Source organism: Leucoraja erinacea, chromosome 7 (assembly GCF_028641065.1).
Source record: "Leucoraja erinacea ecotype New England chromosome 7, Leri_hhj_1, whole genome shotgun sequence".
Taxonomy (NCBI): domain Eukaryota; kingdom Metazoa; phylum Chordata; class Chondrichthyes; order Rajiformes; family Rajidae; genus Leucoraja; species Leucoraja erinaceus.
In genome coordinates, this window is record NC_073383.1 from 41,038,098 (window position 1) to 41,182,276 (window position 144,179).

Here is a 144,179-nt window from a genome sequence, read left to right on the forward strand (position 1 = left end):
AGGCTGTGCTCCACGATGGCGGTGGCCCCCGAGGCGCTGGTACACCTTGATCAGGCCCTGGGCTTGGGCACGACTCCAGCCCTCAGCTCGGCCGCTGCCTGGGCTCCAGTCCAGGCCCGACTTCCTCTCCGGGCTCGTCTCTGACACCGGACCCAGGCTTGTCCTTGGTTCCAGCCCAGGCCACGGCTTCTTTCTCGGCCCCGGTCACGGCCCCATCCCAGCCCCAGGCTCGGCCCTCACTCCAGCTCCAGCATCAGGCTCGGCTTTGACTTTGGCTCCGACTTCAGCCCAGGCTCAGGCTCAGGCTCAGGCCCAGTCCCAGTCCTAGTCCCCGGGCTCAGGCTCGGACTTGGGCTCAGCCCGCGGCACCACCCTTCCCACCAGGTACCGCAGCAATGTGTCGCCGGCCGCCGCCACTTCTTCAATGTGGCGACCTCTGGCCGAATGACAGCGGACACGACCAATCAGTGCGCTGATGGTGCCAGGTAGGTGTCACTGGGGCTGACAGGAGGAGACCAATCTGCGTGACGGCGACTGACAGGAGTGGAGACCAATCTGCGCATACGCAGTTTTTACGATTTTTAAACCTTGAGGACTTTTATAATATACCATCAATTAGAACAAAACTTGTTGCAATCGCAGCACAGGAGAATGGTGAGTAAGGAGGAAAAAATCGCAGTTCTATCGTGCACCGTTTTTGCGCAGGAGATGGAGATGGAGATGGAGATAGAGAGAGAGAGAGATATGTGTACCTTCTTGCTAATCATGCCTTGTTCATCCTCATCCAAATCATTGATATAGATGACAAACAACAATGGGCCCAGCACCGAACCTTGAGGCACACCACCAGTCAGTACTGTGTTGATATTCCAGGCCATGTCAATATTAAAAAGATGTCTGTATTGAGAAACATTAATGTGGATATGTCCTCTGGATCTAAAGGAATATTTCCAAGGATACGGAAAGAAGCGAGGGTGGAGATTGTTGGGGGCTTGACAGAGGTCATTATATCCTCTTTAGTGTGAGGCAAGATCCCAATAGACAGGAGAGTAGCCAATGTTGTAACTTTGTTTCGGAAGTGCAACAGAGGCAAACCAGGAAATTATAGGCCAGTGAACCTACATCAATGCTAGGGAAACTACTGGAAAATATTTCTCGGGGCAGGATTTACTTGCTTTTGGAAAAACATTGACATTATGGAAAGTCGGCATGGTTTTATGCCAGGGGATATCCTGTCTCACAAATTGATGACGAAAGGGGCAGTGGATATTGTCTATATGGACTTCAGTAAAGCATTTGTCAAGGTCCCTCGTGGTAGGCTGGTCCAGAATATTAAGTCACATGCGATCCATGGTTAGTTGGTTAGTTGGTAAGTTGGATGCAAAATTGGCTTGAACATAATACACAGAGGGTAGTGGTGCAGTATTTCCCTGGCTGGAAGTCTGTGACTAATGGTGTTCTGCAAGAATCATTGCTGGGATCTCTATTGTTTGTGATATATATAAATGTCTGAATAAAATGTAGATGGGCTGATTAATAAGTTTGTAGATAACGCATAAATTGGTGGAGTTGTGGATTGTGATGAAGGTTGTCAAATGAAACAGTAAGGAATAGGTCAACTGAGGTCCGCATGGTAGGCTGTGTTTGAAGTAGTGAAAACAACAAGTTGTTTACTTCATATGAAGTTCTTTAATATCCATATAGATGTCAGCCACCAGGTAATCGCCTGTGTGTAGTTTCACATTCCTAATTAGAGTGACTACCGTGCCCAGCTAACCACATTCCACAAGATGGCATTGTGGAAACACGACATGGTTCATGGATCGGGTCAGCAATATAGTAAAACCGGGCATGGATCAGATCAGTAATATAGTGATTGATCTACATCCTCCTTCTTTAGCTTCTGCCCCTTAAACTAAACATTAAGCATGCATATACATAATGTGTATAGATATTAAAATTTAACTAAGAACTGCAGCAAAACGCAGGAGTATAAAGTAACGTAAATTACGATGGAGTAATGTCAGTTAGAGTCCAAAAAAAACACATTTAGTCAGTCTTTGTATCTGGGATTCGGCTTGCAGACTCCGGTCGTCCGGTATGGCCCCTCCGTGGTACTCTTTACTGGTGATGCCACCAGTAAACTTCACAGGCGATTGCATCCTTGGCGATCTCTCAACGGGCACAGGCTTCACCGGTGATTTCTCGATGGGTGGCTTTACAGGTGATTTCTCCACTGGCACTGGTGGTTCTTCCACTGGTGGAGAGACGGGCTCCTGATCCTAAAGCTGCTCACAGTTTGCTGTCACATATCTATCATTTAAAAGAGCATTTCCGTCTTCTGTCCACATCATGTCGTCCGGGTCATTCTTAGGATCGTATGGGATTTGTTGCGATAGCACCGGCTCATTTACTGGTAGGATGTGTCTCCGGTTCTTTCTGTAGAAACTTCCTTCTGACTGAACCAGATAGTATCTTGGCTATGGCATGTCTCCTTGACCGTGCCCATGCGATTTGTAGCCTGACAGTCTGTCCTTCCATCAATGGTTTGAGTGGTTGGCTTGATCGATCATAGCATGCCTTCTGTGAGGAATCGGATTCTTTTAAGTCAATCTTTAGTTTAATAAAACTCGACACAAACACTTGTTACAACTTAATAATTCTATTACAGCGCTGCTGAGTTCTTAGCACTCGCCACACAAAGCCAGCAGCTCTGGGGTGCAAGTTCTAAGAACTAACTAACAGTACAGAAATGCAGAGGTTGTATAGTAATTTAAGCATCTGTATACACTATTACAATATGGTACAACACATTCTTATCCTATCAGCATTGTCATTAGACAGCAGCTCATTAGCATCATCCAATCACCTGAATTGATAAATACAATTTATGTATTTGTTATCGCACACGTGCAATTTGTACAACCTGTTATACAATTCGTTTATCGTATTACTGAATCATCCTGTGGTTAGGTGTTAATCAGTTACAGGCAGGATGCGTCCTACACAACACTAGCAGTACGTGTGACCACTACTCATATGCCGCTGATAGCAGCAGCAGTGAGGTGCGCGAACAGCTCCCCAGTGCCGATAGCAGTTAGCAGCAATATACGTGCGTCATCAACCGCTCCTTAGCACTGATAAAACATGGCAATACGTGCTTTTAGCAAACAGCTTTTTAGCACCGATAACACACAGCCTTTTCACTGTCAGCTAAGCTTGCAGCCCAATAATATAAAAATGAATGGTTAGTTTGTTTTATTATCTGTGATCTTATCTGTGATCTTGTTTTATTCTTAATTCCACATTCCCCCCTTTGGTCATTCTAATGACCACTAATAGGATAATAACACAGGCAGAGATTCATCAGCAGTGGCTTATTAGTCATCCAAGTTTATTCCTAATCTTAAGATGCTTCATAGCCCTCAAAATCCAGACCACGTAGGTCGATAGGCTGGTTTGTTGACACCATTGCTGCTCCCTACTCCTCTGCGGGGTCTCATACCCTATCCGTTACCGTGCTCAACTATTCTGGACTTAATACCACTGGTCTATCTCCATTTTATTCATTCTAATACATTTGTCTTCTTACAATTCTTTCTTAACTTGCGCATTTACCATCCTTTCAACTTCCTCATGCTCCAACCTGGGGATGCTTTCATCTTCCTCTAAATGTTGTAACAGTATTTTATTAGTACCCATGCTTCCCATAGCCAGCATGAGCTGACCTAATATGCTCTTAATAATAGCAATCCCAACAAACAAACACAGTACAATTATTGCAAAACATATGACATATTTCCTGTCACCTCGACGCTAGTACACCCTTAGCCAGTCCCATTCCAACAAGAGGGGTATCCTGAATTTCCTTTCCTTGTCACATTTACACACGTGGCGAGTAAGTTTTAGGCATACGTAAACGTTATATTTTCTGCTGGGGTGTTTCATAGTATCCTCGTATATACTGTTGGGGATCTATAACAGGAGTGGATGTGAATAATCCTTCAACTGAGGTGGATGGGTAACATACTACCGACTCAGGCAAAAACAAGGCATCAGGTGTCCGTAAGAATAAGTTCTGATCAGTCTGTATTGTCAAAATGGCACTTTTTCACCTTGTTTGTATGAGCGATTTCCATTCCTCTGGCCATGGGTTAGTAACCAAGGCCTCTTTATATCACAGTTCATCATACAAATGTTCATTTGCAAGTTGTCTTCCAAGGGATTCCGTCTGCAGAAAAAGTCAAATTTGCACTCCCCAAACCAACAGGGTAATCCCCACAGGTGTCGGTTATCTAAGTCTACCTGCCGATCAGGCTGACGCAGTATCCCGCTACAGTAGTCAATCTTGGTGACGTTGCAGGATCCAAAGGCATCCGGGGCATTGTACTGTACCACATCTCCTTTACAGAGGTGAAAGACTCTATACACGTGTCCTGGGACACATCGTCAAATTTCTCCTTTATTTCAGTCCAATAATCAGTCACATTTCTTAACCATATAGCAACTAAAGATTCAAAAACTAAACTTATAAGACGTAAAACTAAAAAAAAAACTCTGCATCCGTTTACAATATTACAATATGGTACGACACATTCTTATCCTATCAGCATTGTCATTAGACAACAGCTCATTAGCATCATCCAATCACCTGAATTGATAAATACAATTTATGTATTTGTTATCGTGCACGTGCAACTTGTACAACCTGTTATGCAATTTGTTTATCGTATTACTGAATCATCCTGCGGTTTGGGTGTTAGTCTAGTGGGGTTCAGTAAACGGGGGAACCCAGAGGATCTATCCTGACCCTTTAATTAGGCAGGTTCATGAGCCCTTCAAACCTGGGACCTCTGCTGCAGTCTCATTATATTTCCTATTAAAGCGACTGGAAGATGCCTTGCAGGACTGTCCCCCAGCCTGGAACTGCCCCAGTCCCACTATGGCCGTGACCCCCCACTCTGCACACTGGCAGTCAGTGGGGTTCAGTAAAAGGAGGAACCCACAAGAACTACCCTCACCCATTAATTAGGCTGGTTCAGGAGCAGGACCTCTGTGACAGTGTCATTAAAAAAACACTCACAATTATATTCATCATATTATTTTTATATAATATAATTATATTTAATTATATATGATTACAGTCATATTTACACGTCATATATATATATATATAGGTATAATAATATATGGTTTAAATGGACTGCAACACGGAAATAGGCTGCACATGGTGTAATATGGGCATTGGCCACTAGATGGCGCTTACTTTCCCGATCTCATTTTCAAATTAGTTTAATTAATTAATGTGCAACTTTTGGCACTGACGAGTTATGACACCCTTCTCAATTATATTTCATCTAAATCTGTGGAAAATATCATGTAGTTCCGTGACGTGGATCACGAAAATCGATTACTAGACACATTTTTGATGCTTGGCCCACAGCCTATTGGTGGTAGCTACCATCGAGGACACCCAATTGGTTGGTTGCAAAACAGGTGTGATGACCCCCCCAATGCTTGTATTCTGTCTAGTTTGGCTTTAACCTGGTCCCGCATAGCAATGGGAATGCGATGAGCAAGATAAACCACGGGTCGCACTTCGGGGTCCAGAGTCATTGAATATGTTACTGGTAGTTTTCCAAGTTCATCAGAGAAGAGATTGTGCTATTCAGTGAGGATTTGCTGTGTTGAATCAGGAATCGGAGATAGCTGATGAACAACTTTGCTGAACGAAACCAGCCTCATATCTTCACAGGCTTCTATTCCTCGTAGGGGGTATCACGTTACCTTTGACGACATAGAACAGCAATCTGTATGTCTGTACCCCCAGGTGGCACTGTAGCTTTACCCTTCCGATAGGATTGACTTTACTGCCACCATACGCCAATAGGGTGGCATTGCATGCTTTTAGTTGCTTGGCCTTCACAGTACTTTGAATGCGCTTGATTTCTATTTTAAACACAACATTGCACTTGGCACCATGTCTATTTATTTCAACTGCGATGCCGTTTACCAATACTGTGACCATGGCCTCGTTATTCTTTACTTTTTTTTCCCTCAATGGAATGCATTTGCAGTGTGATACCATCAACGTTAGGTGTCTCTTCTCTGCTGTTATCAGATGGATCGGACAGTGGTTCGGACTGTAGCTGATGTACAGGTTGTTTTGTCTTCTCTTTGTTGTAAACTCGTTGTGTGGATCTGCAGCATCTCCAGAAATTATTACGTCATTTGCAGCCATGGCAGATTTGACCGAAAGGTTAGATCACATGGGAACCAGGAAGAGCTAGCTAACTGGATAGAGAATTAGCTTCACGGTTGGAAGCTGTGGGTGGTGGTGGAAGGTTGCCTCAGGCCCTGAATACATTGCCGTTTGCATTCTCTATCAACGATTTGGTATGATAGTTTGCAGATGACATTTAAGTAGATGGTACCATAGCCAAAGAAGAATATTAAAAATTACAGTGGGATCTTGATCAGCTGGGCAAGTGTGCTGAGGAATGGTTACTGGTTTAATTCAGAGTGTGAGGTGTTGCATTTTGGAAAGTTCATCCAGTTCAACCCTGAACACCGGCGTTCCTCAGGGCTGTGTGCTGAGCCCCCTCCTCTACTCCCTCTTCACCTATGCCTGCACACCTGTACATGGTACTAACACCATCATCAAGTATGCAGATGATACAACAGTGATTGGCCTCATCAGCAACAACGATGAGCTGGCCTACAGGGAGGAGGTCCAGCACTTAGCAGCATGGTGCGCTGAAAACAACCTGGCCCTTAACTCCAAGAAGAACCAAGGAGCTCATTGTAGACTTCAGGAAGTCCAGAGGCGGCACGCACACCCCCATCCACATTAACGGGACGGAGGTGGAACGTGTTTCTAGCTTCAGGTTCCTGGGAGTCAACATCTCCGATGACCTCTCTTGGACCCACAATACCTGTACTCTGATCAAGAAGGCTCATCAGCGTCTCTTCTTCCTGAGGAGACTGAAGAAGGTCCATCTGTCTCCTCAGATCCTGGTGAACTTCTACCGCTGCACCATCGAGAGCATCCTTACCAACTGCATCACAGTATGGTATGGCAACTGCTCTGTCTCCGACCGGAAGGCATTGCAGAGGGTGGTGAAAATTGACCAACGCATCACTGGTTCCACGCTCCCCTCCATTGAGTCTGTCCAAAGCAAGCGCTGTCTGCGGAGGGCGCTCAGCATCGCCAAGGACTGCTCTCACCCCAACCATGGACTGTTTACCCTCCTACCATCCGGGAGGCGCTACAGGTCTCTCCGTTGCCGAACCAGCAGGTCGAGGAACAGCTTCTTTCCGGCGGCTGTCACTCTACTAAACAACGTACCTCGGTGACTGCCAATCACCCCCCCCCCCCCCCCCCCGGACACTTTTTTTTTTTTAATGCAAATCGTTTGCTATGTCGCTCTTCAAGGGAGATGCTAAATGCACTTCGTTGTCTCTGTACTGTATACTGACAATGACAATTAAAATTGAATCTGAATCAGGGCCTTAATCCATGGTAGGGCCCTGGGAGGTATTGTAGAGCAGAGGGATCAAGGAGTACAAGTACATAGTACTTTGAAAGTGGCATCACAAGTAGATAGGATGGTGTAGAAGGCATGCTGACCTTCGTCAGTCAAGGAATTGAGTATAGAGGATATGATGTGTTCTATCTATTCTGCTTGTTGCAATCTCAAAACATTCCAACAGATTTTATTTATGACATTCCTTTCATAAGTGTATAATGAACAATGAAATAAGGTTATCACCTCCCAAATGACCTGCCTACCCATCTCATCAAGGACCTCCTACTTGTCCGTGGCAGAGTCTGCACGTCCCACACTGGCTTTATCAGCCACCTCAGAACGCACTAAACTGGAGTGAAAGCAATTCATCTTTGATCCTGCCTAAAGAGAATAGAAGATCTGTTCTAATTTTTTTTACATAGCTTGGTGCCAAATTTTGCTTCTATAAAGCACTTTGGAATATTTTGCAACTAGAGGTGTTATATAAATACAAGAAAATAATACTTTTGTATCAACACATTTTTGGTTGTAATCACATTGCATTTTATGCAATCCTGTATGTAAAATGACTACCTTGTTTCCAATATTAAAGTGGGACCTCCACAACAAAAATACTTTACTCACTCTAAATCCCTGAGAGCAGTGTTACATTCATGTATTTGCTTTGCCGTTCTTTGATGCTTGATGCATGATGCTTATGTTAATTTTTGAGTGCTGAATTCTGATCTTCCCCTTTAATAACTACTACATTCATTTGAAAATATGTATTTACCATTTGTTAGATTAGCACAAGGTTACATTATTTCCATTACATGGCATAAACCAAAAGGAGGATAATTGTTCATTCTCCTGGTCTTATTTAGGCAGAAGTGATACAGGACACAACTTAGTGTTGGCTTATGAGGACTTTTGTTGAAAAATGGCTGAAGCAACACGTAGAGGGACTTCTCCATTTCGATGCAGCAAGGTCGGGTTCCAAGGTATGGTATCTGGAAACTAGACACTACTTTTTTAATCAGTAGGTTACCTTGTTGAAGGGCGCAGGCAGAGCGTTTTGGCAAAATAAATGTTTTTTGACATGTGCACCAAGCTTGTGGGTTATGGTGAAAAAAATTGCATGATTCAGGACAATTGCTAAAATTTACTGATTTCTTACTGTTGAAGAGTCTCCTGAGTCGCTCTTGGGATGTGCTTAGTAATTTACTTTTTTTTTTAAACAGCTTGTATATATATTGCACCTTTCAAATAATAATACAAATCAAATCGCTTCATGGATATGTATTCAACTCATAGGTTGTGCAAGGAGACATTCACGCTGGTAACCTAAGGTTTGGTTAATGTGGTGAGCATTGGAGAGTGTCTTAAAAGAGGAAAGAGAGGAATAGATGTTTAAGAGACGAGTCAAGAATCTTTAATTGTCTTTAGTACTGGGAACAGAACAATGAAATACATATATATGTGGAATTGATGTAAACTTTAGAAGAGCTCCCCCTCCCCTCACCCCACTCACCATCAACAACACCACTGTCACATCTGTGGAGTCTTTCAAGTTCCTGGGAACCATTATCTCCAAGGATCTTAAGTGGGGGGCTACCATCGACTCCACAGTCAAAAAGGCGCAACAGAGGATGTACTTCCAGCGGCAGTTGAGGAAGCACAATCTGCCACAGGAAATGATGGTCCAATTCTATACAGCCGTCTGTTCTCACCTTCTCCATCATGGTCTGGTTTGGCTCAGCCACCAAACATGACACCAGGAGGCTGCAGCGAATCGTCCGACCAGCTGAGAAGGTTATTGGCTGCAACCTTCCCTCCATTGATGAACTGTACACTGCACGGGCCAGGAAGTGCGCGGGTAAGATCATCTCTGACCCCTCTCACCCTGGCCACAAACTCTTTGAATTAGTTCCCTCTGGAAGGTGACTCTGAACTGTCAAAGTTTCCACAGCCAGACATAAAAACAGCTTTTTTCCACGAGTAGTAGTTCTACTCAATAACCAAAAATCTGTAGCCTCCTTTTGCTCTGGTATTTTATTTAATTCACATGTTTAATCAATAATGTTTTATTATTAATGTTTAATGTTTTATGTATCATTCTTAACTATCACTGTATGTCATGTTATTACTTGTGGGCGGAGCACCAAGGCAAATTCCTTGTATGTGAATACTTGGCCAATAAACGTATTCATTCATTCATTCATTAATAGTGTAATAAATTAATAATCAGTAATACTTGGTAACACGGTAAACCAGAGTTTAGAACCTGGATAGTTGACGCCAATGCTGGAGTGATGAAAATAAAGGTTATGCAAAAGGCCACTGTGGATAGTGTGGTTAATGATGGTTACAAATATAGTCAGGGGTCAAGGCAGGGAATTTAATATGATGATGACATTTTTTAAATCAAGGCATTGTCATATTAGGATTTGGTGCATGTCAGCAAACACAGGAAAGCAAGTGAGTGATACTTGAAACAAGGTACAGGTACTGGTAGCAGAATTAGCTCAAGTTTGCTGAACAGTTCGTTTGTACAGCTGTCACTTGAATGAATACATTAATCTGTTACATGTCACAACATACACCAGTTAAGGAAGTATTAATCTCCTCAGACTTTCTGCATATGTTTCTATTACAAAGCACAGAATCCATCAGAGCTGATAAATGAGGGTTTATATTGAAATAAAACCAACAAAAGACATGGTCCTTTGAAATCTTGTACAGCATGTGAATGGACCTATCAAAACATGGAGATACGAGAGACCACATGCAGAAATCTGCAGCAAAAGAATAAAGAATTTCTGGTTTCTATCAAAACATATTTGATACAGAAAATTAGTAACTTACCATGTGAATTGCAGAGTCAATGATTTATTTAATATATGAGCATCTCAGACATGCACAGTGGCATCTGATAGCATGCAATGTATGCTGAGACATTGCTTCTGTAAATTTTCATTGGCACATATAAGACATGTCCAGGCCATTCATGTAAAACAGTCCATCGTAGAACCTCAGATGTGCTTCATTGTTAATACAAAGGGACATGCCTTAACAGGACCTATGCAGCCCAATTCTGCAAACCCACTTTAGGCAGATCCCCTTTAACTTGAAAAACATATGTACCTCTCATGAATGCGCTCCATTGAGCCCCTCAACTATTTGAACCTCTTGAAAAGATTCAATTGCATCTAATATAACATAAAGTGAATATGACCCAGCTCCTGAGGTCCCAAATCTGCCTGACCTCTACTCTGACCATTGGGTCTCTCTCCATGACATAGCTTCTGTAATCTAGACCAGCAACCTTTTTAGATCTATTTTTCTCTGTTTGTTCCACCGGGTGGCGCCAGCAATGGCTGCCTCGCCAACAATCTGTCTGTCCTTTCCTTCTTTGTGTTTTAATTGCATGTGTTAAATGTTTGTTTTTAGTGTTCTTTAGCTTGTTTTATGTAGGGAGTTGGTGGCCTTTGTTGGAGACTGATTTTGAGCTCACGATCCTTTTGCCAAGGGTCGACCTCGGAGGTCCAACCGTGGGTGCTTGCGGACTTAACATCACAGACCCCGCAGTCTCTGGTCAGAGAGCGACTTCGGGAACTCCAAGCCGCGGGAGTTTCGATCACCCCGACGCGGGAGTTTCGATCGACCTGACGCTGGGAATTCGACCAGTGGCTGCGGTAGCTTCGATCGCCGCGACAGATGGTTCAACTGCCCCGACCACGGGAGAATAAAGAGGAAGAAGATTGGACATTTTTTGCCTTCCAGCACAGTAAGGAATGTGGAGAATCCGCAGTGATGGATGTTTATGTTAACTTTTACGTAGTTGTGTGGCTTGTTGCATTTTTTTTTCGTATGTCTGTATGGTAATTTGCATATCACTGTGCCTTAATTGGTACGTGACAACAAAAGACCTTTGAAACCTTTGTATCTGGGAAGGGAAGATCTTTTTGAAGTGGTTGTTTATCTAATTGAAGAGCAAAACTACAGTATCAAGGTGGCACACTGATGCAGCTGATGAGCTGCTGACTTACAATGCCAGAGGCCTGGGTTCTAACCTGCCCTTGGGTGCTGTCTGTGTAATTTGCTGGTTCTCCTTGTGACCACATGGGTTTCCTACAAGTCTTCCAGTTTCCTCCACATCCCAAAGACATGTTGGTTTGCAGTTTAATTGGGCTCTGTAAATTTCTCAGTGTAGGCAGTGGATATTAAAGTGGGATAACATAGAACTAGTGTGAACAATGGTCAGTCTGAATCCATTGTGCTGAAAGGTCTTTCTCCATGCTGTATCTTTCTATCGATTTTGGCAAAGAGATGTTTTGTGACGTGTACTTATGTAAGATATTGGTGCAAGCAAGCCACAATCCATAACACACAATTCTAGGGACTCATGTGCAACAGGATTTCCTATTTTAGGATCCCTAAACATGTATTCATGCCCACAGTGTGCTCCTTATTTTACAGGCCTTTCAGATTCTGAAAAAAACATTCTCAGACATGTCATTTTCTAATAGTTGAGAATGGCTGAGAATGATTACCAATATTGGAACAATGTTGTAAGTGGCATAGATTACAGCGTTAATATAGGCCTCACGGGTGGGGTTAGGGGATTTGTATACAAATATTGAATTTTTAAATAAAAGCATATGTGAATCAGAGTAAAAATGACCATATAAGTTTGGATAGGCACTACAGAAATTTTGGATGAGATCAAGTGCATAAAGAATGAGACTTGGACAGCCAATGAGGTGGGTACTGAAGGAGTTAGTGCAGAGGTTACAAAAACTTGGTTCCCTTTTAATACATTATTAAAATACCTAGGATTTCTAGAGAGGACAGACGGGATGCTTGTGCTAGGCAAAGAGAGAGGTGAATCCTGTTATAATGATTGATTCAGCCAAGGGACCATAATGATCATTTTAAGTGACTGACTGGGCTTGCAAGGTTTTGCTGCTCCCCATGGTGTACTAAATGAAGGGGACCAAATGCTCTGAACAGTTTAGTGCTGTTTAGCTTTCACAAGCACACAAAAGAGTTGAGCTAATAGTACGTAGCTTTATGTTTCTAATCAGCTGCTCAGAAAGTTAGTTCTTTGCACGGTCCCTTATATTACATAGAAGGGGAGCTGTGTATTGGTTCATTGATTCTACCTTGGTGCCAGTGGGTCAGAGCAATCCACTCAATTGAAACAAAAATTCCGTCATATTGCCTTAAATGAATATAAAAGATCCTAGATGCTATTTTGAGGATGATCAGGAAATGGTTCCTCATATTCTGTTATTCACCATCTGGACGTAATGACATTACTATTTGTGATGTGTGGTATGGCTGCCTCATTTTCTATATTATTATAGTAACTATGGAGGCGATAACTCAAAAATCATTAAATTACTACAGGAGTTTCTGAAAGGCGCCAAATAAATCTTTTGTAGCCTAAAACTGTGTAAGAATGTTTTATTAATGTCAACATATGTTCATTTATTTTACACTACAGGTGCACAACCTTTTATCCGGTGTTCCAGAAACCGAAAAGCTCAGAAAACCGGCCATTTTTTCCAGATGTCGTCTGCGCACCAAAGCTCGCGTTTGGCGCCAAACCTGACCCAAAACGACGCACGGTCAACCCAGGTCTGTACTACTGTAGCGGCTGCCTCCTCCCTGGAGACCGGGAGACGCTTAAACATCTGTAAATCATTGCTTAAATGTTAGTCAGTTAGTTTGGAGGGCTTTTATGTGAAGGGGGGTGAAGGGGTAAACTTTAATTCTTAGTCCCCTACCTGGTCGGAGAAGGGAGCGGTCAATGCCTTACCGGGTCGCCGTGCAGTAAGCTCCGCAGCGCTGTGGCCGTTGGGGCTGCGGGCGGCGCCAGTTGTATCTCCGACCCCTCTTAAATGCGAGGCGCTACAAATCCAGCGCGGCCCGCGGCCCGCGGCCGGACGCCCCAGCTCCGCGAATGTCGGGAGTCGGCGGCATCGCAGCGCTGGGATACCAGCGGGGAAATGCCTTACCGGGTCGCCGTGCGGCAAGCTCCGGAGCGCTGTGGCCGCCCGACAGGAAATGATTGTCGCTGGATTCCTCATCGCTGGATTCTGTTATTCACGCAGCCAGGGGTAGAGTTGCCATTGGAGCTCCAACCGGTGCCGTGCGGGTACGGAGCCCCCAGCTCCGCGGCTCCAAATCCAGCGACGCTATGCGATGTTGTGTGTCAAAAAATCACAGCGTTCCGGAGCTTTCTGAACGGCGACCCGGTAAGGCATTTTGTAGCCCAAAACTGTGTAAGAACATTTTATTAATGTCAACGGGCGGCGCTTCATTTGGAGCGCCTTACAGCCAGGGGTAGAGTTGCCGGGGTCGGAGCTCCAACCGGCGCTTAATAAATAACGGAGCCTTCTCCGCGAGGTTTAAAGTTTCCAGGTAATTTAAGAATAAAGTTTCCCCCTTGACTCCACCACCACACATAAATCCCTCCAAACTAACTGACTAACATTTATGCAATGAGTCTCCGGTTACCCGGGAGGATGAGCAGCTGTTTTTCAAGCCGCCCGCGCTAACCTAATCTACGTTAAAAATCTTCCATTCTGAAATCCGAAAATGTCCGAAATCCGACAAGTGTCTGGTCCCAAGGCTTTCGGATAAAAGGTTGTGCACCTGTATAAGCATACCATTCCTTTCCTTTACTACTTAATAAATAACGAGCCTTCTTTTAAAGTTTCCAGAATTTTAATAATTGCACCTAAATATTATGCAATTGTATTTAATGACATGTTTTGAATCCAATTAATGTGTGACCATCCAGTGAGAAGGAATTTTTATCCATACATGTTTTGCATGTCACTTTATCTGCATGTATAGTATGCAAGAAATTGAATGCATGATTGGCCATCATACATTGCATTCGAAATCTAGGTTGTGAATCTTATTTTAACTGACTCAACTTTACTTATCTGTCATTGATTTCTGGCATTATTATTCATGTTTTGCACTCTTTGAACAGTTAGTAATTTAACTACAGATGAGAATTTCTCCAAACATACACCAACATAGAAATCCACATAAATAGGAACAGGAGAAGACTATTCAACCCTTTGAACCTGCTCCACAATCAATATCATTTAAATTCAGCACCCCGTTCCTTTTTTCTCCCTTGATCTGCCTCTTTGTTGACAATATTTAACATTCAGACTTCAACTGCTCTCTACAATAGAGCATCTTAGAGGTACATCACTCTCCAGGAGAATAATTTTCTCTTCATCTATTCAATGGTCTTACCTCTTATACTTGGACCTGTGACTCCTGATCCTGGGCTGCCCTGCTAACAGGAAAAATCATTTTTGTACCTTGTCTGCCTAGTCCTGTTAGAATTTTGCATATTTCTGTGAAATTAGAGTGCAGATATCAATGGGACTGTTGGCACATTTCATATTTTGTACACTAGGCATGGAGATAAAGCATTTAACATGTTACACATATATTGTTAAAAACACGTTTCCTCAGAAAATCACACAACTTTTAGATTTTGAACGCCACGCATTGGCAAAAAATGGCAGAAAAGTTATACAATAGCTACGGTCTGGAGCCTATGAGACACTCACATGGACATGCACACCAGGTGGCTCTGATCTACCAATTTACAGCTAAACTTTGACTGTAATTCATGAGACCTCATTGTTTCTCAATTCATGTGAACAATCGTCCTTCAAGCCGTACTTTTTTCAGTTAAGTGTATACATCAGCATACGAGCTTAACATCTGTAGTTGGAAATTTACCAGAGAGTATTCTGAGGGATAGGTTATACAGGCATTTGGATGGGCAAGGGCTGATTAGGGATAGTCAGCATGGTTTTGAACGTGGGAGGTCGTGTCTCACAAATCTGATTTGAGTGTTTAGAAGACCTGACCAAAAAGGTCAATGAGGGCAGAACTCTAGATGTTGTATACATGGATTTCAGTAAGGCATTCGACAAGGTTCCACATGGTAGGCTGCCCTGCAAGGGATCGCATGGGATCCAAGGAGAGATAGCTGAATGGATAGCAAATTGGCTTCATGGAAGGAAGCAGAGGGTGATGGTGGAAGGTTGCTTCTCGGACTGGAGGACTGTGACTAGTGGTGTGCCTCAGGGTTCGGTCCTGGGCCTATTACTGTTTGTCATCTACATCATTGATTTGGATGAGAACATACAGGGCATGATTAGCAAGTTTGCTGATTATAAAATAAAGTGGGTAGTTTTGCAGATAGTGAAGATGGTTGTGAAAGATTGCAGCAGGATCTGGATCGATTGGCCAGGTGGGCTGGGGAATACTTGATGGAATTTAATACAGAGAAATGTGAGGTGTTGCATTTTGGGACTTCTAACAAGGACCTACACAGTGAATGGTAGGCCTCTGGGGAATGGTGTAGAGCAGAGGGATCTAGGAATGCAGGTGCATGGTTCGTTGAAGGTCGAGTCGCAGGTAGATAAGGTGGTCAAAATCAGTCAGAGTATGGTGAGTGAGGCCGCATTTATTGTGTTCAATTCTGGGCACCATGTTGTAGGAAAGATATTGTCAAACTTGAAAGGGTTCAGAGAAGATTTACGAGCATTTTGCCAGGACTAGTTGGTCTGAGCGATAGGGAGAGGTTGAGTAGGCTGGGTCTCTATTCCTTGGAGCGCAGGAGGATGAGGGGTGATCTTTTAGAGGTGTATAAAATCATGAGAGGAATAGATTGTGTAGATGTTCAATCTCTTGCCCAGAGAAGGGGAATCGAGGGCAAGAGGACATAAGTTCAAGGTGAAGGGTAAAAGATAGGAGGTAGTTGAGCCTGGGACGATCCCAACATTTAAGAAACAGTTAGACAGGTACATGGGTAGGAAAATGTTTGGAGGGATATAGACCAAGCGCAGGCAGGTGGGACTAGTGTAGCTGGGACATGTTAGCCGGTGTGGGCAAGTTGGACCTGTTTCCACACTGTATCACTCTATGACTATGACATTAATGTCATCTCTTGCAAAGGATCCTCCAGCAGCCCAACTTGACTTCATATCAAAAGTAGTGGTCCAGGTCTGACCTAAATCTCACAGGAAAGAAAGTATCCAACACTTTGTAAAGCTTGGAAATTTAAATTGAATTGTTCTTGAAGGATAGTTCAAAATGAAAGGCAAAAGAGACTGCGATGCAATGATTAATCTATTCCAGTGACTTGTATTTGAATTTATTTTACACTTAAAAATAAATATGCTCAGTCTCTGCCTGCCAAATGATTCCTGTCAGAATGTATGGGTCTTCTGCATAAAACTGACACAAACCCATGAAAATCAATATCTTAGAAATATTTTTTAGTTCAGTCTGAAGAAGGGTTTCTGCCCGAAACGTCACCTATTTCCTTCGCTCCATAGATGCTGCTGCACCCGCTGAGTTTCTCCAGCATTTTTGTGTATCTTAGAAATATTTAGTGTGAAAAATAGCACATTGCTGCTCTAGGTGTAGTTTCTCTAAGGTTCAAGTAGAATTTTTCAGAGGAAGACTTAATTCTGAATTAGCTTACACTGCTGATTTGGTGATGGTAGAGTTATTTGTATATTTTGAGCATTTGGAATTCAACCTCTTCGCAGTTTACATATGTGTAGACATTTTCTTTGTGCGGTATCAGACTAAGTTTGAAAAAGGAATATAAAAAAATCCTGGAAAAACTGAGACTGTCTGTTGAAAGAGAGACAGGTGTAGTAGGTCAGCAACCTTTCATTAGAAATAATGTAGAAGTGTTAGTGCTTGAATGAGCTTGAAAACTGAAAACCCTCTGTCCTTCTGGGAGAATATAAAGCTTTGTATTCCACAATGTGAAGGGCATGGTTGTTCAACCAAATGGGGGGGGTTGCCTTTGTAATTTAAATTACTTACTTTAAAGGATACCACAAGGCCAGAATTATTGACTTTGAAGTGAAAGTCTTGCTTGGGCATTTCAGACAGCCATAAAAATAACCTGCTACATTATTCTAGGACATATACTGGACCTGTTTAGGATATCAGATATTTTTTTCTAAAATTTCCCAGAGCTGTTCAACTAACATCAGTAAAGGTAAGAAATCATTTGAGAATATTCATTATTTTTTATGTTTAAAAGATGGAAAGAGCAAGCTGCAAAACAAAAATCATTTTACCATCACTCCTTGGATTTCATCCACTTCCTTCTCATTACGAAAAACATGATGGCCAGTTAATTAGCTGCTGTAAGTTATCTCTTACTATAGCTTATTAACAAAAAGAATCAAAGGAGAGTTGATGCACACATGTGCGAGAGAATAGGCTGCAGGGACACAGGGGAAATGGGGTTTATGAGATTGCTCCCTGGGAATCAACATGGATTCAAATGGTTTCCTTTTGTATCATTGTTGGTATAAAATAAATATCAATGTTATCCAGATTTGATCTAAATAACTAATTTTAATCACATTGAGATTTAATAAACCTCATTTACAGTTGATTGTTTTGGAAGTTATTGAAACAACATGTACAGGATGTACTGTTCTGGAATGCACTTTCTGAATGAGAGATAAAAGCCGTCAGTAGTAGTTTTCCAAAAGTTCCAGAAACACTCTTAAAGTAAGACATATTGCAAGCATAAGTAGATTCATGCTAATACAATAGTTCCTCAAAGAACCTGGTGACATGATGGAGACATTCCTTCTATTCTGCAACATTCTATGAGATTTTAACCTGAAAGCAATTGTACTGATATCAAAAATGGTCATACATTTTTCAGGAAAATAAAGGAAGATCCTAGTGATGATCTTTCCTTTGACCTAGGAGCAGAAAGACCTGATTGATGTTACCACAGTGATTTGTTTCTAACTTGATTTAAAACTATGCCCAAAAAAGCATTACGTCTGTGGATAAGAACACAATTGGAAATCAACTTTTGAGGACCAAGGCATTGATATAGAAGGGAAAAGTAAAATACAAGAATAGACCAGTGAGATGTATGAATGTAGATTGAGAGAACTTCTAAAGATATATATAAAGGAAATATGTATTTAAAAAAATAAAATTGTAAAGATTACAGAACTAAAATCTGATAAATCCCCTGATGAGCTGCAAGCCATAGGTTTGAATGAAGTTTTAATGAACATTGTGGATATATCACCATTGTGGACATCTTCCAAAATTCCACATACTGGAAGGTATCAAGTATAACCCCACTTTGTAAGAAAGAAGGGAGAGAGAAAACATGACTGTAGTTTACATGCACCAGGAACAGATAAAATATTATAATCTATTATCAAGGAAATTGTGATAAAGCACTTGGAACGCAAAAGGATTTGGCAGAATATTTATAGATTTATAAAAACAAAATCACAATTGAAAAATCTGTAATAATTTTTCTGTTGTAACAGCAAAATAGAATTGAGCAAACCAGTTGATATACCGTATTTGGATTTATCAGCAGACCTTCAATAAGATGCCCCTCAAAATTACGAAAAAAAATTAAGTGCATGGTATTGGGGGTAAAACACCAGTAAGAACAGTTAATTTGTTGAAACAAAGAGTAGGAATGAATTAATAATTTTCAGGTTAGGCAGCTATGAAGTAAGATGCTACAATCAGCAGTAGGGCCCCAGCTGTTTATTAACTGATCAATATCAATGATTTCAAGGAGTCAATTGAAATATATCCAAATTTCTTGATGATGGTCAGTTGAATTGTGAGGAGATGCAGATATGCTTTGAGGTGCATAGACATCTTAAGTGAATGCACAAGGATATGGCAGAATAAATAAAAATGCCAGATCATCCGCTTTGATAGAAAAACTAGGAAAATGTTTCCTTTAAAAGGATTCAGATTGAAAGGTGTTCAGTGACACCTGAATGTCCTTATGACTGAATCATTGGAATCTTGCAAGTGTCAGAAGCATTTGTGAAGGCAAGTGGCATGTTGGCCTCTACTTCAAGCAGATTGAAGTATGAATGATATTTTGTTTCAATCATATAGGGCCCTGGTGAAACCATGTCAGAAAATTGAATACATGTTTGGTCTTCCTATAAACATAAATGTCTCCCTACATACATATTTGCTCTCACAAAGATATGAATGATTGAATGAGTCCAGTTAAGGATCACCAGATTAATTCCTAGGATTGTGGGTTTGTTGTGTAAGGAGTGATTTAATGGAAGTTGGGATGGTGGGAATAACCTATTAAATTTATACGGATGAGATGTAATTTCACTGAAACGTACAACATTCTTCTGGGGCTTGAAGAGAAGATATTTGGGTGGGATGTCTGGAACCATGAGTCTAGATGGTGCACACTAGTGCATAGTGGTGGAGGGAATGAATATTTCGAGTGGTTGATCTGTAATATTCTGCTTTGTCCTGGATGGTATTAAATTAATTGAGTTGAGCTGGAGTCATTCAGATATGTGGAAAATATTATTTCACGTTTCTGACGTGGCTTACAGATGATGGATAGGTTCACAGGCATCACGACTCACTCACTGTTGATGACCCAGCTTCTGATCTGTTCCTGCTGCTACAATATTTACGTGATTGGTCCAGATGATTTATTTAGTTGCCCTGTTTCATTTGTTGAAGAATTGCAAATTAAATTCAAGACTATGCAATCATCAATGAATCTCCCCAGCTGAAGTCCATTGATAAAGCCGCATACAATAGATATGCCTTGAACATTATCCTGAGGAATTCCCGCAATGATGGCCTGGGGCAGGAATGACTGATATACAATAATCACAACAATCTTCCTTTGTGTGAGTTTTGACTCCAATCTTAGAGTGCTCTCTCTCCATTCGCCAGTTTTGCCAGAACTCTTTGATGGCACGCACAGTTAAATGCTGCCTTAATGGACAAGGCAATTATCTCATCTCTGGAATTCATCCTTTTGGTCCAGTCAATAATGTGGCCTGGAGTTGAGTGGTCTTGACAAAACCTACATTGGGCCTTTGTGACCATGTTAACAGAGTAAGTGCTACTTGATCACACAGTCAACTATATCTCTCATCACTTTGTTTGTGCTCAAGAGGAGCCTGACTGGGAGGTTACTAGCATGATTAGATTTGTTCTGCTTTTTGAGGATAGGACACACGCTGAGCAATTTCCAGACTGTCAAGTAGCTGCCAGTATTCGAATGTAATGGAACAGCTTAGTTTGAGCATAGTTAGTTATGGAGCCAAGTCTTTACCAGGAAATTGTTTGGTTCCATAACCATTGTTGTGCCCGAGCAATACCAATGAGGAATGATTGATGTTTTACTTCTTTAGTCTTTCTTTGGTGTGTTTTCAGTCTTTAAATCTCAGTTCACCACCATTTCCGGCCTATTGAATCTCAACATTAGTTTTGATTATATCGTGTAACCTAGAACATGGCTTTATCATTTATTCCTTTTCTTCAGCATTCCATTCAAGCATTTCCTACTAGAGATCACACTCCTACTTCCCTGACATGATCATACTTGCCTGCTTGCAGCAGTCATTCCAGAGGTGTGTATATATAGTTAAAAAACTGGCTTGCCAATGCTGCAAAGCATTCTTGTCTGTCTTCCATTCACCAAAACTACAGAACAAGATGCTAGGAAAAGAAAGCTTTTTTTTAATGTTATATTAGTGTCATTCAAATGTAAATGTTAATGGTGCTAACTGGATCGCACATTTAACTCCTGCTGATATTCAATTCATTAAACAGACATGCTTCAAAGGCCTAATTTTCAAATAAGACTCGCCTTCATTTCGAACGTGGCTTTCATCCCAGTTTGTCAACACATTGTACTATAGAAGTACTTTTGAAATATGATGACTAATATAATATGTAGCACAGATACATGGTTGTGCAAAAGATGATCCCATGAACAGCATTATGACAACATCTTGGTAATCCCCTTGCTTTCTTTTGAGGTATTGGTTGAGAGGTAATTTCTGATTACATCATTAAAAAGTGGTAAAAACAAAAGTGGAATAAATATTTCTGATGGATCAGTGACCCCCGTTGTTTATTAAATGCAACAATGATTTGATCGGAATTAAAAGTAACAAAATGTTTCGGCTACAGCAAATAGTAAGGTTTAATTAATACAAAATTAAATGTTTGGAGAACTGAGGTGATATCATATGGAGAAAGTGTGCATGTTAACCTGAAGTGATAAAGGTACAATTAGAATGTTTTTAAGAATATTTAGACAGGTACATGGATAGAAAATATTTTTAGGGATATGGGCCAAACACAGGTAAACAGGACTTGCTTAGGTAGGCACACAAAAAAGCTGGAGAAACTCAGCGGGTGCAGCAGCATCTATGGAGCGAAGGAAACAGGCAACGTTTCGGGCCGAAACCCTCTCCAGCATCTGCAGTTCCTTCTTAAACATTGCTTAGGTAGGCATTTGGTCGGCATGGCAAGCTGGGTCGAAGGGCCTGTTTCTGCGCTGTAGTCGCTAAAAGTCAACAAAGTAAAAAAATGTAAAACAGCTTAATTTGCCAAGATGATTTCAATATCCAAAGCTATGAGGAAGTCCATTCTGTTAAGAATAAAGAAGCCACCTATAGCTATAGCTTAGCGAGTCTGAAAAGAATGCAGGTAGCATTTAGAGTTCAAACTTTACAAATCACATTACATAGAAACATAGAAATTAGGTGCAGGAGTAGGCCATTCGGCCCTTCGAGCCTGCACCGCCATTCAATATGATCATGGCTGATCATCCAACTCAGTATCCCGTACCTGCCTTCTCTCCATACCCTCTGATCCCCTTAGCCACAAGGGCCACATCTAACTCCCTCTTAAATATAGCCAATGAACTGGCCTCAACTACCCTCTGTGGCAGAGAGTTCCAGAGATTCACCACTCTCTGTGTGAAAAAAGGTTTTTCTCATCTCGGTTTTAAAGGATTTCCCCCCTTATCCTTAAGCTGTGACCCCTTGTCCTGGACTTCCCCAACATCGGGAACAATCTCGCCTGTCCAACCCCTTAAGAATTTTGTGAGTTTCTATAAGATGCCCTCTCAATCTCCTAAATTCTAGAGAGTATAAACCAAGTCTATCCAGTCTTTCTTCATATTAAATTAGAATGTCAAAGTTTATTCCGAAGGTGGACACAAAATGCTGGAGTAACTCAGCGGGACAGGCAGCATCTCTGGAGAGAAGAAATGGGTGACCATTCAGGTCGAGACCCTTTTTCAGACTGATGCCAGGGGAGTGGGCAGGACAGATATAATATTGTCGGGGACAGTAAGACTGGTGGGAGAACTGGGAAGGGGGAGGGAATGGAGAGAGAGGGAAAGCAAGGGCTATTTGAAGTTAGAGACGTTAATGTTCATACTGCTGGGGTGTAAATTACCCAAGCTAAATATGAGGTGCTGCTCCTCCAATTTGTGCTGGGCCTCACTCTGACAAAGGAGGAGGCCCAGGCCAGAAAGGTCAGATTGGGAATGGGAAGGTGAGTTAAAGCGCTGAGCAACCGGGAGATCAGTTAGGCTAAGGCGGACTGAGCGGAAGTGTTCAGTGAAAGTTTATTTAGTCCATTTAAAGTACAAGCGTTAGGATTCAGTTCTAGATGGAAAGCATTGAATTGCAGGCAAGTTATATCAAACACAGGATCGCATATGAATTGTTTTGATCAACATATTAAAAAATTACATAGCTCTTGACGGTGCAAAAGATTCATAAGGATGGTACTAGATTAAAGGCAATCCATGTAATGGGGTGGGGGGGTGCGTTCCTAGGAAATGGTTGTATTACGATATTCTCTAATGTGAGCTGCATCATCTGTGTATAGTTGGAAAAATATATAGTGCGAGTTGAAAAAATTATCGTGTTTATTTAATTTTTCACATAACTTCTGTGGGATGGGTCGGGGAAGGAGGGGGGCAGGGAAGGAGGGGGCAGGGAAGGGGGGGGGGGGGAGAGGGAGTGAAAGGGGAGGGGGGGTAGAAAAGAGGGGTGGGGAAAGAAATGCATGTTACTTGAAATCTGAGAAATCAATGTTCATACTGCTGGGTAGACATAAAAAGATAAACTCAGCAGAATAGGCAACATCTCTGGAGAGAAGGAATGGGGGACGTTTTGGGTCGAGACCCTTCTTCAGACAGTTGAAGGAGGACTGAGTGTAAGTGTTCAGCGAAACGATTGCCAATTCTAAACCTGGTCTCGTCGATATATAGGAGCCCATTCACAAATTGTTTTTGATATGAGAATAAAGATATCTTTATTCTCATATCAAAAAAAAAATTCAACTGTTCAGGGCAATTTCACAAAGAGTGATAGGAATAAGCAACTCGGTAAATCGAATGGTTGAGACAAATAGCATGGCCGTACTAGATAGGCACTAGATATATTTAAGAAAAAAAGGAACAGCATTATAAGAGTTAGATGAAGAAAAGTAGGGAAGGCCCATGTTGACATGTAGGTTTTTATGTGCTGTGCACTTGGAATAACTCCTATTGTTTCAAACTCAGTACTGTTCCAAGGTGGGTGTAGCTTGGCTATTTCATACTAGCCAATTATAGTCTTTGTTAGCCTGACGCCACATCAGCAAAAGCAGCCTCCACTGCTGCACCCAGTACCCCCTCTCCTATGGTCCACGTTAGCCACTGACATCTTCGAATGGCATGGGAAACACTATCTGGTCCTTGTAGACTCTTACTCTGGCTGCTTCGAAATCGACTTACTTCAAACCACTACTTCTGAAGCAGTAATCGAAAAGTTGTAACGCCACCTCTCCGTGCTCGGCTCCCCTGCACGTATCCAGTCCGACAACGGCAGACAGTTCACCAGCCAAGCTTTTAAAAAACTTTGCACAACGATGGGACTTTCAACATATTACCAGCAGCCCTGAATTCCCACAGTCCAACGGACTTGCCAAACGCGCGGTCTGGAGTGCAAAACAACTCATGGAGTGGTCATACCTTGCCAAATCAGACGTGTACCTGGACTTGTTCAACCTAAAGAATATTGCGCGGGATCCCATACTGGGTTCTCCAGCCCAACGACTGATGTCTAGCCAAACCTGTGCTCCTCTGCCTGTGTCCCAACAGCTTATGCAGCCACAAGCTCATTCCCCAACTGCAGTTCAGAAGCAACGACAATCCAAACGTGATACGCAGAAAGTCTTCTTCGACAAGTCCAGCAAGCCATTTAAACCTCTCACTGGTGGACAAGTGGTCCGTCTCCAGACAAACAAGGGCTATGCACGTCTGGGACGCATCTACGGCCCTGCCACAGAACCGCGCTCTTATCTGGTCGAAGCAGACGGAGCCATCTACAGACGCAACCGTCAACATATCCTTCCGGTGAAGGAACAGAATCCTGCGACTCCGTATCCTGATGTCTCGCATTTCGTATACCCTCCCACAGTCGGTCCCGCGTTCCAACTGCCACCTATTGTTCCCACTGCAGTCTCCCCGTGGCGTTTGGCGTCTAGCTCGCCTATCTCGTCACCCTCCCTGCCTGTCGGGACACCGGTCATTTCCCCATTTCCCTCCCCGGTTTCTTCTCCAATTAAAGGTGAGGCGGACTCGTATCGCACAACGGCCGGAACGGTTTGCAGGCCACCCGTTAGATATGGCGATTTTGTGTAATTCTGCAAATGTATTATTAATATCCCTCCTATATTGCTTAGCCACCGATGCTTCTTTTGTTTCCACAAGGAAGGATGTAGATTAGCTATTTCATACTAGTTAATTATAGTGTTTGTCAGTAATGACTCCTCCTACTATGTACTTCATATTATCAAGAGCCTGCTTGCGCTAGTTAGAATGAATAGCAGTTCGGAGATGTGATGACTGCAGATCCTTGCTGTATGTAGATTTAAGAAATATGTGTATCTTGATGTGTGTTCGAGTCGACTCATTACAGTGGGAAAACTAGAATGGCAATCACCTCAGACTCAAAAAATCATTGTGCTAATTGTGATAAACGAAATAAGCAAAGTATATACCACACATATCCTCTCTGCATCAAATAAGCATTTCTTTCTGCAAGCAAGTGGATTTTTAATCAGATTGATGCCTCATAATGAAACTAAACTGTCCAGATATTTGTAACACCATCTTTGTTCTACTTCTGCATTGAGACATTGGGAAATATGATTGTGTGCATGGTGACTTTTAGGTTTTTTTTTTCAGTATTTTATGTGGGGGGAAGCGGGTAGGGTAAGGGGGAACCGTCCTTCAGTCGCTGCCTGGTGAGGATGCGGCTAATATCCAAGTCCTCCCCCCGGTGGCCTACCAACTGGATTGGCGCGGCCTTTCCTGCCGGACCGGACCAGAGCTTCAGCAGCGGCGGCGAGGCGCTGGAATCATCGTGGAGCAGGCGAGGCCTTACCTGGGATCGCCGCTTGGAGCTCCGGGGTGTTGGGCTGCTGCTCCAACATCGCAGAGCTGTGGGTGCAGAACTCCCAATGCGGGCAGCGCTGACTTTAACATCGCGGAGTCCTGGGACCCTTTGCCGGGGGTCGCCAGCGCGAATCTCCGCCCAGCGCGGTCTGTGGACATCGGGAGCCGCGGGCTCTGGTGGAAGATGACCGATTCAGAGGTCCAGGCCTCTGAGGATGTTCTCCCGTTCGACGTTGGGGTTCTATTGTTCCCGGCGAGAGGGCCTGAACATCGCGCTGCCCGTAGCGGCGACTACGGGGTGCTCGGGAGGCCCCGACCATGGGTGAACATTGGGAAACATCAGTGAGGAGGTTGACTGGACTTTGGTTCCTTCCCTCACAGTGAGGAACTTTGGTGCCGCTGTGGGGATGTTTGTGTTGTGGACTACTGTGTTCTGTGTTTTTGTGGGGGTTTTTTAATTTTATTTTTTTGTATGACTGTGAGGGAAAAATAATTTTGTTGTCTCTTAATTGAAGACAATGACAATAAATTAAATCAAAATCAATCAGTCGTCCAGCATTCGTTTTCTCGGCATTCCGAGCTGTTAACAAGAGTGGATTTAACAACCAATAGTGCAACCCATAAGAGGTAATTGCCACATACCCTATTCGTGACAGAAGGTAACAAATAGAGGTGAGGTGGCACAGGAATGAATGCTGGGTACTCGATACTCACAATGTATACCATTAAAAGAGATGAAAATACAGAGTATTATGAATTTATTTCCAATACAAAACTAGGTGAGAAAGGAGGCTTTAAGAATGCAGGAAGTCTTGCATGGACTAAGATATGAAATAGGTAGGACGTCAGGTAATGTACGATGTGGAAATGTGTTGTTTTGAACAGCAAGACAAAATACTTTCAAAACAATGCCAAACAGTTGGTTCCAAAGTGTGTTTACAAGATGCATATGGTGAATATAGAGTAAATAATTACGTTGGTGCTGATATGTCGATCGTGGTTGACAAAGGAAGTCAAGGACAGTATAAAAATAAAAGAGAAGTATAACATAGTAAAGATGAGCAGGAAGCCAGAGGATTGCAAAATTTTTAAAGAGCAACAGAAGATAACTAAAAAGGTAATACGGGGAGATAAGATGTAGTATAAGGTAAGCTAGTAAAGAATATAAAGGGGGATAGTAAAAGATTCTTTAGGTATGTGAAGAGGAAAAAATTAGTTGAGAACAAAGTTGGACCCTTGAAGATAGAAACAGGTGAATTTATTATGGAGAACAAGGAAATGGCAGACGAGTTGCAGGTACTTTGGATCCGTCTTCATTAAGGAAGACACAAACAATTTCCCTGATCAACTAGTGGCCAGAGGATCTAGGGCAGGGGTCGGCAACCTACAGCCCCTGGGCTGGCAACCTACAGCCCCCGGGCCGAATGCGGCTCATAACCTGAAATCATCCGGCCCGCAGGCGTATTATTTTCCCCGTGGTTTTTGGCCCGCAAACATCCGTCATCTCTGGTATTCCCGGGCCCGAGGTCGCAGCGCCCAGGCGCAGTGATGCAAGGATGTAAGGAGGCCTGCGCTAGCGGCCGTAATGGCGGAGCCACCGAGCAGCGCAGCGCACAGAGCTCTGACTTACAGCATCCTGTGCAAAGCCGCCGGCACGGCCGCGCACCTTCTGTGTCTGGGCTTCACTGTCGGGATCTGTGTTGTCAATAGGCCGGGAACGAGTGAGTATTTGAGCCACCGCCTTCAGGACTGAGCCAAGGCAATGGTCTGTCGGTACGCAATGTTCGTGAGTGCCCGTAACTAGGGGCCGGTGCTCGGGTGGCATCCTCGAAAGGGTGGGATCTATGTGAACACATGATTTGATGCCTGCCTTCCGGGGCGGGATCCATGTGTACACATGATAGATGTGGCCCGCCATCCGCTCACAGACATGCGTCCTGGCCCCTATGCAGAACTAGGTTGCCGCCTTCTGATCTAGGGTGACGGGGGAACTGAAGGAAATTCACATTAGGCAGGAAATGGTGTTGGGTAGACTGATGGGTCTGAAGGCTGATAAATCCCCAGGACCTGATGATCTGCATCCCAGGGTACTTAAGGAAGTGGACGCATTGGTGATCATTTTCCAATGTTCTATAGATTCAAGATCAGTTCCTGTGGATTGGAGGGTGGCTAATGTTATCCCACTTTTTTAACAAAAGGCAGGAGAAAAAAAACAGGGAATTATAGACCAGTTAGCCTGACATCGGTGGTGGGGAAGATGCTGGAGTCAATTATAAAAGATGAAATAGCGGCACATTTGGATAGCAGTAACAGGATCGGTCCGAGTCAGCATGGATTTACGAAGGGGAAATCATGCTTGACTAATCTTCTGGAATTTTTTGAGGATGTAACTCGGAAAATGGACAAAGGAGAGCCAGTGGATGTAGTATACCTGGATTTTCAGAAAACATTTGATAATGTCCCACATAGGAGATTAGTGGGCAAAATTAGAGCACATGTTATTGGGGGTAGGGTATTGACATGGATAGAAAATTGGTTGGCAGACAGGAAAGAGTAGGTCCCTTTCAGAATGGCAGGCAGTGGCTAGTGGGGTACCGCAAGGCTCGGTGCTGAGACCGCTATTTACAATATACATCAATGATTTAGATGAAGGGATTCAAAGTAACATTAACAAATTTGCAGATGACACATAGCTGGGTGGCAGTGTGAAGTGTGAGGAGGATGCTATGAGGATGCAGGGTGACTTGGACAAGTTGGGTTAGTGGGTTGATGCTTGGCAGATATTTATTTATTTATTTATTTATTTATTTGTTCCGAACAAGTAAAGACATAAATAGAAATAAATAACAACAACAAAATCGAAATAGTCAAACAATTGGACATTCCAGGCAATATTTGCAAAGCAATGAAAAGCATAAAGCAAAATTTAAATGTCCAACACTTTTTCTTTACAAGCTCGAAAAGAAGAATAACTTATTTAATCTCACCCCTTCTCCCTAAACCCTTCTTCCATGTTTAATAATTAATTAATAATAATAGTAATACTAATAATAAGATACTATTATTACTAATACTAATAAGATACAGTTTAATGTGGATAAATGTGAGGTTATCCACTTTGGTGGCAAAAACAGGAAGGCAGATTACTATCTGAATGGTGACAAGTTGGCAAAAGGGGAAGTACAAAGAGATCTCTGGGGGTCCTTGGTCATCAGTTACTGAAAGTAAGCATGCAGGTACAGCAGGCAGTGAATAAAGCTCATGGCATGTTGGCCTTCATAACAAGAGGAATTGAGTATAGGAGCAAATAGGTCCTTATGCAGTTGTACAGGGCCCTAGTGAGACCACACCTGGAGTATTTTGTGCAGTTTTGGTCTCCAAATTTGAGGAAGGACAGTCTTGCTATTGAGGGGGTGCAACGTAGGTTCACAAGGTTAATTCCTTGGATGGCGGGACTGACAAATGCGGATACATTAGATTAGATTCCTTTATTGTCATTCAGACCTTTCGGTCTGAACGAAATTTTGTTGCCTGCAGTCATACACAATAATAATAAATAACAAAACATACAATAAACATAAGTTAACATCCACCACAGTGAGTTCACCAAGCACCTCCTCACTGTGATGGAGGCAAAAGTCTTAGTCTCTGTCTCTTCCCTCCTTGTTCTCCCTCTGCGCTGAGGCGATCCAGGCCGAAGATACCGCCCTCCAGTCCAGCGGACCTCCAAAGTGATGTCACCGCCGCCTCAGCTCCGATTCGGGCCGCTGCCGAAAGCCGGAATGCCGTCTCCGCTCCGAGTCGGGCCGCCACAGCCTCAGCTCCGAGTTGGGCCGCTGCCGAAAGCTGGAACGCTGCCCCAGTGAGTCGAGCCGCCGCTGCCTCAGCTCCGAGTCCCGCTGCCTCAGCTCCGAGTCCCGCAGCCTCAGCTCCGAGTCCCGCAGCCTCAGCTCCGAGTCCCGCCACCGCCTCAGCTCCGAGTCCCGCAGCCTCAGCTCCGAGTCCCGCAGCCTCAGCTCCGAGTCCCGCAGCCTCAGCTCCGAGTCCCGCAGCCTCAGCTTCGAGTCCCGCTGCCTCAGCTCCGAGTCGGGCCGCTGCCGAAACTGGAACGCCGCATCAGCGGCCTCAGCTCCGAGTCCCGCAGCCTCAGCTCCGAGTCCCGCAGCCTCAGCTCCGAGTCCCGCAGCCTCAGCTCCGAATCGGGCCGCCGCCGCCTCAGCCCCAAAGTCGGCCAGCTGTAAACCTGACTGGCTCTGCCTCCGGAGTCTCGAGGTCGGTCACAGTTGGAGACCGCCAGCTCCGCCATTAGGCCTCAGCGCAGACAGAGGCAGGGAAGGGGGATACGACAAGAAAAAGTCGCATTCCCCTGAAGGAAGAGACAAAAAACCATGTTTCACCCACTCCCACACACATAACACAGCCTAATAAACTAAAATTTAACTAAAACAAGACAAAAAAACAAAACAAAAAAAGTAATAACAGACGGACTGCAGGCGAGCTGCAGCTGTTCAACAGCGCCGCCACTTCCGGAATTGTGCGGCTGGGTTTGTATATTCTGGAATTTAGTAGGATGAGAGGGAATCTTATTGAAACATATAAGATTATTAAGGGATTGGACAAGCTAGAGGCAGGAAACATGTTCCCGAAGTTGGGGGAGTCCAGAACCAGGAGCCACAGTTTAAGAATATGGGGTAGGCCATTTAGAACAGAGATGAGGAAAAACATTTTCACCCAAAGAGTTGTGAATCTGTGGAATTCGCTGCCTCAGAAGACAGTGGAGGCCAATTCTCTGGATGCTTTCAAGAGAGAGTTAGATAGAGCTCTTAAAGATAGGGGATATGGTGAGAAGACAGGAACGGGTTACTGAATGTGGGTGATCAGCCATGATCACAGTGAATGGCGGTGCTGGCTCGAAGGGCCGAATTGCCTACTCCTGCACCTATTATCTATTTATTGCAATGGGTTTGAAGCATATAACTAAAAAGTAAATGCTAAAACAATACAGTTTCATGCAAACTCATTTGGATTCCCTTGAGCAATCTGGTCACTTTACCTAAAGTATAAATGCTTGCTTTGAGGCAATGCAAATTTACTGAAGGTGCTGACATATCGTGAATGAAGGTAGACAAATCTCCAGGGTCTGATCAGATACATCTGAGGACATTGTGGGAACCCAGAGTGGAAATTGCAGAAGTTCTAATTGAAATTGACGAGTCCTCTTTAACTACAGGAGAGGTGCCGGAAGATTGGACAGAAGGGCTGCAGGGAAAATGCTGGGAACTATAGGCCAGTGAGCTTAACATCTGTAGTTGGAAAGTTAGTAGAGTATTCTGAGCGATAGGATATACAGGCATTTAGATGAACAAAGGCTGATTCGGGATAGTCAGCATGGGTTTGTACGTGGGAGGTTGTGTCTCACAAATCTGATTGAGTATTTTGAAGATGTCACGTGACCAAACAGGTCAATGAGGGCAGAGCTGTAGATGTTGTGTATATATATAGACTAGCAAAGCAATCGACCAGGTTCCGCATGGTAGGCTGTTTTGGAAGGTTAGATTGCATGGGATCCAGGGGAGAGATAGCTGAATTGATAGAAAATTGGCTTCATGGAAGGAAGCATGGAAGGAAGATGGTGGAAGGTTGCTTCTCAGAGCGGAGGCCTGTGACTGCTGGTGTACCTCAGGGTTCGGTGCTGGGCCCGTTACTGTTTGTCATCTATATCAATGATTTGGATAAGAACATACGGCAAGATTAGCAAGTTTTCAGATGATACATTGCAATTTTGCAGTTCGTGTAGATGGTTGCAGAATTGCAGAAGGATCTTGATCGATTGGCCAAGTAGGCTGAGGAATGGTTGATGGAATTTAATACAGAGAAGTGTGAGGTTTTGCATTTCAGGGAAGTCAAACATGGGCAGGACCTGCACAGTGAATGGTAGGGCTCTTGAGAGTGATGCAGAGCAGAGGGATGTAGGAGTGCAGGTGCATGGTTCCTTGAAGGTCGAGTCACACGTAGATAAGGGGGTCAAAATGGCTTTTGGCACTTTGGCCTTCATCAGTCAGAGTATTGAGTATAGAAGTGGGGAGGTCATGTTGCAGTTGTATAAGACATTGGTGAGACCGCATTTAGAATATTGTGTTCCGTTCTGAATTGAATTTCCTTTATTGTCATTCAGACCTTTCAGTCTGAACGAAATTTCATACATACAATAATAGACAACAGAACAGACAGTAAACACAAATTAACATCCACCACAGTGAGTCCACCAAGCACCTCCTCACTGTGATGGAGGCAAAAATCTTAGGGCTGCAGCCTCTTCCCTCCTCTTCTCCCTCTGCGCTGAGGCGATACCTCACCGGGCGATGGTAGATCAGTCCCGTGGCTCACCGAGCACCGCGAACGGGCCGGTTCAAACACCGTGGCCCGGGGTGGTCGAAGCAGCCGCCCTCCAGTCCAGCGGACGCAGCTGTTGACGACGTCGTCCACTGGCCCGCGGCCGAACCGCGGACTCAGGCCGCCGCCTCCAGAACGCTGTCTCAGCCACCGGAGCGCCGTTACCCTCGAGCTGGGCCACCCCGACGGGAGCGCCGTTCCACCCTCGAGCTGGGCCGCCCCGACGGGAGCGCCGTTCCACCCTCGAGCTGGGCCACCCCAACGGGAGCACCGTTCCAGCTGGGCCGCCCCCATGGGAGCGCTGTTTCCCTCGGGCTGGGCCGCCCTCACGGGAGCGCCATTTCCCTCGAGCTGGGCCGCCCCCACGGGAGTGCCGTTCCACCCTCGAGCTGGGCCGCCCTCACGGGAACGCCGTTTCCCTCAGGCTGGGCCACCCCGATGGGAGCGCCTCAGCCCCTCGCCAGGCCGCCCTCACGGGAGCGTCACAGCTCCTCACGGGAGCGCCGTTCCAGCGAGGGAACGAGCCCAGGGCGAGTCCTGACATTAGGCCTCAGCGCAGACGGAGTCAGAGAAAGGGGATACGACAAAAAAAGTTGCATTCCCCCGAAGGGAGAGACAGCAAGCCCTGTTTCAACCCCCCCCCCCCCATAAACACAACCTAAAACACCAAATTGGGCACCATGTTATGGGTAAGATGTTGTCAAGCTGCAAAGGGTATAGAGAAGATTTACAAGGATGTTACCAGGGCTAGAGGGTCTGAGCTATAAGGAGAGGTTCAGTAGGCTGGGACTCTATTCCTTGGAGAGGAGTATGAGGGGTGATATTACTGAGGTGTATAAAATCATGAAAAGAATAGATCGGGTAGATGCACAGTCTCTTGTCCAGAGTAGGGGAATCGAGGACCATAGAAACATAGAAAATAGGTGGAGTGGACCATTTTGGCCCCTCGAGCCAGCACCACCATTCAATATGATCATGGCTGATCATCCAAAATCAATTACCCTTTCTGGCTTTTCCCCCATACCCTTGATTACCTTAACCCTAAGAGCTAAATCTAACTCTCTCTTGAAAACATCCAATGAATTGGCCTCCACTGCCTTCTGTGTTTCTATAAGATCCTCTCTCATCCTAAATTCCAGCGAATACAAGCATGGTCGACCTTTCATCATATGTCATCCCGCCATTCTGGGAATTATCCTGGTGAACCTACACTGCACTGGCTCAATAGCAATAATTTCCTTCCTCAAATTGGAAGACCAAAATTGCAAACAACAGGTGCGGTCTCACCAAGGCCCTGTAAACTGCAGTAGGACCTCCTTGCCTCTAAACTCAAATCCTCTCACAATGAAGGCCAACATTACATTAGTTTTTTTTCACTGTCTGCTGTACCTGCATGCTTACTTTCAGTGTCTGATGTACAAGCACGCCCAGGTCTTCTCCCAATCTGACATAATTCAGATAATAATCTACCTTCTTGTTCTTGCCACCAAAGTGGATAACCTCACATTTATCCACATTATACCGCATCTGCCGTGCTTCTGCCCATCACCCAATCTATCCAAGTCATGCTGCAGCCTCATAGCAACCTCCTCGCAGCTCACTCTACCACCCAGCTTTGTGTCATTCGCAAATTTAGAGATGTTACATTTAATTCCCTCTTCTAAATCGTTTATATTGTAAACAATTGGGGTCCCAGCACCGAGGCTTGCGGCACTGCCATTCTGAAAAGGACCCATTAATTCCTCTTTGCTTCCTGTCTGCCAATCAGTTCTCTATCCATGTCAGTACCCTACCCCCAATACCATGTGCTCTAATTTTCCACACTAATCTCTTGTGTGGGACCTTGTCAAAGGCTTTTTGAAAGTCCAGATCCACCACATCCACTGGCTATCCCTTATCCATTCTACTTGTTCCAGATTAGTCAAATCTTATTTCCTCTTCATAAATCCATGATCACTTTGACCGATCCTGTCTGTTTTCCAAATGCACTGCTATAACATCTTTAATAAGTGACTGCAGCATCTTCCCCTCTCCCAATGTAAGGCTAACCGATCGATAATTCCCTGTTTTCTCTCTCTCGTTTCTTAAACAGTCGAGTTAAGTCAAGTCAAGTGAGTTTATTGTCATGTTACATTGGTTACCCTCTGTAAATACCTTAGTCTCACACAGGTTGAAGCACAGAGAATACACATTGAATATAGACTTCCCGGCCTCAATGTAAATATAATTACATGTTTAAAAGAAAACGTATATATGTAGAAAAAAACTCAAAGATAAAGAGACAAAAAAAGAGGAAAAAAGGAAGAAACAAAAAGAGAGAAAACACGAAACTAAAGAGAGAATAAAAGGAAAAAAAAGAAAACAGAATCTGCTGAGGATTTCAACAATATAAGTCTGTTTGTCGTCACGTCTGTTCCACCATATAGAGGTAAAATAGTTTTTATAACGGTTAGAAAGGGAGCAATTCATGTTGTGTGAAAGCGTTGAATACATTTTCCCCAAGTCTTATCAAATGTAACCAAGGGTTCAGCAATGTAACTCCTGATTTTTTCTAAATGCAGTTCTCTAAACGTTCTCCGTAGGACCGTAGGGTTGACGATAGTTTCAGCTGGCACCAATACCAGACCGCTTGCGTCGAGGTGTGCTGGTGCCAATTCAAAGATGTCTGCGCGGATGATTGCTTCCGGACCCGCTAGATTTAACAGTAGCGATGCCTTTAGGTCATCGGGGTCGTTTCTGTGAACGATGCGGATATAGTGAGCATAGTCTCGCTCAAACATTCGCCAGCGCTCGGCTATATCAGAATCAAATACGAGCGGTCTTGGCTTTCGACAGGAGTTAGCCATGTCGTCAAAATCGCTCACAAATAAAAACTGGTAAACAAAATAAATCGCGGTAAACAGACGTGGGCTAGACCCAATTTTCTGAGACCATGTAAATACCTTAGTCTCACACAGGTTGAAGCACAAGCATCTTTATTGTCTAGTTCATCATCACACATGCAGTACATCACACGTTCAGTCTACTGCTGCTACTGCCAGACAGTAGGCGAGTTCTTACACTATAAATCATATAATTAGGTGGAGTTATAATTACTAAGCATTCTGATTGGCTAACATGCAATATCCAATCTACACCGTCCAGTCCACAGGAACTGATCCAGAGTCGAGAGAACATTGGAAAATGATCATCAATGCATGCACGATTTCTAGGGCCACCTCCTTGAATACTCTGGGATGCAGGCCATCAGGCCCTGGGGATTTATTTGCCTTCAGTCCCAACAGTTTACCGAACACCATTTTCTGACTAATGTGGATTCCCTCAGTTCCTCCCTCCCATTAGATCCTCGGTCTCCTCGTGTTTCTGGGACATTGTTTGTGTCTTCTTAGTGAAGGCAGAACCAAAGTACTCATTTAACTGTTCTCCCATTTCATTGTTTGCCATTATATATTCACCCGTCTCTGAATGAAAGGGACCTACATTTGTCTTCACTAATTTTTTCCTATACCTAAAGAAACATTTAGTCAGTTTTTATATTCTCTGCAAGCTTTCTTTCATGCTCTTTTCCCCCCCTCTTAATTAACCCCTTTGTCCTCCTCTGTTGAGTTCTAAATTTCTCCCAGTCCTCTGGTTTGCCGCTTCTTCTGACTAATATATATGCCTCTTCCTTGGATTTAACACTACCCTTTACTTCCCTTGTCAGCCACGGTTGAGCCTCCTTCCCAGTTTTATTTTTTTTGCCAGACAGGGATGAACAATTTCTGGAGTTCATCCATGTGGTCTTTAAATCGCTGCCATTGCATCTCCAGTGTCAACCCTTTAAGTATAATTTACCTGTCTATCCTTGCCAATTCCGGTCTCATACCTTCAAAGTCTCCTTTATTCAAGTTCCTCCACATATTGGTTTAAAAACCCATCCCGTATACATTCCAGGAAATTCTTCTCAGCACTGTTACCAATTTGTTTGGCCCAATCGATATGTAGATTAAAGTCACCCATGATAACCACTGTACCTTTGCCACACGCATCCCTAATTTCCTGCTTGATGCTGTCCTCAACCTCCCTACTGCTATTTGGTGGTCTGTATACAACTCCAACAAGCGTTTTCTGCCCTTCGCTATTTTGCAATTCTACCCATACTGATTCTACAGCATCCAAGCTATTGTCTCTCCTTGCTATTGCATTAATCTCTTTAGCCACCCTACCTCGTCTTTCTTTCTGTCTATCCTTCCTGAATATTGAAAACTCCTGCACGTTTAGCTCCCAGCCTTGGTCACACTGGAGCCATGTCTCTGCAATTCCAACTATATCATATCCCTTAACTACTAACTGCATATTCAATTCATCCACTTATTTTGAATGTTCCTCGCATCATGGCACCTTACTTTCAGGTTAGTTTTTCTTATCTCCCTTCTACCTTTTGCTTCTGTCCTCCTTTTATGGCCTTGTCTCCTTGCATTGGGTCCCATCCCCCGTCCTGTTAAATTTAAACGTGGCCTTTCCCACACTCTTTCCCGTTAGCTGCACGGATACGCTTCTACTTTGTTGACTGAGGGGTATTGTTTTCACACAAAGGGTGGTGGGTGTAGGGAACAAACTGCCAGAGGTATTTGAGGCAGGGACTATCCCAACATTCAAGAAACAGTTACACAGGTGCATGGATAGGGACAGGTTTGGAAGGATAACGACCAAATGCGGGTAGGTGGGACTCGTGTCACTTTTGGCCGGTGTGGGCAAGTTGGGCCGAGGGGCCCATTTCCACATATTATCACTCTATGACTACTACTCCAGGGGTGAGAGGAATAGACCAAAGTGAAGAGAATACGATTAGTTTGGATGATTTGATGGTACAACAAATGTAGAGACATGTACTTATTGTAGATACTAATGACGTTGGAACCTTGAGCCAAAATCTGTTGGAACCTTTAGCCAAAATCTGCTAGGGGTGCTCAGCAGGTCAGGTAGCATATGTGGAGGTAAATGGACAGCATTCGTTTCTTTTGACTTTACTTATTGTATGTCCTCATATATGATTACAAATAATTAAACAGATTAGTTCCTACTCATTGGAGTGTAGAAGAATGAGAGGTTATGATACCATCACATTGCTGAACTCGGAGTCCCGCCGATAGACTTCTCCAGTCTCTCCGTCCACATTGTTCAATTATTGTTTGATTATTCTGTATTTTTATTTCTATATTGCACTATACTACGGACTGACGCTAAACTGCATTTCGTTGTACCCATACTCGTATTTGTGCAATGACATTAAAGTTGAATTGAATTGAATTGAAGATGAACAACATCTTCAAAGGATTGATAAGAGGATAAGAATGTGAATCTAAAACAATAGTTTAGGAATATCGAATCAAATCTTGTCAGATTGAGGCAGCACATTTTAAGTTTAATAAATTTAGTTTAAATAATTTTAGTTTAAAACACTGACGTTCTCTACCTTTCAGAATAGTGGATGCTGAGCTTACTTAAGACAGATTTTTAGCTGCCAAAAAATCAGAGGGGAGACAGATTGGGGGTGGGGGGTTACTTTGTGGTACAGAACATGGTCAGGTGAATTTTGGGTCGAAACCCTTCTTCTGATTGAAGTGGAGAAGAGTGCTGGAAAAAAAAGGTAGAAGCAGGACAAAATGTGGCAGGTAATAGGTCGAACAGACGAGATGGGTTTTTTTTTTGATGATTGGGACAAATGATAAATGTGCGACATTTGAAGCGTTGTGGATTGTGAAGCCAGGGGGAAGATAGTAACGGGGAGACGAGCCGGGGCTCTTGGAAGGGAGAAATGGGTGGGAGGCATGGGGTAGGGAGGAAAGAGATGGAGGTTAGTTGGAGCTTATCTAAACATTGAGAATTAAATGTACTGACTTACTGACAAACGCAGTCTGAAGAGCTTGTATGGTCTATTGCTAAAGTTAGTTCTTATATTCTTAGTCATACCCGTCAATTAGGAAGTTTAATTCTATTTCAGCTAGTCAGCCTCCACCGCCTCTCTAAAGACTCAAAGGCGCCGCGCCTCAGAATAAAATGAAGGCCCGCGCCTGCGCGCGCAGACGAAGCAACACGAGGAGGACCAAAGATCTTTGAGGAGGACAGCGTTAGCGTACGCATGCGCAGCGGCTGGGCGATTCCTCTCGTTTCCGAGCGCACTCTCAATGGCAGCGGTCACACCCTCACGACAAGGTCTCACGAAAAACAAAACACATTAAAATTTCTTCTTCTTCTTCTTCTTCAACAACTTGTCATCGCTTCAAAGTGCAAGAACCGCACGCCGGGGTGCATTTACGTGCCTAGAATCAAACCCGATTTCAACTCTAACCGCAGGCGCAGGTTTCGAGACCTGAGGTGCGCATGCGTGGGGGTTTGTTGCGCGCGGGGGGTCCACACACGCGCAGGCGCAGTCGGAGCTCCCCGGCCGTTGGGCGCGCGCAGGAGCGGGATACGTGCGTTCGGAGCGGCCGGCTGGCTCCTTCAGTCAGAGAGAGAGAGAGAGAGAGTGACGCGGTGGAGGTGTAAGGGACTGACGCGGTGTTTACGTCTCGGTGTGAGTGTCCAGTGGCAGCAGAGAGAGCCGGGACTGAGGGAAATAAAACCGGTAAGAGGCAGAGAGCGAGACAAACGGGGCCCTGGGCGGGTTGGAGGGAGCGGTGGAGCGCTCGACTGGCTGCGAGGTGGGGTGTGGATGAGTAACAGTAGCTTTCTCCTGGAACCGAACAATGGCGGCTGCGAGTGGAACAAGGCTCCCAGGCAAAGGCTGAAATAGGGGGAGAAAGGCTCTCTCTGCTTCTGCGGCAGTCTTCTGTGTTGTTTACACAAAAAAAAAGCGAATTTCCACCCTCCCAACACCCTCCTTTCCATGGGTGAAAAAAAACCCCGCCAAAAGTCTTAAGCCACCAGCCATTTTCTGTCGCGATTTTTTTTTGCTTAGTTTGAAATAGTTCTTTGATATTGGGATGTATGTAAAGAGCCCCCTTTTTAAATCCTTAACTGTTAAAAAAAATAAGTGCCAGGCCGCCACTTAACAAATTGTGAGACTATTAGTATGTTGCCAGTTCTCCCGCTGTCATCCACCTACAAAACATTTCTATTTCACTTCTATGTCTTAAGGTATAAAAGAAGGATGTGCTCTCTGAATTCAAAGGTGCAGAAATACAAATGAATGTACATGTGGAATAAAATTTCTACTACACGACAGAAGGCCACACTTGTATATTGAGAATGATCTGTAGGACTAAGTAAAATAATGTAGTCGATTACCGTTACTAATTAGTCATATTGTTCACGGGAGTTATATAGTATGCGATCAATACACAAATTCAAGTCGTCTAATTGAGACTAAAAAAAAATCTTTGGGCTTTGGGAGATGCATGGCGAACGCTTTGCCTATTTAAGAAGTTACACCTGGTGGTCACAATCAAAATAAGGGCTAGGCCTTTTACGAATGCAATGAGGAAAATGTCCTCGTATAGATGGGCTGACGAATAAGATAAATAGATTTTTACGTATTAGAAGAATCAAGGAAATGGGGTTAGGGCCGGAAATATGGGTTGGAAGAAGGTTAATTATGAGCCTGAGGAACTGAATGGCGTACTCATGCTCCAACTAATGTGCCTATTTCAAAGGTCTACAATCAGTAATGTAACAGGATGGTACAAATTCGTTTTTTAATGTAGAGGGTGATGCTTATTATAATACCGATTAAAAGTTATAAACAGAACTTATGATTAGTTCTGACTTGTCAATTTGTATATGTACATATTTAAAATTGTTCAATGTAGTACTTCAAGGGTACACAAAAATGCTGGAGAAACTCAGCGGGTGCAGCAGCATCTATGGAGCGAAGGAGATAGGCAACGTTTCGGGCCGAAACCCTTCTTCAGACTGATTGGGGGTGGGGGGAGAAGAAAGGAAAAAGGAGGAGAGGAGATAGCAAGGGTTAACAGAATTGTGAGAAATCAGTATTCATGCCACCAGGATGCAGACTCCCCAAGCGGAATATGAGGTGCTTACCCTCCAATTTCCAGTGTTCCTTACTCTGGCTGTGGAGGAGGCCCAGGACAGAGAGGTCGGATACGGAATGGGAGGGGGAATTGAAGTGCAGAGCCACCGGGAGGTCAGGTTGGTTAGTGCGGACCGAGCTGAGGTGTTCGGCGAAACGATCGCCAAGCCTAGGCTTGGTCTCACCGATATAGATCAGCTGACATCTAGAGCAGCGGATGCAATATTAGAGGAGGTGCAGTTGAACTTCTGTCGCACCTGGAACTACTGCTATGGTCCTTGAATGGAGTCGCGGGGGGAGGTAAAGCGACAGGTGTAGCATCTCTTGATGTTGCAAGGGAAAGTGCCCGGGGAAGGGGTTGAGCGGGAGGGAAGGGAAGAATTGACAAGGGAGTTGCGGAGGGAGCGGTCTTTGCGGAAGGCAGGCGAGGGGAGATGGGAAGATGTGACGAGTGGTGGGATCACGTTGGAGGTGGCGAAACTGACGGAGGACTATTTGTTGTATGTGCCAGCTAGTGGGGTGAAAGGTGAGGACCAGGGGGACTCTGCCCTTGTTGCGAGTGGGGGGGGATGGGGAGAGAGAGCAGTGTTACGGGGTATGGAGGAGACCCTGGTGCGGGCTTCGTCTATAGTGGGGGAGGGGAACCCCGTTCCCTGAAGAATGAGGACATTTGCGATGCCCTGATGTGGAACACCTCATCCTGGGAGCAGATGCGGCGTAGATGGAGGGATTGGGAACAGGGGATGGAGTCCTTACAGGAAGCAGGGTGGGAGGAAGAGTAGTCAAGATAGCCGTGGGAGTCAGTGGGTTTATAAAAGTTTATAAACAGTGGGTTTATAGTACTTCAAGAGTTCAATGGTTGATTATTTTTTATTTACAAGAATTTTACAGGAAACTTATGATACTGTAACACTATGTTCTGTGCTTTGGTATTTTCCTCTGTTATACTTTTGTATGGCTGGATTGTATTAATGTATACGGCATGCAAACAAACTTTTCATTGTACCTCAGTTCATGTGACAATAGTTTACCAATATCCTGCTGAATTCTTGTGCTATGTGGCAATATGAATGGTGTCCTCTCCCGGATAATGGAAACTCCTTTCAGTTGTACTCCCTTTGCCACGTTCGTTCGATTTCTCTTGACTTGGAAGCTACTACCCTTTATCCAGTCCTGTTTTCTCTCATTAGTATTGCAGTGTTTCCATTTCATTTATGTACTTTTTAGATTATTTGAGTTAGATTTCAGGCCTTCCCCTCCAACGTCCAAACCACTGATATCTTTCTAAATGTTGTTGATCAGATCATTCCCCTGCATCAATGCTCCTTAACTGTTTTCCAGTATCAGATTGGTATGTCGGTAACAGCCACTTGGGTATATATTACAATCCTTATGTTCAGATTTGGACACTAAAATGCCTGTTCCTCCTGCAAGGATCCATCCTTGGCAACTAACATGTATAGAAGTAACCTGTTTACGTCTGGAACCAGTTTCCACCTGAATGGGAATGATATCAGTTGAATGACACCTCCAACTCTATTGATTTCTTCACAGCCCATGGTTGGTGTTAGAACTTCTGTCTGATTTATTTATTGGTAATTCACATTTCCTCAAGATGAGCATTGGGTACATGGAAACCCAAATGAGCTTTAACCTTTTCCCCCTCAAGTTTGAAATAGACTCTTTGCAGCCTCTTCCTCATTTCAAAGCTGGTTGTCCAGTCCTGTGGCTTGTGTCCACTCCCAATGGTACCTGTCTCTGTTGCTAATTATCTCTTTGAAATGTATTAAATTATTTTGAGACTTGGCAAAAAATGCAGAGCTGAAGCTTCCCACAACCGGGGTGTTTAGAATCTGGGGTTACAGTCTCAAAATGAGAGGTCAAAGGAGAATAAATGTATTTGTCCAGCGAGTGGTGAATATTTGGAATTCTTTGTCTGGGAACACTGGCGACTCAGTTGCTGAAGATATTGAAGTCAACAATTGATAGACTTTTAGATAGTAAGCAAATCGAATCAAAGCTAGAGCATGAAAGTGGTGCTATGGAAAATATCAATTATGATCTTATTGAATAGTGGAGCAGGCATGTGGGATTGAATGGCCTGCTATTGCTTATAAACTCATTCTCCTTGTTACTTCCAGAACCAACATATTACTTACACTTCCATGTCTTTCTCCTTGGTGCATACAGATGTAGTACCCCATCTACATCTTCTGACAGCAAGCATATATGCCCTCCTTTAACCTTAAGTGGTCCTATCTAATTATCCACGTACTCAATGTACATATGAAAATTCATGGGACTTTCTTTAATTCAATGTGCCAATAACATTTCATTGCCCCCTTCTAATTGCCTGCTTGAGTTTTTTCTGCTTGCTTTATATTCTAAACCTTCCATATGGTTCATCTGTGGTAAACTAGGTTCGGATTAGATTAGTGTTTAGTTTAGAGATACAACGCAGCAAAAGGCCCTTCGGCCCACCAGGTCCGTGCCGATCAGCGATCCCCACATATTAACACTATCCTACACACACTAGGGACAATTTACAATTATACCAAGTCAGTTAACCTACAAGCATCTTTGGAATGTGGAAGGAAACCAGAGAAAGCCCATGCAGGTCAAAGGGAGAAAGTCCACAAACTCCGTACAAACAAGCACCCATAGTCAAGATCGAACCCAGTCTCTGGTGCTGTAAATGCAGCAACTCTACTGCTGCGCCATTGTGCCGCCCCTGATCTGCCTTCAGCATATTCTGATTTCCTTCCACCATCCATTGGTGTGAAGTTACATAACTTCTGCTGCCTCAAACGCACGAAGAAGAAGGTGTGCAGGAGAATAGAGTAATTGGCTACTGTAAATTACTTGTAGCGTAGGTGGGTGGTGGGAGAATCGGAGGGTGGGTGATAAGCGTGTGTGAGAGAATAGTTTACAGGGAAATTACACGGAAGATTGGGATTGATGATGGCTCTGTGAGCTGGCAGTGACAATGGGCTGAATGGTCTCTTTCTATGAGTAGGTGTATGGAACTATTTAGTAAAGTCATAAGGAATAGTAGAATTGGAAGATGGACACAAAAAGCTGGAGCAACTCAGCGGGGCAGGCAGCATCCCTGGAGAGAAGGAATGGGTGACGTTTTGGGTCGAGGCCCTTTTTCAGACTCCAATCAGCCCATCAAGTCTACTCTGCCATTCAATCATGGCTGATCTAGCTCAGCTAGGGGGGGAGAACAAAAGGAGGAGCCGGCGTGCTTTGTAACTTTGTCTGCGCTATAGGTAGCTGCTATTTGTATACATTGGGTATGACGCAAAGAATTTCACTGTGCCTAGTACATGTGTCAATAAAGTATTCCATTCCATTCCAAATCTTGCACCTATTATTTTGTCTGTCTTCTACAGTACTGCTGTCCTCAATGAATTAATGTACTCCTTGAATTTAAAAGAATGTGGTCCTTTGTGTTGAAATTTGTTAATAGCCTTGTACTGTGACATAACAACCTCTGTTCTCTTGTCACTGAATCCAGTTTGCTCAGCATTCACCATTACTCTTAAGGTCTTTTCAAGATCATCCCTCCTTATATCCTTTGTCTTACTTTACATGTTTCCTTCTACCTATGTAAACCTGATGTTGGGGCGTTTTTCTTTTTGGGGGAGGGACCATGAAAAATAAATACATTTTGTAATCCATCATGACATACTAACATTAATGAGAAATGGTTACCAATTGGGGCAGTCACAGTGGTGCGGCGGTAGAGTTGCTGCCTTACAACAAAATGCAATGCCAGAGACCTGGGTTCGATCCCGCCTACGGGTGCTGTTTGTATGGAGTTTGTATGTACTCCCCGTGATCTGCGTGGGTTTTCTCAGAGATCTTTGGTTTCCTCCCACACTCCAAAGACGTACAGGTTTGTAGGTTCATTGGCTTGATAAAATGTAAGAATTGTCCAACTTCAAGTGCTGAAAATTGAGCTTTTCAGCGTACCTTGAGCTTTTCAGCGTACTACATCCAGATCTAGAAATAACAGTAGTTCAGGATATGAGGTTTGAAAATAGAAAACAGACACAAAGTGCTGGAGTAACTCAGCAGCTCGGGTTTCCCTGGAGAACAAGGCTAGGTGAAGTATTGGGCCAAAACCATTCTTCAGACTGATTAAATGGGGGGGAAGAAAGCTGGAAAAGGGGAGCGAGAGGGATTTTGATAGACAGTTGGTAGAAACAAAGGCCAATGATAAGAGGAAGGTGTGAGATAGGTTTGAAGCATCGCAGATTGTAAATGGGGGAATAGATGGAATCCAGGTGGATAACCGGGGAGTGAGAGGATTGGAGAGAGAGGGGTGTTTGGGGGTGAAAGGCAAGGGGTCTTTGAGAGGTTACCTAAAATTGGAGAATTCAATGTTCATACCATTATGCTCAAGTTTGTGTGTGACCTGACTCTGGAAGTGGAGGAGGCCCTGGATAGAGAGGTCAGGAATAGGCAGGTGAAATTGAATGGTTAGCAACTGGGAGATCCAATAAGCATTTGACGACCAAGCGTAAATGTTCGGCGGAATGGTCACAAAGTCTTTATTTGGTCTTGCTGATGTACAGGAACACTGCATGCAATGGATGATGTTAGGGAAGGCTCATGTGAACCTCTGTCTGACCTGAAGGTACTGGTTGGATCCATGGATGGTGACGAATGAGGAAGTATACAGATAGGTGATACTTGCAGGAGGAGTGCATGGGGAGGGGGTGTTTTGGGTGGGAAGGGATGAGTGAACCATAGTTGCCCGGGGACTCTTTCAGCACTTTGTGTCCTTTTGTGTATTAACCTGCATCTGCAGTTCTTTGTTTCTACATTTTGTCAATAGGAAACGTATTTAATATTTAATTATCAGAAAAGTATATATGTTTAAATTGGACCTAATTTACTTCTGTTTATCAATACTGGTTACAGCTATTATGTGCCCTGAAAGCACCAGTTCCTTAAGTGTTTGCAAATCCTGTTATGGTTAATCATATTAGAAAAAAATATGGCTTAAAAGATGCAAGTTATTTCAAAATGTATGTGTAGGCAGTCCCCAGGTTACAACCACCCAAATAATAGACACCCATATAGAGAACGAGATCTCATAAATTCAAAAGTCCAATGTTTATTCCTATGAGCAGTAGAACAAGTTTCCTCTCATCCCACTTTTATTTATTTTTAATCAGACGTGTGCTTTTGATGTTATTCACTGCACATTGAGGTGTGGTTACCTTAGAGTGCTTTTGTATTTTCTGACTAATGGATGAAATCAACATATCTGAAAAAACATTGTATTCATTACATGATGATAGCCTGTAAGGGTTTGACCACACATATTTTAAACATGGCTGTTATATTTACAAAAATGTTGCATATTTTAAGACATATAACCTCATGGTGCATAACTGTATGCTGCCACCACTCATTTTGACTGTCCACTGATTTTCTGACATTCGTTGCTGAATGAGCTGAAATTTCATTTAATTAAATCTTGGTAAGCTTGCTGCCATTGTCTTTTGTCATTGCTACTGAGTCCAGCTTCCCTTGCTTCCATCCACCATTCTCAACCTCAGCCCATCCCTGATCTCTTGTCCATACTTTTACAGCAAATCTTGATGACGACAAACCCTCGTGCAACTTGCCATGGTCAGCCAAACTCTTCAAAACTCAACCAAAATAATACCATTCATGTTCGTCATTCCACTCACCAACACACTCCCATCTAAGCAATACATGAACTTCAAAATTGTCTTTTCTAATCCCTTCTCATTCCTTCCTGGTTTAGTAATCTCCTTCAGTCTGAGAACCCTCTAAAATGTCAGCATTTCTCTAATTACAGCTCTTGATGATCATTCCCAAGTGCAACTACAAACCTAGACACCATAGCTATCTAGACTGCACTTCTTCCCACTGTGCTTCCTGTAAAGACTCTATCCCCTACTCCCAATTCCTCGGTCTACGCCGCATCTGCGCCCAGGATAGGGTTTCCATACCAGGGCATCGGAGATGTCCTCATTCTTTAGGAAACGGGGGTCCCCTCTTCCATTATAGATGAGGCTCTCACTAGGGTCTGCTCGATATACCGCAGCTCCGCTCTTGCTCCCCCTCCCCCATTCGTAACTAAGAGAGAGTCCCCCTTGTCCTCACCTTCCACCCCATCAGTCGCATACAGCATATAATCCTCCAACATTTTTGCCACCTCCAACGTGATCCCACTACTGGCCACATCTTCCCATCTCCATCCCTTGCTGCTTTCCACAGAGACCGTTCCCTCCAAAACTCCCTGGTAAACTCGGCCCTTCCCACCCAAACCACCCCCTGCCCAGGTACTTTCCCCTGCAACCGCCTGTCCCTTTACCTCCCCCCCTCAACTCCATCCAAGGACCCAAACAGTCTTTCCAGGTGAGGCAGAGGTTCACTTGCACCTCCTCCAACCTCATCTACTGTATCCGCTGTTCCAGGTGTCAACTCCTCTACATCGGCGAGACCAAACGCAGGCTCGGCAATCATTTCACTAAAAACTCCGCTCAGTCCGTCTTAACTGTCTGAAGAAGGGTCTAGACACGAAACGTTGCCTATTTCCTTTGCTGCATAGATGCTGCCTCACCTGCTGAGTTTCTCCAGGATTTTTGTTACCTTCAATTTTCCAGCATCTGCAGTTCCTTCTTAAACATTTTGTGATCCCAGTTGCTCAGTACTTCAACTCCCCCGCCCATTCCAAATCTGTCCTGGGCATCCTTCATTGTCAGAATGAGGCCCTGCGCAAATTGAGGAAACAGCACCTCATATTTCGTTTGGGTAGTTTACACCCCAGCAGAATGAACATTGATTTCTCTAATTTCAAATAGCCCTTGCTTATCCTCTATCCTCTATCCTCTATCCCCTCCCCCTTCCCAGTTCTCCCACCAGTCTTACTGTCTCCGTCTACATTCTATCTTTGTCCCGCCCACTCCCCTGACATCAGTCTGAAGGAGGGTCTCGACCTATAACGTCACCCATTCCTTCTCTCTGGAGATGCTGCCTGGTGCGCTGAGCTATTCCAGCATTTTGTGTCTATCTTCGGTGTAAACCAGCAGCTGACGTTTCCTCTCACACCTTACACATGCTTTCTTCAATAATGACCAGTTAGCAAGCCCTGTTATTTTTGTAGCTTTTGTGGCTAAGTAAGAATTATGCAAAGCAAACTTGGTAAGTCGTGCTTCCTTTAATATTGACCGTTGTTAGCAAGCACTGATGTATTTGTGCCTTCTGTGACATAGTAGGAAACTTGTTGAAATATATATTTAACCAACTTCTTAAAACAAAATGCAGAACAATTTTTGCAGATTTGATACAATTGTACTATGGAAATTAATATTTTATGACAATTTTGCCTTGTATCTACCAGTAACTTGCTTGTATTTCTGGCAACATTAATCAGCATTTAGCACTAATACCTTTATACATTAGCATGCCAAAGATGAGTTTGGCATATGTAGGTTAAATTTTAAATTTCACAGATAAGATAATGCTAACCCTAGATGTATGATAGAAACTGACATTTGGCCACATGCCCATTCCATTATATCCATACAGCTTCACCTATCTTTCCTCGGGTAGATCTATCTCACCCTGTATCTTTCTCCCAATATGTTTGTCCAACTTCCCCTAAAATGCATCTACAGTAATGACTTCATCACTCTCTGCAGAAGCAAGTTCCACATTTCCAACACTGAACTCCCTTCTGAATTGAAAGAGTAGAGGGGAGATGGCCGGTATAGAGTTGAGTGAAAAGGATGGGGCATGCGATAGGACCATGAAAAAGACCTGGTATGCGATAGGTGGATTCAGGTTTGTTAACACATCCTCACCTATTTCTTGCCGGGTCTTCCCGTTTGGATAGGTCATGACCGGAAACGTTGATCGTTGCTTTCCTCTGCAAATGCTGCCTGATGTGCTAAATTTCATCCAGCTGATTGTTGCTCCAGATTCCAGCTTCTGCAATCTCTTGTCTGCTTAACTGGATTTTTTGAGTATTATCTTGTACAGCCACCTTTTTATAATTGTAGAAATATTCACTCTGCACTGCTCTATCACAACCTTTCAAAGACTTGTTGCATCACTGTTCGGCCTCCTGTTTTTGTAATTGGTTAACTTCATATTAATGGAATTGCTTGTATAAATGTTCTGCAATCTTTTTTATAATACGAGCACCAGTATTGTGTGCTGTACTCTGGTCAAAAGTTAAATTGAACATCCTTTTTCACTTCTGCCCCTTTAGAAATAAACTTTAGTGCCTATTTTGGTTATTTTAGTGGCCTTGCTAATTGTGACACCACTGTTAGTGATTGATGTATTTGTAAGCCATGGTCTTTGTTACTCCACCACCGCTAGACTTCCAGCTTCCAAATAATAATGTGTCTTCCCGATCTTCATGTGAAAACGTAAAATGAAGGCCAACATGCCATTCGCTTTTACATTGCCTGCTGCACCTGTAAGCTTTCTTGACTGATGTACAAGTCCAGCCAGTTCTTGTTGCACCTCTCCTTTTCCTAATCTGACAGCATTCAGATAATTCCTTCTCCAACCCATTCTTTCACTCCAGAAATGCTGCCTGACCCGCTGAGTTACTCCAGCATTTTGTGTCTACCATTCAAATAATAATCTACCTTCTTGTTCATGCCACCAAAGTGGATAACCTCACATTTATCCACATTATATTGCATCTGCCCACTCACCTAACCAATCCAAGTCACCCTGCAGCCTCATAGCATCATCTTCGCAGCTCACACTGCCACTCAGCTTTGTGCTATCCGCAAACTTGGAGATGTTACATTTAATAAGTCTAAATCGTTAATATATATTGTAAATAACCAGCACCTTGCCTTGCGGCACCCCACTAGTCACAGTCTGCAATTTTGAAAAGGGTCCGTTAATTCCTACTCTTTGCTTCCTGTCTGCCAACCAGTTCTCTATCCATGTCAATAACCTACCCCCAATACCATGTGCTTTAATTTGGCACACTAATCTCTTGTGTGGGACTGTGTCAAAGGTGTTTTGAAAGTCCAGATACACCACATCCATTGGCTCTCCCCCATCCATTCTACTTGTTACATCCTCAAAAAAAATTCCAGAAGATGTCAAGCATGATTTCCCCTTCATAAAACCATGTTGACTTTGACCGATTCTTTTCACCGTTTTCCAAATGCGCTGCTATAACATCTTTAACAATCTTCCCCACTACCGATGGAATGCTAACTGGTCTATAATTTCCTGTTTTCTCTCCCTCTTTTCTTAAAAAGTGGTGTTACATTGTCTACCCACCAGTCCACAGGAACTGATCCACAGTCGAGAGAGCATTGGAAAATGATCACCAATGCATCCACGATTTCTAGGATCACACTGGGAACAGTCTGAACAGTTTACCTAACACCATTTCCCGACTAATGTGGATTCCCTTCAGTTCCTCCCTCCCCCCAGGTTAAGAACCACTGCACTAGATCCTCGGTCACCGAGTATTTCTGCGAGATTATAGACAATAGGTGCAGGAGTAGGCCATTCGGCCCTTCAACGTGATCATGGCAGATCATCCACAATCAGTACCCAGTTACTGCCTTCTCCCCATATCTTAAAGAGCCCTATTTAACTCTCTCTTGAAAGCATCTTGAGAATTGGCCTCCACTGCCTTCTTTTGCAGAGAATTCTACAGATTCACAACTCTGGGTGAAAAAGTTTTTCCTCATCTCTGTTCTAAATGGCCTACCCCATATTCTTAAACTGTGGCCCCTGGTTCTGGACTCCCCCAACATTGGGAACATGTTTCCTGCCTATAGCATGTCCAATCCCGTAAGAATCTTATATGTTTCAATAAGATACCCTCTCATCCTAAATTCTGGTGTATACAAGCTCAGCGGTTCCATTCTATCAACATATTCCCGCCTTCCCGGGAATTAACCTTGTGAACCTACGCTGCACTCCGTCAATAGCAAGAACGTAATTCCTCAAATTTGGAGACCAAAACAGCACACAACACTCCAGGTGTGGTCTCACTAGGGCCCTGTACAACTGCAGAAGGACCTGTTTGCTCTTATACTCAACGTTTCTTGTTGTGAAGGCCAACATGCCATTAGCTTTCTTCACTGCTGTACCTGCATGCTTATTTTCAGTGACTGATGAACAAGGACCCCTAGATCTCGTTGTATTCCCCCTTTCCCCAACTTGACAACATTCAGATAATAATCTGCCTGGTAGACATCAAATGCTGGAGTAACTCAGTGGGTGAGAGAGAACGAATTGGCGACGTTTCGGGCGACACCCTTCCTGTTTTTGCCATCAGTGGATAACCTCACATTTATCCACATTAAACTGCATCTGCCCACTCACCCAACCTGTCCAAGTCACCCTGCATCCTCACAGTTCACAATGCCTCCCGGCTTTGTGTCACCTGCAAAATAGCCAATGTTACTTTTAATCCTTTCATCTAAATCATTAATGTATATTGTAATTAGCTGCGGTCCCAGCACCGAGCCTTGCGGTGCCCCACTAGTCACAACCTGCCATTCTGCAAAGGACCCATTAATCCTTACTCTTTGTTTCCTGTCTGCCATTCAAATTTCTATCCATGTCACTACCCTACCCTCTGATTTTCCCCACAAATCTCCTATGTGGGATCTTATCAAAGGCTTTCTGAAAGTCCAGGTACACCACATCCACTGGCTCTACCTTGTCCATTTTCCTCATTACATCGTCAAAAAATTCCAGAAGATTAGTCAAGCATGATTTCCCCTTCGTAAATCCATGCTGATTCGGATCGATCCTGTTACTGCTATCCAAATGTGCCGCTATTTCATCCTTTATAATTGACTCCAGCATCTTCCCCATCACTGATGTCAGGCTAACTGGTCTATAATTCCCCGCATTCTCTCCCGTCTTTCTTAAAAAGTGTGATAACATTAGCTACCCTCCAATCCACAGGAACTGATCCTGAATCTATAGAACATTGGAAAATGATCACCAATGTGTCCACAATTTCTAAAGCCACTTCCTTAAGTACCCTGGGATGCAGACCATTAGACCCAGGGGGTTTATCAGCCTTCAGTCCCATCAGTCTACCCAACACCATTTCCTGCCTAATGTGAATTTCCTTCAGTTCCTCCGTCACTCTAGATCAGGGATTGGCAACCTTGTTCCCCATAAGGACCGGGACGCATGTCTGTGAGTGGTTGACGGGACACATCTATCACGTGTACACATGGATCCCGACCCGGATGACAGGCATCAAATCACGTGTTCACAGAAGGTAGACAAAAATGCTGGAGAAACTCAGTGGCTGAGGCAGCCTCATGCAAAATGTCTCACCCGCTGAGTTTCTCCAGCATTTTTGTCTACCTTCGATTTTTTCCAGCATCTGCAGTTCTTTCTTAAACGTGTTCATAGAAGATGCGCGGCCGTGTTGGCGGCTTTGCGCAGGATGCGGTACAGCCAGAGCTTGACCGCGCTCGGCGGGCCGGATGATTACTGGGGGGAAAAATCCGCCGGCGGGCCGGATGATTGATTTCGGGTTACTGGTCGCATTCGACCCGGGGGCCATAGGTTGCCGACCCCTGCCCTAGATCCTCTGGCCACTAGTACCTATCCTTTATATTCGTGGCTAGCTTACCTTTGTACCTACCTCATCTTTTCTCCCCGTATTGCCTTTTTAGTTATCTTCGGTTGCTCTTTAAAAGTTTCCAAATCCTCTGGCTTCCCGCTCATCTTTGCTATGTTATACTTCTTTTTTATTTTTATACTGTCCTTGACTTCCCTTGTCAGCCACAGTCGCCCCTTACTCCCATTGGAATCTTTCTTCCTCTGGAATGAACTGATCGTGCACCTTCTGTATTATTCCCAGAAATACCTGCCATTGTTGTTCCACTGTCATTCCTACTAGGATATCTTTCCAGTCAACTTTGGCCAGCTTCTCCCTCCTCCCTCATGCCTCCATAATTATGATACAAAAGGAGTGGCAAACTATTAACCAATCATTATGGTTTACCATACATTCAGCTTATTTGCATTAACCAATCAACTAAATCCTTTCCAGTGATTGACAACACGTATAGTCACATGCTTTTCCCTTTTCTGGCCCCTTTACAACCCTTTTTCCCCTATGTGGTTTTCTTTAACCTCTTTGCTCAAAAATCATTTTATTTCAATGAAGTAAAACCACAGAAATATAAAACGAATTCTCAGAGAACACCTCTCAGAATATAAAATACACATCATACAGCAATCACACAATACATACACACAAAACATATATTTTCACTTTTGTAAAAGAAAGTTATTTCTAAAACTTCAGATTTAAACAAAGTCTAATACTCACAATCCTAATTAAACACAATACACTTGACAAATAATTTCCCTACTTCATAGTTAAAATACAGTTACATGGATTAAATATGAGTTTTGCCCCATTCTTACAAAGTGGTAAGGACTTAAGTTATTTCTACAATCCCCAACCACAGAAAAGGCCACTAATTGTCACACTTGATTGCTTCTTCCCAAGCTCGGGTCTAATTTAATTACAACCTCCCCCTTCTATCTCTGGACGAAAGGAATGTAAGGCCTCCTCACTAATAGCATTCCACACAGCAAATGGAAGATTATCAAAACAGAGTTACTTTCTCAGTTTTCTATAAACATAAGAAACCACCCTTACACAAACGTCACACAACCATCATCCTATGCCTTATCTCTTATCTCAACATAAATACATTTAAACAGCACAAACCAGATCACAGACTATTATCTAGCCTTGGTGCCCAAGACCCAATATAGACAACCATAAATCCCCTTTATGACACACCAGAGCTCAAATATGTGTCATAAAGAAAGGACACATGATGCTCATGTCTTGAGAAGAAACCCATCAATAACCTATACTCTAAACACCAAACTGAACTTCTGACAGAGTTATAGCCGTTTCAAAGCAACCAAAGCTATCAACATTTACATCAACATCTCCATGTTAGAATAAGCCATCTGTTCTCCTATGTGTGTGTGTGTTCTTTATTCCTTTGTGGGCTATGTATGTTTGAAAACCTCAGCTCCAAGTCCTTCTCTTGCAGCTAGTTCCTCACACAGAAGTTATTATATTGAGCAATTCTATTGTATAATATTTCCTCGCTCTGAGTTCCAAAGTTCTCCCAGTCCTCTAGTTTGCTGTTTCCACTGGCCAATTTATATGCCTCTTGGCTTTAACACTATCCTTGCTTTCCCTCGTTAGCCACGGTTGAGCCGCTTTCCCCGTTTTATTTTTCGCTAGACAGGGATGAACAATGTTTTTGGGTTTTTCGTTTCTTTAAATCTTTGCCAATGCATCTCCACCGTCAACCCTTTAAGTATAATTTACCCGTCTATCCTCGTCAATTCCCGTCTTATACCTTCAAAGTCTCCTTTCTTTAAGTTCAAGACCCTAGTCTCTGACTTAACCGTGTAATTCTCCATCTTCATGCAGAATTCCACCATATTACTACCATAATAACGGAGACCGTTCCCTCCGCAACCCCTTAGTTACCTCATCCCTTCCCACCCAAACCAGCCCCTCCTCCACAGGTACCTTCCCCTGCAACTGCTAAAGATGCAACACCTGTCGCTATACCTCCATCGACTGTCCAGGGACCCTGACAGTCCTTTCAGGTTAGGCAGGGGTTCACTTGCACCTCCTCCAACATCATCTACTGGATCCGTTGTTCAAGGTTTTGACTCTTATACAAGACTCTGGACTCTGCAAGACCAAATGCAGACTGGGCGATCGTTTCGCGGAACACCTTCACTCAGCCCGCCTGAACCAACCTGATCTCCTTGTTGCTGGACTCTTTAATTCTCCTTCCCATTCCTACACAATCCTTTCTGTCCTCGGTCTCCTCAATTGTCAGAGTGAGGCTAAATGCAAATTGGAGGAATAGCATCTCACATTTCACTAGGGCAGCTTGCAGCCCAGTGGTATGAATATTGATTTCTCTCACTTCAGATAGTCCCGGCATTCCCTCTTTCTCTACCCAAGTCGCACTAGCTATTCATTTTCACCCTACAAACAGCTTACAATGGTCTGTTTCCTTTTTCCGTTACATTTTTGCATATATTTCATTCATTGTTCTTTATCTCTCCACATAACCGTCTATATCTCTCGTTTCCCTTATCCCTAATCAGTCTCAAGAAGTGTCTCGACCCGCAAAGTCACCCATTCCATCTCTCCAGTGATGCTGTCTGTCCCGCAGTTACTCAAGCTTTTTGTGTCTATCTTCTGTTTAAACCAGCATCTGCAGTTTTTTCTTACACATATTATGGTCACTGTTGCCCAAGGGGCTTTGCACAACAAAATCGCTAACGAAACCTTCCTCATTAGCCAATACCCAGTCTAGGATGGCCTGCCCCCTAGTCGGTTCCTCTACATATTGGTTTAAAAAACCATCCCATATACATTCCAGGAAATCCACCTCAATGCTGTTACCAATTTGGTTGGCTCATTCTATATGTAGATTAAAGTCACCCTTGATAACTGCTGTACCTTTGCTACACGCATCCCTAATTTCCTGCTTGATGCTATCCCCAACCACCCTACTGCAGTTTGGTGGTCTGTATACAACTCCAACAAGCGTTTTCTGCCCTTGGCTATTTCACAGTTCTACTCAAACCGATACTATAGCATCCAAGCGAATGTCTCTCCTTGCTATTGCATTAATCCCCTCTTTAACCAGCCATGCCACCCCACCTCCTCTTCCTCTACCTCTATGTCTACCCTTCCTGAATATTGAATACATGTTTAGCTCCCAGCCTTGGTCACCCTGGATCCATGTCTCCATAATTCCAACTATATCGTATCCTTTAACTACTAACTGCGCATTCAATTCATCCACCTTATTACGAATGCTCCTCACATTAAGGCACAAAGCTTTCAGGTTTGTTTTTCTTATCTCCCTTCTACCTTTTGCTTCTGCCCTCATTTTATGGCCCTCTGTCTTCATGTATTGGTTCCCATCCCCCTTCCCTGTTAGTTTAATCGTGACCATTCCTACATTCTCTTTCCTGTTAACTGCACGCACACGCTTCCATGTTGTAGACTCCGCCCCCCCCCCCCCCCCCCCCCCCACTCCCCCCCCCCACTGTTGAGTTTAAACCCACCCGTGTAGCACTAGCAAACCTGCCTGTCGGTCAGCCTCCAATTAAGGTGCAACCCGTCCCTTTTGTACAGGTCACCCCCGGCCCAGAAGAGATCCCAGTGATCTAGAAATCTAAATCATTGACTCCTGCACCAACTCCTCAGCCACACATTCAGATCCCCTATCTCCCTGTTCCTACCCTCACTAGCATGAGGTACTGGAAGCACCCAGAGATAATCACTCTAGAAGTCCTGCTTTTCAGCCTCCTACCTAGTTCTCTATACTCACGTTGCAGAACCTCCTTCTACTTCTTACCAATGTCATTTGTGCCTACATGCACAACTACTTCTAGCCGTTCACCTTCTCTCTCTCTCTCGCAAATGTTCTGAAGTTGGTCTTAGACATTTTGGACCCTGGCACCAGGGAGGCAACACATCATCCTCAAATCTCGCCTGTTGCCACATAATCTGTCCGCACCTCTGACAATGGAGTCACCCACCATTGTGGCGCTGCCTGGCGTTGGTCGAGCCTTAGCGCCAGGATTCGAGTCACAGACCTGTCCGCCACTCAGACTGGAAGCGACGTGTGCCCCGACAGCTCGCAAGAGGGTGCATCTGTTTTCAAGATGTACTTCCACCGAGGTCTCCTGCACTCGTTTCATCCCCTTCATTTTCGCATAACCATTGCACCTCCTGTACTCTTGGAGTGACGACCTGACTATAGGTCCTGTCCAGGAAGCTTTCGTCTTCCCAGGTGGACCGCAGATCATCCAGCTGCTGCTCCAGTTCTCTAACACGGGCCTTGAGGAGTTGCATCTGGACACAGTTCCCACAGGTGTAGTGGTCAGTAACACCAGCAGTCACCCTGACTTCCCACATCCTGGAACAAACGCACTGCAATAAGATTCCTGCCATCACTGCAAGAAGTTTAAATATTTAAATTAAATTAAACACACTCACAACCAAATAACACACTCACAACACCTCGCCAAAGACTCTTTAGCCAAAGGCTCATGCTTTACCGCTCCTAGGCCCACGTGCTGTCTCTTGTCACTCTTTTTAAAGCTCCCGAACTTTACTCACCTAGGTGAAAGCCTTCCTTCAGCCAATCCACTCCTTCGCTGGCTGCTGCGACCTTCATGGTAATTGACCTGGGCTCAGACTGAAAGGTTGCATGCCTTATGGCAAAAGTGTTCAGTAATAAAACTGACAGCCACAAGCAGTCAGGCTGATAGCGGGAGTAGCCCAAATTGTTTTTGGGGAACGATTATCCACACCTTCGAGATTGTATTCATTTACAGCACCATTGTGCGAAACTCCAGATAAGCGCTCGCAAGGCATTCCAAAATTACGCCCAATAGTAATATCAATGATATACATTACAAGTGGATCCTATTTCATTGCATATTCTGATCAATTCCTCCAGATTTTTCTGTTTACCTACCTACACACCAGGGAGTAATTTACAATGGGCAATTAGCCCTGCTGATTTGTGCCTTTGGGAGGTTGGAGCAGACTCGAGCACCCGCAGGAAGCCAATACAGTCAAGGGGAGAATGTGCAAATTCTACCTGGATAGCATTGGCAATCAGGATTAAGCCTGATGCTCAGAGCTATGAGATAGTAGTTCTATAGCACCACGGAACAGAATTGATTCAACCCATAAAAATGAAGGTGTACAAAACATTTTGTGAAAATATTACATATAAATATTACATGAAATAACCTCAACTAACTGCGGGAGTATCTTTGAGCTTAATGGTTTCTCTTGCTGCAATTAATCTTTCAGCAGTACTTGAACTAAGGCACTTGTCACTTTAGTCTTATGTATGTTTACTTTGTTTAAAACAGCCGAATCTCTATTATGAACCTTGAAAATGCCAATAGACGTGCAATAAATGCTATAGTGTGCTACTCAAATTAACGGTAATATTCAACTTCACACAGAATGAGTGGAAAAGTATGTATCAATCTCTGTGACTGCAACCGTTGCAATCTGAAGTGTTTTTGAAGTGTAAATGCCATTTAAAATTTGGGACATGTGCTAGACAGTTCTCACTCAGCCAACTCCCACAAACAACAGACCTTGATGGGTTTTTTTCATTGACATTATTTGAAGGATAAATATTGCCCAGTATATTGGCAATACTCCTCCGTCTGAAGTAAGTCTGGGGATTTACATATGTAAATCTGGGCATATACAGCTTCATTTTTATGCAATGAATCAATAACCTGGGAGAGATAAAAGGAGCACTAAAGGTGCTGCAGTGATACTTAATTACAATCTATATGTCTATATTTAATTACAATTTTAGAAGCCACATTTCAAAAGTTCAAGCCTACTACCAACAGCTGCAGCATTTCCAGACATAAATTCCCATTATGTACTGCAATCGCAACTTGACCCAAGAAAATTATTGTCACCTGCAGGTTCACAGCCCCTCATTTGCAGCTCCCTTTATGGATCTGTGCCAAAGCTGTATTAATGTCCTAGTGAAAATTTCTCAAGGATCACATTGTTCCTGCTGGAAGGTTCCTGTGTGTAGATATTAAAGAGAGCAGGGTTGGTTTGTGATTTTGTGACCAGAAAGTGCTGATGTATTTTTCTGCCCTGTGCTTAGTTAACTAATTTCAGTCTTAACTCCTCTCTCATTAATGAGAAATAAATGCAATATGAAAGTGGGAAAAAAAAATCTTGGTAGAATGAGAGTATCACCAATCTTAGTTGAAAACTTGGTTGCAATTTTTTCTGTTTGACCAATGGGGTGAGTTGGCAAATAGGTATTTTTGGTCGTTATCATCATGCGAACAATCAGCATTCGGGAACAGAATTTGTTTCCTTATGTAAATCTGGGCATATACAGCTTCATTTTTATGCAATGAATCAATAACCTTTTTATGCAATGAATGAATAACTCTTATTAAAAATTCACATTTGTGGTTGATTACAATCTGAAAATACTGGAAATGTTCAGCAGGCCAGTCATCATATGCAGAGAGACAAGCATAACCTTTCATGTCTGACATTTCTGATGATATGTCATTGATTGTTTCTTGCTCCACGTGGTGTCTTAACCTGACCATTTATAGCTCTGGGAAGTTTTTCACTTCTGGGTGTCTATGTGCAGTTTTCTAAACCAGCCATGTTACATGTACGTCTCCATCTTAAATTTCTCCATCAGTCTGAAGAAGGGTTTCGGCCCGAAATGTGGCTCCGTAGATGCGGCTTCTTCGCTCCATAGATGCGGCTGCACCCACTGAGTTTCTCCAGCATTTTTGTCTAACTTCGATTTTCCAGCATCTGCAGTTCCTTCTTAAACATGTTACATGTACGATAATGCTGTTCTCCAGTTTTCATTCCACATTTACATTAAATTTCTCTCATGAATTGGGAAATCTGACTGTTGGGTGAATTTTAGCTATGGGCTTAAATTCGCGGTATCTCTATTACTGTGGAGCCAGTGTAGTTCTCCATTGTATTTAAGCTGCAGGTAAAGCAAATTGCAGTAATTGATCTTGTCAATTGCTGTCAGATATGAACCATGAATACATGCTTTTGACTAGAATTTAGGTGAGCCAAACTCAATCCACGAAAGTCCTGTGTCGACAAAGGACCATTGATTTCATCTAATAACTCTGAATTCAAAATCCAGAAGTAAAATACTGCTCCAAACCACTCAAATACCCAGACTCCTAAGCATTCAATTTTAAATGGAGCATTTCCTTTATGGTAAGAGGTGATCTGTACAAGGGGGATGGGTTGTAAATGATAGAGGTTTGCCACTGCTACCTGGGGGGGTTTAAACGGGAGAGGCAGATGGTGGGGAACAAGTGTAGAAGGTCAGAAAGTGGAAGGAGCGATGGGAAGGTAAAGGTCACCCAGGGCTCTCACTTAACCTTTTTTCCGTGTTGCCAGCTGGGCAACCTTTGCAGCTTTTTAGGTTGCCAAATGACAGTTTAGGTGGTCATTTAAGACGGTTTGCATGATGCGTGCGATATTGTGCTCGGACGAAGTGCATAGTTACCTGTCAGAATTATGCTCAATGAAGCATTCACATATTATTTCTGCTTCAAATAAAGTCACAAACTAAACATATTCACCAATCAAGACATGATATATACCACAATGACATGCAGCAAAATTATAATACAGTATCTCAACTCTTTTAGTGCAATTTCTATTAGTTCTTTCCACTTCCAAACAAAAATGTGGTTGGATTATTCAGCGTATGATCAACCTGTGTCAATAAATCCTGGACCACGGTAACATATATGCTTAACCATGCACACTACAGATTGATGCAAGCATGTTTTCTGTGAAGGACCGAAAATGACCATGACATGGCCATAGCATGGGTCGTTATTGCTATTGGTACAGAAACACTCTTGCTTCCCACATAATTTATCCATAACAAAATATACAGGTGACAAGGACATTTCTAAAGGCATTTTATGATAATAGCTGTTAAAACCGACTATACATCTGATCTGACAGGTTAAACATTACACTAACTGACAAGAGATGGCCAAAGGACATAACTACAGCAAATGTTCTTTTGGTAATATGTTTAAAGGTGTCAAAACGCCACATTACCAGACATTCAGATTAGATGTACGTGTTGTGAACAGCAATGAAGATACCCAGTTTGAATGCACCAGATTTAAAAAATAATAATTGATAAACGCTGTTTCCATCATTCCCACTTCAGCGGCCGCTATCAGGGCGGGCGAGGTGCGGGAGGAGGAGGAGATGGAGCTGCTGCCGCGGCCGCTGTGTGGGACCCATCATTCGCTCCGACCCTTCGTCACCACGCACCTAGTATCATTGCCCTGCATGACAGCCGTTGCTGACACGAAACGTCACGTTCCTTTTCTCCAGAGATGGTGCCTGACCCGCGGTGTTACTCCAGTTTTTCGTGTCTATCTTCGGTATAAACCAGTATCTGCAGTGCCATGCCGGGCAAAATGACACGGCGTTTAGGTTGCCTGGCGGCACTTTGGGTGGTCAATGACACCCGGGCAACCGTTAATTTCGAGCCCTGTCACCACCAATAAATCTCAAAGGAAGGTCTGACGGGGGGGGGAAGTGAAGGAATATGGTGATGCTGATGGCCTAAAGTCTATGCATTTCAATGCAAGGTGTATTGTGTGGAAAGCAGACATGGTCAAGTGGGAGAGAAATACGGGGGAATTGCTCTCTTAATGTTGTAGTGGCACTTGAGGGAACATAGTGGAGGGTCTATCCGCTGAGGCGATTTGGGTAGATCTTAGAAATAAGAAAGGTGTGTGCACTCTAATGGGATTGTATTGTAGGCGCGCCCCCCAAATTGCAAAAAGATGATAGAGGGACAGATATGTAGACAGATTGCCAAAAGATGCCAAAGCAATAGGTTTGGCCTTGTGGGTTTAAGTGATGTGTGCAGAATTAGGCCATTTGGCTCATCTAGTATACTCTGCCATTCAATAATGGCTGATCTATCTCTCCCTCCTAACCCCGTTCTCCTGCCTTCTCCCAATAACCTCTGACACCCATACTAATCAAGAATCTATCTATCTCTGCCTTAAATATATCCACTAACTTGGCCTCCACAGCCTTCTGTGGCAAAGAATTCCACAGATTCACCACCCTCTAACTAAAGAAATTCCACCTCATCTCCTGCTTAAACTTGACTGGGTCTTTCTCAGTGCCAATGGCTTAAGCAGGGCAGAATTTGTTAGATGTATCCAAGAGGATTTGTTGAAATAGTATGTGAATAATCAAACCTGAGAAGGGAACATGCTGGACCTTGTGTTTGGAAATTGGCCTGGCCAGGTGACTGGTGTTACAGTGACAGAGCATTTTATGGATAGTGATCATAACTTCATATGTTTTAAGGTTGTATTGAATAGGGAGGCTGGATCTTCCAGGAGGCTGCTAAATTGGAATAAGGCAAACAACGTTATTAGGCTGAGCTCGGGAGAGCACACTGGGAGCAGTTGTTCTTGGGCAAGTCTACATCTGAAGTGGGAGTCGTTTAAAGGCCAGTTGATTGAAGTTGAGAGCCAGCATGTTTCAGTAAGGAGGCGGGATAAGATTGGCAAAGCAATGGAACCTTTGAGTACAACGAGGTTGTTCTTTGGCATCCATCAAACAAGATCTCATGCCTTAACAACTACCATTCCGTGGCCTTAACATCCATTATCAGGCTGGTAATGGCACACATTAAATTCAGCCTACCAAGCAGCCTTGATCCGCTGTAGGTCATCTACTGCCACAACTGGTCCACAGACTTTATCTTGCATTAAACTATATATTTTATTCTGTGTCTGTACCCTGTGGATGGCTTGATTTTAATCACGTATGGTCTTTTCGTTGACTGGATAACACGCAACAAAAAAGCTTTTCACTGCATACGTGATAGTAATAAACTAAACTAAAAATCTGAGAGAGAGAGAGAGAGAGAGAGAGAGATGTGGCTTTGTCCTGTTTGGAGAGGGGAATGTATGGTTGCATTACCTGCTGTGGCTGACTGGTCTCATTCATATGAATCCTGTACCTTAATACTAATTCTTTCTTTCCTACCATCACACCCATAATGCTCAAAGCTCAACTAAATCTTGATGGGAAATTACATAATATGTTCCTCAAATTTGCTTCCAGTGTTAAATATTGCGGGTTTATTCATGCACGAATGGATGTGGGAAATCAGCATTTCCAAATTATTTTGACAACATTAAGTAGCAGATTGAAGATTCAGTTTGATCACAGATCTATTTTGATAAGGAAGATGTGAACAGTTAAAATTTGGGGGAAATCGTATTCAGCTTCCATTTTTTTTATACACTGAGTTTTCCAGTGACTTATTCCTGTCATATTTATGCTAAAACAAGCATGTGCTAACTTGCCACACAGTAAGTACACCCTCGTTCCACTGGATGTACTTCAAAAATTGTCAAGAGGTTAAAAAAAAGTTTGAAAAGACACTAAATAAGGAACTGGAATTTAGAAACAAAAAATAACACTTTAATCATCCAAATAAAATACTTTGGTTTAGTTTAGAGATAGAGTGGATCACCTGAATACCAGTTCTATCCTGCACATTACGAACAATTTACAGAAGCCAATGAGCCTACAAACCTGTACGTCATTGGAATGTGCGAGGAAACCTAAGCATCCGGAGAAAACCCATGCGGTCAACAGGAGAACATACAAACTCCGCACAGATAGCACCCGTAGTGAAGATCGAACATGGGTTTGGATGCAACTCTACCGCTGCGTCAATGTACCAACAATCGTGACCTACAATAGGCAGGAAGCAATGCTGGGTTGTAATGTACTGCATTCTTGAGTGTGGGGGTTGGATCTGAATGAGCTGGATTCAAAGGTGGAACTGATTATGAAGTTGCATGACGGCATGGGGTGGAAAGCAAACATAGAATACGTTGGAAAGCTAAGGGCGACTTGCTAAATGACAAAGTAATATTATAAAATATAAAATCAGATTGTTGACTACAACATTAAAATGAACATTAACACACCTGTTTAAAACAAAAAGGTTTGGAGTCAGTTTTGATCAAAAGCAAAATAATGTGGGGCGTAGGTCCCGAAATGAAAGCGAGGAGCCAGGTGTTTCGGGAGGTACCTTTTATTATGTCCTTCTTGGTATTAGAGAAGTCCGCAAGAGAGGAAGATGGCACCCAAACCCTTGCCTTTTATCCCTCTAGTTAAGGGCCGCCTCTGGACTGAACCATTCCCGTGCCGAGGGGTTTGATAGTTGGGATGGCCCGATCCTTGGGAGCCGCCACAATAATCTGTTTAGGCTCTAGGAAACCCATTTCGTACCTGGATCTGCAGCAAACTTTCCCAAGAGAAACGGGATTATTTCCCAAGCTGCATGTAAAGAGGTACAATACAAATTATATTAAAAGGTACCCCTTGGATTGGTCCCGGTTGATTAAAAGAATAAAGAATGTTGAAAATATCTAGAGTCATAGAGTGATACTGTGGAAACAGGCCCTTTGGCCCAACTCGCCCACACCGGCCAACAATGTCCCAGCTACACTAGTCCCACTTCCCTGTGCTTTGTCCATATCCCTCCAAACCTATCCTGCCCATGCACCTGTCTAACTGTTTCTTAAATGATGGGATAGTCCCAGCCTCAACTACCTCCTCTGGCAGCTTGTTCCATACACCCATCACCCTATGTGTGAAAAAGTTACCCTTCGGATTCCTATTAAATCTTTTCCCCTTAACCTTGAGCTTATGTCCTCTGATCCTCGATTCCCCTACTCTGGGCAAGACACTGTGCATCTACCCAATCTATTCCTCCCATGATTTTGTATACCTCTGTAAGATCTCCTCTCATCCTCCTGTGCTCCATGGAATAGAGACCCAGCCTACTCAACTTCTCCCTATGGGTCACACCCTCTAGTCCTGGGAACATCCTCGTAAATCTTTTCTGAACCCTTTCAAGCTTGACAATATCTTTCCTATAAAATGGTGCCCAGAACTGAACACAATATTCTAAATGCGTTCTCACCAACGTCTTATATAACTGCAACATGACCTCCCAACTTCTACACTCAATACTCTGACTGATGAAGGCCAAAGTGCCAAAAGCCATTCTGACCACCTTATCTACCTGTGACTCGAACTTCAAGGAACCATGCACCTGTACTCCTAGATTCCTCTGCTCGACAACACTACACTGAGCCCTACCATTTACTGTGTAGGTCCCGCCCTTGTTCAACGTCCCAAAATGCAACACCTCACACTTTTCTGTATTATCTAATCATCTCTATTCTGGCTGAAATGCGTTTTGGAGTATGTGCCAACGTCCTTTTTGATCCATGGAAAGCTGGGGCTGGAGTAATTCAGGTAACGTATTGAGACTTAATTGACCAAAAGTCAGTGCGCAATATTCTACTGTGCAAGCAAAGGCCATGGTTGCATGGACTTTGAACATTGGTAGATTGAGGTGTGTTTTAGAATTAAAGGTCTACTTGCTTGATATCTATTTGAAAGCCTGAGGAGTTCATGATCCATTCGATGAACAATCTTCCATCCATCAGTTTGTTGAAGTAGTCCCGCCTCAGATTCAGACCAATGACACAGGGATGAAGTACCCAGCGATCATGTTGAATCGTATATGTTGAATCAGCGATCATATTGAATCATGTTGATCCAAATCTTATAAGCCTCTGTTTCTGTGCTCATCCCACTCCAGACCCAGATGTATTCCACTGATGAACATGCGTCTTTATAGTAAAATGGAAAGTGTGGGAAAAGACATGTTTATGAATAACACAGATAAACTTTGTGTACACTAGTCACTATAAAATTAGTGCAGTGTTTGTGCCTAGCAGTCTATTGCATTGCACTACATCTTGTGCACATGGATTTGTCATAGTTTCTGTGAGGTTGGCACAGCAGGCTCAGCGATCGTTTTGTAGAACACCTCCGCTCAGTCCGCTGGCTCGGCGATCGTTTCGCTGAATACCCCTGCTAGCAGATATAAAAATTGGTTGATGTTGAGAAGAGAAGCTTAAAAATGTAGTTAGATGTAGATGATTAATCAGAGAGAAAAGTGGCAAATGATAATTAATACCAAGTCATGTAAACTTCAATGAAAGCAAAAGAATATACTGTACAATGGAGGAATTTGAGTGTAGAGGAATAGAGTAGCCTTAGAGTGTATGATGACAGGTTCTTATATTAGCAGTGCCGGACAATAAGCAGGTTTAAATGGGAAAGTGGGCTGTATGAGAAGGGTGCAGAAGAGATTTATTTGGATGTTGTTCGTACTGGAAAAGGTTAGCTATGAGAAAATGCCAATTGAGCTCAGGCTATTTTCTTTGGAACAGGAAGAGTAGCTTAATTGAGGTATATAAAGTTCTGAGGAAATTATGCAGAATATATAGGAAGGATTTGTTTCCTTTGGCAGAGAGATTAAAAAGACAAGGAATAAAGATTTAAAATTAGGCGGATTACAAGAGAGATGAGACAGTATGTATCTGGAACTGACTGCCAGAAAGGTTGGGTCGGGAAAGAAACTTGCACCTTTGTACAGTACTTCTATGTGTAATTGCGCTGTAATATTCAGAGCCATGGGCCATGTGCTGGAAGGCAAGACATAGCCAGGTAAATATTATTTTTAAATGACTTGAACTGCCTATTTTTCATTAATCTAGGTAGAGATTAATTGAAGACTACTTTTCCTATTAAAAAGCAGATTACCTTTTCTACTCTGTAATTCACATAAATGTATTATAAGGAATTGAGCATTTCAAATGTCAAAAACTAGAGCACTGAACATTTCTCTCAAGTTTTCTCTCATTTCTGCTGATTAAGCTGCTGAATCCCAAAGCGTCATTATTCCAGGTTACATTCTTGGCTATTTCAAGTCAAGAGTGTTTTATTGTCATATGTCCCAGATAGAACTATAAAATTCTTACTTGCTGCAGCACAACAGAATATGTAAACATAGTACCCTGTAAATAATATAATAAACGAGAGAGAGAAAAAAAAGGTTCAGTGTGTATATATACACATACTCTCACACACATATACACACACACACTCTATATATATATATATATATATATATATATATATATATACATACACACACACACACACACACATATATATATATATATATATACATACATACATATATATATATACATACATACATACATACATACATACATACATACATACATACATACACACATACTCATAAAAAACAAACAAACAATAATAGTGCAATAATAATAGTAGTCTATTGTAGTTCAGAGCTTATATGAGGTTGTAGTGTTTAGTAGCCTGATGGCTGCAGGGAAGAAGCTGTACCTGAACCTGGACGTTACAGTTTTCACGCTCCTGTACCTTCTTCCCGATGGCAGTGGTGAGATAAGTGTGTGGCCAAGATGGTGTGGGTCTCTGATGAACTTGCCTGCTGAACTAGTGGGAGTGCTTTTACATGACCAATGCCTGGTTCAGAAGAGCATGGTGGGGATGTCAGGCTGTTGAAAATGATTTCCAAGAACTCTTCATGAAGCTATTCACTGATCAAAGATCATCCCATTCATTTCCTGGCTATGGTCAGGACAAAAGTTCTGATCTAGGTACTGAGCAGTCTACTGCCTCCAGAAAATGGGGGAATTGAGAACATAACTTTCAGAGTAAAAAATTTGGGAACAAGACTAAAATAAATAAGGTCTGTATTTACAATTTCCAAAGGCAGTAGATGCAGCTGCAACATTAAGGTGCATTTACGTGGCTTCTTCTTCTTGCATATGGTGTGCACAGCCTAAAGTTGTAGGTCAACTTGTTCTATTTGATCTTGTTTGTGCACGTCGGGTTGATTGCATTAGTCGAAACAGGGTGGACCACGTGAAGGTTGCAATCTCCCACCCCATTTACGTGACCATCAGAGGCAACTCAGTTACATCTGTTTGCACTAATATTGAGGCATTTGATCCATTGTTAAGAGTCCCAACACAAAATCTAACATGTCAAAGAAACCATAACTATAACATCACGAGTCATTTGAGTTGCATAAGTTTTATTTATTTTCCAACTCAAACAAAGCATTAAAAAAACAATTCTATTCAATACATTGTGATTCGATTTAAATCGAGCTACTGAGTAATTAAACAAATGTGATATTGAAAATTTAAAGAAAAATCGAATCCCAGTCCTTCCCAGGTTACTAATGGCTGATGTAGGAATGCCTATACCAATGAACAAGCATTTGCTATTATCTTTGCTGCATCTCCATGTCCCTGTGTACTCCTCATTCTTCCTCTCTCTATGTCTGCCTTTCCTCCTCTCTCCTCCCCCACATAATTCAAAATCAACACGGTTGTTGAGGCAACAGTGTGGGTGACGAGACATGGTTTTTGGGCTGTGCGTTGACAAAGCTCAAATGTGGGGGTCTGTTCTCGAATCTCTAAAGCAGTGTAATGTACTTTATGCAGTCTTTGGAAGTATTTACTTTTACTACTTTTTACCAAAATCTCTAATGTAATTTTCCCTTTAAACAGGCACAATTAATGCATTAACTGGCAATTTTATTAATGTTGTGCCATTAGACGGTAGCCTCAATTTATAGCTTCCTAGGAGTTCCGCAAGGGTCAGTATTGGGGCGGCCACTCTTCATGTTGCATAGTAATGATTTGGACGAAGGGATTGAAGGCTTTGTGGCAAAGTTTGCGGATGATATGAAAATAGGTGAAAGGGCAGGTTGTGTAGAGAAAGCAGGGACTTTGCAGAAGGACTTCGACAGGTTGGGAGAGTGGGCAGAGAAGTGGCAGATAAAATATAGTATAGCTAAGTGTGGAGTCATGTGTTTTGGTAGTAGGAGTAAAGCCGTAAGTCTGGGGAGATAATCGGAGGTGCAAAGGGACTTGGGAGTGCTAGTGCATGATTCACAATAGGTTAATCTGCAAGTCGAATCGGTAGAAAAGAAAGCAAATTCAATGCTAGCATTTATTTCAAGAGGGCTTGTGTACAAAAACAGGGATGAAATACTGAGGCTTTATAAGGTGCTGGTAAGGCCGCATTTGGAATATTGTGAGCAATTTTGGACACCATATCTGAGGAAGGATGTGCTGGCCCTGTAGAGGGCCCAGAGAAGATTTACAAGTATGATCCCATGAATGAGCAGGTTAACCTACGATGAGCGTTTGTCGGAACTGAGCCTGTACTCACTTGAGGTTAGAAGAATGAAGAGGGACCTCATTGAAACATACAGCATAGTGAAAGGCTTGGATAGAGTGGATGTGGAGAGGATTTTCCCACTAGTAGGAGAGTCCCAGACTAGAGGTCATAGCCTCAGAATTAAAGGACGTCTTTTAGGAAGGAGACGAGGAGAAATTTATTTAGTCAGAGGGTAGTGAGTCTGTGGAATTATTTGCCACAGAAGGCTGTGGAGGCCAAGTCAGTGGATATTTTTACGGAAGAGATAGATAGATTCTTGATTAGTACAGGTGTCAGAGGTTATGGGGAGATGGCTGGAGAATGGGGTTAGATGAATCAGCCATGATTGAATGGCGGTGTGGACTTGATGGGCCGAATGGCCTAATTCTATTCCTATCACTTATGATCTTATGACTAATTGCACTTCCCAATTCCTTCCTCAGAGTTCTGTAATTTTTAAAAGCTAAGATTTAATCTGCCGGCATAATTCTTTTGAGATGCTGCCTGACTTGCTGACTTCAGCACTTTTTTTTGTGAACCAGCATCTGCAGTTCCTTTCTCTCATCCTTTCACCAAGTCCATTCGAGATTGAATCGATTCATGGTGTAAAAATAAATTTAAGATGAAGATAGACACAAAATGCTGGTGTAACTCCGTGGGACAGGCAGCATCTGAAAAGAAGGAATGGGTGACATTTCAGTTTGCGACTTCTTCAGACAAATAAATGTTCTCTCTCTTCTGGGTCTTAGTTGCTTTCCATCTTTGCCATTAGAAACAATTTCAGCTTTTAAACATCTTTTAAACTGTAATGTCCAAGTTCAGGAGTAGCAGCTTCCCAACAACTATTAGGCTATAAAACACCACAACCTCCAAATAAGTTCTGACCTACATAGACTACATACGTTGTTTTTGCTTCGCACTATTATTGTTTTTTTTTAATATTCTGAACTTTTTTGTTTACTATGGTGTTTTCAGAGTGGTGTGTTTTCATATCTCTTATGCTGCTTCAAGTAAGAATTTCATTTCAGAACACATGACCATTTCAGAACTTATGACAGTAAAACACTCAATGTTTACAAATGGCTATAGAAATCAGAAAGTGATCATTTGAAAAAAATAACTGGGCAAATATGTAATTGTCATAGATCCTTGCTTGACTCTGCATTGTGTGCTGCCAGCATTGCCTTTCTGCATGATTTCATTCTATGTTTTCCTGTACTGCAGGTAACAATGGATTCCAATGCAGAAACTCAGCATGGTGACACAATTTCAGAAGCGGAAACTCACCAGCTGGCAGTGCAGACACAAGCACAGCTTGCCACTATAGCGCAGGTATACTTTCAGTGTTATCTACAAATGGTATTGTGACCAGTGACAGATTGAGTATTTACAGCATCAGTGCAAATCTTTCAAAATATTCTTCAAACCTAACTTAAGAGAATTTGTGCACTGGCCAGCACAACGTATTTGCAACGGCCCAATGCTTCAGACCATTCTGTTAGATACGTTAGTGAGGGTGATAGTTCCAGTTGTTCTCGGTTGTCCAGCTAGATAGGTGAAATTAACTAATGTTCTTGCTTGATGGGCATCCAATAATTAACTATAGTTGCATACTCTCCTCTTGAAATAGAAGGCTGTGACGACAAAAACCCATGCAGCGTTGCATTGTTTAAGGCATGGTTTTTGTAGGAAATGCTGAACTGAGTCCATGTCTACCATCTCAAGTGGATGTGAAATAAATTGCTTCGTACTATTTCAAAGAGCAGGGTGATTTTTCCCCAATGTACTGAGCAACATCCTCAATCTGCATTTCTGGAACATATTTTGCATTGTTGCTTGTGGGCGCTTACTGGGTACAAATTGGGTGCCATGTTTCTTGCATGACACTTTAAAAGTAAATAATAGGCTGTAATGCATTTTGAAACTACAAGGTGATAAGGTAAATTCCAATCTATTAACTCAAGACATGAATGTAGGCAAAGACTACACATAATTTTCTTTTGGATGTTCTTGAATATAACATGTTTATCTATTACATTGTCATTGTAGAGAAACGTGTGGGCCCTTACTGGATAGAAGTTAGCTTTTTCTTATCGAGTCACACACAAGATTAGAAGTTGTTCAGCCAAAGCTGAACACACTTCCCGACATCTGCGTACAATGTCTGTCTTGTGTGTGGTGGTGGAAAGATTGGTGGAAACTGGGCCGCGTCGTGAACGCTCTTTCTTTGACCCCAGAATTTAGCTGTTGGCTGGAGATGTTCATAAAACTATGGCCATGTAAATAAATGATTCCAGAAGATGAGAGAAGGGAAAAAAAAGTGATACACGACAAAGCAATTCACCACCGCTGTATACACGACAAAGCAGTACACCACTGCGATATACACTGCATCAGTCTGAAGAAGGGTTTCAACCCGAAACGTTGCCTATTTCCTTCGCTCCTAGATGCTGCCGCACCCGCTGAGTTTCTCCAGCATTTTTGTCTACCTTCGATTTTCCAGCATCTGCAGTTCCTTCTTGAACATATACATAACCATGCAGTACACCACTGCAATATACACGACAAAGCAGTACACCACTGCGATATACACGACAAAGCACTTCACCACCGCGATATACACGACAAAGCACTTCACCACCGCGATATACACGACAAAGCACTTCACCACTGCGATATACACGACAAAGCACTACACCACTGTGATATACAAGACAAAGCACTTCACCACTGCTATATACACGACAAAGCACTTCACTGCTATATACACGACAAAGCTCCTCCTTTCCCTTTTGTGGACAACATTTTATGAATAATTCATGCTCTTTGATGTCTGTCACATTAGATTTTGTTGTAATAAGATTAAGATGATCTTGTCCTTTCATTAAAATCTAGAGACTATTATACAAGTGTTTATCCAAATCAGTTTTAGATTGGCTATTTGTCAATTCCTGAAATTGCCCTTGTAAAAAGCCCACATATTATGCTTTCAAAGGTGCTCACTTCACCTTTATCAATGCAGAGTGACTTGGACAGGTTGGGGGAGTAGGCAGATGCATGGCAGATGAAGTTTAATGCGGATAAATGTGAGGTTATCCACTTTGGTTGCAAAAACAGGAAGGCAGATTACTATCTAAATGGCGTCAAATTGGGAAAAGGGGAAGTACAATGGGATCTGGGGGTCCTTGTTCATCAGTCTATGAAAGTAAGCATGCTGGTACAGCAGGCAGTGAAGAAAGCAAATGGCATGTTGGCCTTCATAACAAGAGGGATCTCCTCGCCACTGCCTTCCCTCCTCCGCCAACCAACAGGAAGATGCGGGGCCAAGCGGTGCAGATGCTTCAGATGGCGGAAGGGGGCCTCCCCCTGCCTCCCCCTGCCTCCCTCCCTCCTCCCGACCTCGGCGTGCGGGAGGGTTTGTTTTGAATGCGCCGTTGGCAGAGTGGCAGGCAGCGGCCGCAATCAGGCCGGGCGGGAGGCGGAGGAGATGGAGCCGCCGCCGCTGCTGTGCGGGGGCCCGTCATTCGCTCCAACCCTCCGTCAAGCCACACTTAGCATCTTACACACGCATTACAGCCGTCGCCGACACAAAACGTCACGTTCCTTTTCTCCAGAGATGCTGCCTGACCCGCTGAGTTACTCCAGTTTTTTTGTGTCTATCTTCGGTATAAATCAGTATCTGCATGCCAAGACGGGCAAAATGGCTGTGGGGCACTTTGGGAGATCAGTGGCAACTGCTAATTTCGAGCCCTGTATTGTCTATTGGCTATTGTCTATTGTCTATTACCTCAAAAAGTACATGTTTTAAAATTTACCTTTCCTAAAACTCTTGTATATGTCATCTCAGGTTTGCGATGCTTTCCTGCAACCTGTTCAGATGAGATGACTGCCCTTCCAATTGCATTAACGCAACAAAACTATTTGTAAACACACAATCTCTATTTGTTATCTTTGTATCAACTTGCCATGATGTTTTCCACCAATGCCACTCCTTCAGTAGCCTGCTTGCTTTTCCTACCCTCAGTTGATTCAACTGTTGTCTGTTCAGTTGTAGTATGAGCATCTATCAAAACAACTCTTCTCACTTCAAAGCCACTCCAGCAGTTCTCCATTGATGCACCTGTGACCAAATTTGTTTCATTACAATAAGGTCGTTTTGGTGAGATCTTTAAATAGACGTGATTTGCTTACGTGCGTACTTTACTGATATTCAACTTTATCCCAATGACATTTGTTGATCCCGTCCCTTTTAAACTGTCTAATCCTTCTCCTTTCTCCTCCCCAAGTGATCTCTATATTGTCAGACACAGAAATTGGTGCAGCAGTAGAGTTACCAGACAGTAATCTAGAAACCTGGATTACTCCATGCCATCCTCCCTCTGTTGTTGAATCAGTTGAAAAATGTAGGGAGTCATGACACTAGTAAAAGTGCAGAATGCGCTCTTGGTGTGGGATTTCAGTGTCCAACACCAACAGTGGGTGGGAAACGGCTCCAAAGACCATGCTGGCTGTTGTGATTGATATTATGCCAGGCGAGGTCTGTGGCTGATAGCGAAGCAACGGAAATAAAGGAACAACCATGTTTGTCCTTGCTATTTATCTGTGGCAGCTACATCTGTCCATGACAGAACTGGTAGAAGTAACCACTGTATATATTTGTGGAAATTGTGATGGCTTCATACCAAGAATACCCTCCACTGTTTTGTGGCACCATAAATGTGAAAATGTCAGAATCAATTTGTCAGCTCAAAGCTGGGCTGAAGGACATGTTTCAGCATTGTATCTCTAAACTAAAAGCTGAAGTCCTACCACACCACACCACAAGAAGATAGACAATTAACAGCTCCTGGGAGGTGGCAATTCCCACCTGGAAGTGCATGCTAAAGAAAAGGCTAAAGCATTTTAAACCATGCCTCACCACAGAAGTCAGTCGGCCATCAGTCAGTTTGATTCCTCCACATGCTATTGAGAAATGGCAATACGCCAAACCCAACTGCATCTCTAAACCAGGCTGTTCCACTCGTTACAATAAATACAAAAATGTAGACAATTGTCCAGATGTGTCCCATTCTCAAAAGTGCAGGACTAATCTAATCTGCTTAATTATTTTCAAATCAACCTTCACTGCCAAGCCATTGCCAAGAGGAATTTTCTCACCAGTAAACCAAATTGGCTTTAGTGAGTAGGTTTTGACAGGGCCACTCATCTCCTGACATCCGGCTTTGTTTCAAACATGGATAAAGAATTGAATTCCACATGTAAAGTAAGTGATAGCCCTTGTTATTGTGGCAGCATATGACCAACCAAAGCACCCTGGTAAATCTAAAGTTAAAATGAAAACATTCCAAAGGCTCATCTTGTGCGTCACCAAAAGATTAAAAAAGTTTGTGTTAATGTTCTCTGGTTTGTTTTATGTGGGGGGTGGTCAGGGGAAACCCTTTTTCAATATCTTACCTTGCCAGAGATGCGATCGTTTTTCGGATCATATCTCTGGTCGCTCTGTGGCCTAACATCATGGAGCTGGAGGCCTTGCTCGAGACTGACTTTGAGCCCCACCGCGGGGCCGTGGACTTACCATTGGAGCTTGCAATCCCTTGCCTTCCGGCGCGGGGGAGCAGGGATCCCCCGGATGCGGGAGCTTGATCGCCCCGACGCGGAAGGCCCGACCGCCAGCTACGGAAGCCAAGATCGTCCCGTCAGCTGAAGGATCGAGGCCCTCGACCGCGGGAGAACAAAGAAGGGAAGAGATTGAACTTTTTTTTTTTTGCCTTCCATCACAAAGGAATGTGGAGGAGTCAATGTGGTGGATGTTTATGTTAAAATGTATTTTGTGTGTCTTGTTGTTTTTTATTGGTAAGACTATATGACAAATCAAATTCATCGGATGTTGCAAAACATACTTGGCTAATAAAATATGATTATGATTGTTGGAAGTCACAGGACATCACTGCAGGTGATGCTCATGGTGATCTTGACAAAACACCAGTCAGTTGCTTCAGCAACCTTCCTCCATCATGAGGTGGGAAGTAGAAATGCTTGCAGTGTTCAATTTCATTCTCAACTCCTTATATGAAGCCATCCATGTCCACATGTAATGCATCAACAACATTCAGGTATGGGCTGAAATCTAGTAGATAAAATTAGTCGCCCAAAAGTACCAGGCAATGGCCATCCTCAAGAAAACAACCTACCCAATGACATTCAAAGGTAGTAATACAGCCAGACTATTGTTATCGCTCTACGTTTGCCTTTGTCAAGAAACTCAAACAGGCTAGATACACAAACAGTCAAAAAAGCAAGTGATGGGAGGGTATGTGCAATAAAGAACTTGCTTCATGCTGTGTCTAAGTCTTTACCATCAGCGAGGCACAAATCAAGAGCATGATGAAATACTCTCTATTTACCTGGATGAGTATAGTGCTAATGACTTGAGGTTCAAAAACAGTTCACTTGATTGGCATCCCATTAACCAACCCAAACATTTATTCTCTGCATCACTGATGTACAGTGGCTGTGGTGTATGTCATCTGCTAAAAACACTAATGCTCATTTGGGTTGATTTGATAGCATCTCTAAACCTGCTACCTCTGCCGCCAGAAAGAACAAAGGCAGAGATTCACCATCATCTGGATGTTCTTTTCCATCCTGACTTGGAAATATATTGGTGGTTCTTCATTGTTGTTGGATTTAATCTGGAATTTCATCAACAGCATTGAAGGAATATCCTCACCACTAGGATAACAGAAGTTCAAGAAAGTAGTTTACATCATCTTCTCAAACACAATTAGAGACGTGCAATAGATGTTAGACTTGTTGATGACACCCCGATCTCAACATAAATAGATCAGGAAAGGAAGAGCACATTGTTTTTTATTTGTATGTAAAGTGTGTGGTTATGTAATTTACAAAGTAGACGCCATGGAGGAATTTGATCATTTAAGCATTTAAATTTGAGCATTTAAATTTGAATCATTAATAGGATGAACAAAAGTGAGTGGAGGATGGAGAGGTTCTGGGTCATTCCTTCTATCCAGAGATGCTGCATGTCCGGCTGAGTTACTCCAGTATTTTGTGTCTTATCTTCAGTGTAAACCAGCATCTGCAGTTCTTTCCTACACATTAAGTGGAGTTTATTGTCATTTACAAACATGTTGAGATAGAAGTATAATGAAAATCCTGCTTGTAGCAGGATCACAGGCGTATAGACAAACAAATTCCACGCATTGCTCGTGCACTTTGCACACTACACATGTGTGCACAAAACAATACAAAGAAATAATATATTAGTACAAGATGCAAGTTCTCCAAGTTAAAGGTGTATCCATTGCACTCACATAGACCCGGCTCTGCTACCTTTTGTCAGTTATGTTGAACAGTCCTTGTACCAGGTGTCCACTGGCACCATCCTCCAACTCTTTCTCTGGTACATCGATGACTGCAGAGACTCTGCCTCCTGCATCAATGCATAATTCGTTGATTTCATTAATATTACCAATAACTTCCACCCTGCCCTCAAATTTATCTGGACTATCTCAGACACCTCTCTCCCCTTGTGTGAAAAAGTTACCCTTCAGGTTCCTATTAAATCTTTTCCCTTTCACCTTAAACCTGTGTCCTCTGATCCTCAGTTCACCTACTTTGGGCAAGAGACTCAGTGCATCTACCCGATCTATTCCTCCCATAATCTTATACACTTCTATAAGCCCACCCCTCATCCCCCTGCTCTCCAAGGAATAGTCCCAACCTACTCGACCTCTGCCCTTAGCTCAGACCCTCTCTACACCTGGCAACATCCTCGTAAATCTTCTCTGTACGCTTTCCAGCTAGACATCTTTCCTATAACATTTGTGCCCAGAACTGAAAACACTACTCTAAATGTGGCCTCACCCATATCTTATACCACTGCAACGTGACCTCCCAACCTATACTCAATACTCTGATGAAAGCCAATGTGCCAAGCCTTTTTGACCACCCGATCTACCTGCGACTACACCATCAGGCAACTATGCACCTGTAGTCCTAGATCCCTCTGCTCTACAACACTACCCAGAGCCCCAACATTCACTGTGTAGGTCCTGCCCATGTTACATTTCCCAAAATGCAGCACCTCACATTTTTCTACATTTAATTCCATCAAACATTCCGCAGCCCATTTGGCCGATTGATCAAGATCCTGCTGCCATTTTTCACAGCCATCTTCAATATCTGCAAAACCACCCATTTTTGTATCTGCAAACTTGCTAATCGTGTGTATCTCATCCAAATCATTGATATAGATGACAAACAGTAACAGGCCCAGCACCGAACCCTGAGGCACACCAATAATCACAGGCTTCCAGTCCAAGAAGCAATCTTCCACCATCACCCTCTGCTTCCTTCCATGAAGCCAATTTTCTATCCATTCAGCTATCTCTCCTTGGATCCCATGCAATCTAACCTTCCAGAGCAGCCTACCATAAGGAACCTTGTTGAATGCTTTATTTATTGAACATATCTCTGCCTTCATCGACCTTGTAGTTACGTCTTCAAAAAACGTAATCACGACCTCCCACAGACAAAAACCATGATGACTCCTTAATCAGCCCTTGTCCGTCTAAATGCCTGTATATCCTATCCCTCAGATTACCCTCCAGTAACTTTCCAACTACAGATGTTAAGCTCATTGGCCTATAGTTCCCAGCTTTTTCCCTGCAGCCCTTCTTGATTAAAGGCACAACATTTGCCACCCCTCTAGTCTTCCGGCACCTCTCCTGTATTTAAAGACGAATGGTAAATTTCAACCAGGGCTCCTGCAATTTCCTCTCTAGTTTCCCACAATGTCCTCGGATATATATGATCAGGACCCGGAGATTTGTCTACCTTCACACACATACACATACACATCTTCAGCATCTCTTCGACCATAACACTGACTGCTCTCTAGATACTTCCATTGACTGCCCCAAGTTCCTCCGTCCTCCTGTTTTTCTCCTCAGTAAATACAGAGGAGAAATACTCATTGAGGACATTTCCCCATGTCCTGTAGCTCCACACAGAGTTGACTGCTTTGATTCCTGAGGGGTCCCACTCTTTCTCTAATTACCCTTTTCCTCCTTGCGTATTTATAAAATCTCTTGGGTTCTGTTCGTAAGATGAGGCTTTCCATTCAAGAACATCCGAGATGTCCTCTTTAGTAAACATGGTTTTCTCTGCTGTCACAGATGGATTAGAAGAATCAAAGGTAGAGATCCCCTGGACCTGGCTTCATTCCGCCAACCTCCGTATCCAACACGTCATCCTTCGACATTTCCATTACCTCCAATGTGATCCCACCATCAGTTGTAGCTTCCCATCTCCATCCCTTTCCACCCTCAGCAAAGACCACTCCCTCCATGACTCCTTGGTTCGCTCATTCCTTCCCATCCAAACCACCTCTCCCAGGTACTTTCCCCTGCAACAGCAGACGATGTGACATCTGTCTCTATTCCTCCTCCCTCGCCTCTTTGCAGGGACCACAACAGTCCTTTCACATGAGGCAGAGATTCATGTGCACCTCTTCTATCCTCATCTTCTGCATCTGGTGTTCCAGATGTGGCCTCCTGTGCATCGGTGAGACCAAGCATAGACTTGTTGACCATGTTTGTCTGCCAAGGCCTAATGGATCTCCTGGTTGCTCACCATTTTAACTCCCTTTAGCATTCCCATACTGATTTTACTGTCCCGGGCCACCTTCATTGCCAGATTGAGGCCACATGCAAACTGGAGGAACAGCATCTCATATTCCATGTGGGTAGCTTACCACCCAAATATATGAATATTTAACCCTAGCCTATCTCCCCTATGACCCTCCCCCTCATCTCTGCCCTTTGTAAACCATCTGCCTATCAAAATCCCTCCTCACCTGTGTTCACCTATTACCTGCCTCGCTTTGTCCTGCCCCTCTTCTCTTCAAGCTTTCTTCCCACCCCCCCTCCCTCCATTAGTCTGAAGAAGAGTTCTGACCCGAAACATCACCTGTGTATGTTTTCCCGGGATGTTGTCTGACCCATTGTTAATCCTGCATTTTGTCTCTTTTTTTGCTATTAGGCTATTGGTGAAGCATTATTTTGTTGCAAAGCAAAATGGCAAATGAGTGCATCTTTTTTGGAAAAAAATGTCTCGTAACACTTTTTGTATTTCAGTGCATTGAGCGTGTTTATGTAGGAATATAGAATATTTAAATTGATTCAACAGATTACAGTAATCAAGTTTTGTTGTACATATTTGCAGGTAACCATGCCTGGGATCCAGTCAACAAGCAACAGCGCAACAGTAACTTTAGTGCAGTTGCCTAATGGCCAGACTGTTCAAGTCCAAGGAGTCATCCAAGCAGCTCAGTCATCAGTTATACAATCGCCTCATGTCCAGACTGTTCACGTAAGTATTACGATAATAGTAATGTTCTTTGTGATCTAAGTGTACTGACTCGAAATATAACAAATACTATGTGCAAAGAATTGGATTTTGTTCAATATGTCGCTCATATTCAAACATAAATTATTTTCCTGGGATAGTTTTTTGCGCGATAGGTTGTAGGGAATTAAATCTTTGAAAGAGTATTTTTATGTGTCAATAAATTCTCAGTTTTCATTTCCTTTATTAAGATCACTTGGTTGTTTTAGAGGTTTCTGGTTGTGCTTTGTCCATGTTAGCTGATTTATCACATTTTAGAGAAATCTTTATGATAAATTTATTAGTATAGACCAGAAGTGACTATCAGATTTCCCCTTTGTTTTTGCTGCTCTTATTGGTGTTACTGAAGTCAGCAATAGCCCTCATATTTTTAAGAGCTTTTGCAGAATGTTGAAAGAGGCGAATGTGTTGTCTTATAAGAAGTTTTATTTAACGTAAAGCTTTAATTATATTTTATTGGTTGAATATACGTTTAAATTTATTTTCCTTGGATTCCACCTCCTTAAATCTTTCAATTGGCATAGCTTTCTTGTCTTCAGAAATAACTAGTAACATTTTTCTCAATGTAATTGTTACGTAACAGTATGCTTCTATTCCATTGGCTCATTGAATGTAGTTCCCTATAATTGTGGGAAGTGTACGGATGGAAGTGCTCTGGGACCTCATGAGTTTGATGGGCTGAATGGTGACTTTTAATGTCATAAAGCATGGAAATATAAACTCGTCTGTGTTCTCAAATTAATGTAAAGCAGATTATTTGATTATCTATTTGAAAACACATGTTCAAAATCTAAGTATTGACTTCAATTTCTGAACTTTTGAACTTTGACCATTGTACAAAATTTCACAGGAATTACATTCCTGTATCTATTGTACTTGATCCTAAGGATTTGTAACTGTTTAGTCAAACTAGATGTTTAATAACTTTCTGTAAATGGAAAATATGTCATGAGACCATTCAGTTACATCAGATGATGATCTTTCCTTTTATACTGGGATTTTACCGTGAAGATTTGTGATATTTCAGTGCAAAATTAACCATCTTGTTATAAAGTTGACACAGCCAGGCTTAACACATTTTAAACCAAAACCGAAAATGCTGGAAATATTGAAAAGATGAGCTCACGTCTCTGGAAAGAAAAGCAGTCAATGTTTCAGGTCAGGGAGAGACACTTTGTCAGAACTGAAATAAAATAATAAAAGGAAACAAAAGAAGCTAATAAAGCTGTGAAGTGGTTGGGGAGGGGGGAATATCTCTGACAGAATAAAACCTGCGAACCATGGGGATAAAATAAACACGGTTATCTGCTCAATGAATATTGGGAGCAGTTCGAGGGTGAGAACGTAGACAAAAGAATGTACATGTTACAAAAGCCAGCAGGACAAGCACAAACAGAGAGAGAACTCAGTGGGTCAAGCAGCATTTGTGGAAGCAGCTATTACAATATATATTAATGATTTAGATGAAGGGATCACAAGTAAGATTAGCAAATTTGCAGATGACATAAAGCTCGGTGGCAGTGTGAACTGTGAGGAGGATGCTATGAGAATGCAGGGTGACCTGGACAGGTTGGGTGAGTCGGCAGATGCAGTTTAATGTGGATAAATGTGAGGTTATCCACTTTGGTAGCAAAAACAGGAAGGAAGATTATTATCTAAATGGTGTCAAGTTGAGAAAAGGGGATCTGTGAGTCCTTGTTCATCGGTCAATGAAAGTAAGCATGCAGGTACAGCAGGCAGTGAAGAAAGTGAATGGCATGTTGGCCTTCATAACAAGAGGAGCTAAGTGAGACTAGACCTGGAGTATTGTGTGTAGTTTTGGTCTCCAAATTAGAGGAAGGACATTCTTGCTATTGAGGGAGTGCAGCGTAGGTTTACAAGGTTAATTCCCGGGGTGGGGGATTATCATATGCTAAGAGAATAGAGCAGCTGGGCTTGTATACTCTGGAATTTAGAAGGATGAGAGGGCATCTTATTGAAACATATAAGATTATTAAGGGGTTGGACACGCTAGAGGCAGGAAACATGTTCCCGATGTTGGGGGAATCAAGAACCAGGGGCCACAGTTTAAGAATAAGGGGTAAGCCATTTAGAACGGAGATGAGGAAACACTTTTTCACACAGAGAGTTGTGAGTCTGTGGAATTCTCTGCCTCAGAGGGCAGTGGAGACCGGTTCTCTGGAAACTTTCAAGAGAGACCTAGATAGGGCTCTTGATGATGGTGGAGTCAGGGGATATGGGGAGAAGGCAGGAACGGGGTACTGATTGTGGATGATCAGCCATGATCACATGGAATGGCGGTGCTGGCTTGAAGTGCCGTATGGCCTACTCCTGCACCTATTGTCTATTGTTTAAGGCTGAGACCCTGCTTTGGAACTTGACGTGGTGCCCCTGCACATCATCAGGGGTCTGAAAGCGGGTAAGTTTCGATCCTTTATGGAGGTCAGAAACACGAAGAACCATGGGTTGAGAGTGAATCCTGTGAAAGATAGAGAAAAATTGCAGACCGTGGCACATTTGCAAGAGTGTGAGAGAGGCAGAAGATAAAAGTGGTAGTAAAATGAAGACACAAACTGCAGATGCTGTAACATGAAGCAAAAAATTGATGTTTTGGGTAGAGATCCCGAATTAGGACTGGTGCCAAAACATTGATATTTGCTTCTGAGTAATCAAGTTACCTGAAGTTATAAAATTCAATTTTGTTTCCAGAAGGCTGTAACTTGCCCAGCTGGAAAAAGATGTGCTGTTCCTCAAGCTTGTATTGGGCTTCACTTTCACCATGCATGAGGTCACAGACCGATAGCAAAGAGGTGAAAGGTGTTGCATTGGAAGAATGCATCTGTACATCTAATCTTTTCACAAAATTGAAAATAACTACCTGCATTACCTCTACAATAATTATAGTTTTATTAATGCCATCTGCCAAAACAACTATTTACAACAAAGCTGGCATTGGAGAACTAGCACAGCACTGGGTGCAATATTCATCACACTCCACAGTACAAAAATGACCAATTTAACGAAGGATTTCTAGTTTATACACCACATGAACTGCTTTACCATAATTTATTTGAACGCGTTGTTATTATACTATTCCTTTCTCCTTTCTATTTAGTTTTGTTGCTTCAAATCCATTGGTGCTAAGATGTGTCAGTCTAGGTGCTAGGTTTTTGTATGATCCAGATGTCTGGGTGGAATGTGGGAGAATCTATAGTTGGGGAATGGCGGTCACTGTTTGAAAATAAAGTGCCCATTTAAGATGTAAAGCAAAAATTCATTTGCACCAAAGGGTAGCAGAAGCAGACTGAAATATTTGTACGGCAGAAGGTGATTGTTCTTTGATAATCAAAAGGTGATATGTTACTGTGGTAGGCCGGTATTCAGTGTTGAGTTCATTGTCTGATCAATCATGGTATTGAATGGCAGGGCGGGCTCAAAGGGCTGAATGGCCGCATCCTGTTCTAACTTGTATGTTCATATATTGACCACTATGATATTTAAATACCCAGTTGTCTATATATAAGAAAGTGTGAATAAGAGGAAATTGTTAGCACAGCAAGGATTATATAAACATTCTAAATTAATTAGTCGAACAGACAGAATGAGTAGTGTTAATCAGCACTGTTCAAACGGTAATTCACCTCCGTTCAGTTTGCCTGCCTTGTTTAGACATAGAAACATAGAAATTAGGTGCAGGAGTAGGCCATTCGGCCCTTCGAGCCTGCACCGCCATTCAATATGATCATGGCTGATCATCCAACTCAGTATCCTGTACCTGCCTTCTCTCCATACCCTCTGATCCCCTTAGCCACAAGGGCCACATCTAACTCCCTCTTAAATATAGCCAATGAACTGGCCTCGACTACCCTCTGTGGCAGAGAGTTCCAGAGATTCACCACTCTCTGTGTGAAAAAAAGTTCTTCTCATCTCGGTTTTAAAGGATTTCCCCCTTATCCTTAAGCTGTGACCCCTTGTCCTGGACTTCCCCAACATCGGGAGCAATCTTCCTGCATCTAGCCTGTCCAAACCCCTTAAGAATTTTGTAAGTTTCTATAAGATCCCCTCTCAATCTCCTAAATTCTAAAGAGTATAAACCAAGTCTATCCAGTCTTTCTTCATAAGACAGTCCTGACATCCCAGGAATCAGTCTGGTGAACCTTCTCTGCACTCCCTCTATGGCAATAATGTCCTTCCTCAGATTTGGAGACCAAAACTGTACGCAATACTCCAGGTGTGGTCTCACCAAGACCCTGTACAACTGCAGTAGAACCTCCCTGCTCCTATACTCAAATCCTTTTGCGCTGAAAGCTAACATACCATTCGCTTTCTTCACTGCCTGCTGCACCTGCATGCCTACTTTCAATGACTGGTGTACCATGACACCCAGGTCTCGCTGCATCTCCCCTTTTCCTAGTCGGCAACCATTTAGATAATAGTCTGCTAAGAATATTAATTGAAATTATATTTGTATTAAATGTTAATTATATATATATATATATATATATAATATAATAATATATTATAATTAATTTTTCTGTCCGATTTTAAAATCCGCTGTCATCTCCAAATCCTTGACTGAGGATCCTTAAATTCTTAAATTTATTAACTACAAGAGCATAGCATTTGTTTATTAATGACCAGCTATTTAAGGATTTGGAGGGGGAATAGCCTCCTGCTATTTTGTGTGCTAGCCTGAAACAAAGCGCGTGATTGGCTAGCCTGCACATTTTTAAGTTCTGCTCCTTGAAGAGAAAGAGACTTCATAAAAGTCATATTAAGTGATTTATATTGATGGAGTAAACACAATCTGCCCAAGATATAAAAAATATTCTCATCTCACAGTTAATTGGACACAGAAAATATGTATCATGAGATACTGTTGCATTTCACACTTGGATTGTGAATCCTTTCTTCATTTAAAAAGAAACTGCATAATGCCTTCAATACATGAGAGATTTTCATTGAGTTTTTTTATAAATGGTGTGTGACATGGGATGAGTTAAAGGCATAAATAGGGGAATATTGTGTTGAATGTTGAACGCTTGAGGGCATTTCCAGCATGTTGTTCTTTGACTGAAGGCCGTTGCTAAAGGTGGAATGCTATCTGTTCCAATGAAGTCCCCCATTGAACTTCTCAATTCCAGCCAATATTGCATTCAGTGTGCCATCAGAATTGGCCATAAGAAATTAAATCAATACACCTGCTTGCACTCGATGGACACTAATCATATTATTCAATCCAGTACACCTTGGTTACACCCACAAGCTTTGGGATAATTTTGATAAATCTTTGTATGTACTGCTTAGTGGGGGAGGGGGGAAGAAACAGGTAAGAAAGCTGAGTCTGAGAAAGTCAGCAGGTTAGGCAGAATCTATAGAAGGAAATGGACAGACAACGTGTAGAAGGGTCCTGACCCAAACTACATGAAATTTTCACATATTGTGTAAAATTTTTTATAGAAATCACCCCTGAAACTCGATATGAAGAAGACTTGCACATTTGTTATTAAATTAGAGAAAAACCTGAAAATTTTCGGGTAATTTTTAGTCCAATCAAAGCACGTTTAACATTGAGTTATCTGCCAGTTGGCCAATCACGCGCTTTGTTTCAGGCTAGCACACAAAATGGCTGAGGGGGCTTCACAGATGCCTGTTTTACTGGAGATTCCGATTTGTTGTTCTGTGGAATAAATGTCGTGGAAACTTGCAGCAGGTAATTGTATTTAGTGGGAAAAGCATTAAAAAGACTGAAGAAAGTGCTGCGAAGTAGATTAAAGTGCAAGAAAGCCTTGAAAACAAAGTCCCTGCTGAGGTCCTGGAACACAAAGATTTAGACTGCCAGGGACCAACTCTAACTAGAAGGTAAGATCTAAAGTCTGAATTTGTGAAAATGTATCTGTATGGAGTTTAATAATTTAATTGCACCATTTTATAATGTGAATAAATTCATTCATTCATTAATTCATTCACTTACTTCATTCATTCACTTACTTCATTCATGAAATTGAGGGCCTAAACTATATGTATCCATAAGACAGTCAATTAAACATTGTCACTAATGCCAGCCTGTTGTAGAGTAATAAGCTAATCTCAGCTGCCTGCGAAAACGTACCGGGAAAAAGTGCTCCGACCGCGGGACATAGGTACTCGCAGTAAAGTGAAGCCGCGGTCTCAGTTAATAAGCGGCCGCTTCGCGAACGCGGATCATCTACGCGGCGGGGGAGTACAACTACAGTAAAGTTAAGACTACAACAGGTACCAACAGGCTGGCATTAGTGACAATGTTTAATTTACTGTGTTTTGGAAACATAGTTTAGGCCCTCAATTTCATGAATGAATGAAGTAAGTGAATGAATGAAATAAGTGAATGAATTAATGAATTTATTCACATTATAAAATGGTGCAATTAAATTAATTAAACTCCATACAGATACATTTTCATAAATTCAGACTTTAGATCTTACCTTCTAGTTAGAGTTGGTCCCTGGCTGTCTAAATCTTTGTGTTCCAGGACCTCAGCAGGGACTTTGTTTTCAAGGCTTTCTTGCACTTTAATCCACTTCGCAGCACTTTCTTCAGCCTTTTTAATGCTTTTCCCACTAAATACAATTACCTGCTGCAAGTTTCCACGACATTTATTCCACAGAACAACACAGATCTCCAGTAAAACAGGCATCTGTGAAGCCCCCTCAGCCATTTTGTGTGCTAGCCTGAAACAAAGCGCGTGATTGGCCAACTGGCAGACAACTCAATGTTAAACGTGCTTTGATTGGACTAGAAATTACCCAAAAATTTTCAGGTTTTTCTCTAATTTAATTTAAAAAATGTGCAAGTCTTCTTCATATCGAGTTTCAGGGGTGATTTATATAATTTTCTTTACACAATATGTCACGAAATCCCATTTCTAGACACATTTTTGATGCTCGACCCACAGCCTAAAGCCACAGAAACTGCCTGATCCATTAACATCCTCCAGCAGTTGTTTTGACTCACCATTCCAGCCTCAACAGGTTCTTGTGACTGAAAAATTAGTTTTATGTCCTGATTTATTCCCCCTGCTAACTGGGAAGGTGGTGGGTATTTCGGAAGAGCTTCTCCTTGCTTTCTCATCTTTCCTTGTTCCCCACTTGCTTCCAAATCTTGACCTCTTTCTTTTACCCTGTTTTCCAGCCCCAACCCTGCGCTTCCCCACTCCCAACTGGTTCACTCTCATCTCGTCCTATTTCCCTCTGCTGCTTTTCCTGTTACCCTTCTGTTATAGATTTGTTGCCGGGTTACCCTTCATTGCCTTGCCTAATTTGGTTGCATCTCTTTGGCCCTGCACTCATCCCTGGAACACCTGGATAAGGGAGACACCTACATCAAACTCTTATTCATAGACTACAGCTCTGTTTTTAACACCATTCAGTGAGGAAATCATCCTCTGCGATAATCCGCAACACTGGCGCTCCACAAGGATGTGTTCTCCGACCCCGTTGCAGACGTCACCACTGTTGTGGGCCAGATTTCAAACTTTGATGAGACGAAGTACAGGAATGAGATTGAGAACCTCGTGACCTGGTGTCGAGACAACAACCTTTCTCTCATTGTCAGCATGACAAAGGAGATAGTGATCAACTTCAGGAAGCGATGACGTATACAGTATGCATTGACGGCACAGAAGTTAAGATGTTTGAAAGCTTCAAATTCTTAGGAGTAAATATCACCAGCAACATTTCCTGGGCCACCCAATTTTGAAGCAATGGCCAAGAAAGGACCCCAACTGCTACAGATGCGCCATAGAAAGCATTTTATCGAAGAGAGACACAAAATGCTGGAGTAACCCATGTGGGACAGACAGCATCTCTGGATAGACGGAATGGATGGTTTCGGGTCGATTCTTCAGATTGATTCAGGGGAGTGGGAGATGCAGAGATATGGTAAAGAAAGGTGTGAAAACGAGACAACAGGGATGGAGATCAAGGAAAATGTAGAATAGATTATTGTTAGCTAGGAGAAGGTAACAACAAAACAAACAGTGATAAAATGTAAACGAGAACGGTCAGACTTGTCGGAGAATTTGGATGGGGGGTAGGATGGACCTGCTCTATCCAAGACCACAAGAAATTGTGGATGCAGCCCAGACCACACACAAACCAACCTCCCTTCCATTGACTCCATTTACACCTTGCACTGCCACGGCAAGACCATCGGCATAATCAAGGACATGCGCACCGTGGCCACTCTGTCTTCTCTCCTCTTCCATCGGGCAACGGTCTAGAAGTGTGAAACGTCTAGATTCGGGGACAATTTCTTCCCAACTGTTATCAGGCAACTGAACCATCCTACCAACAACTAGAGAGCAGTCCTGGGCTACTATCTGCCTCATTGGGGACCCCCGGACAAAATTTTGATCGGACTTTATCTTGCATTAAACGCTATTCATGTTATTCCCTTTATAGAAACATAGAAACATAGAAATTAGGTGCAGGAGTAGGCCATTCGGCCCTTCGAGCCTGCACCGCCATTTAATATGATCATGGCTGATCATCCAACTCAGTATCCCGTACCTGCCTTTTCTCCATACCCTCTGATCCCCTTGGCCACAAGGGCCACATCTAACTCCCTCTTAAATATAGCCAATGAACTGGCCTCAACTACCCTCTGTGGCAGAGAGTTCCAGAGATTCACCACTCTCTGTGTGAAAAAAGTTCTCCTCATCTCGGTTTTAAAGGATTTCCCCCTTATCCTTAAGCTGTGACCCCTTGTCCTGGACTTCCCCAACATCGGAAACAATCTTCCTGCATCTAGCCTGTCCAACCCCTTAAGAATTTTGTAAGTTTCTATAAGATCCCCTCTCAATCTCCTAAACTCTAGAGAGTATAAACCAAGTCTATCCAGTCTTTCTTCATAAGACAGTCCTGACATCCCAGGAATCAGTCTGGTGAACCTTCTCTGCACTCCCTCTATGGCAATAATGTCCTTCCTCAGATTTGGAGACCAAAACTGCACGCAATACTCCAGGTGTGGTCTCACCAAGACCCTATACAACTGCAGTAGAACCTCCCTGCTCCTATACTCAAATCCTCTTGCTATGAAAGCCAACATGCCATTCGCTTTCTTTACTGCCTGCTGCACCTGCATGCCTACCTTCAATGACTGGTGTACCATGACACCCAGGTCTCGCTGCATCTCCCCCTTTCCCAATCGGCCACCGTTTAGATAATAATCTGCTTTCCCGTTTTTTGCCACCAAAATGGATAACCTCACATTTATCCACATTAAACTGCATCTGCCAAACATTTGCCCACTCACCCAGCCTATCCAAGTCACCTTGCAGTCTCCTAGCATCCTCCTCACACCTAACACTGCCCCCCAGCTTAGTGTCATCCGCAAACTTGGAGATATTGCCTTCAATTCCCTCATCCAGATCATTAATATATATTGTAAATAGCTGGGGTCCCAGTACTGAGCCTTGCGGTACCCCCACTAGTCACTGCCTGCCATTGTGAAAAGGACCCGTTTACTCCTACTCTTTGCTTCCTGTTTGCCAGCCAGTTCTCTATCCACATCAATACTGAACCCCCAATGCCATGTGCTTTAAGTTTGTATACTAATCTCTTATGTGGGACCTTGTCGAAAGCCTTCTGGAAGTCCAGATACACCACATCCATTGGTTCTCCCCTATCCACGCTACTAGTTACATCCTCGAAAAATTCTATAAGATTCGTCAGACATGATTTACCTTTCGTAAATCCATGCTGACTTTGTCCAATGATTTCACCACTTTCTAAATGTGCTGCTATCCCATCTTTAATAACTGACTCTAGCAGTTTCCCCACTACCGATGTTAGGCTAACTGGTCTGTAATTCCCCGTTTTCTCTCTCCCTCCCTTCTTAAAAAGTGGGGTTACGTTTGCTACCCGCCAATCCTCTGGAACTACTCCAGAATCTAAGGAGTTTTGAAAGATTATTACTAATGCATCCACTATTTCTGGAGCTACTTCCTTAAGTACTCTGGGATGCAGCCTATCTGGCCCTGGGGATTTATCGGCCTTTAATCCATTCAATTTACCCAACACCACTTCCCGACTAACCTGGATTTCACTCAATTCCTCCACCTCCTTTGACCCGCGGGCCCCTGCTATTTCCGGCAGATCATTTATGTCTTCCTTAGTGAAGACGGAACCAAAGTATCATGTATCTGTGCACAATGGATGGCCCGATTGTAATCATGTATTATCTTTCTGCTGACCGGTTAGCAGGAAACAAAAGCTTTTCACTGTACCTCGGTACACGTGACAATAAACTAAACTAAAATGTAAGTATTGAGATGAAAATACCTATCATTGAGGCGTTTTACTTTTTTCTGACCCTCGAAAAGAGACAGAATAGATGCTGGAAATCTGAAATAATGCTGAAATGCCAGTTATTCGCAACGTGTCAGTTGCATCTGTAAATGGGAAAATACTGTGAACATTGCAGGTTGAACGCATATCACCAAAAATGGCCATAATTTTGTGCACTACTAGCCTTTTGGAATCTTGTCACCTGGCTTCAAAAAATTCAAAAGATCCCTTATGGTTTTGATTCAGGTCCCTCACTCTAAGACCAACTACCTTTTGTTTTCATTTTGACTCCATCAGGAAGGTTGAGGGACATTCAGACCAGAACTGGATCTGCTTTTCTTTGCTCCTCTTGCTTTGTCATAGCTCATCCCCGAAAATAACGTTCTTACTCTGTAAACCTAAGTATGAATATAACCAGGCTATTGGATAATGACGCTCTTGGTGGCCAATTTGGGAGAGGGAAATGTGGGTATGGGGTAAAAAGAAATTGGAGATTAGTAAGGGACTGGTATTATATTGGCAAGGAGATCCATGTGTCATAGGACAAGTGGAGGTTACCGAGAAAGCCCCTTGAAGGAATTAGAGCACAATTTTCAATTGCATTAATAATGGTCATTAAAGGCCGTTTTCTTTTATTGGGAAATTCAGAATTTGAGGCAAAACATATCCTTTGGCATTCCAAAATGTTGCCATTCTATTATCGTTTCATGCTATTAAAACTGCAATTAACTAACAATTCATAATCATTACTTTTTAAGTTTCTGGATCAGCCACGTGCTACAACTTACACAGGCATGTCTGATGGATGACTTTTACTGTCGTTTTGACAAGGGCAACCATCAGTCCCCCTCTTTCTTCTTTATTATTTTTTTACAAGAAAAAGAAAGCAATAGAAAGGGGAAAAAGTGGAGAAATAGATGGTAGAGAGTAGAAAAACGTGAAGTGTGTATATAAAAAATAAAAAAAAGGAAGAGAGAAAGAGGAAAGTAGAAATAGAAGAGAAGGCCCCTTAAAAGAGAATTTTTCAAATCTGTATTCGGAGATGTAGCTCTATCCGCGTCATGAACTGAAATCAGCAATCCTTACGGCACCGCTGCATCACATGATTCCAAAAAGTCGATGAAAGGAGACCAACTCTTTAAGAATTGGTCATATTTATCTATTAGTCGGAGTCTCATTTCTTCAAGGCGTGCTATGTCCATCATATTCCTAATCCACATTTTAACAGTTGATGTGGTTGTATTTTTCCAAAATTTAAGTATCAATTTCTTTCCAATTATTAACCCATAATTAAAAAAAACATTTTGATCTTTATTTAAATTGGTATCTTCTCCTATTATTCCAAATATAATCCATTCCGTTTTGGGTTCTATTCTTGACTTGAAAATCTTTGTAAATATATCAAATATATCACTCCAAAATTTATTCAACTTTGTACATCCAACAAATGAGTGTGTTATATTAGCGTTTTGAAACAAACATTTATCGCATCTGGGAGAGACGTTTGGATAAAATTTATTCAACCTCGTTTTTTGAATAATATAGTCTATGTAATAATTTGAATTGAATTAAATTATGTCTTGCATTAATAGAACAGTTATGTGTATTCATCAAATATTTTTCCCATCTATCCTTAGAGATCTTTGTCATTAGCTCTTGTTCCCAATCTTCCCTTAATGCTTCTGTTGAGGGTGATTCTCTATTTAATATATTATTATAAAAGTATGATATTAATTTTTGTGAATCAGCCTTGATATTCATTGCTTCTTCTAAAGGATCTAAAAATATAGTTTGAAATCTATGTGTATGTTTCTTCATAAAGTCACATACCTGTATATATTTAAAATATTGATTATCCTTCAATTTAAATTTTAATTTTAATTGTTGAAATGATAACAGTTTGCCCACTTCATACATGTCCCCTACTTTCCTAATCCCCAGTCTATCCCATTGTTGATATGTGTTGTTGATGAGAGAAGGTTTGAATGCGGGGTTGTTCAATAGTGGGGTTAGTACTGATAAATTATTTAATTTCAAGGATGCTTTTATTTGTTTCCAAATTCTTATTATATTGTGAATAATTGGGTTCTTCTTATATATTATACTATTCAATTTTATCGGTGAGAGCAGGATCGTTCCTATATCGTACGGATAGCACTCCTCTTTCTCCATTCTTATCCACTCCAACTGCTGAGTGGAACTATCTAGCCAGTATATTATGTTCTTAATATGCACTGCCCAGTAGTAATATATAAAGTTAGGTAATGATAAACCCCCCACTTCTTTAGATTTGCACAAATGCTTTCGTTGAATTCTATGTGTTCTGTAGTCCCATATAAAATTAGTGATAGTGGAATCTAATTTTTTGAAAAAATATTTTGGAATATATATTGGGATTGCTTGAAACAAATATATTAATTGTGGTAATCAGTCCCCCTCTTTAACCACAGAGCTGGGTGACACTACTCCTACTGTCTCAGAACATGACGTCAGAACCCTGCTTCGCTAGCTTAACACCAGGAAGGCAGCAGGGCCTGACGGTGTGACGCCTGCTATATTAGGACACTGCTCTAATGAACTGACACCCGTCCTCACCTCCATTTTCAACTGGTCACTTCAACTCTCAATTGTGCCTGCTTGTTTCAAGTCAGCTGTGATCGTACCAGTCCCCAAGAAAAATAACATCACTTGTCTTAACGACTATAGGCCTGTTGCCTTAACTTCAGTCATCATGAAGGTTCTTGAGAGACTGGTATGCAAACATCTTTCCAGCATCACACTTGATCCCTATCAATTCGCCTACAGAGCCAACAGAAGTGTAGATGATGCAGTGTCCCTCTGTGTGCACTCCATCCTCCAACACCTGGAATCCAGATCCACATATGCTCGCATTCTTTTTGTGGATTTTAGCTCCGCATTTAATACCATCGTTCCTGTAAAGTTGATACACACTTTACAGGAACTGGGGGTCAACTCATCTCTATGTAAATGGATCTATAGCTTTCTATGTGACAGAAAACAGGTGGTAAAAATTGGTAACCATGTCTCACTGGCTAGGTTCCTGAACATCGGCGCCCCCCAGGGTTGTGTTTTATCACCTCTTCTGTACTCTGTATACACACATTTTTGCTGTTCACTCTCTGACTCTGTCTTGTTATTTAAGTTTGCAGATGACACATCTGTGGCAGGTCTTATTACCAATAACATCGAAACCATTTACCGTAGTGAAGTAGAGGAGCTAGTAAGGTGGTGTGAGAACAACAACCTCATACTTAACATCTCAAAAACTAAGGAGCTGGTTGTTGATTTCAGAAAGATGGCCACCCCCCTCCTTCCTCTCTTCATCAATGGAGAGGTGGTTGAGAGGGTCACCTCCTTTAAGTTCCTCGGGACCACCATACATCAATCCCTATCATGGGAGCTCAACACCAGTCTCATAATCAGTAAGTGCCACCAGCGACTCTACTTCCTGTGGCAGCTCAAAAAATTCAGGGTCGATCGACCAGCCATGACCCACTTCTATAGGTCTACCATAGAAAGCATACTCACATTCTCTATGCTTGTCTGGTATGGTCACACAACCTCGCAGGATAAGATTCGGCTGGAGAGAATAGTGCGCCGAGCTTCTAAGATCATCGGCTGCAGCAGACTTCCCTCAGTGACATCACTTTACTCAACAAGACTCACCAGAAAGGCCAAAAAAATCATAGCAGACCACTTTCACCCGGCACATTACCTCTTTAATCTCCCATCAGGAAGGAGATATAGAAGCATTAAAAGTAAAACATCTCGCTTCAGAGACAGCACTTACCTCCAAGCCATCAGATATTTGAATTTGCACTAATCACTTTGCACTTTTTTTTTTGCATTTGCACTTACGCTTAACATGACGCTGCTGGGTACTGTCCTTCCCTGTATATATTGTCCTTCGCACGGTAGTGTCTATTATTTATTGTGGTGTATGTGGTGGTTGTATTGTACTGTTTTGTATCTGTCTGAGAGCGAACCAAGACACATTCCTATCAACATGTTGACATGGCAATACATTTCTTGAATCGTGAATCTTGAATCTTGGATGTCATTAGTCAATCAGAGTTTTACAAACGTATATGTTAAGGTCTGTAGATGGTAGTTTCTGTTAATCTTTTATTGCCAGACTATTTATTTTGTGGCTAAATTGTAAACTGAAAATAAACAACCAAGTGAGTTAAAAACTGATTTTATTTCAGATTTCCGCTATACCAGAAAGCGAGGACTCCCAAGAATCTGTGGATAGCATGACGGACTCGCAGAAGCGTAGAGAAATACTATCAAGACGACCTTCGTATAGGTAACCCAACTTCCAAGTTGTCTTCCAACGCTAATAACTTTATTGGGTAAAAAGAGGCTTTTCTTCCCAATAGGCAACTGCAGTAGATAAACATTATCCATTTTGTCTTTCCCAATTTGAAACTCATCTAAACAAGCTAAAACAAAGATTGTATGAATAGACTTCTTGTTGGCCTGGGCCACTGCTAAGCATTGAACTTTGCAGACAAGAAGCCGTTTCAGTTGTATTCCAAACCTGATCTCAACCGTGGCAGTGAATGATTAGTACAGGTGTCAGAGGTTATGGGGAGAATGGGGTTAGGAGGGAGAGATAGATCAGCCATGATTGAATGGCGGAGTAGACTATTGGATGGGCCAAATGGTCTAATTCCACTCCTATTCCTTATGACCTTATGATATTAAATATTTGGTCTGGCGGGTAAACCAACTGTGGTTCATAATTTTCTGAACAGCAGCCTCGAAGTGTGGACATTTAGTACTCGTATTACACTTTGTCATCTTTTCCACTGGCTGTGTGGATTCAAAGATGAAACGTATTTGCTTTACTTGGATTGGAGGGAGGTTAAAGGACATGCGGATGTAGTTATAGATGTCGCAGAATGTGTTGCAACATGTTAAACAGCAGCCAGCGGAGTGGCACAGCGATAGAGTTGCTGCCTTGCAGCGTCAGAGACCCAGGTTCGATCCTGACTGCGGGTGCTGTCTATACGGAGTTTATACGTTCTCCCGGTGACCGTGAGGGATTTTTTTCCGCGTGTTCTGGTTTCCTCCCACATTCCAAAGATGTACAGGTTTGTAGGTTAATTGGCTTCTGTAAATTGTCCATATTGTGTAGGATCGTGCTGGTACGGAGCAGTTGCTGGTCGGCGCATACTTAGTGGGCCGAAGGGCCTGTTTCCATGCTGTATCTCTAAAGTCTAAAAGTAAAAATTGGGAACTTTCCCAGTTAGATGTGGCCCTTGTGGCTAAGGGGATCAGAGGGTATGGAGAGAAGGCAGGTACAGGATACTGAGTTGGATGATCAGCCATGATCATATTGAATGGCTGTGCAGGCTCGAAGGGCCGAATGGCCTACTCGTGCACCTAATTTCTATGTTTCTATGTTATGCATGACCAATGCACAATCTTTGTATAGATTTATGAATGGACACAAAATGTTCAAGTAACTCAGCGGGACAGGCAACACCTTGGAGAGAAGGAATGGGTGACATTTCGTGTCGAGACCCATCTTAATGAATGGAGACACTGCTCTGACCTTTTATATTCTTCCATGAATTTGTTTTGAATTTACATGGTTTTTAGTCGCCAGTACATAGAATGTATTATTAGTTATTTGGTAAGGGTGCATTTCGCATGTCAATATGCTTGTATTTTGATTTGTGAACGGGAAATTGTGTTTGATCAATCAGCCAGAGATTTTTTTTTGTGTAGATGTAACAAGAGGGAATAAATTGCAGTCCTGGAATTTTCAAGAAGCATTTGATATAGTTGCCATATGTGCTTATTACGCATAATTGGATTACATGCGACAGAGGATGATTTAATGGATTAAAAAATTATTTAAAAAGTTGGGTCATTTTCCAGGGGACAAACTTTAGATCAGTGGTTCCCAACCTTTTTTTTGGCCATGCCCCACCTAATCACCTCTAAAATCCTGATGCCCCCCCCCCCCCTTGCTTTCCCTTGAGAGAAAACGGAGGAAATAGATATTATAAGGGTAACTTAGCAAAAGCTCTTTGAATCGCATTTCTAAATCCAATTCAATAAATAAGGTTCTCCCATGACCTCGCGTGCTTCATGCGACGTGCATGAAGAGCGATGGCACGGTGATTGTGTAATAACTACACAATAAAGACCTTTTTTACCCAAAAAAAATGATTTACTCAAAGTAACATCTGAAACATAAACTACATATGTTTACCTGATGGAAAATCCAAAAAAATAAAAATCGAAAATTTGGACCCAGACCTCCTCATTTGCGCTCAATTGCCCCCCTTAAAAATCAAATTGCCCCCCTGTGGGGCGTACGCCCCACGTTGGGAACCACTGCTTTAGATACTAAGACAGCAGTGAATAGTACCTCATCAATCTGAAGAAGGGTGTCGACCCGAAACGTCGCCTATTTCCTTCGCTCCATAGATGCTGCCTCACCCGCTGAGTTTCTCCAGCATTTTGGTCTACCTAGTGAATAGTACCTGGTTGGTGTGGGTATTTGTAATTTATAATCAATAACATAAATGAGTAATATATTCATGTGTAAGAAAGAACTGCAGATGCTGGTTTAAATCGAAGGTAGACACAAAATGCTGGAGTAACTCAGCGGGTGAGGCAGCATCTCTGGAGAGAAGGAATGGGCGACGTTTTGGGTCGAGACCCTTCTTCAGACTAATATATTCATATTTGCTCACAATGCAAGGCTATATGGGAAAGCAAGCTGTGAGGACTGGGAGACATTGCAAAAGAATAGAGGCCTTTGGGTAAGTGGACAAGAATGTGACGGGTAATATGGGGGGAAATGAAAAATGTCACTATGGTGTGAAAATAGAATAGCATATTGTTTAGTTTTAGGTTTGTTTATTGTCATGTGTACCGAGGTACAGTGAAAACCTTTTTGTTGCGTGCTAACCAGTCAGTGGAAAGATTATACATGATTCCAATTTTGCCATTTACAGTGTACAGATGCATTATAAAGGGAATAACGTTAAGCGCAAGATAAAGTCCGATGAAAGATAGTCTGAGGGTCTCCAGTGAGGTGGATAGTAACTCAGGACCATTCTCTAGTTGTTGATAGGATGATTCCGTTGCCTGATAACAGCTGGGAGGAAACTGTCCCTGAATCTGGAGGTGTGCATTTTCACACTTCTATACCTCTCGCGTGATGGGAGAGGGGAGAAGCAGGAGTAACCGGGATGAGACTCATTCTTGACTATGTTGATGGCTTTGCTGAGGCATCGTAAAGTGCAAATGGTCAGTGGAAGGGAGGTTTGTGTGATGGTCTCGGCTGCCTCCATGATTCTCTGAAATTTCTCATGGTCTTGGAGGGGGCTATTCCCAAGCCATGCTGTGATGTTTGGTCTTAAGTATAATCATACATTTTACATGAATGGTACAACAAGCAATCAAGAAATCAAATCTCATTTGCACAAAGACGATCTGAGTACAGGAATAAAAAAATCATTTTATTATTAAATATGACCTTCATGTGTCAATACTTGGTACAACCTCTGTGTACCTGTGTCCCAGGGAATGTCTGTTCATCAACACACCTTAGAGCCCGACCATTTTCTCAGCATGTATCTCCCCATGTGATGCATTTTGGAAAGCCAAACCTTGAATTTGTCTAGATTAATTTTCATTTGCCATTGTTCTGTCTGATTTTTGATCTTATCTACATTAGTTTTAATCTTAAACAACAAACCTCACCATCTATGTCACAAATCCTTTCTATAAATATTATTATTGGTTTATTATTGTTGTGTGTATTGAAATACGGTGTTAAAGCTTTGTATGCTATCCAGTCAAATCATACTCTGCATGATTACAATCGCCATTCAGAAGCACCACAGGTAGTGCAAATTCCCTGCACTGTAATGTGCCTATCTAAAAGCCTCTAAAATGCCACCGCTACCCATGCCAGTGCCGACCAGGACTGTGGGGAAAAAAACCGCACATCTCCATTAAATCTTTCCTTTCTCTGTAGTTTTTGAAATTTTTTAAATTTTATTTTAAGTTTTTGAAAAACTAGTTTTTGAAATTTCCGCCCTGGGGAAATAGGTTCTGACTGTCTACCCTATCTATGCTTCTCATTGTATATACTTCTATCAAGTCCCCCCACAACCTCTGGCGTTCCAGCAGAAACAATCCAAGCTCTTCCTGTATCTGAAACCCTCTAAACCAGGCAGCATTCTGGTAAACCTCTGCACGTCTCCAAGGCCTCCAATCTTTCCTGCAATGGAGCAACTAGAACTGCAAGCATTACTCCAAATGCGGTCTAACCAAAGTCCTAGAGAGCTGCATTCTTTCCTTTGGCCCCCACTCATCCGCACAGGGAGCAATAATATCAGACTTGTTAGACAAGCGCGGAGGTCCTCCAACATTGTCTATTTGATCCCCTTACCTGCTTGACTTGCAGCCACACCCTCTTTCACTGGATGTGACAGCATTCAGGTAATTCTCCCTGTCCCAGATGTGCCTCAGTCTTTGAAGCTCAAATTTCAGCTCATCAATTTGAGCCTGAATTCCTCGAGCAGCGGGTGTGGTCATGAAAAACCACAATGGGAACCAAAAGCTCCCACATCATGTAGCCACAGCACATGATTCTGCATCCTTACTTTATTTATTCCGAACAGCTTCTTTTGAAACTTCCCGCTACTACTCTTCCACCAGGCGTGAAACTGTCTGAAACTCAGTCTGAAGAAGGGTTTCGGCCCGAAACGTTACCTATTTCCTTCGCTCCATAGATGCTGCTGCACCCGCTGAGTTTCTCCAGCATTTTTGTGTACCTTGTGAAACTAACACCGCTTGCCACCTCAGCCCTTCTTGCCGAAGCCTCTTGAACCAGCGCCTCAGTTTTGCGCTTAACCCTCGGTGCGGCCCTCTGCCAAATCTTCCCTTCCTTTTATTGGCTTGCTTCATTAAATGGCCTGCCTATTCAATAAGAAAAGTTTTCTTTGTATATGTCTGCTGATTTTTTTAATTGAATACTCTCAAAATGGCTGCTCGCACGCTCTCTGCTTGACTTTCAATGTAGAAAATGAACTTTGCACTGAACATGATGCCAAGACCATCATCTGCACATACTCATATTCCCCCCCCCCCCCCATTCCCTGCTTATCCATATGCCTATCCAAAAGCCTTTTAAATCCCACTAACGTATCTGCTTCAACCATTATCTCTGGCAATGGATTCTAGGCACTGACCACCCTCTGTGTAAAATAAAACTTACCCTGTACACCTTTAAACTTTGCCCCTCTCAACTTAAAGCTCAATTTCTGGTACTTTGTACTATTGTGGGATGAAGTAAATTGAAGAAGAGACCAAAATACTGGGGATGCTAAATTTATGTAAGGTTGGAATGGAACAGTTCACAAATGTTTGAAAGGGGGGGCTGGAAATACAAACCATGCCCTTGTCACCTACTTTTCCTGTAATTTTGTATGACTTGTATGTGAGTAGATTCCAGATGAATTGCTACTTCATCTTGAAAATTTGAATTGCAATTTTAATTACTTACAAGAATATCTAGCAAAAAGATTTAACACGTTAACAACCAATTTGGCCAAAGAAATGCTTCTTTAATGGTTGTTTGAAAATTGCAAATCTTCTACCCTAGTTCACACGATTTAATGCTGAATTCATAAATTCAACTATATTGTTCTTACTGGTGATTTATGTATCACATTGGAATATTTTCAAGATTAAAACATTTTCCTTAAATGAATTGTCACCCCTCATGATTTTTAGCACAAAGTGACAGCTCGTCCTCACACGGTTTCCACGTGCATTCAAAATAAGTAACTTGTTAATATTAGGTGTGTGAAGGATAAATGCAAGTCACAGATAACACTAGTAAGTAAACATCTTCAATTATATTAGTCCATAGTAGCTTGGGTTAGTACTTGGTTTGTTCAGAAATACAGCATCTGTGGTTCTTTGTGTCTCCATGGTATTTGGCAAGCTTGTTTTGTCCAATGCCTATCTTTAGCTTTTGTTGTGCAATGTTTTCTAGTGAAAGTTAAACATAATTGAATGTTTAGTCACTTTGACAATTTCATTGTTCAGCTTGAGAGATTTCATTACAACAGTCTTAACCAAATTGTCTTGTTACATTCCTTTTCAAGGAAAATCCTGAACGAGCTTTCATCTGATACCCCTGGTGTGCCAAGAATTGAAGAGGAGAAATCGGAAGAAGAGTCTGTTCCAACTGTTACTACAATGACGATGCCAACACCTATCTATCAAACCAGCACTGGGCAGTACAGTATGTACACATACCATCTTCAGGCACTAGAAAAAAATTCTATCATTTCAGCTAATCCATATTTCAGGACTGGAAACTTTATTATGTGGGAAATTTGTAAATCATCAACCAGCATTATTACAGTGACTACATTTCAAAACTTAACTGCCCAGGTATGTCCTGTTCACATAAAGCAGGACAACCCCAACCCAGCTAATCGCAACCGTATTGGTCTACTCTAAATCATCAATAAAGTAATTAAGGTGTCATCAACAGTGCGGTCAGGCAGCACGTAATCACTATCAACTTTCTCTACAGTGTGCAGTATGGCAAGATCATTTGGCTCCAGACCTCATCAAAGCCTTAGTCCATACTTGGACAAAGCTGAATTTTAGAAGTGAGGTTAAAGTGACTGCCTTTGACATGAAGGCAGCATTTGAGCAAGGCATCAAGGAGCCCTGGACAAACTGAACCCAATGAGCATCATAGGGAAAACACCCCAATGATTGGAGTTATACTTCACACAAAGGAAGATGATTGTGGCTGTCGATCATCCAAGCCCCAGGACATCACTGCAGGAATCCTTCAGAGCAGTGTCCTGAGCTCGACCATCTCCAGCTGCTTCATAAATGGTTCAATAGCATATTTCTTGTGAGTTCCCCCATCCTGAGATTTGCTTCCGATCCAAAACTGCAAGACCAGCCTCATAAATACTGTGGGTACAAGAGCAGGTCAGAGGCAGAATATTTTGTGGTGATGCCCCAAGATCTTGTCACCATCTGCAAGGCACATCAGGAGTGTGATGGAATATTCTACACTTGCCTAGATGAGTGCAGCTTCAATAACCCTCGAGAAGCTAAACATCGTCCAGGACAAAGCAGTCCATTTGATTGGCACACCATCAACCATCTTAAACATTTATTCCCTCCACCACCAGAGCACAGTGGCTGCAGTGTTTCCCACCAGCAGAATGCACAGCAGCTACTATAACAGCTCCCAAACCTGTGACATATACAGACAAGTGGAGCAGGCTCATGGAAACGCAGTCCTCTGTAGGTTACCCTCCAGGTCGCACTCCATCCTGACTTGGAAATGCATCATCAGTTATTGCAGGCCTAAATCCTGGACTTTCCTACTCTACGGCTGGGAGTGTGTTCACCAGAATTACTGGTTGGTTAAAGAAAATGAATCACCACACACCAAGACCTTGAAATGTCTTTTTAATAACGCCTGTAAAACACTTTGGGCTGGTTTTTTCCCCCTAGAATTTCCACTGGAACAGACTTTTCAGCTCAACTGATCTGGTCTGAGCTGAGGGTGGGGGAGGGAGTAGAGGGAGAAAGAAACAGAGCAGTGGAAAGGAAACTGTTGGGATGAAACTTTGGAGAACATTTCTATGGGCCTGTCCAATTTCTTGATTCCAGCCAACCCTTCGGTGAAATTCTTCCTCTGTTCAGACAATAATTTTTTGCACAAAAATGAAAAAACATTGCGTATTTTGTTTTAGTTTCATTTAGTTTGGAGATGCAGCGCGGAAACAGGCCACACTTACAATATCCTACACACACACAAAGAACAATTTACATTTATATAAAGCCCGTTAACCTACAAACCTGTACGTCTTTGGAGTTTGGGAGGAAACCAAAGGTCTCTGAGAAAACCCACGCTGGTCACGGGGTGAGCCTACAAACTCCTTACAGACACCACTCGTAGTCAGAATCGAAACCGGGTCTCTGGCTTTGTCCTTTGATAATGTGGCTATAAAGCAGGAGCATCATGATATTTTCACAACCACTGGCTGTTCTGCAAAATTAGGAGCAACCATTAACAGGTATAAACAGAAAAAAGCACCATATTATCCACAAGATAAATTATCACTGGACATAGGGAGCAAGATACATTTTTTTATTTAATAATGGTGGACAATCACCTGATAACACAGTTGCAATCAACTGTAGGTTTATTTGAGCACTGTGGTATCAACCATGATTGTAAAGCATGCAGGAGACCATTTGGCCCATTCTTTGCATTTCAGCTCTTGAAAGGATTATCCATTTCCTTTTACCTCTTTCTCTTAACATTGGGTTTTTTTCAGTCAAGCGTACCTAACAAAAAGTATGGCTCAGTCTCTCAATGCTTTGAGGAAAAATGTTTATTTGTAGTAAATAAGTTTTTCTTAATTTTCATCTGGTTCTTGTTTTTGAAAATCGTTCATCTGAAAGATGTGTTGATATAGTCCTATCCCACGGTTTTTCACTCAGATTAAAGCTCACTTGTCAGATGATTGAACGTGTTCTAATATTCCTAGTTGTTAGTATCATCTTCCCCATTTACATGTTTATCAGATGGAACGTAATATCTTATTTTATAGATCTAAATACTGCATTTGATTATTTTTTGCTGCGTAGGTAAAGTGCCAGGATATGTTCATTTCTTTCTTTGTTGGGTCTCTTAGTTTAATTATTAAAACGTGCCATAGTGACACAGCTGATAGAGCTCTCACCACCTATGATCCAAGTTCAATGTCGGGCATTTTTTTTGTAGAGTTTGCACATTCTCCCTGTAACCATGTGAATTTTCTCCAATTTCTTCCCATGTGCAGGTCAGTAGATTATTTGGCCACTGTAAATTATCACTTGTGTGCTCAAGAATGGTAGAATATGAGGGGGGGGGGGGGGGGGGGGTCGATACGATGTAGGGAAATGGGATTAATGTTGGATTAGTGTAAATAAGTGGTTGAGGGTCAACACGGACCCAGTAGGGCAAAGGGCCAGTTTTTGTGCTGTATCTCTCTGACTATAAGAACCAAGTCTAATAGTTCTGTATCTCTGACCATAAATACCAGGTGTAGATGTATGCCATTCACCCCATAAACTTGTGCCATTTAACATTATCATAGTGACCCATCAATTTGATCACATATTTCCCACTCTTCCCTTACCCCTTGACTCCCTTATAGTTCAAATGTCTGTCAGTCCCCCATTGAATATATTCAATAACTCTGCCGCCACAGTTCTCTCAGATTTTTAAAAATCTTAAAATTTGCAACACAAATTAAATTCCTTCTCACCCCTGCCATAAATAGGTGACTGTTAGTTTGAAACTATGCACTGTGGTTCTATCTTCCCATCCCCGCCACTTCCTGCCTTCCGCAACAACTCCTCCATCTGCAACTCCTTGGTTCACTCATTCCTTCCCACCCAACCACCCCCTTCCCAGCTACACGTAACACCTGGTCCCTATATCTCCTCCCTTACCTCCATCCAGGGATCCCAGCAGTCATTCCAGGTGAGACACAGGTTCACGTGCACCTCTTCTAACCTCATCTACTGCAGCCTGCAAGACCATGCATAGACTCGGCGATCGTTTTGCCATTGACTGCAGAATCTTTCAGTTGCTATCTGTTGTAACTCTTCTTCCCATTCCCATCCTGACTATTGTGTCCTGGCCTCTCCAGTGCCAGAGTGAGACCACACAAACTGGTGGAACCACACCTCATTCCTCTTGGGTAGCTTACAACCCAACGGTATGAATATTGAATTTTCTAATTTTATGTAACTGCATAAATCCTTCGCCTCTCGCATTTAACCCTCTCTCCGCCCACTTCAATGCAAGTATGTGATTCCTTAAATATGGAGACCAGAAATATGCATTTTTCTGGTCTTTTATAACCAACTCTCAGTAGAATTTGTTTCTCCCTATTTGCTTTATAAAGCCAATAATAATTTTTGAAGCTCAAATTTTTCCTTAACTTTTTCTTCCCATCTACTCCCTGCCCCTTCACCGTGGATGATCTGCGATATAAATGAAGTAGAGAGATATAGAACAAATGATTGAAAGATATGCAAAAAAGTAACGATGATAAAGGAAACAGGCCATTGTTAGCTGTTCGTTCGGTGCAAATGAGACTCAACAAGCCAATTTTGAGGCTGGTACGACTTGGGTGGGGGGGGGGGGGGGTTGGGAGAGAGAGAGTGACTACACTTTTTTGTGTCTATCGTCGGTTTAAGTCTATCTGCAGTTCTTTCCAACGCAGATCTTATTAAATTATTATAAAAGGTATGGCACTAATACTTGCCGAATGCCAATGTTAACTATCTGATCAAACCCTGTTAGTGCTATTAAGTCATCATGTTAACATAGGGAAGAATATTCAGATTAAACAATGAGCATTTACATTTTCTCTTTGCTGCTGCTGGAAGAACAATTTATCATTTTGAAGCTAGACAGAAAACACCAGCAACAGGACAAGGTTGAGAAGTGAAGTCTTATCTCAGCTATATTTTAACCTCTTCATTGCACATTGCAACACTTTAAAAATGTTCTCCTTCCTATAAGTGCTCCTTCCTATTTAGAAAAGCAAAGTATGTGACTTTATTGTGCCTGTAATTTGAGCTAGAATTCAAGTTCTCCGAAATAAATTAGCAGTTGTTTCCAACCCCTGTGATGTTCCTAATGTGAACCCTCGTCATTGATGCAAAATTGTGAATTGAAAATAAATTGAATTGTTTATATTTTTCTCAAATTTTGTAAGAGTAAATCATTATTCCACATCCCAAAATCAGGTGATTTGTGCATTCCATAAGGATGAATTTTCAGGAACCGAATGTCCTTAACATGCAGTTAACTGCATTAACAATCAAGGATATTGGCACAAAATGCTGTTTCCATTCTGCCATTGTCCATTTTTCACAATTGCAGCTGTGATCAAATTTGCCTATGCAGTGAAATGTCTTCCCTAAAATTTACAGTTTTCACTCCCTCCTTTCAGATCTCCTTGGAAATCTACCCCTGTCTTGTTATCCTGCCATATAGCCATATTATTTTTGGTTTTCTCTTACACATTTAAAATGCTCTGTAATAAACAAATATTGAATATAAATAGCTGTTCTTGTTGCAAAAAGAGTCATATTAGCAATTCCTTTTCGATTAGGTATTATTTGGAGGGAGCTGTTATGAACCTTTTTTATATCAGCCCATCACTAAAGAATAACTGCTTCTAACTGTCTCAATTGTAACTGAAGATAATTTACTGAATCTTTCTGAATGTGTTCCTCTTGGATTGTAAGTTTCAATTTTTTTTATTCTTTGCTGTTGCCAGTTGCCATCACACAGGCAGGTGCAATGCAGCTGCCCAATAATGGCACAGATGGGGTGCAAGGACTCCAGGCACTAACTATGAATAACGCAGGAACAGGCCACGGTGGAGCAACCATTGTACAGTACACCCAGAGTCCTGATGGCCAACAGATCTTTGTGCCAAGCAGTCAAGTGGTCGTACAAGGTGAGTCAAGGATTTCTCAAAAATAAAACTGATATCTTGAGTTCCGCATCTCTGGGGCAGCTTTCAATGTAGAACTGTACAGCACATGGTCTGTCTGTGCCAAACATGATGCCAAGACCATCTCTTATCTACCTGCGCTTAACCCATATCCCTCCATTCCCTGCATATCCATATCCAGTCAGAAGAAGGGTCTCGACCCGTATCCCTATCCAAAATCCTCTTAAATGCCAATATCGTATCTGCCTCAACCACCAATCCTGGTAATGTGTTTCAGGCACTCATTACTCTCTGTAAAAAGAAAAGTTGCTCTGCATATCTCCTTTAAACTTTACCCCTGTCACCTTAAAGCTATGCATTCCCTTATTTGTTTTTTCCATCTTGGGAAAAGGGTTCTGACTGTCTGCCTTATGTATACCACTCACTTCCTTAACTAACTAAAATAGCAAGTCATGTACTTGCTATAGTTCTCCATTGTTGTCATGCATCGTTGACAAAATAGATCTTAATTGCCTATCTTTTGACGGGTTTTTTTCAGGTTCCGTGGGAGATGTCCAGACTTATCAAATTCGTACAACTTCAAACTCCACTGCTGGTCAGGGAATGGTAATGGCATCATCCCCAGTACTTCAGAACCAGCCACAAAACACTGAGGAAACCACTCGCAAACGAGAAATTCGCCTCATGAAAAACAGGTAATTTTCCTGGAAAGCCAATGGTTTTATCCTCCTAGAAAGATTTTCCAAATAGATTCCTTGTGACCCATGAAAGTTTCTTCTCTTTGGGTTAGTGGGTAAAAGGGCCACCTGGTGTAAGTCAAAACTTATATTTCTGAATCACTGATTATGGATTTCTAGATTAATATTAATCGAAGCAGTGGTTGATGGAATTTAGTTTTTTTTTAATTTCCGTCATTTTGAGAGAGATGACTATAGGTATTAGTTTCCCACATTTGTTCAGATATTTTTCCAATTTTTAATGCAAGTGAACTTGGGGTACTCCGTGATATGGTGCTAACATGTGTAACAGTATTTAACTATACATTCCAGAAAAAAATCGGGTTTAGAATTAAATAAATGCAAGTCGCCAAAGGAAATCATTCAGCAAATTAAACCAATGTAAGTCAAAATAAATACTATTTAGGTAATCACACTCTCCAACTTTTAGTCTCATTACATAATCATCCAGATGCTTTTTTCAATGGATTGAAGATTTCTGCCTCTGCCACCTCCTTGGCAGTGAACTGTAGACTGGGTTCCAGATCTAAAATGTTAACTCTCTCTCCATGGACATTGCCTGCTAAATATTTTCAGCAATTTTTATTTTTATTTCATGAACTCGACACCATCGACTCTGTTCTGCTGAAAATTAACTATCATCTAGTCTAATCTAAACTATTGGCCGGTATCTATGCCCTCTAATTATTTGTCTTAATGGTAAAGATAGTAGAACAGCTGCATCACAGCTCCGACAACCCGGTTTCATTCCTGACCTTGGGTACTGTTTATGTGGAGTTTGCACATTCTCCCTATGATTGTGAGGATCTGGTTTTCTTCCACATTTTAAAGATGTGCTGTTTGCAGGCCATTAAGTTGCCCCAAATATACAGTGCATTCAGAAAGTATTCAGACCCCTTCACCTTTTCCACATTTTGATACATTACAGCCTTATTTTAAAATTGATTAAATTATTTTTTTTTTATCATCAATCGACACACAATTCCCCAGAATGAAGAAGCAAAAACAGGTGTTTAGAAAAATTTTGCAAAGTAATTAAAAAGAAATAACTGAAATAGGGGGAAAAACCGTTTTTTCAATCACTTACCTGGACGGAGATGCGTCTTTTCTCTGTGTCGCATCTTCGCCCCCTCCCTCGTGGCCTACCAACAGGATCGCGCGCAGCCTTTCCTACTGGAGACGGCCCAGAGCTTCAGCAGCGGCGCGGCACTGAAGTATCATCGCGGAGCGGGGCGGTGCCTTGCCGGGAACACCCGTTTGCCTTCCATCACAGTGGGGAAACATTGATTCCGCTGTGGTGTATGTTTATATTAAACTCTATCGTGCATTGTGTTCTTTTTATTTGTATGGCTGTAAGGTAACTCAAATTTCCCTGTACTAATTGGTGCATGTGACAATAAATGTAAACTTGAACATAAGTATTCAGACCCTTTGCTATGACACTCAAAATTTTATCCTGTTTCCATTGATTATCCTTGAGATGTTTCTACAACTGGATTGGAGTCCACCAGTGGTAAATTAAATTGATAGGACATGATTTCGAAAGGCACACACCTGTCTATATAAGATCCCACAGTTGATAGTGCATGTCAGAGCAAACACCAAGCCATGAAGACGAAGGAATTGTCTGCAGACCTCTGAGACAGGATTGCGTTGAGACACAGATCTGGGGAAGGGTATAAAACAATTTCTGCAGCATTGCAGGTCCCGAAGAGCACAGTGGCCTCCGTCATTCTTAAATGGAAGAACTTTTGAACCATCAGGACTCTTCATAGAGCTGGCCGCCCGGCCAAACTGAGCAATCGGGGGAGAACGGCCTTGGTCAGGGAGGTGACCAAAAAACCGATGGTCACCTCCAGACAGAACTCCAGAGTTCCTCTGTGGAGATGGGAGAACCTTCCAGAAGGACAACTATATCTGCAGCACTCCACCAATCAGGCCTTTATGGTAGAGTGGCCAGGCGGAAGCCACTCCTCAGAAAAAGGCACTTGACAGCTCGCTTGGAGTTTGCCAAAAGGCACCTAAAGGACTCTCAGACCATGAGAAACAAGATTCTCTGGTCTGATGAAACAAAGATTGAACTCTTTAGCCTGAATGGCAAATGTCACGTCTGGAGGAAACCAGGCACCGCTCATCACCTGGCCAATACCATACCTACAGTGAAGCATGGTGGTGGCAGCATCATGCTGTGGGGATGTTTTTCAGCGGCAGGAACTGGGAGATCAGTCAGGATCGAGGGAAAGATGAACGGAGTAAAGTACAGAGAGATCCTTGATGAAAACCTGCTCCAGAGCGTTCTGGACCTCGGGCTGGGGCGGAGGTTCACTTTCCAACAGGACAACAACCCTAAGCACACAGCCAAGACAACGCAGGAGTGGCTTTGTGACAAGTCTGTGAATGTCCGTTCAGTGGCCCAGCCGGAGCCCGGACTTGAACCCGATCGAACATCTCTGGGGGGACCTGAAAATAGCTGTGCATCGACGCTCCCCATCCAACCTGACAGAGCTTGAGAGGATCTGCAGAGAAGAATGGGAGAAATTACCCAAATACAGGTGTGCCAAGCTTGTAGCTTCATACCCAAGAAGTCTTGAGGCTATAATCACTGTCAAAGGTGTCTCAACAAGGGACTGAGTAAAGGGTCTTGAATACTTATGTAAATGTGATATTTCAGTTATTTCTTTTTAATTACTTTGCAAAAAAATCTAAACATCTGTTTTCGCTTTTATATCATGGGGTATTGTGTGTAGATTGATGATTTAAAAAAAATGAATTTAATCCATTTTAGAATAAGACTTATGCATGAATTATAAAATAGATGTTTAAATAGGCTAAATAATCAGAAAAGGCCAATGAGAGTACAAAAAGTAGTAAATCGGAACACAAAATCGATTAATTGGAAGAAAGTACTGTGGTCAACAGCAGCTGTATCAAAATGGAAAAAGTGAAAGGGTCTGAATACTTTCTGCTTGCACTGTAGGTGGGTAGTTTAATTGATAGAAATGTGGAACAAAGAGTTTTTAGGATAAATTTATCTGGAAATGAGATTGTTCTGTTAGCTGGCATAGACTCAGTGAGTTGAAAGGCCTATATCGTCAGGAAAGACTGAAATATTGAAGGGAAATCTCTGGGAGAATGGTATTTCTCAATTAAATGTCCCTACTTTTACATTTTGTGCCTCAGCCAGTCAAAGCAAATAAGAAACCATATAGGCCATATTAATTGTCATTTTAATTACCATATTAATCTGAGTATCTGCATGAATCTGTGGACATGCATTCCAAGATCCATTTCTCCTTCTCCACTTCCTATCCCCTATTTTATATTTCATTCCATTTATTTTTTGCTCTTTCCAAATGTTACACTTTACTGGATTGAATTTTGCTTGCTGTTATTTTTTTTAATGCCTGTCCAGCTACTCAATTGAATAGCTTCCTGCAAACAACAAATGTCTTCCTCAACCAGTAAAACTGTCAAAATAATTTATCATAGTCATACAGTATGGAAACGGTCCCTTTCAGCCCACTGATGTAACAACTACCAGGCATCCATTGACACGGATCCTACAGTAATCCCATTTATATTCTACCCATTCCCACCAATTACCTCGCTCCCACCCCGCGATTCTATCCATCACAAACACACGGCAATTTACAGTGGCCAATTCACCAACCAACTTGCAAGTCCTTGGGATGTGGGAGGAAACCAGAACAGCTGAAAAAAGCCTCATGGACAATGTGCAAACTCCACGAGGTCAGGTCTCAGGATGCTGGAGCTGTGGGGCAGCAGCTCCAACAACTGTACGACTGTGCTACCCATCTTCAAATTTAAACATGACTCCTGTATTTAGTCCAGGTCATTGATTTTCTGTCATGAAGAGCAAAAGACCTAGGAATGGCCTACAGTTTTCTAGTCGATACAGCTGCTGTTTATCACTGTACTTTCTTCCACTGAATCGATTTTGTGATCCAATTTACTACTTTTCGTACTCTCATTGGCCTTTTCTGATTATTTGGCCTATTAAAACATCTCTTTTATAATTCATGCATAACCACACTACATATATTGCTCTTATTTACTTTGTTTTTAAATCGTACTAACCTAAATGTTTGCTTGTTTGTCAGCTAAGACCTTCCCTATCAAAGCAACACTGATAGTAATCCTTGGTTTAACTGTATTTCTAAATGATTTTATGTCCCTCAGAATCTTTTCTAATAATTTTCTTTTCACGGTGCAATGCAAATAACGTTCCATTGTTAGTTTTACCCATTTAAGCAGCATTTGCTGATTTCTGTAACTGTGGGAGGAATGGGAATAAAACAAAATCTGCAGACTCACCATACCCCTTCACCTCCAGCACCATACATCAGTACAGCCAGCTGGTTTCCACTTAGGGAATGCACTTTTGTTTGGATAAACGGGAACCAGATTTTGCCTTAATTCTGGCTAAAAATGTAGATGGATGCAAGTGGCCTTCAGGGGGTTTGATGCCAATTTGAACAAGTTCTAATTGTATTCTTATTCCATGTGGTTTAAAACTTCACGATATTGCACTGGAACCTATTCTAATAAAATTTCAAATTAACCGCAAACAATAGCAAACAATTTGGACAAAAATTAGAAGTTGAGAGGGGAATGTACGGGGAACATTTGACTGAAATCAGAGCTTCAGCCCTGGACCGCTGATGGCTTGGCAGTAGTGGTGTTTGAAATGTACAAGAAGCCCCAGTTGAAAGAGCAAAGAGATCTTTGGATGGGGCAGAAGTGGTGTGGAGGACTGTAGAAGCTACGCCAGCTCATATGTTTGCTTTATGGTGGCATACAGATTGTAATGGGAAGTCACATGTTGAATGCATCTTCTAATGCTTTCCACTTCCCCGTTTCAGGGAAGCAGCGCGAGAGTGTCGTCGCAAGAAAAAGGAGTATGTGAAATGTTTGGAAAATCGAGTTGCTGTGCTGGAAAATCAAAACAAGACGCTTATTGAAGAGCTCAAGGCACTCAAGGACCTGTACTGCCATAAATCTGACTAGCACACCCCTGTCATTCTTCTGGATGATAAAACAGACTTGCCCCAAAAGACTATGGCATGAGCTGGGCAACTCTGCTACTTTTTCTACTTTCTCTCCTACGTAGGGGTGAAAATAAAACAAAACTGCATGGATGCAGTTCCGGCAGCTGCACATCCATGCACCAGGAATCATGTATTGGATCGCAGGATCCATCCTGGTCAAATCTATCTTGTTTGGAACCCGAAACAACCTACAACCTGGTTTGGACAAATGTTTTTTCCACGTGAACAATTTTATATACAGACTAACTTATTGGTACAAAAAAAAAATTATTGTCTAGTGTAACCAGGAAAAAAAAATCGCAAGCAAAATTTTAGTGTGGTGACTCTCCCCACCACCCTGCCCTCCATCTTTATATTTCCCTTCTCATTGTTGCTCTGAGTTATGGCAGTCGCCCCATCAGGCAAAGTATTATCTTGCATCTTCAACTATGGCCATGCCTTTGTTGCATCTAGAGGCCAAAGTTATTCAAGTCGCACACTTTGAGGCAGATCAGGTGGCTATATTATCCTTTTTCAACTGTGCCTCTTGCAGAATATGCCTGACTGCAGCCCAGCAACAATATAAAACCCACACAAAACAATTTGGTTAGCCCACATTTAGGCTGATACCCCCTTTTAACCAGAGAGTTGTGAATGTCAAGCGCCTTAACTGCTTTGCTTACCAGCCATTCAATCAGTTTACTTTTTTTTAAACAGTGTGAATTTTTAAGAGTTGTTGGTTTGCATTATGTATCTATATAGATTTTTCTCTCCCTCTTTATCTCTTTTTAAATGGTGTTGTGATCAAGCCAGATTGTTCTGTCAATGAAATTGAACTGACTGAACCTATGGCCAAAGGAAGGTGAGGCTGGAAGGAATGCTAGTTTTGTATTTATCATTCAACAAATAAGTAAGAAATGGATCAAACCATAAAACCAATTAATACTGTAAAGCAGCACCCATGGTGATGTGGGTGTGAAGAGCTGTTTTTTTGAGCAGGGTTAATTATTGTGAAACTGGTCACATTGTTGAATGCCTTTGCACTGTATTAATAACACTTTACATTTTTATACTGTATATATATTTCTATAAGAAGTGTGACTCTGCAAGGAAAAAAAACTAGAAAAAGACCAAGGACTTGTGATGCAAATCTGTGGTTGCACTCTGTATGGAGAGCAATGCTGTTCTGTTAACCTAAAGTTCAGCATCCTGTCCCCACTCCGCAAAATAAATTAGTCCAGTGCAAGTTTTAACAGAGCAAACTACATTTTTCAAATATTCCTTTTTTGAAATGATGTACAAATAGGTTAATAAGCTTTGCATGGAAAGACTTGCGTACCATTACATACAAAGGTTCAATGTTTTGGAAGGGGCATGACAAATCAGGTACAAGCAATACATCAACATTTTGTTACTGGCCATTGTGTTGAGAATGTGCTTATTAGACAATTCTACCATGTATTAAGTAGCGCTTTGATTGCGGACCAAATTTATTACGTACTTAACACAGAACAGTTGGTTTCTATATTGTCAGGCTTTTGCTGCCAATCACAGCCTTGGAAACCTATTGACATTTAAGAAGTTCAAACTACTCCATCAAACTACTCCAGAATGGAATGTCTTGTCTGTTAAAACTTTTTCTAAGAGGAAATTGCAAAGGGAAAAATATTACAAAAGATCAAATATATATTCATATGACATCTCATCCTTGGGGCAATGCTCAGGTGCTTCACAACTAATTAAATATTCTGGTTGTCGTAGTAACAAGGGAAACGTGGCAGCCTTCAACTGGGTTAAAAGCCATGATATGGCAATAAGATTTTCTTTTAGTACAGTTGATTGATGATTACTAACCAGTTCATTGGTGGGAAATCACTTTTCAAATAATGCCAGAGGAATTTATTTTAATATCTTGTTGGACCTCTAAATGCCTTATCTGAAAATAGTTATCTGCAACAAAGTGATTTCTGGGCAATGGAATGTCATCTTCATGTATGTATGTGCTATTTAGTGGGTTGGAGATTTATAATTCATACGTTCATAATGGATAGGAACAGAATTAGACCATTTGTCCTATCAAGTCTACTCCGCCGTTCAATCATGGCTGATCAATCTTTCCCTCTGAACCTCATTCTCCTGCCTTCTCCCCACAACCCCTACCACGCTGCACCAGAGCTTTATAAGATTTAATGTTTTAGATGTCAGAGGATGGGAAACTGGTTAGGAGTTCATTGGAATATTTAAATCTCAAGATAGCAAAATCATAATCCTTAACCACTGAATTTGAGGATAATGATGCAACCACAGATCTAAAGAAATTCCTGATGACTTGCCTCTCCTGTGAAACGTATGGGTTTGGACACTAAGCTTGAGGGATGTATTTTGGCTGGATACTGGGAGTTCACAGCAACACCACCAGGCTTGTTTGCACACGTTTGAGAGGATATCAAGCATATTGATGGCACGCCCCCGTATTACCTTGAATTGTCAGCTCGGCATTTGTGCTTGGATCTTCTGAATTCATAGCCATCTGAAAATACAAGTCACTGAAAAGTAGGTGACATATTTTAGAACATTTTCATGATGGAGAAAGAAGAAAATAATGAGCAGGAGACAAAGTGATGCAGGAAAGACATGGTTGAGGATTAGCTTCTTAACAGGCTTGGAACAGTATAAACCATACCTCCTGTACAAGGAAGTCCTTAATCTCTTAGAAATCAGCATGAATGATCAATTGCCTTTGACTTTTGCTTTTTTTTTTACAACTATCTTCTCTGAGCAGAAGTTTGAAATATGGATACATTTTAAATTCAGTGGTACTGATTTACATTTTAGAAATCCATGACGGTTAATGGTTCCACAGAATATTTTTTCCACGATAAAGTAACCTGCCCTTCTCCAACCTTTTGAGTTGAGTATAGGAGCAGGGAGGTTCTACTGCAGTTGTACAGGGTCTTGGTGAGACCACACCTGGAGTATTGCGTACAGTTTTGGTCTCCTAATCTGAGGAAGGACATTCTTGCCATAGAGGGAGTACAGAGAAGGTTCACCAGACTGATTCCTGGGATGTCAGGACTTTCATATGAAGAAAGATTGGATAGACTCGGTTTGTACTCGCTAGAATTTAGAAGATTGAGGGGGGATCTTATAGAAACTTACAAAACTCTTAAGGGGTTGGACAGGCTAGATGCAGGAAGATTGTTCCCAATGTTGGGGAAGTCCAGAACAAGGGGTCACAGTTTAAGGATAAGGGGGGAATCTTTTAGGACCGAGATGAGGAAAAAAAAATTCACACAGAGAGTGGTGAATCTCTGGAATTCTCTGCCACAGAAGGTAGTTGAGGCCAGTTCATTGGCTATATTTAAGAGGGAGTTAGATGTGGCCCTTGTGGCTAAAGGGATCAGGGGGTATGGAGAGAAGGCAGGTACAGGTTTACTGAGTTGGATGATCAGCCATATTGAATGGTCATATTGAATGGCGGTGCAGGCTCGAAGGGCCGAATGGCCTACTCCTGCACCTATTTTCTATGTTTCTTTTCTACCGTTCTCCCATGCAAAAACTAAGTGGCAAGCTCTATATTTACAGCATCTATCACTTAATGTGCTAATCACTCCTACAAAGCCAGGTGCAAAAAACGACCTTCATAAGAGAGATATTTATCTTCATAATACTCCAAGATACTTTGTTTTAAACGTAGTTCATTGACTTCATAGTCACTTTGTAATTTAGGGCATATTGCATCCAATTTGTCCTCAACAAACAATAAAGACCTGATTTTTATTGTTAAGTTTGGTTGACTGATGCATATTGGCCAGAAAGCTGCTGTTCTTGGGATTAGTGCAATGGGATCGTATACATTTAACAGAGAGCAGATGGGCCCTTGGTTTAATCTGTCATTGAAAGATGTTATCAGTGCATTTAAATAGGGAGGTTTACTAGCCTAAAGATATTAATGCAATCATTGGAAATCAGTGTGAGTGATTAAATTGTCCCAATAAGTAGATATTAAGGCAAGTGGCCTAAAGCTTGAACGAAATAGTATGTTTTAAGGCACATGTTAAGGATGAGAGATAAAGATTTGGCAAAGGAATTCCAGGACTTAAGATCTTGGTAAAGCCACTGATAGTGGAACCATTAAAATCGGTGTATATTAGAAGCTATCCATGTAGAAGAACAGTGACTACCTCTGGGTTAGAGGTGGAATGGGGTTTAACACTTGGAATTTGTAGACAGATCAGCATCTTCAATTGAATTATTGCTTAACTGGTTGCGCTGGTCAGCAAGCCGTGGGCTTAACTGGTGTAAAATAATTTGGTATAAGGTGAGGCGCTGCACCAGAGCTTTAGAAGATTTACAGATGTTAGAGGATGGGAAGCTGGTTGGTACCTTGGAATATTTAAATCTCGAGATGCATATGGTATGGATGGAACTGTTATCAGGGAAATAATCTGTGGCGAAGACAAATGTATTAATGCTTCAAACTGCAATATTTAGGTGGAAAAATTCTGCTTATCAAACACAAGGATGATGAACAAATATACAATTACACACAGACGGTCACACCTCCAACAATACCATCTTTTACACACCAAGTTATGATCCAAATGCATTGCCCAAATATGCGAAAATGACAGTGGAAACAAAATACAAAAAGAACAGTGGAAGCAAATTCAACATCAAGCTTTAAAAAAAAGCAATTGTTAACATTCTAGAAAATAAGGATAGAGAAATTGGGACTAATTGAATGACACTTTCAAGGACAGTCACAGCCATGAGAAGTGGCTTCTTACTCTGCTGTAGAATAATTTGCAATCCAATTCCAAAAATATGCCTTTGAAAATGAAAAAAAAACTAAAGAATGGTGACCATTCAAAAACATTTTCATTCTTCCCGTCTTTGCAACAGCTATTCTAACCAGGAGACCTGATTTAAAAGAGCTAATCTTGTGGAACTCAGTTAGTTTAACTGCGAGAGACCTTTTTAAAATCTATTCACATTCTGATTCTCGTTTCCAGAATTTAAATAGCTTAATATCCACAAAAATTAAAAAATGAGCAAGGAACTTTGGATACCCTGCAGTTGAGAAGTAAAAGTTATCTACCAGGGAGTATCTGAAAAGCTTATGGAAGAGCAGAAGTCTGTAGGGACTAGAAAATTCCAATAAAAACAAAAGGCTGGAAAATGCTCAGCAGTTCTGACCACATTCTCGCTTCACAGGCACAATGGATGTTGAAGTTCTGTACAAAAGCTTGATCAGAAATTTGACCGAAAAGCTTGATAGAAGGGTTAAATTAGAACAATAATATATTTTGTGAGCTTGGTGAACAGTTATTTTCTTTGGAAGAGGATCATCCTATTATATATGAAAGGTGCCTAATTTACCCATGCCCATGACACAATGCTATCCAGTTAGTCTCATTCCCGCCTCTTTACCTGTTCAGTTAAATGCTCCTTTTTACATTTTTGTCATTGCAAGTACCATTAAATCTGCTTATTGACCGGGCACTCCAGATTTTCATGACATCAGTTTATATATATATTTTAGTCATATTCTTCCTCTAGTTTGTGCACTGTAGTTGCTGACTGGCTTTAAAACACTGCGCATTTTGTTTGCTAGCCTTCAACTTGTTCAGCAATATTTATCTAGTTTATCACTGGTTTCTTCTTTATTCCAGAAGTAAGGATATTTGACGTGTTTGGATCCTCCAGCATTCCTTCAAGTAGAATGGTAATACTAAGGAATTTCAGTTACACCAATGTCACTTGATTGGAGTAATGGTGAGGATTTTGTGGTGTATCCAGGGGAAGATTCCTTAATCAGTATGTTATTGACTCAGTGAAGAGTACTTTGCTTGATCCAGTGCTAAGTAAGAGATGGATCAAGTCTGAGAATGTGCAGGGAGCACTGATCATTGGATAATGAGGTTTCGTTTAATAATGGATATGGATAAGGAGTAATCTAAAGTAGAGTTTCTAAACTGAAAGAAGACTAATCAATGAATGGAAGAGGGGAAAGCATCCACTGCCCCCAAATAAAGTGGAACTAAATATTAATGGAAAACTAGAGATAGGATGCATAACTTACAATCAGATATTTTGAGCACATTTACACAAAGGGAAAAGGCACAGGAACTAACCAAGGCTCCCTGAATGACCTTAGGGAGATAATAGCAAAAGAGAAAAACTCTAATGCAAATTAGGCTGAATAAGTTAAGGTGAAAATAAAGATAAAATGAGCATAGAGAGTATGAGAATGGAAGTCGCTGATCCAGATGGGATGCATCCTGTGTTGTTTTGTATAAATGGAGTGGAGAATGCAAGGGCTTTGGTTTCTTCCTTGAACAAGAGGTGCCCAAGATCCAAAAAAGCCAGAAGTAACACATTTATTCAAAAAAATTGTAAACACCTACCTGGTAACTGAAAGTTGGTTAGTTGAGCCTTGGTTGTGGTAATAATCCAGGTAAACGGATTTTTTTTAAATCTCAGGCATTAAGAGGCATTTGAGCCCATAAGGGAGAGCCACCATGGATTTATTAAAAGTTAATGGAGGCAATGTAGTAGATATCCAGATACATTTTCAATAAGAGCTTCTCATATTTGCTTGTAGCAATGCAGGTAATTTGGCCTATTGAGTCTCTGCCAACTCATACAGCAATCCTATTTCCCTTATCAATTGCTTTTGTGATGTTCCTACCAACTAGCTGTGTGAGGAATAATTTACATCAGTCACTTAAGCTATTTAATTAGTGTGTCTTTGCCATGTAGGGAGGGGGTAACTGGAGCATTCAGAGAAATTCATAGACATGGGAAGAACATGCAAACGCCACACAGATCACATCAGAGGCCAGAATCAGACCTGGGTCACTGGTGGTAAGGCAGCAGCACTACCTGCTGCTCCACTATGCTGCCTTAGTTTTACCCAAGAAACTGCTAAGCAAAATGAGACCTAGTAAATTAGAGTCCCTGCATGGATAGGAAACTGACTGAAAGGCAGAGAGATGTGGGCAATGATTGTTGTTCAGACTAGAGAGTGATTGACGATAGTGTTCTGCAGGAATCAGTTTTTGATAACTTTATTTTTGTTTTGGAGATAATTTATGACAAGGGTGTGCAGAAATTGCAGAACCTGGATGTACACTTTGAATGTGGCAGTGTATGTTTAATAAAATATAATATCCCAGAATCTGTAAATACAAGGATAGCATACAAAAACAAGGTGCTAAATCTGCATGACAAACGATGATAAGCCAGATTTTGGATATTTAACCAATTCTGGCCATTTAACTATCTGAAGGATGCAAAGGTCTCAGAAGGTATGCAGAAAAGATTAACTGAATGGCTCCTTGGAGTGGGACTTACAACAAGGAGATTAAAAGTTTGTGCTGATCTGGAAAATTGAAAGGAACATTAAAAAAGCAAACCACTGGAGAAGCTCAAAGGTTGAGCAACATCTGTTGAGAGTAGGGGAGGGGAGGAATTGTCATATTTCAGGTTGAGACCTTGCAGCGTCTTGAGAGTGAAGAGGGGGAAGTAAGAAATGTGGGCCATGCACCCTGAAGGAGGAGAGGGGGAAGTATGAGATGGGGGCACTAAGTGGACTGAGGAGAGGTAAGCGTTGATGGACCAAATACACTGCCTTGATTATGCCAAGGCAGTGTAAGGTGTAAATGGATTTGATGGAAGGGAGGTTAGTTTGTGTTGCATCCATAATTCTCTGCAATATCTTGGGTTTACAGAGAATAGAAAATAGTCAAGAGGCTGATGGAATAGGTGAATCTGGTGTCGTCAACTGCATGGAAATGGGTTTTAGCAGCAGAAGCAAAAAGTAGGATAATGTCATGCTGGTAAAAATAGACGCCTTTTGTGTTTATACTGTTACAAAGTTCAAAACAAATATTTACAAAACAAAACAAAAATTATGAACTAACGTTGAGATCAATCTAGTTCATTTTGAAACAGCTTCCAAATAAAGGAAGCTGCAGAATAGAGTATGATGGACACTGGCGATAGTAGCTATGCCTCCTTAGATTTAGTTGGAGGAAAATTCTGTTGAGGAATTTCTATCTTGGCACCGACATCCAAAATTCCCTCCCTAAACCTTTCCTATTCTTACTCAAAGACGTTTCTTCAGACTTCGTAATCAAACTTATGGAACCTTGCCCTGATAGCTCCTTTTGCATTCCTGTGAAGGTCCTTGAAATATCTTATTGTTTTAAATGTGTTGTATAATTGCACGTTGGTGAGTATAAAAGCAGATATGTGTTACATTTAAGAAAATACTAGACTAAGTGGGACCTGCTGGTCTCCCGACGTAATATTCCACCTCTCCACCAATTCCAATATTGGGGGGGCTTTCTGGAGCGCTGGTATGGGTGTTGTTGGTTGCAGGGACTACTGGTCTACAGAGGGCTAGTATGGACATTGTGGGCCAAATGGATTCTTGGGGTGCCAGCTCAGTCCCTCAAGCCTGATGTGCTGACAGTTGACTCACGGCTGGTGGGCTGGCAGTTGACTCACGGCTATTCCTTGAAATTCCGTTTCAAGCAAGGCCACCAAATTCAAATTCATTTTCCTACCATTTCAAGCAGGGTGCAAGGCCACCAAATTCAAGTGCAGTTTCATACCACTTCAAGCAGGGTGCAAGGCCACCAAATTCAGGTTCAGTTTCCTACTTCAAGCAGGGTGCTGGGCCACTGAATTCAAGTGCAGTTTCTAACCACTTCAAGCAGGGTGCAAGGCCACCAAATTCAAGCGCAGTTTCATACCATTTCAAGGAGGGTGCAAAGCAACCAAATTCAAATGCAGTTTCATACCATTTCATGCAGGGTGCAATGACAGCACATTCAAATGCAGTTTCATACCATTTCATGCAGGGTGCAAGGCCACCACATTCAAATGCAGTTTCACAACATTTCAAGCAGGGTGAAACCACCATAAAACCACACAAAACACCACACTCACAGTTCAGTAGACATTCAGTGTGTTCAGTTGATTCACAGCTCAGACAGAATCGTGACCTCACCCTCCCCCATCATGCAGAGACTGAGCCACACCCACACTTCAGGGTTTTATAATCCCTCCCCCTCCCACCGGAAAAGGTGTGGCCTTCATGGCATGATTGACAGGAGAGAGATTCTCAACATTTTTTAAACACTAATAACACTTTTATTTTTCATTGATGGGAAGAATCCTCTGCACCTGATGAGCGTAGGGGGGCTGAGTAAGATGGCCAAAAATCACAGCCGTAAATGGTAGCGTTTTATCTAAAATCAATATAGTGCAAACAGGAAGTTGTCAAGTTTAAACAACCATTTGCAGTGCTTTTCTACTTCAACCCAAAACCCCCAAACAACAATTTGCAGTGCCTTTTTACTTCAAACCAAACCCCCAAACAACCATTTGCAGTACCTTTTTACTTCAAACCAAAACCTCCAAACAACCATTTGCAGTGCCTTTTTATTTCAAACCAACCATATTTTAATTTTCAAACCACATTAAGGGCACTCACAGTTGAGTAGACATTTGTTCAGTGTTATTGAGAGCTCAGAGAGACGTGACCATCTTGCAGAGACTGAGTGAGGCACACCACCTCTGGATTTTATAATCCCTCCCCCTCCCACCAGCTGGGGCAGCAGAGAAAATGGCAAAACATTTTAAAACAGTAATATCTCTCTGATTCTTCATCAATGGGAAAAAATCCTCTGGTCCAGTCCAGCTCTGTGCGAGGTGGCCAAAAATGACGGCCGTAAGTGGTGTTCTCTCGGAAATCACATCGCAGTGAGTCAAAAGTGGTCAAGATCTTACTTTTAGAAATATAGATGTCATGACGTTAAGAAGAAGCATTTGTTGTTCTCCAACCATTCATTCATGTTAATGATATTAATGTGGAGGTTTATTTTTTAATTGAGCTCTACATTTTAAAGATAGAACCTTACATTCAAAACCAGTTTCCGCTACTGAGGGATTTTAGTACTGTCATCACCTTAAAGATCAATTGCCAGCAAACTTATCTGCAAATTTAATAATAATAATATATTTTATTGTCATTGCACATAAGCGCAACAAGATTTGGTATGCAGCTTCCATCCGATGGCATAACATAAATAACGAATAAAATTTGGATTTAGATACCCCGAGAAGTATCTTATAAGAAATTAGTACTAAGTAAATCATTGTGATGTTGTTTAAATTGGACCATGTTAACTCAAGAATCTTTGCTTGTACTAATGTTTCCTCTCTGTCCTCGCATATGGAAATTATCCAGAGCTGTCCAAATAGTCCAGCGCTTTGCTTTCCCTCATTCTCTGACAGCTGTAAATGTACCGTGAATGAAGCTTTAAAGCTGTCCATGACTCCTACCTTGAAGGTAACAACCATGTAAAACTTTGAAGAAACATGAATTCCCAGAGAACAAAAAAATTCCATGCCAAAGCCAAGTTTATTTGTACCAAAAATGCTCAGCCGATTGGTTACAGAAAAGTTTTTTATGAAATAATTAATTTTTTTAGAAGGTGAATCTGCTCACAGATCTCACAATATCTCCTGAAGCAACCTGTTGAAAATAATATACTACGACATTTGTTATTTCCATAGAATAGACAAAACATCTTCATATTGAGGTTCTGCCACAGTTGCCTCCTAGCAGCTAATTGACTGTAAGAGAAATACATTTCAGGCAGTCATGAATCAAACTCACGGTTACAGAAGAGTACTTTATTCAACATTTTCATTCTTAACTCACCCCCCATGTGGCAGAGATAACAATCTCTCATCTAGACAATGTTATAGGAATACTACCGGCAACTTTATTGTTTCCTGTTTAAAAATTCTGAATTATGTCTTCAATTTCTAATATTAAGCAACGTGCTTAAAGCTTGCCAACAATCACGTTGAGCGCCTTTACAATAAAACCACAACTCATTTCACAGGTGTGTGACCAAACAAGATTTCACACCTTTGCAGAGATTGTAGGACAGGTGAAAAAATAGTAAATGTTTTTTGCGAACATTGGTATAGGAGAGAGATTTAAGAACCGTGCTGCTTGGAACTTAGGCAGCTGTAAATGCAACCACGTGTGCCATGGGGCAAGGGAAATGACCAACACAGAAGACCAGAATCGGGGAAGCACCGAGAATGCACGAATCGTCATTGTAGTGCTTGGGTGTGGTTTGAGTCTGAGCTTTGTGTGCATGTGACAAAAATGAAAATCACAGAACTATGGCTGCTTTGGAGATTGTTTCTAATGAACATTCATGATGTGTCATATTTGGAAGGGGTGAGCAGCAAATAAATTCCCTTGCCACCTACAAGGTAGTAGCTATAACCCAACTCAGGCTGTACTATTCTAGCATTAGCCCCCCTTGTTCTTTTATGGTTCAAGTCAATAAATACTGATTCACAGGTACCTGACAGGGCGGCACAGTCGCACAAGTCATAGCGCTGCTGGCTCGTTCTAGTCCTGTTAATGTAAAATATGCAATTTTTCCTGTGATTACATGGGCTTCCTCTGGGTGCTCCACTTTCCTCCCACATTCCAAAACTGCAGATTGATAGATTCATTGACCACTGTAAATTTGCACCTGGCATACAGATGAGTGGGGGAACTGATAGGAATTGTGGAGGGGCAATAGACAATAGGTGCAGGAGTAGGCCATTTGACCCTTCAAGCCAGCACCATCACTCAATGTGATCATGGCTGATCATCCCCAATCAGTACCTCGTTGCTGCCTTCTCCCCATATCCCCTGACTCTGCTATCTTTAAGAGCCCTATCTAGCTCTCTCTTGAAAGCATCCAGAGAACCTGCCTCCACCGCCCTCTGAGGCAGAGAATTCCAGAGATTCACCACTCTCTGTGAGAAAAAGTGTTTCCTCGTCTCTGTTATAAATGGCTTACTCTTTATTCTTAAACTGTGGCCCCTGGTTCTGGACTCCCCCAACATCGGGAACATAGAAGTCTCTTATAGAAACTTACAAAATTCTAAAGGGGTTGGACGGGCTAGATGCAGGAAGATTGTTCCCGATGTTGGGGAAGTCCAGAATAAGGGGTCACAGTTTAAGGATAAGGGGGAAATCTTTTAGGACCGAGATGAGAAAAACATTTTTCACACAGAGAGTGGTGAATCTCTGGAATTCTCTGCCACAGAAGGTAGTTGAGGCCAGTTCATTGGCTATATTTAAGAGGGAGTTAGATGTGGCCTTTCCTCAAGGAAGAATGTCCTTCCTCAAATTAGGGGACTAAAATTGCACACAATACTCCAGGTGTGGTCTCACTAGGGCTCTGTACAACGGCAGGTAGTGTAGAGGAAGCAGGGACTCTGCAGAAGGACTAGGACAGTTTGTTAGAGTGGGCAAAGAAATGGCAGATGGAATACAGCGTAACAAAGTATGGAGTCATGCATTTTGGTGGTAGGTATAAAGGAGTAGACTTTTCTAAATGGGGAGAGAATTCAGAAATCTGAGGTGCAAAGGGAGTTGGGAGTGCTGGTACAGGATTCCCAAATAGTTAATTTGCAAGTTGAATGGTAGTAAGAAAGGTAAATGCAATGCCAGCATTTATTTCAAGAGGACTATGATATAAAAATGGTCCTAATGCTGAGGCTTTATAAGGCACTGGTCAGACCAGGTTTGGAGTGTTGCGAGCAGTTTTAGGACCCGTGACTGAGGATGGATATGGAGAGGGTTCAGACGAGGTTTATGAGAATAATCCCAGTTAACATGATGAGTTAACATGATGAGTGTTTGATGATACTGGGCCTCTATTCGCTGGAGTTTGGAAGGATGAGGGGACACCTCATTGAAACTCACTGAATAGTGAAAGGCCTGGATAGAGCGAATGAGGATGTTTCCACTGGTGGGAGAATGTAGGACCAGAGGCCATTGCCCCAAATTATAAAGGACGTACCTTTAGAAAGGAGATAAAGAGGAATTTCTTTAGTCATAGGATGGTGAATCTCTGGAATTTATTGCCACAAAAAGGTTGTGGAAGCCAAGTCAATGGATATTTTTAAGGTGGAGATGGACGGATTCTTGATTAGTACAGGTGTTGGGTTATGCAGAGAAGACAGGAGAATGGGGTTGAGAGGGAAAGATAGATCAGCCATGATTGAATGGCAGAGTTCACCTGATGGGCAGAATGGCCTAATTCTGCTCCAATAACATGGATATGGGGGGAAATTGATTACGGTAGGATTAGTCTAAAAATGAGGTTTTAATGGTCAGTTCTGAATCAGTTGGCCAAAGTGCCTGTTTCTGCGCTGTATGAAACTGACCTTGAAAGAATGACCTTACCTACATATCGTTCATGCAGGACCTTCCTCATGGCAATGCTGGTAGCCAACACTTCCGGTACAACCATTCAAAGTGTTTCACTGTGCCTCGGTACACGTGACAATAAACTAAACTGAAACAGATGTGACGAGGTATAGTCCGCCAAGATGAATATTAACAATGGATAAACGAGCAGCTGCTTGTATGAATAATTAGACTGAGAAAGGCCTAACTCTTCTACCCAAGTTGCCCAGGTAAGATCCAACGGTGAAATGGAGCAATTATAAAATATCTGAACCAAGTGGAAACCTTGGTTCGGGAGAAAGGAAGATGTTTAAATTTGCTGTTGTGGGAAGTCTCGTCAAGAACAAATGCAGCAGAGAAATTGGGAGAATAGAACAGATTCCTTGCAAGAAGGAAGGTGGGAGCAAGAATAATCAAGTTAGCTATGGGTCACTGTGGGATTACTGGTTGCCAACAGTCATCCATTAGTCCTTTTAGTTTCAGCTAATATCTTGATTTTATGTTCCAGCTGCCTGGAGAAAGGATGAGACTACAAAAGCACATGGTGGTTACTGATAAAATAGAGAAAGATCTTATTCAGCCCATTGTGCCAGAGCTAGCTCCTTCATTAAGTTGCTCATCCTATATCACTTCCTTAGAGCCATTCAGTACGGAAAATCCCAGCTTCTCCCTGTAACTTAAAGCTGCAATTCCAGGTAACATTATGGTGAATCTTGCACCCTTCAACTTAATGACATCCTTTTAGCTAGGTGACCAGAACTACATACTGTACTCCATGTGTGGTCTCCGCAATAATGTGCAGTTGCTTCACGATGTCCCTACTTTTGTACTCAGTACTCTTCCCAATGAAGACAAGTGTGCCAAATCCTGCCTTCATCATTTACTGTATACGTCCTGCCCTAGTTTGACATATTGAACTTCAACTGAGTTAAATTCTATTTACCATTGTGTGGCCCACCTCCCCAACCGATCTAGATCCTGTTGTAAACTTGGATATCCTTCCTCCCTGTCCACTTTACCACCAGTTTTGGTGTCATCTGAAAATTGACTAACAATGGTAATTAATTGTCATTTGGATTGTTAATATGTATAACAAACAACAGTCGATCCAGCACTGACCCCTGTACTAATCATACCTCAATTGCTCTGCACTTGCAATAATTCCCTTTCAAAATTGCCATCTGATTTTCTTTCAACAGCTTTTTCGGAATTAATTTTTGATCACAAGACAAGCAATGAGTCAAATGACTTCCTCGTGTCTTTCATCCATCACCATAAATCCATGTAATCAGGTTACCAACCCTTCCGCCACTGGAAAAAAAAAGTACTTATTTACTCTTTCAAATTCCTTTAATCTCTGGTCTGAAGAGACAAACCCATTATTGTCCAGTATCTCCAAATAATTAAATGCATAAACTAAACTGAAAGAAGAAATAATTATTAGCCTGGCCTTTGGAGAAAGACTCCAATCTACCTCCTAGATTGCTGTGCAAGTGGTGTGGACATCAGTGATAAGGCTGGCATTTGACTGGCAACGTAAAGGTTGTAAATTGCTTCTATTCCCTCGTCTGGTCTTCGACATGTGTTCGAAAAAGCATTGCCCAGATTTAAACATAATTCTCCAAGTAGAGGCTTAACCAGTGTTTGATAACTTTGTCATAACTTCCCTGCTTTTATATTCCATTCTGTTACAAAACTAGAAATCTCAATTGCTTTTTCAACAACCTTCTCAATGACTTGTGTATGCACACCTCAGCTCTCTCTGTTCCTGTTTAAAATATATCACCAAGTTTGAAGTATGATTTCCATTTTCTATCACAGATGCTGCCTAGCCCACAGGGTTCTTCCAGTAGTGTAGGATTAAAGGTACCGTGATAACATCAAGACAAAACTAGCTCAGGAACAGAAAGTAATAATTGCTTTTCATTGTATCATTAGTCAATATCTGTACCACTGCTCTTTTGATTTTTTCTTGGGCATACGGACCCAAATCTCAGTTTGCAGATGATCAAAATATAACAACATATCGAAAAAGTATTCAGTATGTCGTCGAATACGTTCTTGAACTTCTACAGGTGCACAGTACAGAGCATATTGACCGATTGCATCAGTCTGGTTCGGCAACTCAAAAGCCCAGGAACGAAGAAGTGAGCACTGCTGATCTTCCCACCATCAAAAGGATCTACAGGTTGTGCTGCCTCAAAAAGGCAGCCAGCATCATCAGAGACGCACACCACCTCACCACACCCTCATTTCACTCCTGACATCAGGATGAAGGTACAAGAGTGTGAAAACTAACGTCCAGATTCAGGAGCAGCTGCTTCCCAATAATCAGATTCAGATTCAGATTCAATTTTAATTGTCATTGTCAGTGTACAGTACAGAGACAACGAAATGCATTTAGCATCTCCCTTGAAGAGCGACATAGCAAACGATTTGAATTTAAAAAAAAAATAATGGGGTGTGGTAATTGGCAGTCACCGAGGTACGTTGTTTAGTAGAGTGACAGCCGCCGGAAAGAAGCTGTTCCTCGACCTGCTGGTTCGGCAACGGAGAGACCTGTAGCGCCTCCCGGATGGTAGGAGGGTAAACAGTCCATGGTTGGGATGAGAGCAGTCCTTGACGATGCTGAGCGCCCTCCGCAGACAGCGCTTGCTTTGGACAGACTCAATGGAGGGGAGCGTGGAACCGGTGATGCGTTGGGCAATTTTCACCACTCTCTGCAATGCCTTCCGGTCGGAAACAGAGCAGTTGCCATACCATACTGTGATGCAGTTGGTAAGGATGCTCTCGATGGTGCAGCGGTAGAAGTTCACCAGGATCTGAGGAGACAGATGGACCTTCTTCAGTCTCCTCAGGAAGAAGAGACGCTGATGAGCCTTCTTGATCAGAGTAGAAGTAATCATTAAACTATTAAAAACTACAGCCTCCAAATATGCTCCAAACTACATGGACTTGGGGCATCTTCGCACTATTATGCTTCATTTGTTTGGGTCATGCGACAATAAAACACTCTTGACTTGAAAAAATGAAATACAATTAAAAAAAACTAAGCATAAAAATTTGCTCAAGATTCCAGCATCTGCAGTTTCTTGTGCCTCCCTCTGGTTTCCATTGCTTCTCATTCTTCCTATCTAAATGTATCACTTCACATTCACTGACTTAGATTAATCTGCCATTCCACTTGTCTGTCCATGTTCTGTGTAAGTTTTACTGTGCTTCATTTTTTCTTTGTTATTTTGAGCATCTGCAAACTGAAAATTGGCTTTGTGTACCAAAGAACAGATGGTCCTGATATTGGCAGCGGTCCTGATATTGACTAACAGTGCATTGAAAGGCCATCATTACTTTCTGTCCCTTTGCCAGTTTTGCCTCAATGTTGTAATTGCACTTTTAATCCTACACTTTTAATATTCATGCTGGTTCAGAAAGCTGAATTTTTATTGCCAATGTTCATGCAGAAATAATGGGAGTACTAGTAAACCCAATGAAAGATCGTTAAGCAGAAACGTTGAATCTGTTTCTCTTTCCATGGATGCTGCTTGACCTACCGTATTTCTAGCATTTACTGACTTCCATTAGATTTCTAGCATCTACAAATTTGCTTTTGGTCAAGGACTCTTTATTCTGTAGTACCAGTTTGCAAACAAAGGATGGTGATGTTGCACCTAATGGTGGCAACAATAAACAGACTGAATCAACATACCAGGAATTATTTACATTTATGATATACTAGACTAAGTGGGACCCGTTGGGTCCCAGCATCACACCAGAGGGCTGGTCACCAATGCAATATTCCACCTCTCCACCAATTCCAATATTGCTCGCCAGTGGCGGGGGGGCTGTCTGTTGCGCTAGTATGGGTGTTGTGGGCCGAAGGTACTGGTTTCCAGAGGGCTAGTATAGACATTGTGGGCCGAATGGATTATTGGGTTGGCATCCAACTGTTGCAACAATTTCAAAAGCCAAGCCAAGGCAAACAATTGGGCTGCAGCCACCTGACAACCAAAATGCATTTTGTGAACACAAACTTGTTAAAAAGGTGAGGCAAACAATTGGGCTGCAGCCACCTGACAACCAAAATTCATTTTGTGAACACAAACTCTTTAAAAATGCGAGGCAAACAATTGGGCAGCAGCCACTTTACAGCCGCATCGAGGGGACTCACCGCGGAGTGGATGTGCGTTCAGTGTTATTCGCAGCTCAGGGAGCCGTGACCCTCTCGCTTCCTGGGTCTGGCAGAGACTGAGTGAGGGACTACACTTCCAGATTTTATAGTCCCTCCCCCCGCCGCCAGCAGAGAAAATGACATTAAAAAAAACATTAATATCTCTCTGATTTTTCATCGATGGGAAAAATCCTCCAGTCCCGGAAGGCGGAGGGGGGCTCTGAGTGAGGTGGCCAAAAATGTTCGCCGTAGGGGACAGCGTTCTCTCGGAAATCGCAGCACAGTGGGCCAAAAGCGGGCAAGATCAGACTTTTAGTAATATAGATTTCACAATGTGAGGGCCTCCCAAAGCACTTTGAACAAAATAAAGTACTTCTGCAATGCAGTGTGTTGGAATTGCAGCAAACAATATGTGAGTGGTACATCCTCACAGACAGTAATGGGAAAACAACCAGATAATGTTAGTTGTTGATTGCCATAATTATTGCTTAGGGTTTTGGAGGAAACTATCTTTACTATGATTACTGTTAAATTTAGTCTGATATCACTTGGAAGGACAACATTTAATTAGCTTTGTGAAGGTGGCTATGGGCGACCATAAACAGAGACATCATGAAAGTGCTCTGAGTGCTTTTGATGGGGAGCTTTAGGGTTTTGACCTAGGGACGATGAAGAAGCAGTGATAATTCTACGAGCGGATAGTACTGGATCAGAATTTCAGGATCTTGCTGTTGTCTTTCCAGATGATAGGGGTTGCTCATTTGGAAAATTGGTATAAATTGGCAAATAAGCTTTGGAATTAATCTTGTATATAAGACTCCCTTGTTATTTGTCAGAAATACACTTACTCAGGCAAGTGTGTTATGATTGTGTTTATAATTTGTTTGGTTGTTTTGTTGTTCCGCGAGCATTGCCACTTTCATTTCACTGCACATCTCGTATGTGTATGTGACAAATAAATTTGACTTGACTTGACTTGAAGTGGAGAACATTTCATCTCACAGTCTTGAGAAAATGTACATATCATAGAAGGTTTTGGTGAGTTACTTAGCCATCCTTTAATGCAGACAAAACGAACTATCAAAAATATTTAGCCTGCAATAAGCCATGGGATATGGAAGAAGGGGTGTTGGGATTTGAAGATGGAAATGCATTGCATCGGTGAAATAGCAAAGAACAGCTTTCCCTGTGGAACCATGCGTTATCACTGCCCAAGCTCAAACAGAAGTAACATCATTTAGTAAGCCATTCCAGTCGAAGGATGCCGTTTCCTCTATAATGGTTATTCTATCTCAAAGGACCAGAGCATCGAGTTTATTTGATACCCTTAAAACAAATAATCATTTTCCAGGAGTCTATTGGTAATCTAGAAATTTGCTTTACATTTTTTCCCTCCTGGCCAAGAAACTTAACTGCAATTTCTCATTGCAGTGTCTCAATCAAGATCAGATAACAGAACGTAGCACCAGAAGAAAGTCAGGATCATATCCACTGATGTCAGCCTTGATTTCGTATTGGTAATTCGGACATAAGAGCCAGGCAGCTGTCTGTTTTAACACTACTCCAGTAGCTTGAAAATGAAATTCAAGTTCCCTCTGCCTGCAGTTTTGAGTATTGAATAAGGAGTTGCAATCTTTTCAAAGAAGAAACCAAACTGCTTTCCCGCACAAAGGCTCTTGCTGCAGAACAAAGAGTTGGGGATTTCTACCCTGTGTTCTGGCCAACATTTAATCCTCTATCAACATTGTATAAATTATCCAGATATCTGATTAACTAGATTTGGCAAGCATTGGCCATTGCACCAGCCTCAAAGGACACTTCAATATTTTAAGGTCTGACATATCTCTATACTTATAAAACTCTGATCTTGGATGTGTGTGGGTGTGTTTATTTGTTTGTGTGTTGTCACATCTTCGCGAAAAAACAATGCGGTAACGGTAAAAAATTTAAATATTCCGGTAGATTTTTCCCATGGAGTCCAAAATCGCCTTATCTGAAATTTTCAGGCTTTATTTCTCGAGTTATTACGGAAAATGTTCCAAAATCTGAAATAACACTTTCGCTGATGACGTCACAATTGGTCTGCTACGCGCACCCTTTTTCCACGCGCTGCAAGTTACGTCCCCCCGCCCCACCCCCCCCCCCCCCCCCCCGTTTATTCAAAAGACTCGACTGGCTCGCTCAGCTCGGGACTCCCCCCCTCCATCTCTCCCCCTATCTCTCACCACCCCCTCTTTCTCTTCCCTTCTCTCTCCGCCCCCCCTCTCTCCCCCTCTCTGTCTCTGCCTGTCCTCTCTCTCTCTGTCCCCCTCTCTCTGTCACTGCCTCTCTCTCTCTGTCTGCCCCCTCTCTCCCTACCCTCTCTCTCTATCCCCCCTCGCACTCCCCCCTCTCTCCCTGTATCTCTCTCCCCCCCCCCCTCTGTCTCTGCCTCTCTCTCTCTCTCTGCCCCTCTCTCTGTCTCTGCCCCCTCTCTCTCTACCTTCTCTACCCCCCTCCCTCTCCCTCTCTAGACATGCCGGCAAGTTGGGGGCTATGCGTGAGTTGATAGGGAGGGGGTGGGATAAAAGCAAATTAATATTAATATAATTTCAAGGGGGGTGGTTAATGTGTGTGTGTGTGGTGGGGGGGGGGGGTGGTTAGTGTGTGTGTGTGATGCCGCAGGCCGCCGCCCCGCAACTGCGCTTTGAGGGGACGGGACCCAACGGGTCCCACTTGGTCTAGTATCTGTTAAATCTCTCTCTGTTAGAGACGTGTGTTCACAATGGGTTTTTTTTACTTAAAAATAAACTTTTATTCAGATTAAAAAATATACACAAAAAATCTGTGCAAAGACTATTCATACATTCTATGTGTCTATACAATAATGTCGTACTAGTAGTGTTCACACCTGTCTTTAAGCAATATACCCTTGCCAATAATATGGTCTCTGGGTGTGATATCTTTCATTATTTGAAGGGTCTCCCCACCAAACTGTCCCTCAATGTCCAGCAGTGGAAGGAATCTAGATTGTGGTCCCACATAGAGCCTTTTGCCTTGGCTGCACAAAGTGTGTCCCTCAGCACGTACCCCTGCAGTCGAAAACATTTCCCGATGGGCAACAGGTTTCAGGCAGACCAAGAAGCTTTGTTCACAGTGCTGTTGATCAAGCTCACACTAAGGTATAGGAAATGCTGTATTAATCACTGTCTAGTGGCCTTGACATAAACCATCATGAAGTGCTTCGAGTGGCTGGTTATGGCACATTCCAGCCTTCCAAGCAGCCTAGATTGATGGCAGTTTGCCAACCATAAGAAGGGAACCATGTTAGACTCCTATTCATAGTCTACAACTCTGCTTTCAATATCATCCTAACCAAGCTCATCGCCAAACTTATAGAACTTGGAGTCAGCACTCCCCTCTGCAACCGGATGCTTGACTTCCTGACCAACAGACCACAATCCAGGAGGATAGGTGACAAATCATCCTCTATGATAATCATCAACACTGGTGCACCACAAGGATGCGTCCTCAGCCCTCTACTATACTCATTACTAGAGCCAGGATTTTGCCATAAATGCCTTTTCATGCCTTTTTTGATGATTTCACCAGGATAATGCCTTTTTCATGATCGAGTGCCTAAATCAGCCTTTTTTTGCCGTTTTGCTAAAAGGTCGTGCTATTTCCTCTAGTTGTACTATTTTCTATGTTAACACGTTAATATTAATATTAATAGTCAGAGTGGACAACTATCTGCAGAGCCAAAAGAGATGGGGGAGATATTGAACAGTTTCTTTTCTTCGGTATTCACCAAGGAGAAGGATATTGAATTATGTGAGGTAAGGGAAACAAGTGGAGTAGCTATGGAAACTATGAGGATCAAAGAAGAGGAAGTACTGACAATTTTGAGAAATATAAAAGTGGATAAGTCTCCAGGTCCGGACAGGATATTCCCTAGGACATTGAGGGAAGTTAGTGTAGAAATAGCAGGGGCTATGGCAGAAATATTTCAAATGTCATTAGAAACGGGAATAGTGCCGGAGGATTGGCGTACTGCGCATGTTGTTCCATTGTTTAAAAAGGGGTCTAAGAGTAAACCTAGCAATTATAGACCTGTTAGTTTGACGTCAGTGGTGGGCAAATTAATGGAAAGAATACTTAGAGATAATATATATAAGCATCTGGATAAACAGGGTCTGATTAGGAACAGTCAACATGGATTTGTGCCTGGAAGGTCATGTTTAACTAATCTTCTTGAATTTTTTGAAGATGTTACTCGGGAAATTGATGAGGGTAAAGCAGTGGATGTTGTGTATATGGACTTCAGTAAGGCCTTTGACAAGGGTCCTCATGGAAGGTTGGTTAAGAAGGTTCAATGGTTGGGTATTAATGGTGGAGTAGCAAGATGGATTCAACAATGGCTGAATGGGAGATGCCAGAGAGTAATGGTGGATGGTTGTTTGTCAGGTTGGAGGCCAGTGACGAGTGGGGTGCCACAGGGATCTGTGTTGGGTCCACTGTTGTTTGTCATGTACATCAATGATCTGGATGATGGTGTGGTAAATTGGATTAGTAAGTATGCAGATGATACTAAGATAGGTGGGGTTGTGGGTAATGAAGTAGAGTTTCAAAGTCTACAGAGAGATTTATGCCAGTTGGAAGAGTGGGCTGAAAGATGGCAGATGGAGTTTAATGCTGAGTGTGAGGTGCTACATCTTGGCAGGACAAATCAAAATAGGACGTACATGGTAAATGATAGGGAATTGAAGAATGTAGGTGAACAGAGGGATCTGGGAATAACTGTGCACAGTTCCCTGAAAGTGGAATCTCATGTAGATAGGGTGGTAAAGAAAGCTTTTGGTGTGCTGGCCTTTATAAATCAGAGCATTGAGTATAGAAGTTGGGATGTAATGTTAAAATTGTACAAGGCATTGGTGAGGCCAATTCTGGAGTATGGTGTACAATTTTGGTCGCCTAATTATAGGAAGGATGTCAACAAAATAGAGAGAGTACAGAGGAGATTTACTAGAATGTTGCCTGGGTTTCAGCAACTAAGTTACAGAGAAAGGTTGAACAAGTTAGGGCTTTATTCTTTGGAGCGCAGAAGGTTAAGGGGGGACTTGATAGAGGTTTTTAAAATGATGAGAGGGATAGACAGAGTTGACGTGGAAAAGCTTTTCCCACTGAGAGTAGGGAAGATTCAAACAAGGGGACATGACATGAGAATTAAGGGACTGAAGTTTAGGGGTAACATGAGGGGGAACTTCTTTACTCAGAGAGTGGTAGCTGTGTGGAATGAGCTCCCAGTGAAGGTGGTGGAGGCAGGTTCATTTTTATCATTTAAAAATAAATTGGATAGTTATATGGATGGGAAGGGAATGGAGGGTTATGGTCTGAGCGCAGGTATATGGGACATGGGGAGATTATGTGTTCAGCACGGACTAGAAGGGTCGAGATGGCTTGTTTTCCGTGCTGTAATTGTTATATGGTTATATGGTTATTACAAGAAAACTTCCACCACCGAGGCGAAATCGGGGGCGCCACCATCGGTCATTCATTCGTTTGTGCCTGCTGGTTCAGTCTTCTCCAAGAACTATTTAAGTAAGAACTGCAGATGCTGGAAAAATCGAAGGTAGACAAAAAAATGCTGGAGAAACTCAGCGGGTGAGGCAGCATCTATGGAAAGAAGGAATAGGCAATGTTTCAGGTCGAGACCTTTCTTCAGACTGATGTGGGGGGGGGGGGGCAAAGAAAGGAAGAGGCAGAGACAGTAGGACTAGAAGGAGAGCTGGGAGGGGGAGGAGGGAGAAGACAAGGTCTATCTAAAATGAGAGAAGTCAATGTTGATACCGCTGGGGTGTAGACCACCCAAGCGAAATACCTAAGCTTGTCTCCTCACTACATTTACTGCTGGCTCCAGTGGCAAATCTGAGTTTTCGAGTGATCTGTGCAAGGCATTCATTGATGCTGGAATTCCACTGTGGAAATTGGAAAACAAACCTCTCAGAGGTTTTTTAGAGAAATGTACAGAGGAACATAGACCAAGCGAGTCATTATTACGGAAAAATTATGTTGACTGCAACTTCAACATTGCTGTACAGAAAATTAGAGATTAAGTTGCATGCAACAAAATATGGATTTCAATAGACGAGACAATGATGCTGTGGGGAGATATGTTGCCAATGTGATCATCGGTACACTGGAGGCAGGTCAACTATCAAAGGAGTATTTGTTGACATCAGAAGTATTAGATAAGTCAAACAGCTCAACTATTGCTCAGTTGTTTATATCTTCACTTGCTGTACTTTGGCCAGAAGGTATAAAACACGAGAATGCTCTTCTGTTTGTGATTTAGTTTTATTCCCCAAAATGTTGCATTTGACATGCTTAGCTCAAGGACTTCATAGAATTGACAAGCACATACGTAGATTGTTTCCAAATGTCGATCGCCTAGTTTCCAATGTCAAGAAAATCTTCGTCAAAGCACAGTCACGTGTGCAGTTGTTCAAGGAAATGGCACCCGATATTCCGCTACCTCCTCAGCCCGTTTTGACTAGGTGGGGTACGTGGCTCTCTGCTGTACTCTACTATGCTGCAAATTTTGAAAAGATAAAATAAATCATCAACTGTTTTGAAGAAAAATAATGTGCTGCAGTTAGGATTGTCAATGAAATGATGCAGAAAAATTTCCTCCACCGAGATCTTGTATTTATTGCTTTCAATTTAGCAAACTTCCCACCAAGCTATCACTTCCCTTGAGAAATGTTTTCAACTAAGTAACTGACGATATTCGTAAACTTCCTGGTGATGTAGGCAGTGGCATAGCGTGGGGGGGGGCCAGTGGGGCGGTTGCCCCGGGCGCTAAATTTTTAGGGGCGCAAAAAAATTGTTGGATAATTTTTTTAAATAAAATTAAGAGGCCCGGGGAGCCGTTGGAGCGAGGAGGGGTTACCTGGAGCTGTGAGTATAAAAACAGCGTGGGGCTTGCTTCTACAGAGGCCCGGGGAGCCGTTGGAGCGAGGAGGGGTTACCTGGAGCTGTAAGTATAAAAACAGCGCGGGCCAGGCCGCCGCCCCAGCTCCGAGGCCAGGCCGCCGCTGTCGCTGTCCCCGCTCCGAGGCCAGGCCGCTGTCGCTGCCACTGCCGCCGCCGCTGTCCCAGCACTGATGCCGGGCGGCCGCTGCCGCTGTCCCAGCTCCGAGGCCAGGCCGCCGCTGCCGCTGTCAAAGCCGTCGCTGCCGCTGCCCAGCTGCCGCTGTTCTGTTCGCCGCTGCCGCTGCCGCTGCCCCAGCTCCGAGGCTGCCAGCTCCGCCATTAGGCCTCGGCGCAGGCGGAGACGGGGGATACGACAAAAGAAGTCGCATCCCCGTGAAGGAAGAGACCAAAAACATGTTCCTTTCCTTTCCCCCTTTCCTTTCCCCTTCCCCTTCCCCTTCCCCCCCTCCCCCAGCTAATGAGGAGGTGCAAAACTTTAAACTGCCCCGGGCGCTCAAAACCCACCCTACGCCACTGGATGTAGGTAAAGACATTCAAGGAAAATGTGAGAGTGATTTTAGCTAACAAAGATCTTGAAGAAATACAAAACATAGCTAAAGTTCTCAAAGGTAGTTGTAATGCACAAGAAATCGACATGAATATAGAGTCTGTAGTTTGTTTCGGGTATGCACCAGTGACCTCAGCTGAGGTAGAAAGAAGTTTTTCACAACTGAAGCATATTCTGTCTGACAGACGGCATAGTTTAACACCAGATAATTTGAGAACAATGCTAGTAATTATGTGCAACCAGTCAACTTTGGTCATTTAATGTAGTATACCGTTATATTATCATTTTTAACCATATTTTGGTGATGGAAATAAATGCCTTGTTATGCCTTATTTGTCAATAAATACCTTTTACGTGCCTTTTTTATAATTGTATTATGCTTTTTTGCCTGCCTATTTCAGAGATTTTTAGTGCCTCAACATCCTGGCTCTACTCATTACTGTACACATCCTGCCTGTGTCAGTGGTTATGGGGAGAAGGCAGGAGAATGGGGTTGAGAGGGAAAGATAGATCAGCCACGATTGAATGGTGGAGTAGACTTGATGGGCTGAATGGCCAAATTCTGCTCCAATGACATGAACTTATGCTACATTTTAGGAAAGTGTCCGATTCCCATGCAGGAACATTGTCACCTTGATAAACACAAATGCAGGATTCTTGGATAAGAGTTTAGGGCGTGTCCCACTTACGCACTCGCCAGAAAAACCGCGAACTGGATCGACCGCCAACACTGAACACACACACACATGCACACACTTCGCAAAGGTGGGGGCCAGGGAAAGCAGGGGAAATTCACACAGTGCAAAGCCAAGGTGATACCCGCAATGAACAGGAAGGTTAAAGACGGGTGGCACAGTGTACGGTAAGTCCTTTAAAAGAGCGGGTTGGGGAGAAGGGGAGTGAAGGGGGCGATAAGGGGGGAGAAGTGGGGGGAGAAGGAGTGGAGACACTTTTAAGAAACCACTTTTAAGATGTTTAATAAGTCAGAGATACACAGCTGTGAAGTTTAGCGGGCATTTAACATTACCGGTCGGTTTTCCTTGGTTCTGAAAACTCGTGCTTACGTTTTTTTTCCCCCAATGAGCCAATGAAAATGCCCGGTCAGCAAAGGAGATTACCTACAGCTACCTCGACTACCTACAACGACATGGCGACCCCACTACCACTGCACTACGAGTTCAAAAGTATCGATTTTCTCCATGCCGACAATTTTTACTCGCATAAAATTTTTCATCTTGTTGAAAATGTTTCCTCGACCAAACTGAGGCCGCGAATAGTAACCCACTATGCGGGAATTCATCTCGACCCATGAAGGAGAATTACCAGTGACCACCATGTGTCGACCATGCTGAGAGCTTGTGGCGAGTGCAAACTCTCCTAAACTCACAAATACGGTCGCCATAGTGGGACAGGCCCTTTTCTGTCTTTATTCAATAACACAGTTAAAATCTTACTTCTTTGAGACACAAGATTAAATTGTCAGTCCAGTCTAACCAGATGAAATGGCATCAGAGTAGATGGAGTGCTGCCTCAGAAACCATTGCTGAATGCTGAGCTGTCACTTCTTATTCACAGGATCTGCAGCCATTGAACTGTGACACACTGCCTCACAATTATTCTTATTGTTGTAAATGGTTTGACTGATTGGTTCTGCCACTCTGGTAGACTCCCAGCTCTGTCTCAATTACCTCATATGTGATAGGATTCCATAAGATTAAACACCTTAGGAATGCAGCAGATCAACTGAATTTTCAGCCACCGGCAACATTTAGACGCGGATCTGGCCCCGCGCGGCTGGAACGGCTGCGGGACTTTGCGAGCGCACACCGGGGGCTCCAACATCAAGACCCGGTGTTCTCGCCCAAAGCGGGGACAAAATCGCCAGCCGGGGGCTTTGACTTGAATGTGACTGCAGAAATGTTTTTTTGGCCTTCCTCACAGTTACTGATGGATGATCTCAATGTAATTTTGTGTTGTGGGTTAAATGTGTTTATTCAGAAACGGCATTTCGTTTGGACCCCCAGGGGTCCAAATGACAATTAAATTGACTCTTGACTCTCTTGATCTCTTTACACTCTTCTCCCCAAAGAAAAAAATTGAAAGTCTGAAATGCCTTCTGTGACTCACTACTCTTGATCTCAATCATTTTATTGTGAATTAAATATTTTATTCAAAGCGTGGTCCATTGATATCAAATCAGAAATACAATAGACAAAGCTGCTGCGAACCCTATTGTGCTAAATGACCACATAAACTGATTTAGTGTCGCTTGTTGGAGAGTTAAATACTGGAACTTCCCTTCTCTTTTAGAACTGCTATTGTGGATTCTTCACAATCACTTGAGAGGTCTCCGTCTAACAGCTCATTTAAAAAAACTCTGACAACCCCATCAATTTTACATGCTGTGCTCATATCTTTTACATGTGGCTTACATGGGTTTTTCCCCCCACCAATGACTTTAAGGAAATTTGAAAGTGAATGAATAAATGGCAAGAGATGAAAATAACTTAATAGGACAAGGCAGGATAAATAAAGTAATTTTGTATTCTAAATGAGTTCAGCACTTATCTTTAATTGTTTAGATTGAACATTTGCGAACAACCTTTGTTCTTATTAACAGATTTTTGCGTACAGTTTTCATCTATAGCTTTAAACAAAGTGGTGCTGGGAATGAAGAATAAGGGATTCAAATTAACAAGTGTTACAGTGGTAGTGTTTTCTAGTTAATTATTCTCATGAATCAATTAATTATATTAAACTATACACCCATGCCACCAAAATCTAATGGGTTGAAACTGCTAATGCAGTTGAATAATTAACAGTTGAGTGATTAGGTTTCTTGCTAAATGTAAATTTCAATTGTGGGTGACATGCAGTGTTTTGAAAAGTGTACGTGCCTTAGAAATTCAGTGTTTATGTTGATTGCAGAGGGAAGAGAATGGGTAATAGAAGTGTTTGTAACCATCACCCTTCATTGTCTTCTGTCATTTAAACTGGCAGTCACAGTATTCTGCACAAATTATTCAGACGTCTCACAAATGAAAACAAATGAAGTACCTGTAGTAAGGTTTAAAGACCAACTTGACTATTCCTTTATTATTAACTCCATCTCCACCTGGGTGATATTTTAAACTCAAATTGCTCATTTTGTTCATTTTTTTTCTCTTGTGAAGGTGTTAAGCAGCCAGGGGTCAGTTTCACCTGTGCCAAGCATTGACCACTTAACATGTTGTTTACCTGTCATGTTTGTGCCCAGCATTTATCAGGCCAAGGACATTGGTGTTGCAGTTACTTTGTCAGGGTGCTAAGCCCAACCATCTACAATTGCTTTATCAAGGGCATTAGACAATAGACGATAGACAATAGGTGCAGGATCAGGCCATTCGGCCCTTCGAGCCAGCACCGCCAATCAATGGGATCATGGCTGATCATCCTCAATCAGTACCTGCGGCCTACACCAACCTGAAGCCGCAGTCTCCGGTGGGGAAGCAACGATTCAGGACTTACCTGGACTTTATCTGGACTTTGCCTTGTCTGAACTTCTGGATGCCCGCAGCGGCGGCTGCGGAGGGTTGAGGTCTCGACCACGGGGGAAAATGGAGGAGGACTGGCCAAATTTTGTGCCTTCCACCACAGTGATGAATGCTGTGGTGGATGTTTGTGTTAAAACTTTTTATTGTGTTTTTGTGTGTTCTTTTTCATTGTACCGCTGCTGCAAAATTCATTTCGCTTGCACTTAGAAAACTGATATTGATATATTGATTGATATTCTAAAACTGTGGCCCCTGGTTCTGGACTCCCCCAACATCGGGATCATGTTTCCTGCCTCTAGGGTGTCCAAACACTTAACAATCTTATATGTTTCAATAATATTCCCTCGCATCCTTCTAAACTCCAGAGTGTACAAGCCCAGCCGCTCCATTCTCTCAGCTTATGACAGTCCCCCATCCCAGGAATGAACCTTGTAAACCTATGCTGCACTCCCTCAATAGCAAGAATGTCCTTCCTCAAATGAGGGGACCAAAACTGCACACACTACTCCAGGTGTGGTCTCACTAGGGCTCTGTACAACTTCAGAAGGACGTCTTTGCTCCTATACTCGACTCCTCTTGTTATAAAGGCCAACATGCCATTTGCTTCCGATTCAGATTCAGATTCAATTTTAATTGTCATTGTCATCCTTCACTGCCTGCTGTACCTGCATGCATTGATCCAACATAAGGATAGAAATGGGGATGTTCACTGACAATTTCTCAGACTAGTTACATTTGTGGCTCTTTGGGTAATTCAATAATCAATGGCCACATGCAGTATCATCTGGACAACATGCAGAATTCAGCAGACACAAAACAAGTCCAATGCCATCAGATAGCTATCTACCAAAAGATAGCTATCCACGACAATCCTTTTTTCTGAACCATGTGGGACATCCATACCCCATTAGTTCTTTCATTCAAAAATACAAAGCATTTTACATAATGTTGTGAGTTACTTCCCAGAAATTCTATCCAGGGCTCAAAATTAGCGGTTGCCCGGGTGCCACTGACCACTCAAAGCGCCGCCGGACAACCTAAACACCGAGTCATTTTGCCCGGCTTGGCAACCAGATACTGGTTTGTACCGAAGATAGACACAAAAATCTGGAGTAACTCTGCGGGTCAGGCAGGATCTCTGGAGAAAAGGAACACAACGTTTTGTGTCGGCCGTGACGGCTGTATTGCGTGGTAAAGATACTAGGTGCGGGGTGAGGAAGGGTCGGAGCGAATGAGGGGCCCCGAACAGCGCCGCCATCTCCTCCTCCTCCCGCCCTGATAGCGGCCGCTGCTTGCAAATGCGCTAACGAAGCTTTCAAAACAAACCCTCCCGCACGCCGAGGCCGGGAGGAGGGAGGGAGGGGGAGGCCTCGCGTGCGGGAGGGTTTGTTTTGAAAGCGCCGTTAGTGCATTTGCAAGCAGAGGCCCTTATCAGGGTGGGCGGGGTGCGGGAGGAGGAGGAGATGGAGCCGCTGTCGTGGCCGCTGCTGCCGCTGTTCAGGGCCCGTCATTCGCTCCGACCCTTCTGAAGCAGCTGCACCAAAGATACTATAGTTATGGGATCTTTGAGCTGCACCGCTCAGCCCCGCACCTTGCTGTTGGCTGGCGGAGGAGGGAGGCGGTAGCGAGGAGTTCCCAACGGCCAAGGCAGCGGGGCAATGCTGTCCAAGGAGCGCTGACCGTCCTTCCTCCATACCTCTCCCCCCTTCTCTCTCTCTCTCTTGTACGCCCCCTCCACTAACCCCCCCCCCCCCCCCCCTATCCTGGGACCCCTCCTCTCCATCCCGCACTGATCCCCATTCCTGCCTCTATTCAGTCCTCACTGACATCCCCTGTGCTCCAATCCCCATCTACCCCCCCCCCCCCCCATCTATTCTTCCTGCGCTTAGCACCCTATCCACCTCACATTGATTCTCCTGCACTGGTTCCTCAATTCACCCTGTATCTTACACTGGTTCCCCAATTCACCCTGTACTTACCCCTTTCCCAGCCATCCTGCACTTCTCCTCCATCCATCGCTGAATAATCCAACCACATTTTTGTTTGAAAGTGGAAAGAACTAATAGAAATAGCATTAATTGCAATGTGTAAAATGAGTTGAGCTACTGTCTTATAATTTTGCTGCATGTCATTGTGGGATATATCATGTCTTGATTGGTGAATATGTTTAGTTTGTGACTTTATTTGCAGCAGAAATAATATGTGAAAGCTTCATTGAGTATAATTCCGACTGGTAACTACGCACTTCGTCTGAGCACATTATCGCACACGTCATGCAAGTTGTCCTAAATGACCACCTAAACTGTCATTTGGCAACCTAAAAAGCTGCCTAGGTTGCCCAGCTGGCAACAGGGAAAAAAGTTAAGATAGAGCCCTGCTATCAGAAGTTTGACAGATAAATGGTGTACTGAGGTGCCTTTACCAGCTTGATGCTGGGTTGCCTAATAAAGAAGGACCTGGCTAAAGTTGATTGGAAAGGGACCCTAGCAGGAATGACGGTGAAGAGGCAATGGCAGGAGTTTCTGGGAGTAATTTGAAAGACAGAAGATAATTTCATCCCAAAGTGGAAGAAACTGAGGGGACAATGAGATGGTCGACAGATCCGACAATGTGGCTGACAAAGGAAGTCAAAGATAACATAAAAGTAAAAGAGAAAGCATATAATATTGCAAAGATTGATGGGAACATAGAGGATTGGGATGCTTTTAAATACTAACAGGAGGCAACCAAATAGGCAATATGGCGAGAAAAGATGAAATATGCAGGTAAGCTAGCTAGTAATATAAAAGAAGATACCAAACGATTCTTAAGATATATAAAGAGTAAAAGAGAGGCAAGAGTGGATGTTGGATCATTGGAAAATGACACTGGAGAAGTAGTAATAGAAACATATAAAAAATAGGTACAGGAGGCCATTTGGCCCTTTGAGCTAGTAATGCCATTCATTGTGATCATGACTGATCATCCACAATCAGTAACCCATGCCTGCTTCCTCCCCATATCCCTTGATTCTTCTAGCCCCTAGAGCTCTATCTAACTGTTTTAAATGTGTCCAGTGAATTGGCCTCTACTGCCTTCTGTGGCAGAGAATTCCACAAATTCACTACTCTCAAGGTGAAAACATTTTTTCCCCATCTCAGTTTCCCCTTTATTCTTAGACTGTGGCCACTGGTTCTGGACTCCCCCAACATTGGGAACATTTTTCTTGCATCCAACTTGACCAGTCCTTTTATAACTTTATATGTCTCTATAAGATTCCTTCTCAACCTTCTAAATTCCAGTGAATACAAGCCCAGTCTTTCCAATCTCTCCTCATATGACAGTCATGGGGAATAAAGAAATGGGGAATAAAGAAATGGCGGGCAAATTGAATAAGTTTTTTGCGTCAGTCTTCACAGCGGAAGACACAAGGAACATGCTAGAAATTCAAGACTCAAGGACAGAGGTTAGTGGAGTTGGTATTACTAAGGAGAAGGTGCTATTACTAAGGAGAAGGTCAGACCATATTTGGAGCATTGTGATCAGTTTTGGGCCCCATATCTGAGGAGGAATGTGCTGGCATTGGGGGGTCCAGACGAGGTTTACGAGAATGATCCCGGCATGATTGGGTTAAGGTATGATGAGTGTTTGATGACTCTGGACCTGTACTTGTAGTTCACAAAGATGATGGGTACCAAATAATGAAAGGCCTGGATAGAGTGGATATGGAGATGTTTACACCAGTGGAGAGTCTAGGACCAAAGGGCACAGCCTCAGAATAAGGACGTACCTTTAGAAAGATGAGAAATTTCTTCAGCCAGTGGGTGGTAAATCCTTGGAATTCATTGCCACAGACTGCTGTGGAGGCCAAGTCTTTGGGTATTTTAAAACTGAGATTGATAGGTTCTGGATTAGTAAAGGTGCCAATGGTTATGGGGAGAAGGCAGGAGAATGGGGTTGAGCGGGAATTATAAATTAGCCATGATTGAATGGTGGAGTAGACTTGATGGGCCGAATCGCCTGATTCTGCTCCTATGGCTTATGAATTTATGAACTTTGGCCCTGATTGGTGCTTGGAATGAATTGCTGGAAATACTCGGCAGGTCAGGCAGCATCTGTGGAGGAAGAGGCAGTGAATGTTTCAGGCATATGACCTTTCACCAGCCTGAAACATGAATTCTATTTCTACACAGAAATGTTGAACATTTTATTTTAGATTTCCAGTAACTGGAATATTCTGCTTTTGGATTTGTGTGACTTGGAAAGCAGGTTTGTTTTATTGTAAGACTTCTAGCTTAGTAGTCAGATGCATCCGATTTTGAAGAGATTACAGTGCAAGATGTTTCAAGGTGAAATGTGAAAACACACACCTCCAGAAGGGACAGTTTCTTCCCACCAGTTATCAGGCAACTGAATCATCCTACCACAACCAGAGAGCAGTGCTGAACTACTGTCTACCTGATTGGTGACCATCGGACTATCCATGATCGGACTTTGCTGGCTTGTACCTTGTATTAAATGTTATTCCCTTGTCATCCCTATAACACTGTAATGGCTCGATTGTAATAATGTAATTTCACTGTACTTTGGTACATGTGACAATAAACTGAACTGAGGTAATTATTCTGTACAGTGAACTACAATAATCTGGCATATAAAGTGTTTTTTGGAAATCCTAATGGTTCACCATCTGCCACACTCGTTACTCAGTACAGTGAGCCAGGGGTACTGAGCATAAGCGGTATGTATAACTGATTCCTGCATTGGCATCCACAACATCATGGCTCAATAACATGGGGTAGGTGTGCGGCCAAAACCAGACCACCAAATGCTTGTTTACTTTCTGCTTCCTCTAAACTGGCCAGCTACGGTGCAAAAATTACTTTTCTACAGTGTAACATATTTAAAGATGTGAAAACATTTTTGGGTATTAATAGAAGTAATAATGTGGAAAATCAGTTATTTAAAAAAAAATCCACATGGGCAGAATGTCATCTTAAAAACAATAGCTTCTTTATTACACTTCTCGCAGTTTCTTGGACACAAACACAGAGGTTGAGATCAAATTCTAAAAAGGTGACCCACTCTGGATCTAAAGAATTTAAGCATTATGAAATATATCTACATTTACATGTACATCATGATAAATAAGATATAGAGAAATAGAACGTTGCTTTAAATCAAAGTTGCTTCTGATCCATGATGGAACTTTGAGGCCTATTATCTCTATCTTGCCTCTCACACAAACACACATTCATATATATATATATAATAAGATATTTGTGCATGGTGTGTGTTAGAGCAATACAAGGGAAAATGCAGAAAAAGAGGGGGATGGGGAGGAAGGATGGGAGGGAAATGGGCCGAAACAGATAGATTAAGCAGTGAGGAAAACAATTAAAAAGAAAATTAACAAAATTACGAATTTGGTAGACGAGTTATATTACACACATATACTGTTCCCCCGCAACGCTGATTACAATGCGAGAGGCATAACGGAAGTTGAGTCGGGTTTCGCAAAGTGGCGGAGACTC

The 144,179-nt window shown here is 42.4% G+C and overlaps 2 protein-coding genes across 5 annotated transcripts in view; one reads left to right on the top strand and one right to left on the bottom strand.

Annotated features, from left to right (window-relative positions):
* Nucleotides 1-38,649: 38,649 nt before the first annotated feature.
* Nucleotides 38,650-111,414, top strand: LOC129698910 (cyclic AMP-responsive element-binding protein 1-like). Of its 3 annotated transcripts, XM_055638339.1 has the most exons (8): nt 38,650-38,827; nt 69,264-69,371; nt 78,288-78,434; nt 93,028-93,128; nt 98,968-99,107; nt 104,188-104,370; nt 104,906-105,062; nt 109,988-111,414. In XM_055638339.1, the coding sequence occupies exons 2-8, from the start codon at nt 69,270-69,272 to the stop codon at nt 110,130-110,132; spliced, it is 975 nt and encodes a 324-aa protein (XP_055494314.1). In that variant the 5' UTR covers nt 38,650-38,827; nt 69,264-69,269; the 3' UTR covers nt 110,133-111,414. The 3 variants fall into 3 exon arrangements, with proteins under 3 accessions (XP_055494314.1, XP_055494315.1, XP_055494316.1); XM_055638340.1 differs by lacking the exon at nt 69,264-69,371; XM_055638341.1 differs by lacking the exons at nt 38,650-38,827; nt 69,264-69,371 and adding an exon at nt 72,088-72,198.
* Nucleotides 111,415-141,092: 29,678 nt separating this feature from the next.
* Nucleotides 141,093-144,179, bottom strand: part of mettl21a (methyltransferase 21A, HSPA lysine) — a 28,906-nt gene continuing 25,819 nt past the window's right edge. Inside the window, exon 4 of one of the 2 annotated variants that reach the window (XM_055638346.1) lies at nt 141,093-142,760. In XM_055638346.1, coding sequence (XP_055494321.1) covers nt 142,750-142,760 — 11 coding nt within the window. In that variant the 3' untranslated portion in view covers nt 141,093-142,749. Of the gene's footprint in view, nt 142,761-143,636 lie in introns of those variants that run through there. The other variant, XM_055638345.1, reaches the window with a different exon arrangement.

Bases quoted from the DNA above. Each gene is read 5' to 3' on its own strand.
- LOC129698910 (XM_055638339.1), top strand. From the start codon at position 69,270: ATGGATTCCAATGCAGAAACTCAGCATGGTGACACAATTTCAGAAGCG. The intron at 69,372-78,287 runs GTATACTTTCAG...ACATATTTGCAG, and splicing joins AGCTTGCCACTATAGCGCAG to GTAACCATGCCTGGGATCCA. The intron at 99,108-104,187 runs GTATGTACACAT...TGCTGTTGCCAG, and splicing joins AACCAGCACTGGGCAGTACA to TTGCCATCACACAGGCAGGT.